Below are 144,179 nucleotides of genomic sequence, written 5' to 3' on the forward strand. Positions count from 1 at the left end.
ATTCCAAGCTTTTATCCAGTAAAATGTACCTGCTGAAATTATATATTGCTTTACTTATTCTGTTAATATGATAAATTATATTGTTTGATTCTCAGACATTATATTAATCCTACATAAACCCTATGGAGTGTTTGCCCTTTTTCTCTATTGTTGGATTTAATGAAAGATATTGGTCTTCTTTGTTTGTTTAATCAATTGTTGGTTGTTTGTTTGTTTTTAACAGTGTCTGGCTGGCTTCCAGTACATTATGTAATCTAGGCTAAACCCCTTGAGCCCTGGGATTTTAGGTGGGTACTGATGCTTTTATCTGGTCTATTTTGTTTATAAACGGCTTTCTTCCTTGCAGATTTTTTGACATTAGAGCTATGCTAATTTCTAATAATGATATGATGGTCCCAGCTTGTACATTTTCTAAAGGATTTTGTGTCAGATTGGTGTGATAGTTAGTCTTCATTGTCAATTTGTCTGCATGTAGGATCTCCTAGGAGACATACCTAGGACACACCCTGAAGGATATCTCTAGAAAAGATTACTAAGGTGTGAAAATCCACTCTAAACAGGAGTTGCACTAGCTTGAGTCCAGGTGAGCTTGAGTCCAGGACTAAACAGAACAGGAGAGACTGGGTGGAGCACTGGCTATCACCATTCCCTGCTCCCTGACTGCAGACACAGGTCTCCAGGTGTCTCACACAGCCATGCCACCATAGTGCCATAGCCAGGAGCCAGAACAACCCCTCCCACTTTAAGCTGGTGGTCCTGTATTTGGTCCTAACAATGAGAAAAGTGACATGTACAGTTGGTGTATTTTATTTCGTTCTTCGGGTTTCTCCATAGGCATTACCAATAAAGCTATTTGATCTTGGAGTCTTCTCTGGAAAGTTTCTTTGAACATAACAAATGAGCATCTTGGGAGATAGCTCAGTCAGTAAAGTGCCTGCTGTATAGGGACTTGAGTCTAGATCTCCAGGACTCATGTAAAAGCCAGGTATAGCGTTGCATTTCTGTATCCCTAGCACTAGGGATGGGGCAGGGCAGAGACAGGCAGATTCCAGAGCTCACTGGCCAGCCAGTCTAGACAATTGGCGAGCTCCACAGGAGGAGAGACCCTGTCTCGTGTGTGTGTGTGTGTGTGTGTGTGTGTGTGTGTACACACGTAGATATGTGACATATATTTATACATGCATACACATATATGACAAATATATACCCATACATACACACATTTGTATACATATATATGGTGGTAAGGGAGCTAGCTAATCTTGATTGTCAAGTTGACACACCTAGGAAATAAGACTCTCAATTGAAGAATAGCCTCCATCAGCATGACCCGTGGGTGTGTCTGTAGGGCATTTTCTTAACTTAAGAAATTAAGAAAATTAACATTTTCTCAATTGTCAGTTGATGCAGGAGGCCCAGACCACCATCAGTGGTTCCTACCTTGAGTTCTTTCTCTGGCTTCCCACAATGGCAGACTATACATGGTAAGCTGAAATATGCCCTTTCTCCTGTGTTGCTCTTTGTCAGGGTTTTATCAGAGCAACAGAAAGCAAACTAGAAGGTAGGAATAGAAGAAGACATTCCAACATCTACCTTTAGCCTGCGCGCGCGCGCGTGGGTGCGCGCACACACATACACACACACACACACGACAAAAACGAACAAATGAAATGTATTTAATAGATGGACTATTCTGAGGTTTTTTTTTAATGTTGCCAGCTTGAATGTTTGGTTCTTTCCCCCAGTGTTTATTAGTGTGTTGCTAGCACCCCTTCCTTTTATCTTTTTAAGGCCTGCAGTACCTATAGAAATAGGGCTTCATTTACTCCTGATCCTGGTCATTTGTCCACTCTGTATTCAGGCTTAGTCTCACTAAGTAGGAGTGTGTCAATTCTGTCCATCCTCTCAAGGATGGTCTTGTGAGTTCACCTTTATCGCATCTCTTCGAAGTAGATTCTTATTTCTTCTTCATTGTAGTTTTATACATAGTGGAGATTTGCTTTGCTCTCTTTCCCTTTGTGTTATTTTTAGACTTTAAAGGTGACTTTGGACCTCCAGTCACTTCTAGTAGATGAGTCTGAAGCACCTCTCTCTAAGCTCTGTTTTAGTCAAGTCCCTCTCACACATTTAGATGTATTCTCAGACTCCAGTGTGAGAAACAGTTCTTCGATTTCCTGGGGCTTTCTCCTTTGATATGTAGGTTACGTAGGACTGTACTGTGTAATCTCTAGAAGCTGGTTTTGAGAGTTTTATTTTCATTTAATTCAATTTTTGTCAATTTCCTTGTTGGTGTAATAAAAACACCCCAAATAAAGCAATTTCAGGGACAAACAGGTTGTTTTTGGGTCAGTTTGAGGGTGTAGTAATGCTGACAGGAAGTCCTGGCTGCAGGAGGGAAGCTGCTGGCTACCTGGCAGAAGCAACCAGGAGATAGAGAGATGGAGGCTCGCTTGTACTCAGCCCCCTTTCTTGTTCTCCCCCTCAGGCCCCCAGTGGTGAAAAGACAGATGTACCCAGAAGCTAACAACCTAGATAACCCCCACAGGCATGCCTAGATCCTTCTCTTTTTTTTAGGTGACCGTGTATTTTTTCAGTTAACAATCAACACGGCCATCACCTTCCCTCTCTGATCCTCTGTTGCGCCCATCAGCCACTGTTACCTTCAATTCGATTTTTAATACATATTTAGTCTGGGGGACTTGACCCAAGTTACCTAGTCCCACACTGTACTTGCTTTCGTAGTTACATATTATTCAGCAAGGCCAGTTCTTTAACATAAAAGCTACATCATGAGTGACCTTGGTGACCTTTCCCAAACTGAGTGAACCTGCTCTGCTCTTGAGATATGAGCCAGTTTGGACCCCAAGGTTTTGTGAGTTGTTTTGGTTTGGTTTGGTTTGGTTTGGTTTGGTTTGGTTCCCCCCCCCCCCCTTTCTGGCCCAACATTCGGGATCTGACATTTTTCATGAGGATTTCCAAGAAGTGCTCAGAAACGGGACCCTCCATCTCAGCCGGTCTTCATTTTCTGTTCAGTATAAAAAACCTGTCTTGCTGGAGAAAGGCTGATTTCACTTCTTCCTCTCGTATATTATTGGCTCTCTGTTCTATCAACCTAAACACCTCATCTGAGACTACATTCCACTTAAACAGTTAAAAGCGTTTTCTAGAGAATTCTATCTAGGCAGTCCTATAGCTTTCCCAAACCTTGATGCATTAGCTCATTCCCCACATCCACGCACGCCACTCTCTGAAGAAGACACGCTGTTCTTTGTAATACCTCCAGTCTCACTCAGATTAGTGAATTTAAAAAGAATGCTTCCTTAAAGAGACAGACCTGTTAGGGTCCTCCAAGAGTTTCAATTCTCAAACCAATAGTTCCAGGTCTGTGTGATCTGCCGGCATCTGAGATTTGGGATAAGAAAGCCGAAATGTCAGGCCCATCGTCAGTAAGTAGCTATTCTCATTGGATGTGACGTGTTCTTTATTCGTCACGCTATTCAGAACCTGGGGGAGATTGGAAGGCGCTGCTTATTGGATGCCTTGGATCCAGCAGCTGGACCAACTTTTTCCTGACGTGATCCATCTGCCCATTGTCTTAAAAGAACATAGTCATGTGCTCTCAAGTGTGTCATAAAGAGATCACAGATCTACTGAGGAGGGCCTTTGGCTCAGAGCACATAGATCTGTTAATGCATTCTTCATTAAATTCCCCTGAATAAAAATCTCTAATTTTCCACCTCATGAATCAGCTCATCTTATTTGTTTATTTATTTTTTTATTCTCAACTGATTGACTGGGCCAGCAACAATATCGTATGATTATAATATCCACAAATGAGTTTAAGTTATGGGAGTCTTGATTGTGATTTAGAAAGGAAGGAAGGAAGGAAGGAAGGAAGGAACGAACGAACGAACGAACGAACGGAGAAGTCCCAAACAGAGAGTAGTAAAAAGATCAAAATTGGGGTAAGTTGAGGAACATACAGAATGAAACACAATGAAACACACTCCAGTTTCCAGTGTGAACTAACAGGACAGAGTACAGGTCAAACTCCTTCTCTGTGACTTGGAGCAGATATACCTGGCCTCACAGAGGACCTGTTCCCTCCCCTGTGAAAATAGGGCCAAGTTAAGCCCACCTAGAAGGGGCTGGTGAGTGGGGAATGTACTGGAAGACCTGTGACGTAGTGAATGTCCAATGGGTACATTTCTTTTTGTTTCAAAAAAAAAAAATCATAACCCCTGACCTCATTTCCTTCCTTACTTAAGGAAGTCCTGGGGGAGCCTCTCAGTAATACCGGAAACCAAAGAAACAGAAATGTTGACAAACAACACACATACCAAAGGAAGAAGTAGCAGCTGTGAGTGAGGCCTTTGCTAAAGGGCTCCCCTCGCCTCGCTTTGATCCCTCCTGGGTGGATCTGAAACACAAGGGAGATAACATTAGACTCGGATGTGCCTGGGCTTGCAACAATTTTACATCCAGTCCTGCCCACTCTCCCCACAGTATCCCTGGGTCACTTTGAAAGAGTGGCCATCAGGACCCCTTCCCCAACACACATACATACAGGGAGACTTAACAGTGTGGGGAACTTCAATTTATCTTCTCCTTTAGTTTCCACAAGAATTCCTGACTATTTTACAGATGACAGAAGCCTCCAAAGGACAAACAACACACAGCTAACACAGGGGCTGAACTCAGGTCACCTGACGACGATCCGCTCCGTGGGCGCCTGTTCTCATGGGTCATGATCACAATAACGACAAATGAGGACAAGAGGGTGGTGCACCATCATCCAGGGAGCACACCCTCCAGCCCTGCGGAGCACCATGTATGAGTGGCTCCAGCCCCGTGGTCATAGCGACGGGCAGGCACAGCCAGTCCTCTACCCAGGTCATTTAGCATAATCTGCAGCAATGTGGTGATTTATTGATGACTCCGAGTCCCCACTGGGCCGGCATGAGAATAATCAGATGAATTATGAACCTGGGAAGACGGATGCACTCTGAGCCAGCTCCCGCAGAAGGGAATTACACTGTGCTGGGATTCTGCCTGGAACAGCGGCAGGCGATGGATGTTTGGGGGGAAGGGTGGGCTCCATTTGCTCTTTTGGCTGCAAGTTGTTTCTCTCAACACGGGGAGTTTAAGAGGTAACAGCACTGGCACCTCCCCGTTCTAAGAGAGGAGATGGGGGAAGAACGCCGATGGTCTTCCCGAGGGACAAGAGAACGGAACCCCATTCTGTGGGTATGGATAAGAGATGGATGGAAGGCATCCCTGAGGTCTAGCAATATGTGGGCAGCCACCCTACTTGATCATAAGCCATTGGCCCCTTCATTTTGAGGCCATCCTATGTTAGTTATTGCTGAATTTCAAACATCCCCCAAAATATTGGGGTTTCAAACAGCCATGCTGTATGCTGTATTAGCTACAACTGTCTGGGTCATAATTCACAGGCTGGGGAGATGACTCAGTCTCTAAAGTAACTGCTGTACAAGCGTGGGACCCAAGTGTAGACCCAAGGACTTCAGACGGTGGCACATGTCTGTAACCCCAAGCACACTATGGTAAGAAGGGGACAGGGGGCAGGGAGAGACAGATCCTCAGAGCTTGCCGATCAGCCAGATGAATTGGTGACATCCAAAGAAGACTTTTCTCAAAATTAGAAGGTGGGAAGCACCTGAAAAAGACACCTCTATGTATGTCCACCCACAAATAAATAATTAATAAATGAAATAAATACACAATCAAACAAGCATTAGGATGGCTCAGCGGGAATAACTAGCTGAGCAGACCTCAGATGGTACTGGCTACTGGCTGGGTGCCTCAGTTCCCCCACACAGCTCCTGAGTGAGAGAGTTGGAGGAGTTTGTTTGCATCCCAGAGGAAGGGTGTCCAGGGAGCTTAAGAGAAGCTGAAATGCACTAAGACTGGGACTTAAAAGCCAGTATGATACACTGCCTTGGTCAAAGCAAGTCAGGAAGCCAGACTGGCTTCCAGTGATGCAGACACACCCTCCATCTGGGGCTGGGAAGGGCTACAGGCACAGCAAAGGGGAAAGGACAGGGATGGGCATCCTTAAAGTAGAGCCTCAGCTATAATTTAGTGGGCGGGATGCCTGTTGAAGAGCGCTGTTGGGAAGCCACCTGTGGAGTGAGTTTTGGGGACAGAAGACAGGAGTTAGAAGAGGGTGAGGCAGGCTGGTGAGATGGCTCAGAGATTAAGACCACTGACTGCCCTTCCAGAGGTCCTGAGTTCAAATCCCAGTAACTATATGGTAGCTCACAGCCATCTGTAATGCAATCTGATGCCCTCTTCTGGGGTGTCTGAAGACAGCTACGGTGTACTTACATATAATAAATAAACAAAAACCTTTGGGCCTGAGAGAGCGGGGCCGGAGTGAGTGGAGCCGGAGCAAGAGGGAGAAGGGAAAGGGTTGGGCGGGTGGGAGAAGAGGGTGAGGCAGAGATGCAATCGTGTCCAAAGACAGTCCCTCCAGGAGCACAGTCACTCAAAAGCCCTCAAGAGCTAGCCTGGAATACGAGCAGCTCAAGATACATATAGATACATAAATACCAGGCCACGCCCACTACAAGCCTCTGTTACCTACTGTGAACAGCCAAGACTGCACACTCAGTCTAACCCAGGCAGCCAGGAGTTAATGCTTCTGGAAGCTTCTCACTGCCATTCAGAGTTGGGGAATTGGGTAATCACTTCCTTTCCCTTTGCTGAGGGGGGACACTGAAGTGTGCTCTAGGGGATCTCCCTGAGATTCCCCAGTAGGTTAAGCTTTGGTTGCCGGCAGCAGCAACCTGCAGGATAACACACACTCTGTGTTAGGTTCTCTTCTTTCTTGCCTCATATGTATGTATGAGAATATATATATTCTCATACATATTCACATGGGGCAGGGGGAGAAGAGAGAAAACAACCTCAGGTATGATTCATTAGGGCCCATACATTGTATTTTTTGAGTCAGGGTCTCTCGTTGGCCTGGTTGAACAGTGAACCCCTAGAGGTCCCTTATCTCCACTTGTGGTGTGCAATATTATATCTGGCTTACATAGGCTCTGGGGCTGGAACTCCGGTCCCTGTGTTTACAGAGTAAAACACTGCATATCCATTGAGTCATCTCTCCATTAACACACCTACTCTCCCCCAACTCTTACCATGCCAAAATTCTTTCCTTGGTATCTATGTCTGGTGAGACTCAAAGATGGGGTGAGAGCCATGAACGCAGATTCTAGAAACCCAGAGACAGAGTAGAGCAGTGTACAGGAAAATCTTCCAAACCAAACTCACTTTCAGGAGTAAAGCTGTGCCCACTTGGCAAAAGTTTGTAACACAGCTGGGCTTGTTAACGGGTGACCATCCCTCATAGAAGGAGGAGCAGAGAGGACCCGGCCCTTCCTCTAACCAGTTATATACAATTCTGCCCTAATTCCGCATGACCTCAAGAAAGGGCAAGAAGACGACAGGCTGGGAAGGACTAGAGACAGGCTCAATCTACGTCTCCATGCAGGAGTTATCATGCCTGCTGGGTACAGACTTTCCAGTGTGGCAGCTTTAAGGCCACCTATGCTGCCCATAACCCTTTATTTACTGATCTGTTGGTAATACTAATAAACTCATTCATTTCTCAGAGTGAACTTAGGCTGAATCATACCTATTTGTCATTAGGGCCTTTTGAAGACGGGATGTAGATAGAATGTATTGCCTAGTCCTCCCAACCCCCACAAGGAAATCCTTCCAACAAATAGCCATGTAATTCCCCCCAGGCTGGGGAACCAGACAGACTGTGTTTGAATCTGCCTCACTAGTATGCAAATATTTAATGCTAACATTACTGCTATTTATAGACTCAAGAAAGAGGCTCAAGAGAAGCAGAGCTAGGAACTCTAGAAAAGGAAGATAGTTCCAGAAGGATGGGTGACGTCTTCCAATTATGAGAAGACAGAAATAAGTCATTTTACAGACACAATTGCAGAAATCCTATATTTTCCCATGAAGTCGGGTTTTTTAAAAAGACAAAGGGCAAGAGATGCAGCAATAAGAGACAGAGAACCAAGTTCCCCACCCTCAGCCTGTAAGGTGAGTGATGGAGTGGCCAAACCCCAGAATGTGCTGGGGCTTGCGAATTCCTGAGAACAATAGAAAGGACTTTGTTAGGATCTGTTCCAACCAAGCCAAGAATGAGGAAAGAGCATGTCAGTGCTGGGACAGAGAAAACGGAGCATCTGCCTGACCTCCATCTTCCTCCTCAGGTGAATGGCTGAGAACACAAAAGGTGAGGACAGGCAGAGTCAAGAAGAAATCAACACTAGATTAGGGGCCTAACAGGCTTCCTGGCTGAGCAAAGTCACTAGCCAGAAACAGCAGCAGCCAGCAAGGCCTTGCTTGGACTCCTAGGCCGAAGACAGGCTCTTGGTAACAAGGAACCACTTGAGGGCTTTGTTCTCAGTCCCAGCTGCTTTTCTGAACAGTTGAATGAAGATCAGCACAGAATTCAGTACAGAAAAGACCTGACACCAGCTATTGTCAACATGGGACAATGTTAAACCCAATCTCCCTCCCTCCCTACTCCGTGCCTTGCCAAAGGGCTTTAGACAATGCCTGGAGACCACTTTGGGCTACAACACATGTGTAGGGGCACTGTTGGTGTCCAGTGGATAGAAACTGGGTGTTCTGTGTTACTTTCCACTGTGCTAAGCGAAGACACTCCTCCCCCCCCCAGGAAAGACCCACTTAGCCCAGCATGTTAGTAGCGATAACATTCAAGAAACCTTGGTCTAAACAAATGATTGAAGAATGAATGAATGAATGAATGAATGAGACTCAGCACTGTTGTCTTAGGAATGCAGATGGGCAAGATGGTCTCTCCCTCAAGAGCTCCCACTCTAGAGCAGGATAGAAGTCCAGGCAGGACATGAGGTGGATCTAAAGGGGAAATGGGGGCGTGGCATGTTCTTGGCAGGTTGTGAACAGCACATGTAACCCAGTGTGCTTGGAGCATAGCTGGGAAGAGCAACTGAGTCAGGCTGCAGATGGGACTGAGTGCTATAACGACCATGGGTGCTGTCCTCCAGTCACAAGGCTCAGGAAAGGTATTGAGCATGGTAGCATGGTCTGATCTTGTTCACAGTAAATATACTTAGTAGCTCTGGTTGAAAAATTCTCCCCTCCAGCCAAGAATTATCGCAGTAATCTCATCCATAAATCTACCACGATGACCTCATGCACCAAACGGTAGAATATGCTGCAACCTTGGAGAATACCCTGGCACACTCTGCCCATGGAGATGTGTCAGATTATTTTTTAAGTACAATTCAGTAATTTTTAATAAATCTGCAGGATTGTGCAATGATCGCTATAATCCAGTTTCGGAATATTTCTGTCACCTCAATTACTCCCCTGTGTGCATTTATACTCAATCACCACTCCTAACCGCAGCCTGAGGCAGTTACCAATTTGCTGTCTGTCTCTTCGTAGCTGCCATTTCAAGACAATTCAGATGAATGGAACCATGCGATACCTGCTCTTGTGCCTGCAGCTTCTCTCACTTAGCGTGAATCAGTAGTTGTCTCTCTTTATCACTGAGCAATCCCTCAGTCCCGTACCTATGTAAAAGTCTGTGCTGGTTATAGAATGAAGGAGGGAGCAGAGGAGGGGGGAGGAGCTAAAAGACCAGTCAGGAGACTATGGTAGTCTGAATAGAAGAATGGCTGAGCACCAAGCAAGAGGGAAGTGGTGGGAAGCAACTGGGCCTAGAGGCCGGCACAGTAGGGTAACCTAGGAGGCATGCTCATGGGACAGGTCTGTCTGGGCAGAGAGAGAAGGCTATGACAGACAGGGCTAGATCCCCCCAGGACTAAGAAAGCAGATGTAAGCTGTTTGTAACTGTGGAAACATTCAGACCTGCATGACAAGACCTGGTGTTCAACAGATCCAAGCATGCCTGGGCACTGATGGTGGCCTGCTGGGAGCCTGGCTTCTAGGGCTCTGGGAGGAAGATAATGTTAGCAAGTTTGTTGGATGTAAAAATGACACAAAGCTGTGGGGGACAAGTTGTGTGGGTAACACAATCCTAGCCAATCTCCATTTCAATCCGTTTCAAATGATAGGCCGTGGCCAGATAGATCATGCTGGTAAGAACCAATGACCACTGTTGTTCTGGCCACTTTCAGGGTGTAGTGTCTACAAAGACACAGGAAAAAGCATCTGAAAACTCCTCATGCCACTGTTCTGGGTTATGAGGGTCAGACTCTTCTCAATTTCTTGTAGAACGGAGGGCTTCTTCACTCCAGGAAGAGGAGCTGTCCCTTCTGGGACAGTGCACGGCCATGGCTTGTTAAGTCCACTCCTCTAGGGACTATCTCTAGCAGGCAAATCAAACAGATTAGCCACTCTCTGCCAGCCCACCCCTACCCCCAGGATGCTGAGATGAGAGGACTCCATCTTTCCTTGTGCAAACTGTATTAGTTCATTTTGTGCTGTTGTAACAGATTAGCTAAGTCTGGGTTTCTTCTAAGTTAATGAAAATTTCTAAGCTGATGATCTGGGGGCTGAAGTCTTCAAACAGCATGGTGCTGGCATCTTGCTGAGGGTTTTCTGGCCGTGTCCCAGCATGGTAGAGAATCGGAAAGAGAACTAGCCATATGCAGAAGAGGTCACATGCAAAGGCAGGAAGCCAGGAAGATTAGGGACCAGGGTGCCTCTTTTTTATAACCGTGCTCTGGTAGAACAAACCAGGGTCCCAAGAGAACTATGTCAATCTCTTCAAAGGTGATGCTGCCCAGCAACAACATAATTATCTAATTATTACTCACTAAGGTTCATCACTTGAAGGTGCACCGCCTTTACAAACCGCCTCACCCGAGACCCACCTTCCGGCGCTGGAAGCCGCAGCCCCGGCCTGTACTTTGTAGTCCTCCAGTGACAACTGTTGCTTAACCCTTCCTGTGTCCTGGGCAGAAGTTTATTCGAATCTCTGATACCTGACAGGAGAAAGTCCAATAGAGTTCATCTTTCTGTCCATCTACACCAGCAGGGTTCCTGCCCATGGTCAGTGTTGGAGAAATAACTCAGGGGCCACAGAATGTCCAGACCACTTGGATAATGGACACCTGCCTTTAGGAAAGTCTGTTCCAGTTTCTGGGTATTAAGCAAAGTCCTCAGCCTTCTGTTCAATGTGCCCTAATCATCAAAAGTTGAACACCCTGAAAGCGTCTACTGCATTTTCTAATTACACATTTCACACAAGCTCCGGAGGCCAGATTTAGAAAAGTAAGCACTCTTAACTTTTGATCATTTTCTTTTCCTATCCATGTAGAATGTATGGTCTGAACACTCATCCATTCATTCAATCATTCAATCGTTCAATCAATCAATCAATCAATCAATTAATCATCATTCACACATACACATAAACGCATACATATGCCACGGAGTATCTTACCACATAATTGGGGTCAACGGTATGATCTGCAGCTTGGAATTAAAAATAACTCTCTATCATGAAGAGGTTACCATTATCAGTTGGTAAACATGCTCGCTGCACAGGCACAAGGACTCAAGCCCCCAGAAGCTGGGCTCAGTGGGGCATGCCTAGAATTCCTATCCTGGGGAGGTGGCTACAGGCTCACTGCAGCCCCCGCCACCAGCTGAGTCAGTGAACTGCAAGTTCAGTAAGAGATCCTGCCTCAAAAATAAAGGTAGAAGCAACAGAGGAAGATGCCCCTCATTGACCTCTTGATTGCACTGGTCTATGTGTGTGCGTGTGCACGCAAACACACACACGCACACGCACACACACATGCACACACACATGCACACGCACACACAGAGAGACACACACACATGCACACGTGTGCACACACACACTGGAGTCTTTGATGGTACCCATTATGATCAGGGGATAACGATACATTACCCCCGGGTTTCATACTGATCTATGCATTGCCCTCTCACTACCCCTGTGTCTCAGAACATGCTACATTGCCATATGAGGCTCACAAGTCTTTCCCCAGACTCTCCACGCAGTTTCCCCATCCTCTGGCCGCACCTGCGCACTCCTTTCCGGTAGCCTTGGGGTGTCTGTGTCCTCCCTTCTCTTCCTGCTGCTCATATCAAGGACTCCCTTGTTATCCCTATGGACTGGTTCCTGTGACTCCTAAATCTTCGGAGTCCTGCTGAGGCCACCATGGCTCTCTCCTGCCACCTCCTGCCCACTTGCAATATCTGTGACACTCACATAACCCTTCCAAAGCAGGAAGACTTCGGAGAAAACAGGCTTAACACTGCATGAAGAAATCTAAGGGGGTTAGGAGTAAAATCCCCACACAGTTTCTTCTCAAAAAACTACGCTGAATGCTGACAGACCTGCCCTAATCACGTCAAAGTGGAGCCAGGGGCCTTTGTCTGCAATATGCCTAGTAAGATTTCAAAAGAATAATGCTGTCTGAACAAGCAGGAGAAGGAGAAAGTAGAGAAGGGAGGAGAGGAGGGAAGGAGGGGAAAGAGAAGGAAGGAGAGATCAAGAAATGGAAGAAGAAAAGAGGGAGGGAGGAGAGGGGGGAGGAGGGCGAGTTAATCTAGGCACCTCAGGAAGACAGAGCTCAGGTCAAAATGAGAAAACCACTTTGTAAGGAATTGTCTTCCAAGGGAACACACTGTGGGGAGGTCACCTGATGGGCTGAGGCTCAAGAACAGGTAATATCCCTGTGACCCATGGAGGGAGATGTAGTCCCCTCTTCTTAAGAGGCAACTGGGAAAAGAAATCCCCTGTGGGTCCTCTTTTTTGGGGTCACTTGGGGTGCAGCAGTCTTGAAGGCTACAGAGAGATGTGTGGTTACTTCCTGAGTCCTCACACAGAGTCTCAGGCCAGTTTTCACTAGCTTTCCATTCATGACAGACAGAGGCAATGCTTGGAGTCACTGGGACAGTCACAGTGTGCTGCACACTCTCTAAGCCATGGGCAAGCCATGGGCAAGCCATGGGCAAGCCATGGGCAAGCCATGGGCAAGCCAAGGTCAGAGGCCTGAGCTTCCACGATTCTTCGCCAACACCCCTGTCTGTGTCCACACACATCACAGCCACTGCAATAGATACTTGGATAGTTCTTGTCATCTCTTCTCTCTAGTCTCATGCAGAGAATATTCAGCAGAGGTGATACGTGAGTGCCTAAAAGGACAGTTCCATTTGTCCTGGGGAGAGGTATGTAGAAAGCAAATTCCTGAAGGGCCCAGGCAGAGGACAAGTGGAAAGACAGAAAGACATGAGGAGGGGTGGGAATGGGACAGGAGTTTGAGAGGACAACATTTAATATGGTCAGTGGCCTTGTATAGCCACACCAGGGCTGATCAAGGTAGGACACAAAGACAAAGAGGCAGGCAGTGTTGAAAATTCCTATTCTGAATATTAAAGAATGTGGGCGTCATTGCAAAGGCCACGGGGGACAATAGCAGGAACACAGAGAAGAGAATGGTGGTGGCAGATCCTCGATGACAGGGCAATTCGGTGAGAAGCATGGTGGAGACACTGGTGGAGGCATCCCACCCGGCATTTTCCCTTATTTGTTCCTGGGCGGCTCGGAAGGAGGACAGGGGTCATCTCAGGAATGCTGCCGCATGGATACCAGTGGGTGTAGGAGCAGGATGGATTCTGGTCAGCCCCATGGTTTCCGATTTGGACAGTTTCATAGACGAGAGAGCCACTGCTCTAGAACAGTCTTTACTAGTCCACTTGCACAAAACGATACAAAACAAGCCAAGCATGCCGCTGACGTGGCAATTCTATACAGAAAAGGACTTTAAGAGGCCAGATGTGGCAGATCTAGCTGAAGGCAAGGTGAGTCCTAACCAGTGCGGATGGCAAAGTTCTAAGTGTAGCCCTGAGTCCACGTGTGAGCATCACTGCTGGACCAGCTTCCCCATTAGACTCATGAATATTAACTAATTTCCCTTACTGCTCCTGTCATTATAGCCCCATCTTAGTGTCATTGGCTTTACAATCAAGTCGCTAGACCAGAACGTAGAAGTCTGAGGAAGAATTTGACAGAACAGGAGAGATGCTGCTCACTATCAGAGAACCTGTGCATACACTTGGGGCCTGGCCACAGCTTTTAGGAGACACTGGGTTATCTACCTTGAGGATGGGGCTACGCCTCTTACTGCATGAGGCTGATGAGGGCGGGGTTTTGCTTTTGCATATTTTGAAGCATGAATATGGACGGAAGGGACATAGTGGGTTCAAAAAAAAAAAAAAAAAAAAACCCTACAATAAGCACCAGGCCACATCGCAAATTTACATATGGCACAGTGTGTGATGGCCAGGACGCTCTACTGACCTTCTGCTGACCCTTCTCTTAGTTCACACTTCTACAGCAAGATCAGGAGATGTGGGGCTGAGGATAAAGCAAGGAAGGAAACAGCAGGTGACCCTGCACTGCACTGAAGCAAGAGATGAAGAGCATGCCCCCACATCACTGCGCTTCCCAGAGCAGGACAAAGATGTGGGGACCAGCCCAGCTGAACAGCATCAGAATCACTGTGCTGTCCCAGAATCCCTTCTCACTGAGGTACCATCCTGCTCCCAGACCCACTGGGATCCATGTGTCAGGTACCTAGAACTATTTTCTGAACATTTAAACAGGAGCGCACAAGTCCCCCAAATGGCAACAAAACAAACATCCCACAGAACTTGAGTACAACTAAATTCCACTGAGGGACTCTCAGAACCTGCATCGGGTTGGTTACCTGGACTGCCCCCCTTGTTAAGTCTATTTCTTAATAATACAGCCCATATTAAAATTGTATTTTGTAGGAAAGACTTCCAAAGCTAAGTGTATTTTGTTTATTTAATTTTAGCTCTCCAGACTTGAGCTGATTTTTCTAATTGGGGTTTCCATTGTAGGAGGGCCCTGCTGATAACCCCCAGCACCCACCATCCTGGGCTCGTTTGTAACTAGTGTCTCAGCTCCATAGCCCAGAGCCCCCAGAAGGGCCAGGCTTCCCTGAGTCCAGCACCTAGTAGTAACCATGGACTGCGCAATGACTTCCTTCTAAGGCTTGGCTGCCCAGATTGTAAAGCCAGTATTGTGTCTTTCCAGTTATCCCATTAACCATTTAATAATCATTTTCAACAAGCACTTCTCGTCTTTCATAAATCTTCATGTCTCTGAAGTTCTTAGTTCCCACTGCTACGTAGACTCTGAGAGAGAAGTAGAGCCTTCGCAGAATCGAGGTGAGCCACTTGAGGAGAAGCAGAGCGCTTGCCCAGTGAGCACCCCTGCCTTCAGTCTCTCCTTTCATGCAGTGCTTCTTCCCATTGCTGTCACAGAGGCAGCACGGGGCTCTGACCTCCAGAACTGCTGTATTCTGCCCTGCTCGAGGGTTCAAGACCTGTGTGATCACACGTACATCTCAGCAAAGCTCGGTGGCAGAAACGGCAACTCCGAGGTTGGTAATTCAGAGAAAAGGATGAGAATATTATTAGTTCAATATTGTGGAGAATGAATAATCACTTCGAGATTAGAATCTCATAACAGGGGTGTTCTTAGACATGTTTTTGTGATATTAAAGCATCTCTCATTTTATTCAGGTCCAGACACTGGGTTAAGTTAGCTATTCAAGGTCACGCCAATAACCAGTCTAGCTCAGAGACAGAACCAAATCTTGCTGACGCTTTGCCTTTCACAGAGCTTTATAAGATCTCATTGCTAACTATGTCCAGGGGTGGGGGGAAGTTGCTTCTTGGCTTTTGGCTAGGGTCAAGTCCATTGATATTACCTAATCCACACCCACACTCAAAGGGAGTCCTGTGAGGGAAAAGCCTTGCATGTTCCAGGCAGGTGTGTCTATCAGTAGCTTCACTCAAAGCCCCATTATTTTTATTTTGACACAGGGTCTCGCCAAGTTGTTCAGGCTGGCCTTGAACTCACCATGTAGCCTCAGCTTGCAACCTTCCTGCTTATGCCTCTAATAGCTAGGACACAGGCCTGCACCAGCTGGTCTGACTACAAGCAAGAAACTTTCTGCACCAAGACAACAACCCTTTGCCTAACAAGAGGGAGGCCCTGGTCTTCCATCCCCTGTGTCACAAAAAACAAAAATTAAAAACTATAGAACAGAAGGGAAATTCAAAATTCCAGGTAAGCCCATTGAAACAGAAAATACACCTCTCACTTGTTTCAAAGTGAATTCTTCCCCACAACACATTTGCGTCTTCCCCAACCCAATGCTCTTCTAGAAGATTCTTGGCAAGCTTTTCTCTTGGGGAATTCTATTGCATTTGTTTTTCCATTGTGGGCATTGGCTTCCCTTGTTGCCCTTCACAGTGACTGAGCAAAGGGAGATAGAGTCCTTGACACCCCAGAGCAGAGTGCAGGAGAGAAAGGGGGGTTCTGTGAGGACCATCGATCGGCATGTCCAGTGAAGTGCAAACCTCCACAGAAGGGCTCTAGTCCCCGCAGTTCTAAAGATGTCACCGTTGGATTAAAGGCTGCTCAAGGTGAGGAATAAAAACCCTAACAGTCTCAGGTTTCTCCGGGGTCCTTAGAAAGTTCAAGGCTGATTTCTCGACACAAGGTCAGTTATTGAGTGTTGACCTCCAAGACAGAGATTGGAATGACCAGGGATGCTGAGGGGACAAGGACTGGATGCTATCCTACAGCTGCTGGAGGGAGCTGCAATTCTGTAGGTGCTTTGGTTTTGATCTAGGATACCGGTTTTTGATTTTTTGACCTCCAGACAGAAATATGAGAGAATAAATTTCTGTTATTCCTGGTCTCCAAGGTCAGGGTAATGTATTAAGCCTGACCATAGGAAATTAGTATACTCCCTAGGCAAGGGGTCCAGAATAAAAGGGAAAATTCTCTCCTGGGGCTTCCTGGAAAGCTTCTAGAAGTACAATCTGAGTTCCTTCAAGGCTGAGGGAGTTAGTGTAGGAATGAATGCAACAGTCAATATTTCATGAACGAAACAGTCAATATTTCAACAGGTGGGGTGAGCTGGGCAGGGCAGAGAAGCCGGAGAAACTGGGTAACATGCTAGTAACTGGGGAGCTGTGGGGGAGCCACGGTGCACCTGCACCTTGGCTCCTTGCTCAGTCCACACACCAGCTTCCGAAGGTTCTCCTCACACACACCTAATCATGTCAGTGGTGTCAGCTCGGTCTCCTGCAGCCGGCCAACAGGCCACAGTGTTCTGACCAGTAATATACAAGTCCTACCTCTATGAGTCCGTTTGGCTCCTTTACGAGACAGAGAATGACTGACCAACTGTTTATCATTCTCTTAATTGTCTTTGTGGGATAGTTCTGAGTCAGGCAGATCATCTCTCTGCTTGCTGTGGACATAGTGACCCACAGGGCAATCAGATGGGACTGGCATCTGGGAAGAGCACACTATTCTATACCTCACTGAAGGCCGATATTGTGATGTCACTAGACGGTCCCAGCTGAGCTGATAGGTTCTCAAAAGCAAAGCAAATCTCTTTAATACAGTTATCAATGCACCAGAATCCAGAGATGGTCTGAATATGCTTTTTCCCTCACATCATAAACTAGCTTTTAAAAAGACAGAGGTCTGATGGGTGAGGCTTGTGTCTCGTGTGCATGGAGCCCTGGGATATGTTCCCAGAACCTCACAAGCAGGACACGATGGTCACACCTATAATTCTAGCACTCTGAGAGTGGAAGCAGAGGACCAGAAGTTCATGGTTATCCTTGGCTACATATTGTACAGGCCAGCCTGGGCTACATGATACCTATCTCAAAAACAAGAATAGTAATTTTTAAAAAACCAACTTTGTTTTCCTTAAGGGCAATCCCAAACTCACAGGTCACCCTAAATCCCCATCTTCTGTTCAAGGTTATCACCATTTTCAGACACAGTTGTGGAACTATTTGAGAGAAAGTGATAGATTCTGGAATAGAAGTAAAAGACGCCTAGAAAATGATGAAGGAAAAAAAAAACAAAAACAAACAAAGCAGCCCCGGATATGGGGAGGCAGGCAGTCTGTTCACTTCCTCGAATTGTATAAGTCAGTAAAGAAAATAAAGATTATTGGGTCAAAGTTTTTAAATGTTAGATTACTTGAACTGGATAGCAATTTAGATACTAGACTACGAAACAAATTTCAGATGATGGTTTAAATATCAACAATAATATATAAAAACTAGATTAAATATAGCTACAGGGGGCTGGGAGGACACTTCGGGGGATAAAACACTTTCTGTGCAAGCGCAAAGACTGGACTTTGGATCTCTGGAACCCAGGAAAAAGCTGGATGGGTGCCATAGCCACCTGCCATATCCGAATTCAAGAAGCAGAAATGAGGGCAAGCTGGGTAGTAAGCTAGCCTAATCAGAGAATACCCAGTTCTAGGAGAGACTCTGCTTCCATGGATAAAGTGGAGTGTGCCGTAGCTAGCTGTCAACTTGACACCCCTGGGAAGAAGGACCCTAAACTGAGGAGTTGTCTCCTGTGGGCAAGTCTGTGTGGCTTTTTCTTGATTGCTAACTGATGGAGGAGGGCCCACCCCATAAGGATGGATGGCGCTATCCTAGACAGACGAGTCAGAAGTACAGAAAAAGGCTTCCAGATAATGCTGACAGCATGTCTGTTGAGAATACAGCAGCTGTCTCTTCATACATGAGATGCTTTTTGAGCCACCTTCATCCCTGCACCAGGAACTGAACTTTGGTGTTAGTCACAAAAAAAGTGGATTCTTACTGTCTCTGCTGCAACTTGTTTGTCTCTGTCTCTGTGTCTCTCTCTGGGTACGTGTCTGTGATCTTGTAGATCCAGCCCATGCTCACACACATCTCTGTGCATCTATTTTCCATTGCTTGCATGTGCGTGCAGCAGGCTGGTGGGCCTGTGAGTGCCCAAGGCTTCTCCTGTCTCTGCCTCCAGTCTCATAGGTACATTGCAATTATAGATGCACATCCCAGCTTTACGTGAGAGCTAAGGATTTGAATGAAGCTCCTCCCACATGTGCAGCCAACAGTTTACCCATAGAGCCATCTCCCCAGCCCTGCTTCTGCTTCTAATAGTACTTAATCCCAACACCAACACTAAGGATCTGACACAGGATGAACTGGCTTACACTGGAAGCAGTAAGTTGAGGGAAAGCAAGTATTTGACATATTCAGCCTCCCTGCTTGGGCAGATGGCTCTTCATCTTCCCCCAGCCGCACAAGGCAGAGTGATGGCTAGACCTGTTTAAAATAAAACTTAACATGTTAGTGATAATTTATTTACAGCTATATGGGTTAATTTGGACACGCTGCATTCAGAAAATGATACAGATTTCTGTCTCTGAGTGGAGGGAAACCAAAGCACAGGTATTTAGGACCTGGGCATGGCAGCACCAAAATGGGGAATCTAGGGTACACTAAAGAAAAGGTGCCAATGACACTCATTAAATCGAGGGAAGGTTCTGTGCAGAGTCACCACGTCTGGAAAGGAGATGGAGTAGCCTGAACCAGTGGGAGTGGATCTACTCCCAAGAAACAGGGTGGGAGTCAGGTAACCAAGAATTACTAAGGTTAAGTGGGATCCCACCCAACTAGATTAAACCCGATTCTTCCCGAAGAATCAGACCTCACCTGGGAAATGAAGAAGAGGGATCTGGGCAGATATTTAGGGTGAGAGGTTCCTTTAAGACTGGCCAAGCAAGTGGTGGCGCACGCCTTTGATCCCAGCACTTGGGAGGCAGAGGCAGGCGGATTTCTGAGTTCGAGGCCAGCCTGGTCTACAGAGTGAGTGCCAGGACAGCCAGGGCTACACAGAGAAAACCTGTCCCAAAAACAAAAAAAAAAAAAAAAAAAAAAAAAAAAAGACTGGCCTAGCAGTGCTCTTAGCTAAAATAGAAATTATTAGATCAGAGATGGGGAGGGTCCCAGGGGACACTTGTGGAGCTGGCCTTAAGTTTGGCCAAGCCAAAAAATATTTCTAAGCACAAGAGGAGGGAAGGTACAAAACAAAAACAAATAAAACAAATAAACAAACAAAAAAACCAATTCAACAGAATGATGTTTCCTTGAGCACCCAAGTAGACTCAGAGTGTAGATACCCATTCCTTAAAAAAAAAAAAAAATTTACACACACAAGCCTGGGAGACTGCACAGGGACCTGAGCTAAATCCCACGAATGTGCAACCATGCATGTTCCAAAGACACTGTCCACCTGTTTGTATGTCACATGCATGTAGGTGGGCTTAGAAGCCAGAAGGGGGCGCCAGATCCCCTGGAGCTAGTTACAGTCAGTTGTGAGCCATAAACATGGGTTCTGGGACCCGAACCTGCGTCTTTGAACGCACGTTCAATCACACTAAAAGTAAGAGTAACAATCACTCTTAGCTGCTGCGCCTTCTTTCCAGCAAGGCCAATGGAAGCGCTTTGGCAACCTGTGCCATCCATAGCATGTGCCCTCAGAAGTAGGTACTTCCGCTTGAGAAGAATCCCAACTGGTGTGCTGGACTCCCAAGGCCAGAAACTAGGAACCAGTGTTCCTAATGGATGCAGCTTGCGGTGCTCGCACGCATGCGTTCTCATCCTCCTGGTCTGTACATACAATGAAGTTCACACTGAGGTCAGTTCCAGAAAAGCAAGCCAGACAGGATGTGTTTAACCAAATATTTTCTGGATCAAAGTCGCTGTTTGCTTCCCTACTCTTTTTAGCATTGACTATCTCGGCCTTTTCCTCTCTCATACAGAGGAGAAAAAAATATTGCAAGCCACCTTAACCTAATAAAATAAGCGCATTGGCATTTGTTTGGGGACCTAGAATCCACACAGAAAGGCACTAGCGCTTTATTCTGGCTAGACATCAAGTCACAATTAAACCTTCCTCAAAGTCTCTGTTGTCCTGGTAACTGCTCGCTACTTAGAGAACATAGGGGGGTGTGATTGCCCAAAAGGGTCTGGAAGGAGAGCGAGCGAGCAAGCGAGCGAGCGCTTATTAAGGAATTCTGCCTGGCGCGCAGAGCTGCAGCAGCCATGTCAGATGGCAGAGCAGAGGTGGGGGGAAGCCCTCCTTTAGGTCCTCCCGATGCTGCCATGGCTTTGGGGCTCTGCCGCTGTGAAGTGGCTATGCACATTATAATAACAAGCCCGCGCCGGTACACCAAAAATATTGACAACAAATAGTATTTTGAATAAGCAGATGGTAAATCCCCTTAAACACATTCGACTTTGACGGATATATTTAGACGCAGATGAATAGTCGCTGGGGCTTTTTTTTTTTTTTTCCATAAGTGTCAATTGGTGTGAATGAATAAAGATGGTTTTAAAGGAGCTGAACTGCTTGGGGATTAGGGCCAACTGGAACAATTTGCTTTTTTTTTTTCTTTCTTTCTTTCTTTCTATTTTTTTTTTTTAAAGCCTCCAAGCTAGAGGGTGTCTCAGTTTCCGATCCCAGCAGGAGGACCTCAGCCTTTGAGTCCTCCACCTGCGCCAGTTCGGCACTCCTCAGTCGCCCACCTTTTTAATTGTGCATAAAGGAGATCTTGGAGCTCCAAAGAGCCAATAATTATGGCAACGACAAAGCAGGGAGGGTTTAAGTAGCAGTCCTTTTTATTGTGGCTTAACAGATTTTTTAGCAAGAAGACTGAGAATATAAATTGGCTTCATTTTTAAATCCTGAGGAAAATGCCTAAACAGCCCATAAGGTCCCACTTCAGGCAATTAAAAAACGCTTAGAATAGCAACCAAGAAGTGTGTGTGTGGGGGGGGGAAGCACAAAATTTATTTGGACACTGTAGAGGGAAAAGGTTACCAATGAGACCAACTTCCTTCCACGTTGTCTCCAAGTCCCTCATGTGAACCTGGTCCCCAGTTTTTGGGGGTTTTTTTTAGGGGGGGGGAGGGCAGTAATGGCATAAGGAGTAAGAAAAGCATGTCAGATAGCTTATGTTTTTGCTCCAGTCATGTAAAATGTGTTCCGAGCATGTATGTAATAAAAATAATGGTTCAGGCTTTCTCTTCACTAGTGTGTGATTCCTCTCACAGGCCACATTCTAGTCCTTCACGGATAATGGAAAGGTGCCATCAGAAGAGGGTAATGCCAGTGTGTGTGTGGGGGGGGTGTGTGTGGGGCTATTGGCTCTATTGGCAAAGCACTTCTTGCAAGCATAAGGCACAAGTTCAAATCCCAACACCCATTGAGGGAGCTTGCTGGCCAGCCGGGCTAGGCAAAAATATCAGTGAGCTCCAGATTCAGTTATGAGAATTTGACTCAAAAACTAAGGTTGGGAACAATGGGAGAGATAACCAATCAAGCTCTGGCCTCCACACAGAGGTGAATTCGCGCTCACGCAGACACACACAGACACACAGACACACAGACACACACACACACACACACACACAGAGGGCACATTTGTTAGCATCTCTCCCGTCTTCAGGGGCCGTTAAAGGATTTCTGGAGAAGGCGTTCTCACGCTGATCTATAACCTTCAGCATCCTCTCAGGGATATGATTTTTTTCAAAGTCCCCACAGAGGAGATGCCGTCACTCAGCCTTCTTGCAGGGTACCATTCGGAAGTGGCCTTCACCCTATGCTCCTCATCTCTGAGAAAGCTACTTAATGATGCATAAAACGAATTATTATAAAATAAGGCGGACTCTGCACAGCAGCTGCTCACAATGTGGAAAATCACAATTTTTCATGGCCTGTTTTCTTTGAAAATGTGTGCCCTTTCCCTATCCTTAATGTGTTCTGTATATGTAAAATAAATACTCCTCACAGCAGGACCCTGGCTCAGAGGCCTTAAAACCTAATAAAAGAGTCCTGTAGTTTAATGGTCCTTAAATGCTCAACATCTTTTTCACTTAATGTAAAATCCATCTGATCTAATAGCCGTGACTGAATTATAGATATATAATTTTTTCTATTAAATGTTAATCTTCTGACTTGGCACAGCAATAGACGCTCTAAATTATTAAGAAGGCAATAACCTCTCTAAATTCTTTTCAGACTTCAGGATATTCCCAGGTCTGCTATCATAAAAAATAAATCCGCAAACCTGCATACAATAAATAAGAATCACGCCTATTAAATAAGACAATTTGATAGCAAGTAACAATTATGGAGACATTGTTTTCTTGCTATCTCCTCCTCTGTTTTGTTAAATATAAATTCATATATACATATAAATATGTATAAATATATATGTGGCCAAATCATGTGTCTATATAACTAGGGTAGCAGACTTGAAAAAGCCTCCCTTTTTTCATTTACATATGACATTTTTGTTATCTTCTTTTGGCTGGATCCAGTCACTGGTGATGTTTGTTCAAGCAGGCATAAATAATGAAAATACACTGTAATCCATAAGGGATGCCACATGCCCAATTATGCTAAATGTAGCCCTTGCATGCCTCGGGAGGTTTGTGGGAAGCCATCTCTGTCCTGGAGTCATGCTTTGATTTTATTTATGTATTTATTTTTGGACTTTTTTATTGGATATTTTATTTACATTTCATTCATTCATTACCCCATTTCCCCTCCACTCTGGAACCCCCTATCCCTTCCCCCCTCCTCCTGCTTCTATGAGGATGCTTTTATTTTAAAATCTATATACTCAATTATGGCAAAGGTAAGTGCAGGGTCAGGGAGCTGTTCTCTGGGTACCATCTGAGGCCTTAACACCCCTGCCCTGCCAAACATTCCTCTAGGCCAGTCCCCATAACACTGAAGGCTGTTAGCAACCTTTAACACATGAGTTTGAGGGACCATTTAAGATCCAACTCATAACAAAACTATACTAACTTCAGCTGAAATTTGAGAACAATATAGATACACCCAGTGGTTACTCACTGCAGGAATATTTTAAGAGATAACATAGGGGCTTGGGGTGTGTAGTTTAGGACACATGGTCCATATTTGCAAGTGTGTGGAGGCCAGAGGACAGCACTTGGGGGAGTGGGTTCTCTCCTTCTACCACATGGGTTCCAGGGATCAAATCAAGTTCTAAGGTTCAAAGCACCTTCGCCTGGTGAGCCATCTCACCAGCCCAACCTTTAACATTTTATTTTCTGTATGTGTATCTTTACATATGTATGTGTACCATGTGCATGCCTGGAGCCTTCAGAGACCAAAAGAGGGTATTGGATACCCTGTGACTGGAGTTACAGGTCAATGTGAGCAGCCTTATGTGGAGGGATTGTCTGGAACCAAGCCACTTCCCCAGCCCCCCATTGGCTCAATTTTAATAGATAATTCTTAATACTGACGGCAGGTAAGAAAGAATGAGCTTGCCCAATGAATAGGATCCAACAAACAAAAACCCCTAAGGACTGAAGAATAAAGGCTCACACCCGTGTTGGAATTCCCTGATTGGAGCTGGAGAGATGGCTCCGTAGTTAAGATCACTGGCTGCTCTTCCAGAGGTACCGAGTTCAACTCCCACCAAGCACGTGGTGGCTCACAGCCATCTGTAATGGGATCTGATGCCCTCTTCTGGTGTGTCTGAAGATAGCAACAGTGTACTGATACAAAAAAAAAAAAAAAAACAAAAAAAACAATAAATATTATAAAAAAAAGAATTCAGTGACTCTCCCAGAGAACTTGCAGATACTTAGATGACAGCTGGTCACTTCAGGTCTCACAGTCTGTCTGAACATAAAACAGAAAGATGAGCATCCATGACCTATGCTCTACCAACTTCTAACTAAAAGGCCTTCATCACCGATGCTTTAAATGTGATCTTAGCCTGGCATGTCCAGAGGTGAGTGGGCGGCAACAGGATTGGCCTAAAAGGGTCTCAGACAGACAGCCAAAGCATCATCTTCCATATCTGGGACCCTGTCAGTTTTTACTCCAAAGATAAAAAATGGACAACTTAACTTTCAAGTCTTCTATAAGGATACTCAAAGGAATTCTAAAAAAAAAAAAAAAAAAAAAAAAAGAGTTTTTGGCAGGTGAAGACAAAATGCAGGGGACTGACACCCATGCTGATCTTGTAGGGGACTCCAGCTGTTCCCAGAACTTGTGTCAAGAGACTTATAACCACCTGTCGCTCCAGCTCTGGGGGATCTGATGCCCTCTTCTGGCCTTCATGGGCACTGCACTCATGTGCACATACACAAAATTAAAAAAAAATTAAAACACAAATAAAATATGCATAAGGTTACTTCCTCAACTACCAAGGAGAACATTAGACTGTTGGACTTCAATACGTGGCCCCAAAATCTTAAAAACAGAATACAGGACAAATGACAACACTAAAGAGCTTAAGGAAGCAGATGTCCCTCATGTAAACTTTACGTGCCTGCCTCAAGAATTCAAAGTAAGGCAATCCGACTTTTCATTGTTTATACACTGAAGAAACGTGGAACACGCTGACTTATAAAGAATGAAGTCATGCCACTTGCAGGGAAATGCAGGTGACTGAGGTCAGTAGGTTAAGCTATTAGGTCAGTCTCAGAAAGACAGATAGCACCCGTTTCCTCTCATTTGTGGTTCCTGGACTTTACAGAGACATAAGATCATAGGTGTTCAGATGACCTGAAAGCAGAAATCACATCATACAGGAAACAAGGGGGGTGAGTGGGGGTGGGGTATCAGGGTATGGAATGAGTATGCTTAAAACTCATTATGTGCTGGCATGGCAGTGCCCTTATGTAACGCTGTATTAAAACATGCTTTCTCAAAAAAGAAATATGATGGCATACCCCTGGTGTGAGTGGTGATTTTTCTAACTGTATTCTATAAAAAAAATAGGATTAAAAAGAACTTGGTTCAGAATGCTCAAGGATTATTGAGGCACAGTTTGCAATGGAAGAAAACACAGGGGGTGGGAAGATGGCTCAGTGAGCACAGCACGTGTCATGCATGTGTCAGGAGCAGAGTTCAGATTCCCCAGAACCAACTTCTAAAAGCCAGATGGCTAATAATAGCCACTTATAACTCCAGCAACAGGGAGGCAGAGACAGGGGATCCCCAGGGCAAGCTGGCTCACTAATCCACCTGATTCTCAAGCTCTGGGTTCAATTGAGAGTCCCTGATTCAATAAATGAAGTGGTAAGCAATAGAAAAAAAAATACCCAGCATCAACTTAGAGACTTTACATGTGCACGTACCTGTGCACACACACACATACACAACTATACATAAAACATACATATACACCACACACACACACACAAGCTCAGCTGAAATGATCCGTTTGTGAAATTACTCGCTAACCGTCAAATTAGAAATTTTTAGTGTGAATGGTAAACAAAATATTAATCAAAATAAAGAAATAAATTCTCCTTAGTAAGATGCAGTTGGCAGAAACAGCTTGTTAGAGAATTTACCACAAATATATCCTATTCCATTATCTTCTTTCTGTCAGTATTCTGGAAGCATCGTTGCATTGTGGCACTGTTGTCTAAAACTTCAAGATGTTTCCTCAAATCAATTCTCTAATGCTAATTTTGTAAGAAACTTGTGTCTCCCGTTATTAATCCCATTCGGACGATGCTCTCATAAATAAGTCTGAGACATTTGGAGGACGCATGTAGAATGGATGCTCGATTACAACAGTCACAAATGTCAAAGCGACTGTTCTCATTTTAAAGACGATGGCAAGACAAGTCAGCCTCAGTAAGGAAACGTTAAGTGCTGCTGCAGAGACCGGGACGCAAAGCTTCTTACCGATTCCTCAGCTGGCCTGTTCCCACCTGTCCCTGAGCTGTGTAAACTAGCACTGCAAAAACATATATGAAAAGAAATCTACTCTAAAAGGTGTTAACGTAAGACGGAGAACAAAGGCAAAGCACTCGCTAGACTGCTCAATAGAGAGAGACGCACTTGGCCAGCCACATAATCCGCTCCTGCAAAACAGGTAAGGCTTAAGGATCACAGGAAGAGAAATCATTTGTAAGTCTGTGTGCAGACACAGGTGAATGTGCACGTGGAGGCGGGAGGCTGCTATCTGGCATCTTTTAGTCGACTTCTCCCCCATCTCATTGTTTTTGAGACAGGGTCTCTCCTGGAACCTGCAGCTAACTGACTTGGCTAGACTGGCCAGTCACTGAGGCTTAGAGAAGTCTGCTGTGTCTGCCTCCTCAGCGCTGGGATTACAGGTTCAAGTAATTACAGATGTTACTGTTACACTTCGGTTGGGAATCTGGGTTCTGGGGACAGAGCTCAGATCCTCATGCTTGCCTAGAAATCACTTTCCTTACTGAGCCATCTCCTCAGCCCCTGGAAGGTCTTTTGAGTCATTTAAAAGTAGCTATCAACTAAAGTAAGTTCCCCAAAAATCAATCTTTCAATGCTATTTCAGCCTAAACTCCTTTTTATATGGACCCATTCAAATGGCTCATATTTTAATAGGGACACAACTATCTTTAAAATGTAGTTCTAAAAAGTATAGTTACAGGGCATGGTGGTGCATGCCTTTAATCCCAGCATTCAGGAGGCAGAAGCAGGGGGTTCTCTGTTCCAGGCCATTCTGGTCTACAAAATGAGTTCCAGGATGTCCAGGGCTATACAGACAAACCCTGTCTCAAAAGACAAAACAAAAAGAAATTAAAATTAAAAAATACAAATAAAAAAGCTATAGTTGAGGCAAAGCATGGCACATGCTGTTTGTCACTGTGTGGAATGAGTGTGCATGGAATATCAGTTTTGAATTCAGCGGAAAACTCAGCAACACACTCGTCTCAGCAAAATAAAATTCAACAATGGAACAAAATATTGTTTATTTTACTGATACTATCAGAGTGTGGCCCAGAAGAGCCACAGAGTTGCACCCAGAATGCATAGCACCAGCAGGCCAGGCTCCAAGTTAGCTGACGCTAGCACACGAGGCCTTGTCGCATCTGTATGATCTGCAGTAAGGCCGCCTGCACGTCTTCATCCATGTGACCCTGGAGGGAAGGAAGAGGGCACGTGTCATCTTTACTGAACTGCAAAGGTGAGGCCTTTGTCCTAGGGCACACCTCATCATTGTAAGAGTACCCCAGAAGAACTCTACAAGGGAAATGAAGGCATCAGGTCACAAGGAGTAAGTACACGTGTGTGTGTGTGTCTGTGTGTGTGTGTGTGTGTGTGTGTGTGTGTGTGTGTGTGTGCGCGCGCGCTCCTAACACGACCAGAAAACCGATGGGCAGCAGTGGCCTCTGCAGTGAACATTACAAACAGTAACCTACATGAACATTTCCCATGGCTGTTGTGGGGTGTGTGTGTGTGTGTGTGTGTGTGTGTGTGTGTGTGTGTGTTTGTGTGTGTGTGTACCCTCAAGCATTCTCTTCCTTCTATATGAGGCAGTCTGTCACTTGAAACCAGAGCTTGCCATTTGCCTGGTGAGCATCCCTACCCAGCATGCCCCAGGCGTGACAGCTGGGCTTAGAGACAGGCTGCCACAACCCCTCAGCAGTGTCTTGGTACTGGGGATCTGAACTCTGGTCCTCAAGCTTGTAGGAAAAGTGCTTTGCCCACTCAGCCACCTCCATGCCTTGCCCCTTTGAGGAGAAAAGCAACTGAGGAAAAATAATTCCCATACTTATAATGTTACATCATCAGGATGACACGTCCCTGCGGTGTCTTCTCAGTGCCATGGCGACCCTTCTCCAGAGCCAGGCAACTGCCCATTTTTATATCCACTGAACAGACATATTACATTTCCTTGCCTCTTCCCTAATGACAGACATTTCATACATACATACACATATATACATCTTTATAACCAGGCACTTGGAGAAGAAGTAGCTGGCTCCAGAGTCAGATTCAGCACTGGGTGGACAGTGACCAAGCATAATGCCAGCCCTCAGGAAACAGAGACAAGAATATCAGGAAGGAATTCAAGGGCTACCTGGACTCCGTGAGACCAGTCTCAAAAAACCAAGACACAGTAACAAACAGCCAGCTCAGTATCTGAATTTTCAAAGGACAACAACATTTTCCTTATTAGAAATAACAATTTACACTTCCACCCAATTAGGTATAAAAGACCCATTTTCCAAACACTTGGCCAAAACTGTCCATAATGAAAGGTACCCCTTATAGACCGGCATCTCTCCTGTTACAAAGTTGAGTGTGTAAGTCATTTATATTTTAAAAGAAACCATTTAAAAAATTTAAAGTAGGGGCTGGAGAGACAGCTCAGTGCATTAAGAGTGGTAGCTCTGAAATCTGAGGCCCTGGGTTCAAATCCCCAGGATTCACCCTGGGCAAAGCTGTATGAGCCCCATAACCCAGCACTGCAGACTGGAGACGAGTGGATCCCAAGAGCTCTCTGGTTGACCAGCCTAGCTGAACTGTGAGCTTCAAGTTCAGTGACAGAGCTTGCCTCAAGGCAATGAGGACAGAGCAGAGTAAGAAAGACAATGTCCTACCCTGGCCTCCACATGCACCTGCATACGCATGTGTGTGCAACACACATCCACACGCTCATACACACACACACACACACACACACACACACACACACTTTTAAGTAGCAGGGTTAAGCAGATGCAAATCTGTGGCAGGCTTACATGCTTCTGCTATCTTCTTTATTATTAATTTATTACCAAAGCATCTGAATAGGTTTTGGCAGGACACGTCTATGAATATAAAAAGTTTTACCTCCCAAATCTGTTTTTACAGCAGCAGGGTGTTTAAATTTCAAATGTTAGCCACAGTTGACTAAACTGGATCCATAGTTAACTGCACCATGCCAGACGGCAAGACGTCTTCAGATGCCAAGTGCTGCAGTTGCTTCATTAGGACTCAGCAGAAAACCATTTTAGATTTCAGAAGGGCACAGGATGCGAAGTAGAAAGGTCTCACACGTTGTCATGGTGTTTTGCTCTGCCCCCCTCTGGCCAAGACTAAGATTGTTTCTCATCCTTTCTAGTATCCAGTTTCCGTTTATTTGTGTGTCTGTATGTGTAGAAAAGTGTACGTGTGTGTGTGTGTGTGTGTGTGTGTGTGTGTGTGTGCGCGTGTGCGCGCGTGCGCGCACGCGCACGCGCACGCGGGCATGTGTGTGTGCGTGTGCAAGTGTGCAAAAGACATCAGGTGCCCTGCGTTACCACTCTCTGCCCTATTCCCTGAGATGGCATCTCTCACTGAACCTAACGCTGGGTTGGTGGCAAGTCTCAGCAATCCTCTTGTCTCTGCCACCCTGGGAGCTGGGTTCACAGGCACTCAGGCAGCCATGCCTGTGTCTTTCCATGGGTTCTGGGATCAGAACCCAGGTCCCCATGTTTGGCAGCGAGTGTGTTTAACCCACTGAGCCATCTCTGCAGCCTGATCTGTGCTGTTCTATCCTCTCATAAACATCCTGTTCTGTTGCCCACTGAGACAGCTCTAATACTCGAAATAATCTTTCAGAGCTCAGCAAATGTCCTACCCGCTCAGAGGGCAGCAGGGAGCATCCTTCCTGCTGTCCCTCTTTTTAGAACTCCCTCCAACCCTAGAGGAAAAGTGGACTACTGATTTTAAGAATCTGATGTCAGAAAGTACGTTTACTGTTCAATTGAGCTCTCTCTCTCTTTTTTTTTAAAGTCATGTTTCTTTGAAATTTGCTCTCTTCCCCCTTGCTCCTGTTTTGCTTTAATAGAACAGCGTGGCTAACACATCTTGAATCCAAATAACTTCTAGTATCCCCCACTCGTGATTCCAACGCTGTCTCTTTGAGTACGTCTTCCTGTGCAATCTATTCTGAGACCGCGGGAGACTATTCACATGGCTGCCACGGAGCAGAAACAACCCATCTCTCACACCCTAAACATTTTCTTAGCATATTTCTTTTACAGGCCTTCTCAGGACAACACAAAAGAAGAGGATTTACAATCTTTTGCTTCACCGAGTTTAAAGCTCCATAAGTAAATAACCAATTATAACAGACCAATTTTCCCTTAAATTCTTACAATTCTGTGCATATCCCCTTTGTCCTTTTCTGACTTTTCGAATGTTCTCTCCTTCAAAGAATGCCCCCCAATACCATCAGGAAACATATGCAGCCCCCTCTATTCCCTCCCCACCCCTCGCTGACAGCCACGTGTGATGTCAAGGCATTATCCCAGCTAGCAACACTTAACGTGAGCTGCCATCGTGTGTTGCCAAACTGTCTCGCGGATGAGTGGCAAGCAGATGGAGACAACACTAAATTTAAGATGTTGTGTTGCTGTGTAGCTTTGTAAATTGTTCTGGGAGATATGCAAGCCATGATTAAAAGAAACACAATTATTTTTAAATAAGCATACGGGCTAGAGCAACTTCAAATGTCGATTACACGCATGTACGTTTATTCAAAAAAAAAAATAAAAACAGTATTTTATTTTTCCCTAAAATGAATAGTCTTTTCCAAAGACACAGCTGTTCCTACCTGTGCGGCACTGAGGAGGTGTGTCCGGTAGATAGTGATGACTTCCTGGTGCTGCCTGTCAGCATCCTAGAACCGTGGGAAGGCAGACAGAGGAGAACGTTAACGTTAACAGCATGTGTAGCAGTGAGTGTGAGACCGCCTGCTGCAGACTGGCAGGTTATTAAAGGGCTCCGGCCACCCTTAGAACAGAAGGGCAGATGCCGAATTACACATGATGGAGACAGTTTAGGGTTTTCCCTAATACATATTCATGTTCCCAAGAAAGCAATGCCATTTGCCCCAAATTTCAGGGGATCACTGTGTGTGTCTGTGTCTATGCAGAACCCATAGAGGCCAAAGACATCAGATTCCCTGGAGCAGTTATGGGGTGCTGTGAGCTGCCTAATGTGGGCACTAGGAAGTGAACTTGAGTTCTCTACAATAGTAGTATATACTTCTAACTGCTGCTCCAGCTCTCAAACTCGAGTCTTAAAAATAAACAACAACAACAACAAGACAACAAAGAAAGTGTTGTTGTTGCTATTATTAATTATCATGCATACTGTTTTAGTGTAGGAGGACATGAATGGGAATGGGGGTGCATATGAACACACACATACACAAAGACTTAAAATAATAAAAATAGATATTTTTAAAAAGACATGGCTTCTGCTCTTTGGACTCTGAAGCTGAAAAGCTTGGATTCTCTCTCATACATAAGGAGGCATCTGTCCTCCTGGAGTCTTTGAGCCAGCACTGACAAAAGGGAAGAGCTAGCTCAGTCCTAGACCCCTAGAATGTGACTCTGGAGGGAGGTCTCCCCTCCCACCCCACCTTTAAGTGGCTTCCTTGGTTGTTGGGCTTTCGTGCCAGTGCTGTTCCCTGCTGTGTCACCTCCCAGAACCTCTGCTCTTGATGCCTCTCACAGGCATGCACTACTGCGTCTACTAGGCCTGCCTTTTGTCACCCCCGGTCATGGTAGCTAGATCCCACCTCTGTGGATCTTTTTATACTATTTCTGTGGCCTGGAAGATCCTCTGCCTCCCTTTCATCCACCAAAATGCTTTACACACTCAGGCCAAGTTCTTCCTTCTTCAGAACCAGATCCCAGTTGATACTAGCCATTCCTTCCTGGGAAGTGGATGTTGGAATGTGACCCCAGACTATGCATGTTAGAAATAGTTCACACATACTCACAAATACACACATACTCATGGACACATACACTCATGGATACATACACACACAACACACTCATACTCACACACAGACACACACATAGATACACACTCATGGACACATGCACATAAAACACACTCACTCACACACAGATATACCCCCCTCCACACACACACTCATACACACACATAACACCCACCCACTCACACATTCTCATACACTCACATGCTCTTGCTCTCTCTCTCTCTCTCTCTCTCTCTCTCACACACACACACACACACACACACACGCTCACTCACACACACTTGCTCACCCCGCAGGCCCCACCCCTCAGCACCCTGGACACTCACAGCCAGCTGCTGCTGCAGGTCCCTCACTCGCTGCTGCAGTGTGTCCACCAGCTGGCTCTGCCGCTTGGTGGAGCTGCCACTGCTGTAGGTGAGCTGAGAAAGGCCGTTGAGTGCTTGCTTTAGTCTCTCGACATCATTCAGAAGTTCGGTTATCTTTTGAGAGACAGGGAGAGATTGTAAGAAAGTGTACCCCACAGAGAGTGTGCGGATAAAAAAATCCTCACACAGAGATCATTCACTTGAGACACAAACTTTAAAACAGCGGGGAAGATGCTGCCAAGACTCTACCAACAGAATACACAGCATACTATTCATTCAATTTCTTGTACTTAATTCCAGTAAATTTCTTCCAAAGACAACACCAAATGGAGGCCAAACATCATGAACGCCCTAAGACTACAGCACCAGCTTACTTTTCTCCAAGCATGAAAGGGCCTCTGATGTTTTGAACACTGGAAAGGGGTTTTATTAGATGGAGCATGAAAACTAAGAAACCTTGGCTCATGTGCACACAGGATTAACTTATGTGCTTTCTTCTTATCCAGGGTTGTATTATTTATTCAAATAGTTTTTTTTTTTTTTTAATTTATCTATTTTTGTGTCTGTGTGTGTGCAGTGCCTACAGAGACCAGCAGATGGCATCATGCTCCCACCCCCCAGAACCGGAGTGACGGGTTGTGAGCTGACCAAAAACATCAGTGCTCAGTCTTCTGGAAGAGCAGCCAGCAAGTGCTTTTAACTGCTAAGCCGCCTCTGCAGTCCCAGGAGTTGCACCGTTTAGTATCTGGCAATGTGCATGAATAGATGCAGGAGACAGCTACCACAGTGGTGTGTTTCTGCATCCTAACAACTTTGCACGGAAGCTGAGTGGCTTTAAATGCTAGATCTTACGCGAAGCCATGCTGCTGAGGGAGGGCGGGGGCCAAGGCCACGTTTACTCATTCCAAATTTCTCCAGCGCATGGAGGCCATTTCATAATTACTTAATGAACACATTGAGCTGTGATCAGTCTTCATTTTTCATCTCCATGGTACAAACTAGACATCTAACAGCTTCAAAAATATTATTGTGTACCTAGTCTGTAAAACTGGACCATAAGGAAGAAAACCAAGAGGGAAAGATAAATTAAAAATCCTGCTCCCAAAATGCTTTAATTTAACGAGTGGCAAAGCTAAAACGAACCTGAAGTTTGAGAGGAACTATTGGCTATAGGTTAGACTGGCCGCTGGGGACTGCAGGGTAAAGGAAAGGTGCACAGAACCCAGCAAAGCACAAAAGGACCCAGCATCCCAGACCACGTGTGTGGGGACGCCTGTGGGTAGAATACATGGTGGCTTGGGTTCATCGTACTGGTGTGAGTAGGGAGGTGGATTCTGGATGCTCCCCAGGGACATTGGCTTCTGGCAGCCAGAAGCCCACAAGATTCCAACTCCTCACTACAAGAAAGTGAGCTTGAGTCTTCCCTTTGTCCCTAACCATCAGCTGAGGGGACAGACAGAAGAAACGCCTTTGATTTTTGTCCTCTTTCAATTTATAATTTTTGACACACCTGTAGTCAAGCTGGAAGGGTGCTGCTTCATTAATGGCTTTGTAGACCTGACTGTGGGGTTCTACAGTAAGGACCCACAGCCCTACACTAAGGTTTCCCCCACCCAGCCTCATGGTCTACACCGTGCCAACCTTATTATCCTTCGCTTCGATCTGCTTGGCGGACTCCTGTATCCTCTGCTGAAGTTCCATGATTGTTGTCAGGGACTTGTCACACCGCTCCTTCTGATCCTCGATCTCCTGCTCGAGGTTGAGATGGAGCAGCCCCTTCTCGTCTTTGGCAGAGAGCTTCTCCTCACACACTTGGTCATACTTCCTGTTCAGACTGGCCAGTTTGTCATTTAAGTTGGAAATCTGGGTCTCCAAATCACTCTTGGTGGCTTCGTATTTCGACATGTCCACCACCTCTCGGGTCTCTAAGTTCCTCAGCGCCTGCTTGGTGTTCTGAACCTCCGTCTGGAGTTTGGAGACTTCCTTGGTTTTCTTCTGGCTTTCCTCCTCCTTTTCTCTCAGGCTGGCTTTCATGATTCCGACCTCTTTTTCGAAGGTTTCCTTTAGCTGCAGGTGATCCGCCAGGGTCACAGAGGAGTTCTTCTGATTCTCTAGCAGCTGCTGGAGCTGGCTCACCGTCTGCTGCTCTTTCTCCAGACACCTCTGCTTACTCCTCAGCTCCTCCTTTAACTGCTCAATGGTGCCGTTGAGAGATTTTTTTAGAGCCTCCACCTGCTCCAGTGGGACCGGCTGTTTTTGCAAAAGATTCTGGGCTGCAAGGATCTCGGAGGTCTGCTTGGCTTTTTCTTCCACCAGCTTCTCTCTCTCAGTCTTCACATTGCTGTACTTTTGGGACAGGTCCTTCAGCTGCTTGCTGAGTTCCTCTGTCTTCCCGCTCAGTGCTCTTTCTGCTTCCCTGGCCTCTTCCATCAGAACATTCCTATCTTGCAGCTCCTTCTGAAGGGCAGCAAGCTCCTTCCTCAGCCTCTCATTCTCTTGCTTGCCTTTCTTGACCTCTTCATCCCTCTCGTGACACTTGTGCGCCTGCTCTGATAACCGTTCCTTCAGCCCTTTCTCTGTGGCCTTGAACTTGCGTTCACACTCTTCCAAGCGGGTGAGGGGAGCGTACTTCAGCTTGATGCACTCTTGGATGGTGTCAAGCTCCTTTTTCTGGGCCTTAATTTCAGCATGCAGCGTGACGATCTCCTCCTGGGCCTGGCGGTAGTCGGCCAGGATGGCGGCGTTGGCATCCTGAGCCTCCTTCAGGCTCTGGCTCACCGTGTTCATCTTTCTTGAGTGTTCCTCCAGGCTCACATAGTCAGCCTTCATCTGATTCTGAACGTTCTCCAGGTTCCTCCTCAATACTTCATTCTCGTCTCTTAGTTTTGAAAATTCCTGGCTCATGTCATCAAACCTTTTCTTCGCATCCAGTAAGGCTCTGTTGGTTTTCTCCAATGTGCTGTTCAGGGAGGCCTTCACCTCCTCGTGGGTTTTGGCAGGCACATACTGGCTACTCATAGTCTTTTTCAAGCTGGTGTTTTCCGACAGAAGTGCACGTATTTTCTCCTGCCCCTCACCACATTTTTTATTAAGCTCAGACAGCTGCTTTTTCAGTTCCGCGATATTGGATTTCAGACCCATTAGCTCCTTTTCATGTTTCTCGGGAGCTACAAACACAGCTTCCAGGCGGTTGACATTCTTCGTCAACTTATCGTTCTCCACCAGCAGTCTCTCGGCTTCCAGCTTCTTCTCCGCGTATCTCTGCGTGGCGTCCGAGAGCTTCTTATTCAAATCCTCCACGTTTACGTCATGTGACTTCTTCATCTCCTCGCTGACCCTTAGAGGCACATAGCACGTTTTCATCTCCACCGTGAGGTTGTGCACCTGCTGGGTGAGAAGTTTGTTGTCTGCCTGCAGCTTCTCCACTTCTTTCTGTAGCGTCTGGTTTTTGAGGGTTAGCTCTGATACTTTCTTCCCCAGCTCTCCCGACTTCTGCTCCAACCTGCTCCTGAGCTGCTCCTGCTCCTCCGATCGGATGTGCTGGGCCCTAACACTCTCCAGATCCCTCTTCAGCTGTCGAATTTCCCCCTGTGAGCTTTCATAGTCCCGCCCCACCTCTGCCAGCCTTTTCGCTTTCTCGTTGATGTCATTGGTTAACGAGCTCTTCATGCTGTCAAATTTCTCTGTGGGGACGGAAAGGGCCAGCTTAGCCCCCAGCTCCTTCAGCTGGCCCTCCAGCTCCGCGACCCTTCGGCCCCTCCTCTCCCGCTCGACTTCACACGTGCTGCATTCCTTCTGCAATCGCTTATTCTCTTCCACCAGCCTGCCCTCATCTCTCTTGAGCTCTCCTATCAGCATCTCGCTCTGTTTGATCTGGCTCCTCAGCTTTCCCACCTCTGCTGAAGCGCCTTCGTATTTGCCTTTCATGTCTTTCAGCTGCTCCCTCAGTTCCTCCACGACGCGGTGGCTCCCCGTGGCCGCTTCATTGGTCAGGTGCTCTTTGAGGGCGAGGAAGTGGGTCTGCATTTGCTTGACTTTACCTTCGGACTCATACATCCTCTTCTGCACGTCTTTGAGGGCATCTTCCAGCTGCTTGATCTGTTCGTCCGAGTCCTCCTTGACTCTCTCGCACTCCAGAGCTAAGGCTTTGCACTCGGCGACCTTGTGAGCCAGTTCGTTCTGGAGCTTTAGTCGGTCCTGTTTCACCGAGTCACAGAAAGTTCGCATGGCGTCCAACTCTTTCTTTAAAATCTCATTTTCAGAGTATGAGGTCTGACTTGGTAAAGACAATTCCAGAGGCCTTAACATGGATCTGCTCTGCATATGGGGGGGTATGCCCGGTGATGTACACTGCCAAAAAAAAAAATAATCACAGAACTTACTGTTACTGTAGTGACTTCTATTTCATAGAGGGCTCTACACGGTATCTACCCTCATCAATAATCAAAGAGTTTTCAGATTAGGAAAACGGGAGAGATGGGAGGAGAAAAATAAAGGATCAATTTTGGGTAAGAAAAACAATTCTGGGTAGGATTTCCTTATTACACTCAAAACAGCTTGGGAATTCTTTTAAGTCAATGTCTAAGGAAATTAGCTGTGGCCCCTGTGCTCAGTTTCCCTTCTCCAGTCAGCGTGCCTACGTTCACAAGAACACGAGTTCCAAGAGTACACGCTCAGCATTCCAAATGTCATGGTATAGAATCTGCCCAGAACTTCAGGTTCTAAAGCAAGCCATCAGAACCCCCAAGTCAACACTGCATTTTAAATGTGTCAATAATTTCATAGAATTATTAGACTTGTATTTGTTTGTTTCTTTGTTTTGTGAGGTACACAAATACTAGGTAAGAGAACAAATTTAGAGCATCACTTTTTGCCTTCCACCATGTAGGTCCCAGGGTTTGAACTCAGGTCGGAAGGCTTGCGGGTGCGCGCCTTCTTCAGCTAAGCCACCTGGCTGATCCACACACATCATTAAATTTCTTTTCTTTCTTTAGATATATTTATTCGCTTTATGTATATGAGTACAGTGTAGCTGTCTTCAGACACACCAGAAGAGGGAATTGTATGCATTGCAGATGGTTGTGAGCCACCATGTGGTTGCTGGGAGTTGAACTCAGGACCTCTGGAAGAGCTGTCAGTGCTCTTAACCGCTGAGCCATCTCTGCAGCCCCATCATTAAATATCTAATAACATATATGTGACTTCTGAGCGCCCTCACTGTTAACTCCAATATAATCCTCTTTAAATTTTAAAAATTCCACCCAAATAAGCCCGCCTTGTGTGAGAACTGTCAGGAAAATGTCAATCAACTCACAAAAAAAGACATACATTTCCCTTCTAGCAGGAAGATAAATAGAAATCTTAGCACATAATATAAAACTTGATGGATACCTTGTTCCCTTGAATAATGAATGCTGACAGAAAAGAAGTATAATTAAACTTCTGAGAGAGATAGCTCAACTATCAGGGCGTATAATCATGAAAGACTTGATATAACTATTTTTACTTTCCCATCTAGTGACAATGTTTTTTATAAGTATTAATTCATCAATAAATGCCTTGGGCATAGGGACACCCTATTATTCAATGGGTAGAATTTTTTGTTTAAAGCTATTTGTGTAAATTAAAACTGTCTTGCTCTAAATCAAGGGAAAGAAATAGAATACGTTCCTAGCCTTGGTCTGCCTCTAGATCAGCTCTCAATTGCCCAGTTATCTTTGAACTCACACTAGTATAATTTGCCAAGAAACTGCATATACAGAGTCACACCTCCCATGCCATTACACGTATTACAATCAGATATTTATCCAGTCTTACCAAACACTCCGGTCACTCTCCCCACTAAAGACTCATGGGTCTTCATCATACACTCTTTCATTATTACTCTTTTCTTAGTCTCAGTAGCTGAGGCTAGCCTCAAAAAAATCTCTGTATTTAAAGCTGTCCTCGGACGTCTGCTTTTCCTGCCCCCACCGCCCAACTGTTGACCTCACAGACATTCTCGAGCACATCAGGTTTCTGCAGTGCTGGGGATGGGATCCAAGACTCTATGCATGCTGGGTAAATAGGTAAGAAAATCAGCCAACATTCTACCGCTTGGAAATTTTATTTTGAAGTAAGTCTATTTTCAAAACAAAGGATAAATATTTAATTGCAAAGAAAAATACGTTTCAATGCCCCAACTATTTTTGGATGATTCACACCTGTGCCCTTCTACATGGGTGCACAAGGAGAGTTAACATTCTGTGAGGAAGCTGGAGATCAAAGAGGACAGGCAGAAATGTCAATTTCTTGTTTAAGACACCGCAAACAGCGGTGTCACCACAAACACAGGGCCTCAGAAATAATAAACTGTACTTTTATTAAACTAAAAAAGCAAAACCAACCTGGACCATAAAAACCTTACTCAGTGATAACATACTTGGCAGTTATACGATGGTTTCTTCTTTTTAGATAGACCAAAATGCTTTCTTTTTAAAAAATGTTTTATTTTGGTTTGGTTTGGTTTGGTTTTTTTAGGCAGGGTCTCACTATGCTCTGGGCTGGCCTGGAACTTGCTGTATAGACCAGGTCTGCCTTGAACTCACAGAGATCCACCTACAAAGGCAACTGTCATCGCATCTGGCTCCCTTTAGTCAGGTTTTAAGTTAAATAACAAAAGTCTTACCTGTGAATCTGTCGTGTACATTTGACCTTGTTTATGAAGCATGTCTTCTTTTCCTAATTAAAACCAATAAATGATATTTTAAATATTCATGCCAAAGTTGGCCTAGTGTAGGCTAAAAGTAGGTATATTTTTCTTGTCCTTTATAATATAATCAAGATAAAAGCAGCACAATATAAACCTGTTCTTGTTCTAAAGTAGGCATATGCTTCCTTTTTCAGTAAAAGGAAATTCCCTTCAACAACAGGATCTAAGGTTGGTTTTTAGAAACACATAAGACTGGGCTGGAAAGATGGCTCAGTGGTCAAGGGCATTTGCTATTCTTCATGAATTCAATTTCCAACACCTACATCAAGTAGCTTACAACTGCCCGTAACTCCAGCTCCTGGGGACCTGGTACCCTCTTCTTGCCTTTGTGTGACTACTTATCCACACAGAGACACACATTTTAAAATAAAATACATACTTTTAAAAAGAAGTCTGTAAGGCTACTAGGTTAAATAGGCTACATGATTACAATAAACTGTATATAATAAGTCAAATTTACAGTTTAAACATTACTGTTGATCTTAATAGAGAAACCAAAAGACAGGCTTTCCAGGGAAATTGTATCAAACCGGAGAATAAAATAATAGAGGGGACAAGTTATCCTAAAATAACAAGTAAATAATTGCTTGTAAACATGTGAAACATTCACCCGCACTGAGATCAGTTTTTCTCCATCAGAAAACTGTATTTGTTTCTTTCCATTAGAAAAAAAAAAAAAAAAAAAAAAAGTAAGTCCTGGATTAAAGAGTTGGCTCAGTGGTTAAGAGAACCAGCTGCTCTTCCAGAGGATCCATGTTCAGTTCCCAGCACCTCTATAGCTGCTCACAACTGTCTGGGCGTCATCTCTATAGGGTCTCCAAAGCTTTCTTCCGGCCTCCATGGGCACTGCATGCAGGGCCTCTGTGCCTGTCTGCCACATTTCACCTTGGGCCACAGTGCTCCTCTGAGCCTCCCCCTCCGTCTGCTGGGGTATCACCTGCAAACAGGCTGCTGACACTGCAGGATGCAGTGGCAGCATGTACAGGGAGGTCCAACCTATAGGCAAGCCATCCCCCTTTGTCCTGAACTTAAGCCCATGCGTTCATACTTACGGTTACTCGAATAACTTCCGGATCCTGGATGATCACTCTGTAATCAGAAGTGTGAATTAAAACATTTTAGGTGTAGGCAGTCCCAACTTGTCAAATGCTCTATCTATTTCAGTTCTAAAGGATCCCATCCTTGAAAATACCCTGGCACATGGCTTGCCCCTCTGGCCTGTTCCTCCCTGTGAGCCTACAAAGGACAGAGTGCTGATGGCAGGGTCAGCTGGACCAGGCACTTCTCTAAGCACTCGGACAAACTCAGTCAAGTGCTTCAAGGAAACACTGCACAGCTTTAAACACAAGACTGAGTGAGAAATAACAGAGAGCCTGATGCCGCCCTTCTGCTCCTGCTGTGCCTGGTAGGGAAGGACGGAAGTGGCCACAGGCAAGGCAATGCATAACTGGATATCCTGCAACTGGAAATCTCACAGCTGGGACTGACTCTGGGGTATTGTAATCCATTTTTCTCAAGCTGTTGAGACGCAGGCTGTTGAGGTGCAGAAACTGTTGTTGCCAAATTAAACCAGGGCAAAGGCCTGCACATGGCAAAACACCAGTGGTGAGAAAAACGAGCAGAGACACACCTCAGATTCCCAGCATTTAAGCCCACTCGGACTGTCCCTTTTCCCAGTGAGGGCGTCCAAAGACTAGTGCAGAAGCGAAAATATTATACCCCAAGGGTCAGGGCGGGTCGGCTTAACAGCTCAACACCAGCCTCCAGCTTGGGAGACCATGGCAAAACCAGCCCAGTGTTTAACCCCTAAATTAGTATCACCCACAGTCCAGCGTTTCACAACTAAACTAACTCACCTCCACTAAATGCAGTGCCCCAAAGGCAGGGAGAAGCATGTGTGAGCTTAGACCAGCTGATCATTCTCCATGGCATTTAAAACTAGAGCCTGTAATCATTTACGGACTTACATGTGTATGTGGGGGGTGGGGGGTGGATGGACACAATACATACAGGAGTTTAAAACTTAACTTGGTTTTCTTGTCTTTTCTTAATTTCTCAACTACAGCATAAACTAGCCCCATTCAAAAGTCCCCAGGTTTCCCCCAGATCTGAACAAGATAAATGCCTTCAAACGATTTGTTTACACTCAGTCCACCAGAATACTGTGGACACTCAAGTCAGCTCTGTGTGTCTACAGGTATTAAGACTTGGATCCCTCCCTGGACACAGAGCAGAGCACGGCCTGGACTGTGTATAGCCTCCTATAGATTTTAACTTATTAGATTATTTATAATGTCCAGCACAAGGGAAATGCCATAGAAATAGTGTGTGGGATTATTTTGGGGAAAATAACAAGAAGAAATGCATCCGCATATGTTCAATGGAGAAATTTCCTAATTTTTTTATTTCCTGTCCTTTAATTTATGGATGTAGAGGTCAGGAACATGGATATGAAGTGTTGGCTTTAAATGATTTATGCAGGACTTAAATGACTATAATTTCATAAGTACATATAGGTAGGGCCTGGGATTTTCCTTTTGCTTTAAAAAAAAAAAACATTGCTTGTATAAAACTTCATCACAATAAGTATGTACTGACTGAGGAAAATGTTCCCATTGTCTTGCCGGGAAAGTGACTAAACAGGACACAGGACATGGTCACACCCCCTGCTTGCGGAAGCAACGCACACACATCAGCCGTGCTGAGATCACACCACCAACTTTTAACTTTTTTTTTTTTTTTTTAATTTAAAAGCATAAATACAGCAGTTAAGAGCACTCACTGCTCTTCCAGAAGGTCCAGGTTTGATTCCCAGTACCCACATGGCAGCTCACAACTGTATCTAACTCCACTTCCAGGAAATCCAATGGCCCCTCCTGGCCTCCATGGGTCCCGTGGTATGTGATGCACAGACACGCATGCAAGCAGAACATTCATACACATAAATACCTGTTTTAGAAAATTTGCATATTGGCTTTGAGATCTGAACTAGCAGTTACTTTTCCATAGTTTATTATAGCCTGTTGAGAGTTCTAAAGGACTCATATGCAGGATGTGCAAGCCCCTTACTGGGTAAATCTCTGTCCGAAGTCCTTTAAGTACAGATACAAAGGAAGCCTTCGTATGGGCATCACATGTGTGTCCTTGCAGGCGTGCTGTGCAGCCAGGGGGTGACATGCAGAGCAGCTCCTCGCCTGCAGCCAGAGTGTGAAAACATCGCCTACCGCTCGACTTCACGACCATGATTAAAATGTCATCCATGACCGTGAACAAAGATACCGAAGAAAATATCCTCAGCTCCTCAACTTACTCTGAAACTTTTAAGGCTGCTTGTAATAACCCTTTGAAGGCACTCCTGAATCTAAAACACTATTTTGTTTTACATTTTAAAATTTCCTGACGTATCCCAATATTACCCGTGTAGTGCCATGACCTTCCACATGTACACATCTGTCTAATCACAAACCAGATCAACAGTTCAAGAGTGAGCATCGCCATGCTGGACCGTAGTGAGAGAGGAGTCAGCCCAGCAGAGCCCTTCCTGAGAGCCCGGGGCGCCCTGATCACTTACATGGCATTTCCCCATTTTTATAGTCACACTATCACAAGTTCACAAGATAAAACAACATGTAAGGTTTTGAAAAAGTACAAGACAAGGAAGAAGGTTCAGGAAGAGAGTTTGGAAAGGAACTAAATGTCACCTACATGCCACCAGTTGAGATGCTCTCACCTAGCCTCCAAGGGGCATGCAGTTAGGGGGCAAATTTGGGAACATTAAAAAAAGAGTGGATTTATAATTCAAGTTCAATTCCGACATCAGGCCCCTTTCCACAACTCACTATGAAGACGAAGAATAAAAGAAAATAATTTAATCTTTTGGTACCTCAAAATATTTAAATCTGGTTTTCAGGGCCTCGATGGTTCGTAAGCTTTCCTCATGTTGCTTTTCTTTAGCTGCCAAAAGGGTCTTCAGCTTTTCTCTCTGAAATGGGAGGGAGGAATAGAGTAAGCTGACCCTGTGCCGGAGATGCAGTAAACATCTGCCTTGACCCTGTGCTGGAGATGCAGTAAACATCTGCCTTGACCCTGTGCAGGAGATGCAGTAAACATCTGCCTTGACCCTGTGCAGGAGATGCAGTAAACATCTGCCTTGACCCTGTGCCGGAGATGCAGTAAACATCTGATTTGAAATGGGTGTTGGGAGCCAAGTCCTAGCAGAAAGCGGCTATCATCTTTGCAGCCATCTCGGACCATATACCCTGACAAGAGACTTGCTTTGCAAGCAGCCCACAACAGCTGAGCACACTCTGCTAAACATCTTGTTTTTCCCACATATCTTGTTTTGTTGTTTACTGCCCCCAGCTGCAAGGTACAGGTGGTAAAGTGGCTTCAGCTGCGTTCCCCCGATTGTACTTATATATACCCAGGATTTCCTTTCAATAAAGGGGACTTGATCAGACAACTGTCTTGTCTCCATTCTTCACATCTCTTGCCCCTCCATCCCTACTCTCTCTCTTGCTAGACCCTGTTGACTGACCCACATGGACCAGGTCACCTGGCATCCCAACGTGGGGCACGGACCGGAGCACCTGGCCCCCAAATGTGGGACAACATGGGGCAGCGTGGAGCAGCGAGGGCTGGGACAAATGGGAACCTGTGTTCCTGCCCTTCTCAGTCAGGACTTGAGTCTCTGCTTCAGTCCTGGTCTCTATTTACAAGACATACGTAAGCTTTAAAATAGAACGTGGCAGCCTACCTCGCTTTCCAGATCATCTGCGACCATTACCTCCTAAGATTAAGAAGAAGAAACATGTTTTAATTCTTGAACATTTACCTTAGAGAAGATAAGCCTGGGAAACAGCTTACAAAGGAGTGGTATGTGTCCTTAAAACCGGGAACAAGGGTGTGAGGAAACACGTCTCTGGGCACGGCATCTGTCCTGTGAGCTGTCAGTCATTCTTCTAACTGCAAAAGCATCTTGATTCATGAGTCAAACATCTCTAGACTGCTCTTCCGCCTCCGTCAACAGACTTCAGCCCGAGAGTTGGTTTTTACCTCTCCGCTCTCTTTCTGGGGTACCTATTAGCTCAGAGGCTGAGGCTCTCATCTGCTCCCCGTCTCCCGTTCTCCACACTTGCCAAGTCCCTACCTTTGCAGAGGTTATGGGACATTTCTCCAGTTTTATTTTTGGAGTCAGAATGTTCCCTCTTTAAACATCCTATTTTTAACACATACATAAAACTTCCTCTTGTCTCATGGATAATACTAACAGTGGACAGTGTGGAGTTTTATTTTTGGATTTCCTTTCCCTGCACAATCCATTGCTTCTGTGTTTCTCCAATGTGTGCTTGGTATCTATATCCTGGGCCTGAGGCTTTCTTAGGATATCTGATACTTTGGGTTTTCCTCGGTGAGTGAGTAGACAACTCGGGAGTTGTACACCTGAGTGCTCCAAGGCGGCCTCACAGCAAGACGATGCTATTGGGCCTACCAGCTCAGCCTACAAGATTAGAGAACAGTAGCATCGAAAAGACAACCATGAAAAGACAACCATGGCATACCTCTTCCTCACGAACACAAACATCACTCAAGATGTCACCATGACAACTCATCTTGGATAAGATGTGCACTCAAAGAGAGACTCAGCTAAACTAGGCTACAGTATTTTCTCCTTTCCTCCTAAAAACAATGCCTTATGGATATTTCTTATGCTTGAAATTTCTTACATATTCATTTGAAAAGGGATTTTATTTTGATTATGTGTATTTATGTGTAAGCAGATGTGCATGTGAGTGTAGGTGCCTGTGGAGGTCAGAAGAGGGTGTTAGAGCCCCTGGAACTGGAGTAACAGGTTGTTGAGTGTGAGCAGCTGGGTGTGGATGCTGAGACCCCTGCAAGAGCAGCACAGGCTCAACTGCTGAAATGCCCATCAGGCCCACACACCCAGCTTTGCACACACCAGAGGACATGCCACACGTCACTGTTCCTGGGACTCTGCTTGGAACAATGCCCCTGGATTATCTCCTCACTCCATCTGGCTTGCCTTCAAAACTTAATGAAGCAGAATCTCCCACAAGAAGGCCCCTCGGGTCCCATGGTGATCTGTCCTCTCATCTAAATGTCAGTCAGCCTGTCAACTGTCCAATGCTAATGTGTATACACACACACATACTTTAATGTTATATGTACACACACACCCTTCCTTTGAAGTTTGTGGTCCCTATAAGATTACAATACCCAATAAGGGCCACAACCCAAGTTAACCCCCTTTAGTGTCTTGACTTGAAGAGAAGAAGCTGCAGGCAATGACTGACTGCAGATGACTTTTGGATTTTCTTTCTTTTTTTTTTTTTTTTTTCTTTCTTTTTTTTTAAATTCAGGCTATTACCTCATTCAGCTGTAACTGTAAACCATTGACTTTATCCAGGAGTATTCTTTGCTCTTGCTGAATCTTCCTCAGCTTCTCTCTCAAATCTTCATTTTCATTTTCTAGATCCTTTGGTAATAAAGAAAATGAATCAACACAACAGAGCAATAACACAGGGAGGCATTGGAACAGTTTAAAGCATAAATGATAGAAAAGGGGTTTTGTGGGGGCTGGAGAGAGAGAGCCCCATGGTTGAGAGTGCTTTCTGTTCTTGCAGAGGACCTGAATTCGGTTCCCAGCACCCATGTTGGGCAGATACCACCTACAACTCCAGCTCCAGGGGATCTGAGGTCTTCTGGTTCAGAGGTACCCGCATTCACATGCACACAGGCACACACACACACACACACACACACACACACACACACACATACACACACACTAAAATAAAATAACTATACATTTTTTAAAAAGTGTTCTGTGTATTTTGTTTTGTTGGCAATGCTGGGTTTCAAGCTCAGGGCCCTGCACATGCCCTGCACATGCCCTGCTTCAGGCCACATCCCTCATGAACAATGTAATAGTTTGAGCAGCTCTCACATGACTGAGAAGTCTGAAAACCAACAGTAAAATCACTGCTGTAATAGCTGGTGAGCTCGAGCAAAACAAGAACACATAAGTGTCACTGTGAGAAGTGAAAAATGCAAGCAGCTTATGGAAGGAGACATGGTGGCAGATGGATGTGCACTCTTAGCCTCTGCTTAGGAGTTCCCACACTTAAGAGCGTTCCAGACCTTTTCCTAAACTGATCCGCATATGATGGCTCTGAGAAAGCACTATCATCTCCTATATAAGGGCACAGTTTACATGTTTTACGTTTTATTTTTAGGGGTGTCTATGTCCACATGAGTGCAGTGCCCCCAGAGACCAGAAGAGGGCGCTAGATCCCCGAGAACTGGAGATACAGTAGGTTGTAACTCACCTTTCATACATGCTGGGAACCAAACTCAGGTCCCCTGAAAAAGCAGTATGTTCTCTTAACCACTGAGCCATCTCTCCACCCCTGCTCCCCAAGCCCTTTCTTTGAGACAGAGTATCCATCCATAGCCCAGGTTAGCCTTGAACTCATGGCAACCTTTGTACCCCTGCCTCTCAAATACTGGAAATACAGGCATGAGCCACCCCAACCAGTGATAGTCTACTTCCTTATGCTACACCACAAAGGAAAAACCCAAACCAAACACTCATCTGTCAGACTGAAAGTAGCGGCCCATTTAGTCCGAAGGTAGTTCAATCAAGGACACTAATTAAGGTTCTTACTACAATATAGCCCATGTACTAATTCCTTCCAGTAACTTTAGCCAGCATGAAGTGAACGGGCAGTTAGCTCAGTGGAGGCAAATGATACTTTAAGTTTGGGCTGTTTTTCCCTAGCATTGGTGGCTCTCACTGTAAGCACTGTAATTTTCTAGAGTACACGTAAACGTATGGTTTACATGGTAATATTATATCACACATTTATTTTCAATGTTATTGGACTTATTTATATAAGATTCATAAGAAAAGTCAATCCCTAAGGAGGGGACTGGAGCAAAGCCAGCCGCAGACCGTGACAAGTTTTCTATAAGGTCCCCACCGTCTCACCTGCTAATCTGCATACTCTCTTCTTCTCACTGTAAGCAACATTCAAATCATTTTTCTTCTTGAGTTACAAGTATTTGTTTGTTTAATTCATTGAATGTGTGTGTGGGAGGAGGTCACTTGATAAGCCTTTCTCCTTCCACTCTGGGAGACCCAGGGATTGAACTCACGTCACCACACTTGGCGGCAGGCGCCTGTGTGAGCTGAGCCTCAGGCTGTGTGGTGCTTTGCCAGGCAAGTAACACACGCCTGCTTCTCTCTTTACCTGAAAGCTGCGGTGCTCCCTCTGAGCTGACGTCACACTTCCTTCATCTTGAGTGTGCGACAAATTCCGCTTTTGTAAAACATTAAGAAAACATCAGTTAGGATGACGAGTTAGTTACGAGGTGACAGAAAAGGACACTTTCTCTTAATGTAGTGGTTCTCAACTTTCCTAATGCTGAGACCCTTTAACATGTAGAGTTTCTTACGTTGTGGTGAGCCCCCAAATCAAAAAAATTATTTTTGTTGATATTTTATAGCTGTAATTTTGCTACTGTTATGAATCATAACGTAAATATATGTGTTTTCTAATGGTGTTAGGTGACTCCTGTGAAGGGGTCATTCCACCCCCAGGTTGAGAACCACTATCTTAACGGGTATTATACCCATAGGTAGCTTTCAGCTCATCCAATGTTACACTTCCCCATCCTCACCACAAGGTGGCAGTGTTTCCATTTAAAACTGCCAAGTGGAACTGAGGATACAGGCATTAAGTAAATCAGAATTTTAAACTTCTACTAAGGATGTCTCTTAACTAAAGTCACAAACGTTTAAAAACAAAAAAAAAAATGTGTGAGAGACACAAAACAAAAAAGTCATTCTATAAATTTCCACCTGCCACCTAAAGGAACGAACCCATTTAAAAACATTGGCGGAGGGAGATGAAGTCACGCTAAGTTTAGAAGACAGTATGGGTGTCTTTACTTCTCTGAACATGGCTGGAGAAAAAGCTCACGAAGCCAGTGAAGGAAGAGACAGACAATGGTTCAGCCGAAGCTGCACAGAGAGCTGTGCAGACCTAAGCTGGGCATGCCTCTGCTCCTGTATACCTGCTGCTTTGAAATTCTATTCCAGATTAGCTTTAACAAAACCACACAGCAGTTGAGGACAAACACTACCTTAGTGCTCACCCACACCCATCTTTAAATCTGCACAACAGCTAATCCAGGGATCTAGTTCTCTGTTCTTGAGTTGTTTTTGTTTCTTAAAGCTACTGATTTAATCCTCCAAGGATCTATTTTTTGTATATGAGGTTTGTTTAATCAAGTTTTAGACCATCGTTTGCACAGGTCTGGAGGGAGCATCAGAAGGCAGACTCCACGACAGAGTCCTGCAGCCATCATTTGGTCTGCACTATTTTCCCAGCTCCGGTCACCAGATGGCGTCTGACAGCTCTTGGGCCACTCTGTTCCATTCTCTCTCCATCTTCCCTTCCTGACTCTCACACTGTCCACTCTCACCTGCCAGGCTCAAACGGACTACATCAGTTCTACCCATTAAGGCTCAGGAGAACCTTCCAGGCACCGCTGGCTCCCTGTGGCAGCGCTGCACACTGACTGGGGACTTCCATCCTGCCTCTGCTAGTCAGCAGTCCTGTGGCAAGGTACATCTGAAGTCCTGAGCATGGGAAGCCCTGCTTAACCTGGCGTCTGGCCTCCTTACACCTGGGCATACCACTGCCGTCACACTGACCTTGCCCACCCTCCCTCAGGAAGGCTCCTCACACAGTGTGTGCTGTCAGCTTCATTATGCCTCTGTGCAGTCTTTTATCACAGACCACAGACACGGTGTCTCCTCGGCTCATTGTGCATCCCTGTTACTAACCGGACCACTCCAGGAGGGCAGGGACTCAGCACACCACACATCCACCAGCACTTGGAAGAGCACTGGCCCCCTACAGGTGTTCAACAAGTCCCCTACTGAACAAAGGCCATTCTGCCTTTGTTCACTACATTTGGGCTCTCTGACACTAGACACACAGCAAAGGACAAATCCAATCGACAAGTGATCTCTATAAATATGTTCAATAAATCAAAGAAGCGTGGGTTTTGGAGCCATTTTGTCTTATGTTCCCAGCAAAATATTGATTCCTTGCATTCACCGAGATAATTCCTATATCAGGGAGCAAAGTCCCATTTCCATACTGATTATCAATAACTTGTGTATTTCAGAACTCTACGCTTTAGTTTATCTGGTCAACAGGGAAGACTGGAGCATCAGCAACAGACGAGACCCATGCATGAACGTGCTGGGGTCCGATGGGTGAATGACAGGCGTGCCGCAGCTGCAGCGTGGCCTTCAGATGGTGTGAACGGGCGGATGATGTGATGAGAGGGAGATGCTAGAAAAGTACCTGGTTCCTTCCTCCTCAGAGCTGGGAAGTGGCCAGACTCCCTGACTAGAGCGAAGTGGGGAGCCTGGAAGGGAACGGCCAGCAGAGGAAAACTGGCAGCTCAAGCTTTGGAGCCAGGGTGTAGTGAACCAAACCCCACTCTAACTTGGAGAGATGAGAAGACAATGTAAGAGTTTCACTCAAACCGGGATGCAAAGCAGGGCAGGTCACAACGAGATTTGTTAAAATTAGTACCGACTAAAGTGTTTTGTGGATTGTGCTATTTTTTAAAAAATTAGTCAAACTCCCTAGTTAAACACATATAGAAAAGACACTAAAAAGAAATAAGACATTAACAGTGGTATTGAAATCATGATAAATAACCAGTTCTGAACTGTGTTTAGGAGGGTATGTTGGTACACACCTATTATCTCTGAAACAGGAGGCCAGCAAGACCAGGGCCAGCCTGGACTACACAGCAAGACTCCTGCCTCCACACACAAAAACAAATCCACTTTTTTTCTTCGTTTCTTATTTCAGTGGAAGAATCTTCTCTAACAGCTCTAATCAGCTCTGTTGTTAAGGCCAAAACTCCTTGAAGAATCTCAGGAAGGTCTGCCTCTCACACAGGACGAGTGGGATGTTCCAGGCCCTGGTGGGGATGTGACTTCCTACCCTTGCCTCAAGCTGAGTGGCACAGTATTACTCACTCACAAATTCTCGTGCCCTGAACACATACTTTGTGGGCACTGACTCTCTGAGGGCAGACAACATGTGGCTAAACTGGAAACACCCAGGTGCAACCGCTAACCAGATAGAAGGAAGAAATTACTTAACTGGTACAATTAAATATTTTTTTAAAAATGTACGTAAAGGCACACCTGTTGCAAAGGCGGTCCTTTCTTCCAAAGTTCTCTCCCTAAGGATTTAAAGAGAAGGCCGGTTAGACAGTAGCATAACCTAGGCAGAAGGCCTCGCCAGCCGCACCATTGGGGTACCCTAGGTAAGGCCTCCCCAACTATGGCATCAGGGTAGCGTAGGCTGACAGGCATTCACCAACAGTACCACAGAGACGACATCCAATTTTCCTTTACAGCTTTAATTTTCCTTTAGAGCTTGCTACGTTCTAGTTTATTCCCAAAACTTATGCTTAAAAAGGTAGTGAGATAGTTAGTCCATTTTATCTACCAAAATAGAGAGGATTTTTTAAAAAAATGATATTCATATAAATAGAAAGGTAACTTCTCAAGTTATGAAAAAAACTTAAGTAGGCATATCCTGTAACTGAGTAATTCAAATTGTAGGAAATGCTGTTCTTAAAGACTCGTTTTATTTGTTACTCATGAGTATGCTGGGGGATTCATGCAGCCAGTGCGCACAGAGCAGCCGGCCCCTGGAGCTGAAGTCACAGGCAGCTAGGAGCCACCCGACCTGTGTGACGGGATCTGAGCTCAGCACTTGTAGAAGAGCAGCAAGTGCCCTCAGCTGCTGAGCCATCTCTCCTGCCCTCCAGAGACTCACCCAGGTCATTATACAATAGGTAAAAATACTGACACACATGTTAGTAGAAACCTAATAACTTAAACACCACCTATGTAGAGTTGCTTTGTTTAAATAAGTGAAATTGTGTGTATCAATAAGAATTATGCTACAAATGAAATTTATGCAGGAACAGCCTTCCAGATGCATCATATAACACAGCTAAGGCCCAGTTCAGAGTGAGGGTGGCTGCCGTAAGGAACAGGTAAGGAACAGACTAGAAGTAGGATTCAAAATGCTAACAGGGGCTCCCCAGAGATACAGCAAGCAGCTAACTGTACTGTATATAACTGTCTATAGCCTCCAGCTTTTCCTGAAGACACAGACACATACTTGGCACAGGTGTTTGGCACATGCCAGATGAGTATTTTAAATACACTGATACTTTCTTTAAAACTTTTTTTTTTTTTTTTGACCGTCTAGGGCTAAAAAGGTAGTTGAGTGGTCAAGAGCACTTACTGCTCTTGCAGAGGACCCAAGTTCAGTTCCCAGCATCCATTCTGGTGGCCCACAACTGCCTGCAACTCTAGCTCCAGGGGATCTGACACCCTCATCTGTCACCCCTGAGGGGACCTGGCCTCAGTGTGCAATTGCACTAAGGTGCACATACCTCCCCACCCCCAAACACAAATATATACACATAATTTTTTTTTTTTTTAAATCTAAACAAACAAATTCAAAACAAACTTAGGATCTCTGTGGGGCCAGCCTAGTCTACTAAGTTCCAGGATGGCCAGGACTATATACTATGACCTTGTCAAAAAACAAAGACACGAAAAGCTTGGTAAGTATAAAGGCTCCCTCCTCATTATCATCAGCGTGGGCAGCTTTTATGTGTCCATTACAGTATTAGGAGGACGCCCCTGGCGCCTCTCCTTACTCAGCTAGAGTCAGGCCACAGTGATCAGGGATAGCCTGAGTGTGGCTCAGCTACCTTGAAAAAAGTTCAGTTCCAGCCCCCGCAAAGCAGCTCTGGCTCTGGGGTGGCTCTGGGAGATCTGACACCCTCCTCTGGCCTCTACAATACCTACCCCACAGACCAGTTCATAGACCACAGAATTAAAGCTAAAACTTCAAAACACTTTAAAACATGCCCTTTATAGAAACCCACTGTCACCTTTGTTGGTGGTTTCTGACGCCGTCTTCAGTAGGTTCAGGATGTCCAGATTGTCACCAATTCTCGCATAGTAAGAACTGTCATGGCCCAGGGCATCCAGCAAGGTCAGGTCGGCGCCATTTTTCACAAGGACTTCTACAGCGTCTCTGCAACCGTACTCGCAGCCCAGCATGAGGGCTGTCCTGAAAGCAGACAGAAAACCCAAGACCTTGTGGAAACTCCAAGGAATAGTCCAGAAATACTGTATTAGGAAAGCCCCCCTTTTAAAGAGCAGATGCCACCTCAAGAAGTTACATTTCCTACGGATTCAGAGATTATTTTATCTTTTAACATCTTTAATTCATCACATTTCTAAAATAAACATTCACACGAACTTTTCCTACAAATCCCTCCCCCAGTAGAGGAAATCAGACTCTGCTCTTGATGTTCTGTTTGAAGGAGTCTTGCTGGGCTGGGGAGGCAGCTCGGTTGCACACTGCTTGCCTGGCATGCACAAGGCCCTGAGTTTGATCCCCAATACCCTGTAGGCAGGGCTGTATGTGCCTGTGATCTGTACACCCACGAGATAAGGGCCCGAGGATCAAAAGACCAAGGTCATCCTTAGCGTCATGGCAACTGTGAGGCCAGCTTGGGATACATGAGACCCAGTCCTAAGTAAATAAATAAATGAATAAATAAATAAGCAAGCAAATAAATAAATAAAGCATAGGAGCCAGGATGAAAGAGCCTCGCTTCCTCGCCTGCAGGCCTTTCAGAAGCAAGCCCTACTATCATGAATCTCTTTATCCTGCTTCCACATGATGTTCATAGGAACATCCCAGACTTGTGTCTACAAACAACAGTCATGTGGCAGTACAATTGAGTTCCTACTAAGTCAGGAGAATCCTAGAAAGTCTTGTCACATCTACCCTAACCACTGAGGAACAGACACCTGATGAAATACTGAGAGATCCTGCATCTCTGCGAGTGGCTGAATTAATCTAATGAGTGACTTCCTCTGTAGCTAATAAAATAACTGAGCCTGTATCTACTAAACTGACGGATCCTATAGCTACTAATGTGACTTCCCCTCCATCTACCAAAGCAGTTCATCCTACATCTAATGAAGCGACTGACCCTATATCCACTGAAGTGTCTGCTTCTATACCCACTAACGTGACTGACCCCATGTCCAATCAAGCGACTTACCCCATTGCCACTAAAGTAACTTATCCTATATCTGACTCCTGTTTCAAATGTGAACACTGGATATCTTTGTCTTGTTTTTCTATGCATGCTGTCTTCTGTAGCCATGTCCCTCTGTAGCGGCTATATAAACATCTATACTTGAATTAATAAAATTTTTCTCACTAGATTAAAAAAATGCTAAAGATAGAACAAGAAGAAAAACTGAAATAGTGTCACAAGTTATATTTTCCAAACCATCTACTACAAGCTCACACAAATATGCATGGCCTCTCCTCACCTTGGCAGTGAGTGTCCAGTGAAAGCAAAGTGCTTTGAAACACTTAAGGTCGACAGAAATATCAAACACTGTAATGGGGGGGAGTCTGCATGGGGGGCCTTCTTTAATCCCAAACTTAACTTTAAAACCACATCTTCTTAATCATGCCTGGAATCAGAGCGTAATATCTACGTGAACGGGAATGCAGAGATGCCTCAATCACTCTGGCGCCTTACTTAAGAATTTTCTTCTTTGAAATATATAAAAATAAAGGGGATTTACGGGGTGGGCAGGGCACGGGACCATGGCAGAGTATGATCAGTATATAACATGCTTGTCTGAAGATACCCTTATGTAACATCACACCATGTTCAAGAAATATATACAATAAGAGTTTTAGAAAACACTTCAAACAGAAATATCTGCATAATAAAAACTCAAGCTAAAAACTCTAATACTTAAATACTACTTTATTATATCCGCCTTCTTCCAGTGAGTTACAAACAATAGGATGCATGTTTAAAAGAATAAAATTAAGAAAATGGGCATTTTTTAGTAATTTAAAATGCTCAGAAATTTTGGCTAAAAATATTATAATAAATAAAATAATTGAGGGAATATTTTCCAGTAATTTGTCAACAGAAAAGAACCAAGATTGTAAATTCCAGTATAAGTAAACACTGTGAAATAATTGATCAAGAAATGAGACAATTATAGATAGAAATTACAAGACCATGTCAACTGAAATAGCATTAAATGCAGAAGGAAATATCAATGAAGAGACTCTGTCCTGGTTAGCTTTGATTCATAACTGAACCAGCTTAGAATCATTTGAGAAGAAAAGCCCCAGTTGAGGGATTACTTAGAGCAGACTAGCCTGCAGGCACACTGTGGGGGATTTTCTTGATTGTTAATTAACGTAGGAAGTCCCAGTCCACTGTGGGCAGCACCATCCCTAGGCAGGTGAATTTGGACTGTACATTAAAAACTAGCTGAGCGTGTGCCTGAGAGTCAGCCAGCAGGCAGTGTTCCTCCGCGGCTTCCACTTCAAGCTCTTGCTTAAGTCCCTGGCCTGGATTCCCTCAATGATAGACTGTGCTCTGTAAACTAAAATAAACCCATCCCTCCCTCCCCTAAGCTGCTCTATCCCAGCCACAGGAAGGAAACCAGAACAAGCCTCTAAGGCACAGAATGAACCAGGCCTGGATGCAATATTACTGAGTCCTGACAGGCTAAGGGGAATCCCCAAGGAAAACACAAAGTGGCTCACTGTCAAACTTCAGGGTACCCAAGCACCACTTTAATCTCAAGATATTCTCTCATGTAAAGAAACAGACTGTAGATATAATCTTATAAATTGTCTATAAGTGTACCTATAACATTAAAGACCTTTAGAATGTTTTAAATAGCCGGGGTAGGATTCCTCTTTTCTTAGGTTTCTGACCCAAATATGGGCCCTTAGTGTAGTGAGAATTTTGGTTTCTTTAGTTATGCTATGGGAATATGTTTTCCTTTCGATCCCAGGTGTGAGATGTGGGACTGCTTCAGACTGTCCACAGCAGCTGACTCGGACTTGTGTCCTGCTCTGACAGGGTCATGACTCCGCTAGATGCAGAGTTTATGTTTGAAATTCTGGGGACTCTTGAGAGGGCACAGAAATTCAAGAGGTGGGGCTACTGCTCCCCCTGCTACTGCTGCTCCCTCTGCTACTGCTGCTCCCTCTGCTACTGCTGCTCCCCCTGCTACTGCTGCTCCCTCTGCTACTGCTGCTCCCCCTGCTACTGCTGCTCCCCCTGCTACTGCTGCTCCCTCTGCTACTGCTGCTCCCCCTGCTTCTGCTGCTCCCTCTGCTTCTGCTCACCCTGCCACTACTGCTGCTGGATTGCTGTTTGCTGGTTGGCACTATCCTGACAATGAATATTGGACTTACTCCCAAGGAACTCGATAGCCCTCATCAGCAGAAAGTAGCCGAGTAACATCACAACCCACCTTCCCTCTACCTTTCTCTCCTACCTTGCATTGGGGGAGGTTGGAAGGGATACAGTGGGGAAGGGTAGTAGGGAAGGGAACCCAAGTTGGTGCTTTTTCTCAGCATTTGTCCAAGGAGAGCAAGTTGGGAAGGCCATGTCCTAGCAACAGTGTCGCAGACCTCCAGCTGCTACAAGGGACCACCACAAAAGAATCACCTGTTTTGTTTGTCTCTGGAATTGACATCCGCCCCTCTGTCTATCAGCAACTGACAAATTGTCGGCCTGCACATCTGAGTTGCCAGAACAAGTGGTGTCCGCCCGTCCTAAGCGACAAGAAAAACAAAGTGACATTAAGGCAGGAGTCTTCCAGGAAGTGAGTGTCACAACATGTCAGTTGAAACGAGGGGAAACAAACTGACTTACTATATCTTTGGCATTCACGGAGGCCCCGTGGTCACAGAGCAGCTGGATACTGGAAGGACAGTCTGCCATGGCTTAGAGAAACAAAGGACAGTGACAAACAGTGAGCATGCTGTCAGGGGGCGCACTGCTAGGTCCAAGTAAGGCAGCCTAAATACTGCACTCTGCAAGCTACAAACTCCACATCCTTCTCTCTCAGCCCGGCACAGAAGAAGAGCTCTGCTAATTGTAGAATTATTATTTGTTTCGCACTCCTGGCCAACAGGAATCTGCATTATTGCTCCTCACATCTTTCCTGTCTACCAAACTGGACAACCTGTAAATATTGACTGAATAAATCTTTTATTTCAAGACTGAAGTTTTATTTTACTTTTAATTATGTGGGCGTGTGTGTAGGGTGGGAGAACAGGGTATGCATGCATGCAGTCCCCACATTGGCCTGAAGAGGCCATCAGATCACCTGGCGATGTCGTTAGCCACCTAACATAGGTGTAAGGAACTGAACTCAGGTCCTCTGGATGAACACAAAGCTCTCTTAATTGCTGAGACATCTCACCCACCCCTGAATGAATCTTTTTCAGCTGCAATTAGTAAATTTCAATTTTAAGCATACAAATTAGTTACTACTTTTTCTTCACCAATTATCCAAATTAATTAATGTTAAACCCTTAAAATTACTTTCAGGGATTTGATGTATTCAGAAACCATCGTGTCCAGGAGGAACTCTCTGCTCACCTGCGTCGTGAAGAGCAGTTCTTCCCTGCAGGTCCACATGCTCAGTGGGACAGTTGTACTGGTGAGACAGAGTGACAGGGTGATGTGGGAGAGCTTTGTTTTAAAATTCACAATCCACATTCGAATGAACAGCTGTTATTTAATTTTAAAATATTCCACTTATCAAAGAAAGTAAAGACACTCAGACAATATACTAAATATTTTGACATGAAACAAATAAAATAATGTCACATAACTGTGAACCGAACAGTATTTCACCCAACAGGAAACATATGCCCCTTACAATAGCCGGGAGTATTGAAAAGATGGTATTGTTTGGGCTTATTTTTTCCAACAAGAGGTAAAATGAGTCTGGAGAGCAAACCAGTTCTAAGATCAACACAGGGCTGGACACTCCAGCCAAAGGCTTCATGTAGCCAAGTGGCTTGCACGAGCCCGTGGCTGCCTGTTGAAAACTCATGCCGTTACTCTCATGCTGTGTAAGTCATCTGTGTGGAGACACAGAAAGACACACAGGAGCCTGCCTGCCTCTCCTCTGTCTCATGCCATCTCTAGGCAGCAGAAAGCTCTGGCCCCCAGCTCATATCAACAGGAAGGCCAAGTCTTCACTGTTTATTTTTAATACACTGAGTTATGTGATTCACTTCCCTTGCGTTTTTGTTCCTTATTGTTCACATTCCTTCACAAAGGATGGAAAAATTACCAGTTTAAGTGAATAGTTAGGGCTCGCCCGCCACTCTTTGATCCCAGATTCTGAAGACACCAAGAGCACACTCAAGCTTTAGGGCCTTACTTAGAAGCAAGTGTCCCCACCATGCCTACCTGTAGAAGTTTCTGCAGGCACAACGCGTGTCCGTATTTAGCTGCCAGGTGAAGCGCATTCCTCCCTACAAAAGCAAACATTTCAAGGCTGTGTGAAGGATTATTTTCTTCATACAGGAGTCTTCATAGCAATACGACATTTTTTTGCCCAATTGGTTGATAGTATATTTAACTTATAAACAGACTTTCAGTTCCTAAGATGTTTGACATTTTAGTAACACACACACACACACACACACACACACACACACACACACAGAGGCAGCTAAAAAAACGAATCCTGTAAGATCCTAATGGGTAAGAGGTCTGTCCTCGTGTGCCTCCGAACCTTCAGAACAGACGGCAGTGCCTGAGACATAGTAGTTACACAGTGGCACAGGATGAACAGGAAGGAAAGTGCTCTGAAGATGACTCAGTGGATAAAAGCACTGGCTACTCTTGCAGAAGTCCTGGATTCAGTTCCCAGCACCCACATGGTGACTCCAACCAGCTGTAAGTCCAGTCTCAGGGAATCTGACGCCCTCTTCTGGCTTCACCATGATGTACAGTCACACATGCAGGCAAAACACCAATCCACATAAAATAAAAAATGAATACATTTTTTTAAGGGTAAGAAAGGTGGTATAGAAAAGAAAAAGAAACACTTAGGTTTCACCTAACATTTCTGGCTAGCTAGTGTGGGCACAGAAAATGGAAGATGTGAAAAACTGATGGCCCATGACATGTGAGAGGCTGGGGAGAGGAGGCCATCAGTCTGAGAGGCTGACTCTATTTTTACAGGACAAACCTGTGAAGAACATCATATATACTCTCTCTCTCTCTCTCTCTCTCTCTCTCTCTCTCTCTCTCTCTCTCACACACACACACACACACACACACACACACACACACACGTCTATAGGCGGAGGTATCCATGTACCCCTGTTCTCCTCTCCCACCACGTGGGTCCATGTGGGGATCAAACTCAGGTTATCCAGCTTGGGGGCAAGCACCTTTGTCCACTGAACCATCCTGTTGTCCCTCCTAACTATGTTCCCTTACACATACACCTCACTTAGATAATGAAAGGCATCAGGGTTTCATGGGCTGTGCCAACATCCAACCTGTAATGCCCTTTTGCTCTTTCCAGTATCACAAATTTCTTAATGTGTGGCTTGCTTTCACAAGCACATTGGCTAAAAAGGAGAAACACACGGGCTTCCCACACCCACACAGTTTGACGTGAGTTTAAGTAAGCTGTACGTTTCCCCAGGTCTGACCAGCCAGGTTCTAACACAAACCACAGAGAACACAGGTCTATCAGCAGGTCCGGACACAGCATAGCCAACTATACCCATCACCCTCTAGTGTGTGGGACACGACTGTGTCACATTTCAGTTCCTGAGATGCAGGTGTAGCTCAGAGAGCTGGCAGGAGGGCTCAGGGGACAGAGGCAGTCGCTTCCTGACTGCTGACCCAAGTTCTTTTTGTTTGTTTTTTTGTTTTGTTTTGTTTTGTTTTGTTTTTGAGACAGGGTTTCTCTGTATAGCCAGGGTTGCCCTGGAACTCACTCTGTAGACCAGGCTGACCTTGAAACTCAGAAATCTGCCTGCCTCTGCCTCCCAAGTGCTAGGATTAAAGGCGTGTGCCACCACTGCCCGGCTGTGACCCAAGTTCTATCCTCAGGATCCACACAGTAGAAGGAGAGAGTCAGTTTCTGCTTTTGTACTCTGACCTCTGACCTCCACTTGCATACACCCCCACCCAGGCAAACAATAAATAAAAATATCTGAGTTCATCAAAAGCTAAAGCTCTCCACGAAGAAAAAGCAACAGCTGTGTCCAAACACTTGAATGTGCAAACTCAGCAGTGAGATTTAAAACAGGGGTGAGCAAGAGATGAGGAAAAAAACAAAGTTCCAACTGTCTAAACAACTCATGATACAGCCAGGCAAACCCAGGACAGGTTCCCTAGGGGTACTGGTCTCTTGTAGGGCCTGGGGCGAGTGACTAAGAATTCAGCATGTCCAACCCTTGCTGGCTGAGGTGCAGAGAAGATGAATTAACATGGGTAAAGCCTGTAAGGAACTCAGCTGCTCTGAAGAGCTGCCACCCAGATGCTACAGAACGTCAGTTGTCACTATCCTTACTGCCACTGTAGAGGCAGTTATTTTTCCAGCACAGAAGACACCTGAGTGTCAAATGCCCTCGTCACAGAGAAGACACACACAGGATGTGAATATAAACAAACAGCCCCTTAAAGTCTCCAAAGTCGAGCCAGCACTAGCCGGCAGGTCTGCAGCCCCTCCAGCCTAAGTCCCCTGTGCTTGACCTCTCTCTCTCTCTCTCTCTCTCTCTCTCTCTCTCTCTCTCTCTCTCTCTCTCTCTCTCTCATGGTGATACTCAGGAGTAAACGTTTTCTCAACTCAGAAACTCAGGGCTGGAGCAATGGTTCAGCAGTTTAAGAGCACTTGCTGCGCTCTTTTGGAGGACCTGGGTTTGGTTCCTAGTACCCACAGCAGCCAGCTCACAGCCAGCTCACTCATGGGGATTTTACAACCACTTCTGGCCTCTACAGGTCCTGCGCTCACATGGTGCACACACATACAGCCAGGCACACAATGCATACACGTAACATAAATCTAAGCATAAATGGTAAGTAAACAGTTATTTCACTTTTTAAAGTTAGGGCTGATTTTGAATGTGAGGAGTAGCTGAGGGTGAGGGTGTGACTGCTGGAGTATGAAAGGCCCAATCCTTAGGGAGGGAGGGAGGGAGGGAGGGAGGGAGGGAGGGAGGGGCTAATGATGGAGGAGGTGTACCTGCACTGTCCCGGGTTGCAACATCAATGCCGTGCGTAAGAATGGCATTCAGACACTCCAGATTCCCTTTGGATGCCACGACGTGGAAGCTGAAGGAAAGAGAACGCCCGTTATACCCTGGAAACTAACAAAGGCAATTTAAATGCTCATGGAGATAGAGATGGCTCAACGGTTAAGAGCACTGGTTGCTCTTCCAGAGGACCCAGGTTAAATTCCCAGCACCCATATGACAGCTCACAACTATCTGTAACTCCAGTCCCAGGGGATCCAACACCTTCTTCTGGCCTCCTTGGGCTCAAAATATTACATATATGCAGGTAAAACATGCACACACACATTTTAAAAAAATGTTCTATCAACATCATCCCTTAATAATACACACATGTGCGCGCACACACACACACACACACACACACACACACAGCTACAAAGGCTTTGCTTTATTAGAATACCTTCACAAATAGAACATTTTTAATTCCCAGACCTGAAATGCTTAATAATCTGACTCATGAACTAGCCAGGATGCTCTAGAAATATCACCTTAGTATGAAGCACTTTAATATCTGACAGCTTTGATAAGAGGAAATGTCATTATATAATGTCTTTAGCCTTCTAATTTATTATTTTGTGAACAATACCCCTGGTGCTTTGAACTGAATAAATGTATCCTGGAATTTTTCCTTTTGCCCCCCTTTTTTTTGGGGGGGTGCAGGGAGTTGGGGGGGCATGTGTATATGCCTGTGGTGTGTGTGTGTGTATGTGTGTGTGTGGTTTGAGAGTATGTGAATGCACATGAAAGCCCATAGTGACACTGGGAGTCTTCCTTTATCAGGCTCTGTCCTACTCACTGAGACAGGGTCTCTCACTTGAGCCTGCCCAGCTAGCTTGCTCAGAGCCCACCTGTCTCCACTCTCTGAGCTCCAGCTCAGGAGATGATAGGCAGGCCCCTCCCTGCACCCCACATTCCCATGAGTTCAGGAATAAGAACTCTGGTCTTGGTGTTTGGGTGACAAGCAGTCACCCACTGAGCCACTTTCCCAGCACCCACACTGGAACATTTCTAAAGGTTATTCTGTTTGATTTAAAATACACCAAAACTACCCCAGAAAGTTACAGAAGGGGGTTAGACCAAAGCGGAACAGAGTTTATCTCTTCGGAATTACCAAGCTAACCCATGCTTTCTCCCTTCAACAGTGACTATTGTCGACATTGAATTTTTCCTCTTCCACCCATGGGACTGACATTTCACACAAGCAGACCCCATTGATCAAGGTCCCTAACAAGGTAGGTCAAGCCTGCTTAAGACGCTAACTTTGGGGCTAGAAGAGAGGGACCCACAGTTAAGAGCATTTTCTGCTCTTCCAGACAATTCCTAACACCCTCATCAGTTGGCTTACCACAACCCGTAACTGCACCTGAGGACCCGCCCCTCCTGCTCTCCATGGCTCCCATTTACGTGTGTGCACACATACACACATACATATAAAATAAAACCTTTTATCAAATAAAGTGGTACTGACTAAAACCCATCCATCCACTTGTGAGGAGATGAGCATTGTGGGTAAAAGACACTGGAGTCCAAGGTGACAGAGGAGGGAGGTCGTGGGGAAGAGGACCTCCCCCTGAAGATGTCAGGAGGAGGCCGTAAAAGTGCAGACCATGCTGGGTTCACTGTCAGCAGGAGGCCAAAGCAGAGGAGCTCATGTTCCCACTCCTGAAGTCTTATTCTCTGGCACCCCATCCCTGCCTTCACTAGTCTCTGTAGAATTAACATCCTTATGCCATATAAGTCCAATATTGATTCTTTCTGTGGCTGTGGGTCTCTTGCCACTCAACTGCAAACCCAATAAAAGCAGAGTTTAGTGTCTGTTTTACTTTCTGTTACACTCCCAGACACAAGCGTGAAGTCACACTCTCAAATGTCTGAACGAGTAAAGACAAGAGACAAAATCCGGAATAGCTTGCAAATTCATTCTCAGATATCAGGTCTTATGTGACTCTAATAATACTAAGACAGGTGACATGCAACCAGAGAACAAGCTTCCTGAGGACAGCAGGGCTGAGGACAGCTCATAGTACACAGAAGAGCCGGTCCTAACAGACAAACCCCGTTCTCCATTTTAATAGGACAAACACATTTGGACCACAGGCCTCATTCACTCTCCTGAGACACTGAAGAAAAATCATATCCTGCAATGCACACTGTGTGGCCCTCTGGAGACAGGAGTGCCTCCTCCACCCTAAGGTGCTTAAACTCCCAAGACTACGGAAATGCCAGTTTGAGATCATTTGTTCGCACTCAAACTTACAAACTTACAAAGACTGTGGTCTTCATAACAGCACAACATGACACTGACCATGCACACAAGAGCAGGATTCCCAGCTAATCCACAAGCACTGCCTAGGCTGCAGAGCTATAAATAGCAGGCATGCTTCAAGGAGAAGACACGTCAGTCATAGAAACGTGTGCGCAGAGCTATACATGACACACGAGAAAGCATTTTACAGAAATACTTCTTTGTAACTAAGAAAACCTCTTCTTTTTTAAATACACGTAGTGTATGTGTGCGTGGAGGGATATCTTTATATGACTATGTGTCTTTGTGTGTGTGTGTATGTCTGTGTGTGTCTTCATATGTCTGTGTGTGGGTGTGTGGGTCTGTATATGTATGTCTGTATTAAATGTCTATGTGTTTTTGTGTGTCTGTATGTCTGTGTGCATATCTGTGTGTATGTATGTGTGTGTGTTTATGCCTGTGTGCTTGAGGATGTCTGGAGGCCAGAGAGAGTGTTGGCTTCTGCTGGAGCTGGAGTTACAGGATTATGTGCCTGCACTGGATGCTCTTGATCAATAAACTTGGTTTCTACCACTACCACCATCCCCAGTGTCTTTCTGGAACCACAATATGTTTAAGAAGTACTTGTTGCTTCTTAAAAGAATTTTGAAACCTTGGGACTAGAGAGATGGCTCTGAGGTTAAGAACACTGGCTACTCTTACAAGAAGACATAGATTCGATTCCATACACACAGTGGCCCACAAATGTCTATATCTCCAGTTCCAGAGAATACAATGCACTTTCCTGGCCTCTGTGGGCTCCTGAATATTTGCCCACATATATACACTTGGGCATGCACACACATATATATACACATAAAATAAAGAAAATATTTTCAAAAGTAAAATTTAAAAAAATGAAAACAAAATGTTTTCAAAATGAAATTGTCTTTAAATTTTTCAAAATAAGCTGGGCAATGGTGGTGCACACCTTTAATCCCAGAACTTGAAAGGCAGAGAGAGGCAGGTAGATCTCCTCTGTGAGCTCAGCCTAGTCTGCAGAGCAAGTTCCGGGACAGCCAGGGCTACAAAGAGAAACCCTGTCTCGAAGAAACATAATGAAACAAATTCAAAATTGAAAATAAAACAAGTCAAACTAAAATTGTTTTGCCATACAGATATAGAAGATACATCTATAACACACATTAAAGTTAGCTAAATACAAAATGCTTTCATTAAGAATATATCTATATATATGTATATATGTATATATATGTGTATATATATGTATATATACATATATATATGTATACATATATATATATTTAACCATATAAATAAAAAGGGAAACATTCTGCCCTGTGAGTCCCAGGTAGACGGCTACTTCTTACAAAGAATACCTGGCAGTCTAACAGGACCCAAGTGTTCACCAAATGACACTGACTCTGTGTGGCTCAGTTAGTAAAGATAATCCCACGAATGACACCAGACACTCAAGCAACTGCCCATTCCACCCATCCCAAACACCGAAAGAACGAGAACTGTGGGCACACACAGAGAGGGCCTTAGCGTTGGGGGAGGAAGAGACTAGACAGACAACTCACTTCTAGAGATTACATTTTACCATCTGTGCTACAAGCTACATCAAACAGCATAAGATTTGTCAAAAAAAAAATAGGAGAAGGACTAAAAAATAAGTTTTTGAGTTAAAAAGCATGTTACTCGACTGGGCATGATGGTGTACACCTTTTAATGCCAGTACTTGGGAGGCAGAGGCAGGTGGGTCTCCAGGAGTTTGAGGCCAGCCTGGTCTACATCTTGGTGACGTTAGGAAAGGCTACATGGAGAAACCCTGTCTCAATGAAAGCAAGCAAGCAAACAAACACAGCTGCTGGATAAAACTGAAAGACTGAAGCCAACAGTTTCAAGGTTCATTGCTGTTAAAAACCTGAATTTGTAATCTCGCTTTGCTCAACTGAAGTATTACCCATTCCAAAATCATAATCTACATCAAACATTAGTAATTAAATTCCTAATATTTACCTCTATATTTATCATCTCACTTCCAATTACACAATTTTGAAAAACAAACAAACAAACAAACAAACAAACCTGCAAGGCTAGGCCAGGGATTTTAGGAAATGGGACCTTTTACCTCTGGTGCTGGAAGAGTTCCCGGCTACAGTTGCCAGGGCTGTAATTAGAGTCTTAACAGAATCAAGATCTACCCTTTAACCTAACTGCCTCTTAGGCTCAACAAGAAAGGAAACGGTACAGATCTGGGATGGGTGGGGAAGGGACACTGGCTCAGAGGCACAGAGCGAGCTGGGAGTCAGTTCGCACAAACACAGAGGGGGTGGACTCTTTAACTGTGTCCCTGGGGCACACCAGGTACTCCAATTCCTCTCTGCTCTGCTCAGTTTTGCTCAGACAAATTATCTAAATTAAAAACTCAAATTGAGGCTTGGAGGAAAGGCCAGCGTCGTTGACAGAATGCGTCCAAGGTGGAAAGCTGGGGCCTCATCCCAGCTCTGGGACTCCTGAGGTCAGAACAAAGCAATTTACACTCTGAGGACTTCTCTCTGCATCTTCCACTTGGCTGCTTCAAAGATCAAATATGATAAAGGGACTTAAGAAAAGTTTATCAATGAGAATGCCCCAGACAGCACAGGCTGGGCTTTACCTAAGCAGCTGGATACAGAAAAGTATTAAATGAAGGACAATTGTTAGTTTGTCTAAAGTAGTTCGTAGTAAACAGTTCTGTGTCAGACTTTTAAAATCACAACAGGGATAGCCACAGTTCGCAGGTGGCATTTGGACCCCAGGGCCCTACCCAGACCTCAGTGACAAGGGAATACTCACGCAGATCTGCCTTCGACATCCAGCTTGCCTGGATGGACGCCCTTTTTGGCAAGGATGGAGGATACTTTGTCCACATCCCCCCTTTCAGCAGCCTTCATCAACCGGTCATCGTACTTATTCCACTCCGCTGACTGCTAAAAGGAAAGGAGGAAAGAAAGGGCATAGCTTGTTAGTCAGCTTTCCTTATGAAGGAAACACCAGCCAGGCCCTGCAGAGTGTATCACTCGTTCCCAGCTGTACCCCAAATCCTTTTCTCTCTGCTATGCTCACTTGGCCAGAACAGCAGATTACTTATTTATGTATGTATTTAGTTACTTACTAACTTATTGGAGATGGGGTTTCTCTGTGTAGCCCTGGGTGACCTGGAACCAGGCTGGCCTTGGATTCACAGGGATCCATCTGCTTCTGCCTCCTTAGCACTGGGATTAAAGGCGAATAAAACCTTCCCAAATCATGACTCATGAGAAGTCTATCAACCTTAAACTTTCGAGAAAATGTATGTTTTACATGTTTGGTATACTGTTAGTATCTTTGGGGCAAAAAAAAAAAAAAAGATATTAATAATTACTGAACATCCACCCCAAGCCAGGCATGACTCCCCAAGCCAGGCATGACTCCCCAAGCCAGGCATGACTCCCCAAGCCAGGCATGACTCCCCAAGCTATCCCGAGAACTGCAATTCTGAGATACTCTTAACAGCAGAGAGCAGTTACACTCCCAGCATCAAATGACTTGAGTGGTGGAGCTGGGCCTTGGCTCCGACTGCTCCCTGCCTCCTATGGCTCACACTTTCACAGACGTGTCTGGTTACTATTTCCCAGCACCCTTAGGTGCACTTAGTGGAACTCTGTGCATTGTAATACACTATAATGACTCCTACTTCAAAGATGTTCGAAATGCAACTGTACACATATTCTATACATATACAATATTCTATACACATACAATATTCAATAGAATAAGGAACAAGTCATACCTGCACATTAGGATTAAAAGAAACTAAAGAAGAAAGACTCTGAAGTATTGCCTTTTTGTTTGTTCGTTGTTATTGTTGTTTAAGAGACAGGGTGTTCCTATAGGGCCCAGACTGGCCTCAAACTGAAGCCATCCTGCCTCAGTCTCCAAGGCATCCACCATCAATGCCAGCAGATTCTTTTATTTTTGCAAAAACTCAGTGCATATAAACGTAAAAGGAAGGCGAGGGTCATTTCAAAAACAGGAGGAAGTAGCAAACAATATGTATTTTAATCACACCGAGGTTATGCTGGCTTTGATCTCAGAGCATACTGTGAGGCCAGTAATGTGGATCTTTTCTCAGTGTATAGATGTACCAGAACATGGAAACTATGAACATATGGGCTGGAGAGATGGCTCAGTGGTTAAGAGCCCTGGCTGTTCTTCCAGGACCTGGATTCAATTCCCAACACCCACATGGCAGCTCACAACTGTCCAGTTCTAGAGAATCCAACACCTTCACATAGACATACATGTAGGCAAAACACCAATGTACACAAAATAAAAATAAATTACTAAAAATATATAAATATATATGTCTACATATATGTGAGCATATAAGTTCAGGTGTGACTTAACATTTAGAAAGGAGACAAGAAAGAGTTAATATCGGTTGAGAGAACACATGTTTTTAGGCATATAAGATTTAGTCTTATAACATATTACATTGGGGCTGGCGAGATGGCTCAGACACTAAAGGTGCTTGCCACCAAGTCTGACAAGGAGAGGACTGACTCCCACTTTGCCCACAAAAGCCTCTACATGTTTAACAAGAAAAAAAAGTCAACAACTTTCAAAATCTTCATAGTAAATTCTACCAAGTGACTCATGAAGTGCTTCAAAGAGAAAATACAAAAACTGAACATGAAGATGCTTTTAACTCACTCCTGAGATTTCTTTTAACGGACCCTGGTGTGAGCATCCATAGACTTCAGAAATGAAGGACTGGGGTTAAACTTAGTAATCAACCCGTGTCTTCCTCTAACTTCCTAAGTCTGGACTGTCAACATGCGGACAATGTCGACCTCCTGACTCAAAACCAAACTTAGAGTTTACGCCTAGCCTCTCTTTCACTTCAGAGCAAAACAGCCTAGCGCCTGGCTTGGGAGTAGCGGTGGATTGAGACGGAAGAGACAGTGGGCTGTCAGATGCCCGGAGGATTAGATCATGCTCACCACACAAATACCTGCCCTAACTGATTAGTTTATTCTCAGACTTAACACCGCCGTGCTCCCCCAAAGAAACTTGCTGGGCAACAAAAAAGCTCTGCATAGCTCACAAATCACTGCAAACCCCACAGGAAGGCTTTCAAAAGAGGAGGAGGAGGAGAAGCAGGAGGAAGAGGACAATTCAGTATGATTACAATCTCATGTGAGTGAGTAATTTTATGTCTGACTTCATTAAGCGCCATTTCCAGGTCTGGCCCAAAGTCAGTGAACAGTACCACCGCCCAGTTACTAACATTCTATCTGAGCTTTTTCAGTCCAGAAAAACAAAAGCTTTTGTTAGTTGCTATGGATACTATGGGCAAGCAGAAGGAAAATCATCAATACAGAAATTGTCATTAATAAAACAGGACACTTTAAAGGCACACAGGAAGCCGGTGGCAGATCTTTGTTCCACAAGATACCTACTGAGCGGTTAGAGGCGCAAGGAAACCAACAGTTCGTCATAGCCAGGCTCCTGATGCGTGCTCCAACCGTCAACGACCCTGCATTAAGTTACAAATCTCTGCAGCTCACAAAGCTGATCTGCAGACGCCCAGCCAGGGACTCGGCCCCTCACATGCTGGGCTGCACGTAGCTTGGATCTACAGGCTTAATTTCTTCATCTTTCGGATCCTTCTTCACCTTCTTTAGGCTGAAAAGGTCTCGTCTTTGCCGCCAAGCACGGGATGCAGAGCTGCCCAAGTCAGGTATGTAACTCCTCCTCCTCCTCTTTCTTACTTTCTTGTGAGCAGCTGACTTCCAAAGTCTTCCCCTTTCAGGGACCCCACTGGAAGACACCCTGAATCCTGCTTCATCCACACTGTAGCCCAGACACTGCTGTGCACAAGCCTGGCCACCTCCTAAGTGACCAGTAAACAGTGTGTGGCCTGCATCACATTAGGGCAGTTCTATTTTGGATTCCATAGAATCTGACAGCTGGGTGATAGAAAGGGGCTGAGAACTTGTTGTCAATGCATGCCTTCCCTCTGAGTAACTAAACTCAGGTCTCCTGGGGAAATGACTCACGAACACTGTGAAACACGCTGACCACGTCAATACAGTCAGTATGAGTGTGTGACGAGGAGACCCGGAGGTGGGAGGTGGACAGACAAATCTGGTTATTCAACAAAACAGTATTTAAAGCCAGTTTCAATCTTAGGGTCATCTATCATGGAGTTACACTAGCCTGAACAAACAGGATATAAAATTCTATTTAAAGCAAATTGTGTCATGCTTTCATTTAAGGAAATGCACACACACACACACACACACACACACACACACACACACTCACCCCACCTTGAATGTTAGTACCCCCGGCTGGTTAGCTCTGCCTACAACCAGGTTTCAGCTTACAAGTGCTGCCAGTCTGTCTCCTCACATGCTAAACAAGAAGGGACAAGGGCACTGCCAAGCATGGTGGTGGAGACTGTGCCACAAATTTTAATTTAAAACTTTAAATTTAACACTTGGCACACTGCATTTCCAAGCTTAGCGCCTTGCCTGTTAGAATGAGTAAACACTGTTTTGGTGGAAAGTCAGAGGATCTGGATTTGTGGAGAAGAACAAAACATGGTAAAATAAACTGATTAAAGCTGACAGAAGAAAATCCAGCCCAAAGCTTAGCTTCGGTATAGACACGGCTATGCGGGGAGGGAGAGACAATCCCGCCATACATTCTACAACAGCAAGATTCTCCACATCACCTAAGCTGCTCCCTCTCCCAGCTCAATTTTGGGGTGTGTGTGTGTGTGTGTGTGTGTGTGTGTGTGTGTCTGTATCTGTGTCTGTGCATATATGTGTACCTCAGTGTATTTGTGTAACTCAGAGTGTGTGTCTCTGTGTGTGTATGTATGTGTGTCTGTGTGTTTACTGTGTTCTACATACCACAACCAGCATGAGAATAACTTACAGATCCTCTAAAAGACATATTCAGGAAAACTGTTTCGTGGGAATGTGACGCATTCCAAGCCATGCTTAGAGGAAGGAGGTGACCGTCCCACCAGAGACCACACTGCCTATTGAAAATGCTGCATAAACTGCAACAAGAAACCGGTTCCCTCCAGTTGCAATGTAAGGCTCTTATTCTAATTATAAAGCTCATATAGTCACACGCCCTGTTGAATTCTTTTGGAAACAATGAGGTGTTTTCCTCCCAGACCACATAAGATACCAAAGGGTCACTTGGCCCTAGAGACTCCGCCTAGCCTAGTCTCTCTTCTTCAGGGGAGATCCAGGCTGGAACTCAGACCTTGGCCTTTTCGGTAACAGAGCAAGCACATTCTTTCTAGAAATAGGCCAGCAAAGGCAGAGAAAATTAAAAAAAAAAAAAAAAAAAAAAAAAAGAGGGGAGCCTGGAAGGACTCTCCAAAGTCACACAAGGGCCTCTCAATTCAGGAGATGGGCTATGTGCCCTCATGTGGATGGCTGCCCGGCATGCCACCGTCCAGTCCTATCCATACCCAGCCCACAGTGGCTTCCTAAGGACCAGAGTACAGCCCTGACCCTGCTGCCCCCAGATCTGGAAGGCTAGTCCCTAGGTTCCACTCGGGTCACTCTCAAAATGTCACATCCTCAGAGGCCTCCCAGAATCCTATGCCTGAGCATGCTGCCTACCACGCCACCCCACCCCACCCCTCTAATTGGTACAAGGGACCCTTCTTCAATCTGCAGTCACCTCTGTCCTTATACCCTACTTCCACCCGTCCCTCTACAACCCCTCCAATGTTTACACACAACAGAGGTCTCAGTTCTCTGCCTCGAAGCCATGAAACTGACTTATAAGTAGGTAATCTCATAGCCACTGGGTTCTTACTCAGGGTGGGAAGAGCTCCAGTCTCCACGTCCTCTCTCCCACACTCCCTGAGCACCAGGCAGGATCTGTACTGCCCTGGGAAGTGGCAGGAAGCTGTGAATGGCTCAGCTAGTTGCGAGTGGGTCCACAGACCTCCAAGAAAGCATTCTTCGGACCCTTCCCTCCTGGGCCATGAACCTTGGGTCTGCCTTTCTCCCTCACTGGGCCCCTCAGAAAGTTATTAGCTGTGGTTTAAGACAGAGCTTTAGGGTTGGACAAGAAAGAACTTATACCTGCTGTGTATACCAGGGGAGCAGACTGTACCTGAGGTCTGGTCAACTACAAAGCAAAGACAGGGACAGAAAAGCAGAAAGGCCATCTGAAAAAAAAAAATCAACGACTGGATGCATTTGAAAAGCTTGATGCTGAGGCTGGCACACGATAACCTCCAATGTGGAAGGGATCAGTCAGTTACAAGGGCTCCTGGCCAGGGATACTAATACAAGAAAATTCTTTTTAAAATGAAGAAAGAAGTAAAAAAAATTTTTTTTCAAGTGTTTCTTCCTGCTTTCGTATGTCAGCTTCATCTCAGGGGTAGTCAATTCATTGACAAAGTTTATCTGTTTTGGTTTGTTCTATTCTTTTAAGACATAGTCTCACATAGCCCAGGCTAGCCTGAAACTCTGGGTAGCCCAGGATGGTGTTACTACACTTCTGACTCCTGCCTCTACCTCCCTAATACTGGGAGCATAGGTATGTGCTGCCATGCCCAATCCGTGGGGTACTGGGAGTGTAACTCGGGGCTCCCTGCATGCTAGGCAAACAGTACCAACTGAGCCCTTAAGTTTATCTCTATATGGGTACAGGGGGCAGAAAGGCACTTTACTTTTTGGGTTTTACTCAGTCAGTGTCTCTGGAGCAGGATCCCTTACAACTGCTGACATCATAGAAAAGTGGTCACTGACACTCACATCTTCTGGGGGACAAGCATACCACCACCACCTTTGACGTAGTCTAAGCAAAAATTTAAAAAGAGAAATCTCTTCAAACCTTTAGCAATAATAATTTAAAAACAACACAGAGGGAAAACCACAGATGCATCATGAGACGGTGTGGTCTTGATTTTTTTTTTTTTTTTTTTTTTTACAGATGGCTTCTTTTCTGCTTTCTTTGCTTTTCCTTTGTAGTTGAGGGACCCAAAGCTCAGGTATAAACTGCTCCTCTGGTCCACACAGAAATTAAAAAATAAAATAAAATAAAAAAGAAGAAGAAAAAGAAAGATCTAGCATAGGCCAAATGACGGTTTCTTAAAAATACTTGCAGCCCAAAAAGGGCTGAAGAGCTGGCTCAGAGGCTAAGAGCACTCGTTGCTCTGGCAGAGAATCTAGATTCAAGTCCCAGCACCACCACGAGAGCTCTTAACTGTAGTTCCAGTCCTTGGTGATCTGGCGCCCTCTTCTGGTATTCATGGGCACTGCATAAACATGGTGTACATACATGTATGCAGGCAAAAACTTGTGCACATAAAATAAAACAAATCTAAAAAAAAAAACCACAGCAAGAAAGGAAGATGGCAGTGGATAGGTTAAAAGGGACACTGCAGTCTTAACAGCTGAACACACAAGCAGTGAACGTTGGTCCCTGAGCAAACATTCTTTTAGGAGTGTGACTATAGACTAGCTACTTAAGGACATAAAACAGTTATTAAAAATGGAGGGTGGTGGCATGATAATGTTGGGGTATAATCTTTCAGCTCTATTTTTAAAAAATTCCACATTATATCATGTTCAGACACAATAAGATGTTGATCACATGCTTTGAACGCAATCAAAATGATCAGGGTGAACCAAATTCAACCATTGAAAGATTAAATGCTACAGTGAAGAAAGGACAAACCCCATCACTGCAATGCAATGAGGGTTCTTAACATAAAGATCGACCAGTGTCACACACCAAGTGACTGGACAGAGGACAGCACCTCAACTAACGCAGGAAAACTACCTGGTCAGCTTTGATAGCCTTCCACGATTAAAATAGTTCATGGCTGGCAAGATGGCCAGCAAGTAGAAGCATCTATTCAATCCCAGGACTCACACAGGAGAGGAGAGAGCAGATTCCTGCAAGTTGTGCTCTGACCTCCACATGTGCGAGTAGGCGCGCACAAACACAAACAAACACACGCACACGCACGGAGCCACTTGTTTCCTGTGCTGGACAGAAATGTTTACATTTGAGGTAACTCTTCCTGCTAGTTTTTGCTTTGGCGTCATGTAAGAACCCCACTATCCCGAAGGCTTCTCCTGTGTTTCCTCTGGTTTTACAGTAGTAAGGCCTGTGTCTATGTCTGTAAGCATGTGAAGGCGGCTTTTTTTTTTTTTTTTTTTCTCAACCTGGTACAGTGTAAGAGTCTAGCTCCATTGTTTTGTGGGTAGACGATCAGTTTTCCCAACAATGTTTGTTGAGACACGATCTTATACTCATTGGGGTAACTACTCTCCGAAGAAGAAAAGAAAAAGATGTCAGGGAGCATGGGCCCTCTCCACTTCTGGGCATTCATTCAAAAGAATGCCCATGCCCACTGCAGCATTCCTCCCAACAGCCAGGGGTAGACGCAGCACAGACCGTCCTTGATGAGTGATACAAATGGATAGTGTGCAGTTCTTAATGAAGGCAGTCATGTCCCTTGGGAACACTGTGCATAAGTCATTCTGCCCCTCCTCCTCTTCCTTCTCTTTTTCTTCTTCCTCTTCCTCCTATTCTCTTCCTCCTCCTCCTCTACTCCTCCCTCCATTTCTCCCTCCCCCCCCCCAGGTCTCTCTCCCCACTCCCTCTCTCTCTCTTTCTCCCTCCTCCCCCCATCCCGGCCCTCACGAGGTATATAAGCATAAAGCCAGCTTCATAGGAATCAAAAAGTAGTTCAATTCCTAGAAAAAAAAAAAAAGAATGGTGATTGTCTGAGGCAGGGGAGGGGAGTGACTGAGGAAAGGAGAGAGTTTCAGTTTTGGTCCTGTCCGCTCTGCAGATGGGCTGCTGGACACTGGACACACAACCCTGAACTGCACACTTAACAATAACGAGCCTCTGCTACGATTTATAGTGGAGTGATTTTACGTTGCTATGATTTTTGGCCCAGCAATAACTCAAAAATAAATATGATATCTTAGATACCATTACTATGATTGATATCAAATTTATAACTTTTTACAGCGCCAATGTGGCTGAGAGTGGCTGCCAGCGACAGTAGCCGTTGAAGCTCAGCACAGGCCCGCTGTGTGTGCTATGAGCCAGCCTCTCCATTCTGACATTTCATGAACTACTCGGACATGCTTCAGTACACCTGGTGGAAGGCACCTAGTTACCAGGAAGGCCCTATATGTGTCACCTGCAGTGGAAGCACAGCCCATTGGTCCTTTAGGAAGCCACCTTTCTGCTAGGTTCACCTTAGAGTATCTTGGCAAGTGGCAGCCAGGCGCTTCACGCAGCCCTGCGGGGGCAGGGACAAGCTTTTGTGTGCTCACTTGTTTTATGTCAACTTGACACAAGCTAGAGTCATTTTGGAAAGAGGAACCTCAACTGAGGTAATTCTCCACCAGATTGGCCTGTGTTGCATTTTCTCGGTTGATGATGATGGAGACGGTCTCAGCTGACTGTGAGTGGGACTATCCTGTGCTGGTGGTCCTGGGTTCTATAAGAAAGCAGGCTGAGCAAGCCAGGGGAAGCAAACCAGTAAGCAGCACTCCTCCATGGTCTCTGCATCAGCTCCTGCCTCCAGGTTTCTACCTTGAGTTCCTTCCCTGACTTCCTTCAGTAACGGGCTGAAATAACCCCTTTCCTCCCCAGGCTGTTTTTGGTCATGGTGTTTAATCACAGAAATAGTAACCCTGAGGAAACCCTCAGGAAAGCAAAAGGCCCATTTTTATTAAGAAGCACCAGTGTTGACCATAAAGTATAACAAATGCATTTCTTTCTTTAATTTTAGGTGTATGTGTATGCATGTGTTTGCATGTATACAGGTGCACATGTGTGTACGTGGTTACAGAAGCCAGAGAACAGTATCCACCTCCTGGACTGGCTGGCCAGCAACCCCCAGGGACCCTCCTCTCTCTGACTCTCCAGTGTTGGGATCACAGGCCCATGCTATGTCACCCAGTATTTTCTCATGGGTCTTTGTGCTTGTAAAGAGTTTTCCCAAATGAGCCATCCCCAGCAAAGACAGTTCCATGGCCAGTTACTGTACTGGTTTGAAAAGGAGATAATCAAATCCAAATGCAGCTATCCAAAATATCTATGGTAAAGTCAAATTACAGCTGTCTCTCAAGACTAAATACAACATTCTAACACAAAACAGCTATTTCACTAGGTGGGTCTAACTGGATGGTAACTTTAAGCTCTGTAGTGGTTTGAATGAGCAATGTCCCCAAGAGGCTCTGGCATTTGAAAACTTGGTCCCTAGTTGCTATGGGGAGGTTATGGATCATTTAGAATGGGATGCTGGAGGAAGCCCGGGGGGCAGGCGTTTAATAGGACGGTGCCTTGTCCCACTTCCAGTTTAGACTGCATGGTCTTCCCTATGTCCAGCCCCATGTCTAGTTCACACTCTCAGCCTTCTAAGCCTGCTTCCTGCTCCAGCCGCCTGCTGCCATGCTTCCCTGCCATTATGGACTCTCCCCGGGGAGCTGTACGAGCAGTAGACTCCTCATTTAAGCCACATTGGGACCTGGTGTTTTATCACAGCAGCATCGCAGTAACTAATAAAAGTGCTAAGTAACACAAATTACCTCCCAGGTCTTTTTTTTTTTAAATTAATTTATTTATTGTTTGTATATGAGCACACTGTCGCTGTCTTCAGACACACCAGAAGAGGTCATCAGATTCCATTACAGATGGTTGTGAGCCACCATGTGGTTGCTGGGAATTGAACTCAGGACCTCTGCAAGAGCAGTCAGTGCTCTTAACCGCCGAGCCATCTCTCCAGCCCTACTTCCCAGGTCTTAACACGGGTACCTCATTCATACCAATTGCACATTAGTAACTTTTTCAGACATGATAGTAATGTGTGTTTGGTCAGGTGTGGCAGTACACACCTTTTTAGTACCAGCACTCAGGAGGCAGAAGCAGCAAGATGTCTGTGAGTTCAAAGCCACCCTGGTCTATAGACTGCATTCCAGGACAATTAGAGCTACGCAGGGAGACCCTGTCTCAGAAACAGAACAGCAGCAAAAGGTTCACACGTTCAGTCCAGAAATCCTCGAGTATATTCACGCTTACAAATGAAAAGGTAAATTATTCATAACCTCCCTGCTATGGGTTGGTTCTGAAATGTCCCTAAAAGCTCCTGTGTTGAAGGCTTGAGTCCCAGCACAATCCTTGGAGTGGGACCTTCCTTCCAGAGGACTTCCACAAGGACTCTGGCCTCCAGATGTGATTTGTCCATTACTGAATATATACTGGGCTTCCTAGAGGCAGCAGACTCTTAAGGCAGGGCAAGTGAAGGAAGTGGATCACTGAGGGTAGCCCCTTTAAAAGCCCTGGTTATCTTCCTCTTCCTCTTCCTCTTTCCCCACAGCCCTCTCTTTCCCGGAGGCAACGAGAGCATTCACTGCTTACTCCTGCTCCACTGTGAGCCATAGCTGACTCATCACTAGCTGAGAGTGACAGGGCCAACCATGGCCACGGAAATCTAAGCCTGAGCCAAAACCCCTAAGTTGATTGTCTTAGCCTGCAGGATCTGGTACTGTCTCTAAGTAAATAGTGTCAAGTTGAGTTAAATCACAGGATAAAAGTTGCTGGAAAATTCTTTGGCATGTGGGGAGCCCCTCTTCCCCCCCCCCCCAGGTATCTGGTCATTCAATGTTTATAAATCAACACCCTGAGGGCTGTTGCCACAGGGACCAAGAGCTAACTAGCATTACCTACTATCAGAAATGACCAGATTTAAACTTTTTGTTGGTGTTTTTGTTTAAAGTTTAATTTCGGGGTTTTTTTGTTTTTCGGTTTTTGGGGGTTTTTTGTTTTGTTTTTTGTTTTAAATCTGTGTGATTTCAACATTGAATGTGAATACCTTAGTATTCAGGATAGGAATTCCCGAGGGAAAAAGCTATAGATGTAAAGAAATAGGAAGGGCTGGAGAGATGGCTCAGCAGTTAAGAGCACTGACTACTCTTCCAGAGGTCCTGAGTTCAATTCTCAGCAACCACATGGTGGCTCACAGCCATCTGTAATGGGATCTGATGCCCTCTTTGGGTGTGTCAGAAGACAGTGGCAGTGTACTCACATATATAAAATAAATCTTAAAAAAAAAAAAAAGAAATAGGAAGACTTTAAATTACAGGCAAATTGGGGTCAGTGAGGGGCTCAGCTGGTGAAGAACCTTTCTGCCAAGGTTGACATCTGAGTCTGTTCCCCAGTATCTACATGGGAGAAGGGGAGAGCTAACTGCTCCAAGCTGTCCTCCTTCTGCCACCCCCCATGCACACCAAGGCAACCTCACAGGTGATAGTTTCACTTTTCAGCTGCCTTCTGTGAGAGGCAAAGCTGACTCTACCACTCTCAAGCTCCCCATGGAACAATTCTGTGTCCAGACACATGGGGAGTTCCCCACATGCCAAGCAGGCGACACCTGGGTGTCCTAGAGCTGAACTCTTGCTTGGAGGTAGTTCTGGCTCTCCCAGGTGAAGAGACCAGCGACCATCACCTCCCAGATGCTGTGATTTAAACAGGCTTAACTGTTCACCCTGAATTTGGTCTTCTGTGTGACTGGTGAGTTGTCACTGACAGGGACTAAGCTTTTCTTGAAGGACTGGGTTAGTTACCAGCAGAGCAGCATGTTATAAAGTGTGGGCGCCACACCCCTGCACTTGCTCTTAGGACAACTTCACCAGAACTGAAAGCCATTCTGACTCCATGCTCTTCAACTCCCCAGCCTCAAGAACTGAGTCAAAAAGCAAAAACCCAAAACCAAAAAGAACTTTTCTTTTTTTTAAAAAATAAATTACTGTGTCTCAGGTATTCTGCTATAGCCATAGAAAAATATACTAAGATAGATGCCAGTTGCTACCCCCCAGGTTTTGGCCTGTGCTCCTGACAGGTTGGCTACAAACCGTGGTCGCCACAATCCCCTACTCCACTTGGTCAATGAGAGCAGCCCATAACTTTGGGCATACTAAGTAGTACTAACTAACATTTTAAAGGGAACAGTCAGGGGTACAGATACTCTGTTTGTCAGAGCAAAGAGAGGCATAGGGCTGGCTCATTTCCTGGGGTGTACAAGCTTGAAGCTCTCCAGCCCTGTCCTTTCCTTTCCCGTTTCTATGGAGACTGTCAACCCATCCTTTAGGCCCTATGTCCTCCCCTCCCCCAGAACCCCCCCCTCCTGGAATTTCCTCTGCTCCAAAGCAGCCTTGAGCAGCTAAAGAACACTCAGAAACCTTCAGGATTTCTTGGCTAGTATTCTTCCTACTAGCTAAGCTATTTCCATTTCTTTGAACAAATGAAAAAAAAAAAAAATCCTGACATAGAAATACAAATGTCTCTTATAAATTTAAGCCTCATGTGGGTGCACCTCTAATCCCAGCACTCAAGAGGCAAAGGTACACAACTCTTTGTGAATTTGAGGCCAGCCTGGTCTACATAGTGAGTTCCAGGGTAGCCAGGGCAACATAGTGAGAACCTGTCTCAAATAAATAAACAAACATAATAAAATCAGATGCAATGTCCTTTACAGCTAAATAAACGAACAATGAAGGAATAAATACAAACATTGGCGCCTGTATAAGCAAACCATTCTGAAATAGCACTGTATATAAGGGATGGCCCTGGGAATGCTAACCCCAAATCTCCCTCCAATTAGAAAGAGATGCTCTAATGGAGACAGACAAAGGGTAAACCAGGGGAATGAGGAACTCTCAATAAGCCCAGGAAGCTGAGATGGAAGAGCAGGGCGGGAGTTGGGGTGGGGACTCAGGAAAGGCTGCTCTGAGGCCAGCAGCAGAGCAAGCTCTGAGCGATGAGAACCAGCCAGGGGGATTTCCATTCCAGACAGGCAACCACTGCTGAAAGGAGCCTGGTACATTCCGAAGGAAGCAGAGGGTATCCCAGGAGAGACCCATCATGGAACGGAAGGCAGGCACTGAGACCGAAAGTATGGATTCCCCAGTTTTAGCATAAACATTTTTCTAAAACAACTTCTTCAGAGACTAAGGTACCTTCATGAGACTCTTTGGACATGTCAGAATCACGTTCCTTCCTGTGGCTAAGGAGGTAGCTCAGAGGGTAACATTGAGGGCATGAGGACCTGGGTTTGAATCCCCAGCACAACATAAAAGATATGTGCGAGCCCTCACATGCCTGTGGGGATGGAGACAGACAGAACCACAGAAGGTTGCTATTGCTAACCTACCCCAAGATTCAGTACATACACTGAATACATGCACATACACCACACACATGCACCACACATACATACATGCACATACATCACATACACATACATCACACATGCACATACATGTGAATACACTGCTCAGGCAAGTACATATACCAAACACATATATACACACATGTGTGTACGTGCACCATGCATGTATGTACTTACACTACATACACATACTCACACCAAAGTTTTTCCAACCTGACATACTATATTTTTTACTTCCAAGATCTTATATTAAAAAAAAATAACCATTTGAAATGTTTATGCTAAATATCATAATCTACCTTACCCACTTCAAACCTAAAAATACAAACTTTCAACTAAACTAAAAGAAAAAAAAAAAGTTTGGGCCAGTGAGACGATTCACCAGGTAGATACTTACTCTTACTGCCAAGCCCAACAACTTGGGTTTGATCCCCAGGATCCAATAGTAGAAAAGGAGAAACAGCTCCTGCAAGCTGTCCTCTGACCTCTACAGGCATGTCCCATCCCCCGAGAGACAATCAAATGTGGCAAGCACTGTGGCACCTGCCATTAATTCCTAGCACTCAGGAGGCAGAAGCAGGCAGGTCTCTGAGTTCCCAGGCCCCTGAACTTCCCAGTGAGACCTTGTCTATAAATACATGAATATTTTTTAATTGAAACTAGGAGCTCACAATCTCAAGATAAAAGTCTTTCTCAAGGCGGGGCAGGGGGGAACTATGGAGACAACTAAATAAAACCTTCTTCGGTGGAAACTGATGAACACACCAAATGACAAGTAAGTTTAGACAAACTCCAAGTGTCTAATAGCAGGCTTTCAGAGTACCCTGCTATTACCAACATCATTAATAAAACCCAAGGCAGGCTCCGCCCCGGCTCAGAACCAAGCAGCAGAGCTCAAAGCTCACTGTGTGGGCATTCCTCACGGATTAGGCTGCTCATCAAAACCTGCTCCACAGCCCACTGGCTGGTGGTTAGAAGTATTTGCTGGGCTCCATCTAGTCCAGAGGTCACTTGGTCCTACTCTTACATAACAGCATTAGAGCTGACAAAGCAGAAGAGGACGAGAAAGAATGAATAGGAAAACAATGGCTGCACAGCTGGCGTCTGTCTCGCCCAGACTCTGCACTGTGATTATTTCCTCACTCCTGCTTGCCCACCTGATGCTGATGCCCGACACCTCGCTCGCCTATCCTGCCACCGTATGCCCAGAAAGCATGCATCAGGACCCAGTGGAACAGAGGGAAGAGAGACTATATTCTCTATTTTCTTTCTGACCAAGGCGCTGAGAGATTTCATCCCGCTGTACTGACTCTCTTCTTACTGTCAGACAGGCTGGGGAGATGGCTCGGTGGGGAAAGTGCTTGCTTAGTTCAGAGATCAGCATCCAGGTAAAACACCAGGGAAGGCAGCAGGCCTGCCATCCAAGTGCTGGACAGGCACAGACAAGATCCCTGGGACTCCTGTGTGTCAGCCAAACCAGTGAGCTCACGCTTCAGGGAGAGACGCTGCCTCAAAGAATGAAGCAGATGCTGTCTTTAGTTGGGTTTTCTGTTGCTGGGATAAAACTCTGTGACCAAAGCAACTTGTGGAGAAGGGGTTTATTTCAGCTTAGAGTTTCACATCACAGGCCACTACTGAGGAAAGTGAGGGCAGGAATTCAAACAGGGCAGGAACCTAGAGGCAGGAACTGATGCAGAGACCATGAAGGAGAGCCGCTTACTGGTTTGTTCCTTGTGGCCTGCTCAGCCTGCCTTCTAATAGCATGCAGGGCCATCTGCCCAGGGGTGGCATGACCCTGTGAGAGGGGCCTTCCCACAATCAATCAAGGCAATACTCCACAGACTTGCCTACACGCAAACTGTATTATGAAGGCATTTTTTCCCAATGGTGGTTCTCCTTTCCCTGATAAGCTGACATAAAACTAGCCAGTTCAGAGAGCAACTGAGGAAGATATCTGATATCAACCTCTGGCCTCCACTTACACCAACAGGTATGTACGCAAGCACATGCACGTGTGCACTTGCACACATTTGTACACACACATAGGAATAAATACAAAAATGGCAAAGACGACAATGACGATGATTTAAATAACAAGCCTGACCTCTTCAGGGTCACAAGTGGCCACAGAATCTGGAATAACGTGCTTGTAAAGAGAACGAGAATCAAGAGAAAGCAACACTCTGCCAAGAGTTCTGGCCTCCCAGGGCGATTCTATTCTAAGCTGTTGCTTAAATACCAGACTGTCCACCCCTCCCTAAGGCAGACATGTGATCCTTTATTAGTACTGTCTGGCCTTCAAAATACAAGTTTATTAAAAAAAAAAAAAAAAAAAAAGTAGAGCAGCCAGGCTGCTGCACAGGCCTGTAATCCTGGCTCCTTGGAGGCTGATTCAGGTGGATCACAAGTTCAAGGCCAGTGGGGGCTACAGGGTGAATTTAAGGCTAGCCAGGGCAACGTAGACTATATTTTAAAACAAAAAGTAGAAAGAGGGCTGGAGAGGTGGTGTAGTGAGAGACCACTTAATTAGGGCATGGGAAGCCCTTGGATCAAAACAAAGAGAAGGGCAGGGGGAACCAATCAAGCCTTGAAGGTACCTGTCTTAGGATGACCACTCTGTGATAAGACGCCATGGCCAGAACTACTTGGGGAGAAAAGGATTATGCTCCCACATCACTGTTCGTCATCAGCAGAAGTCAGGATGGGAACTCAAGCAGGGCAGGAACCTGGAGCTGATGCAGAGGCCATGAAGGGGTGCTGCTTACTGGATTACTCTCCTGGCTTTGCTCATTCTGCTTTCTTTCAGAACCAAGGACCACCAGCATCGAGAGGTCACCTCAGCCACAATGGGACGGGTCCTCCTCCATCAATCACCAATCAGCAAAGTGTCCTAGAGGCTTGCCCACAACCCATCTTCTGGAGGCATCTTCTCAGTTGATGTTCCCTCTTCTCTGATGACTCTAGCTTGTGTGAAGCTGACATAAAATTAGCTAGCACAGTGCCACTCTAGTTCAAATACATGTCTGTTTGTTCATGTACTTATTTCACCTCTCCAAAAGAAAATGCACCGGATTCCAAAGCAACTCCTCTCACGCATCTCAGACAGAACCAACTACGGTTCAGAACAGAGTCCTTGGGCTGCTCAGATCTTAGTCAGTGTCCCCTTAAAAAAAAGCTTAGCCATTGATAATTGAAAAAACTAAACTCCCAAATATTTTCAGAAAAAAATACCCAAATGACAGTTTTTAAAATGTCTAAATACTAAGAAGTTAAAAACCAAGGAGGGACTTTTAAGAGTTTCTGCCCCTATACATACCAGAATCATTTTAACAAATGTTTTTGCCAGCTTTGAACACTGGCCAGTTCTAGGACACACCAAATAAAAGGCAAAACACACATACGAGCTAAAGAGCCTCAAGCTGGACCACAGGGAAAGTCTAATCCTTTCACACACTGCTTTTTGGTACGCTCTGCAAAGAAACAACAATGAAATACAAATACAGTCTCAAGAACTAAAAGACTGTTCAAGAAGAGGAGCTAGAATGGTGGATGGGTAGTGAAGATCCTGCTCTGCCCGTGCAGAGGACCCAACTTTAGTTACCAGACCCAAGACAGGCAGCTCACAACTGCCTGAAGCTGCAGCTACAAAGGATGATGCCCTCTTCTGGACTCCATGGGTGTTGCACTCACATGCACATACCCACTTTCAGATACACACATGCAAACATAATCAAAAAATAAATTCTGTCACCAAAGACGAATGAAGCTGAAAGCAAGCCTTATAATTCCAGCCAATATTTTTTTTATCTAAAATGAGAAAGATTAAATGCTTCACAGGAAAGGAGACGGTTGTAAGAAAGTGTTTTTTTTTTTTCCTCTCACACATCAAGTCAATATTTCTACACAAATGTTTAACTCTTTCCACACAGCTGTTTTACAGAGGCTCTGTCCCAGGGAATCTTAGCATATGCCTTACTCAGACCCTGGTATGTGACTGGGGGTGGGAAGGTAGCTTTACCAGTAAAGTGTTTGCAATCATGAGGGACTGAGCCCATATCGCCAGTACCCACATTAAAAAACAAGGCTTGGTGCTGTGTCTGTCATCCCAGTGCTGGGGACGAAAAGGTGGGAGAACCTTCAGCTCATGCCAACCTGGGTAGCAAACTGACAAACAACAGAATCAGCAGGAGATAGTTTCAAAACACTAAAGAAGTGACTGAGGAGAGTGCCTTGATTCCCACCTCTGACTTCTACATGCATGTACACACATACACATGTTCACCTCCACACACATGTACACATACATACATTCACAAAAAACACATAAGAAACTTAAAGTGCATGGCTTGCTGTTATATTTACATCTATCTTTTAAAATGTAGCATCTATAACAGCTTGTTGTCTGAGAAACACTTCTAGGTGCGCACACAACTGTTAGAGCCCCTTAGTTTGGGTTCTATTGCTTTTTCTCCCTAGTTGATGAGATCTTAAAAAGCCGGTTCATTTATGGTGGTCGGTGTGACACAGAATTGTTCTCCTCCCCTCTAGAAAGCTAATCCCTTTGAAGAGTGACTTCCCCACTCCTCCCATCAGGGCCTGGCACATACTTCCTCATCCACTGAGTGTGAGCTGGCCTGAGAACTTGTTTGACTTGACCAGCAAAATGCAGCAGAGGTAACCTGTGGGACTCTAAAGTGAGGCCTCAAGGGCCTGTGCTTGCCAATGTAGCTCTCTTAGAATATCACTGGCTCACTGGACAAGGCTGGGGCCTTGAGGATAAGAGACCATGAAAGAAAAGGGGCGCAGCCACGCAGCCACGCAGCCACACAGCCACGAAGTCACACAGCCACCCAGCCATGCAGCCACGCAGCCACACAGCCACACAGTCACACAGTCACACAGCCGCCCAGCCAAGCAAGCACTTCAAAGTGCACCATGTTAGGTCACCTAGTCCTAGTGGTCCCACTCCGCTACTGTAGCCATGAAAGTGCCCTGGACCAACACAACAGCCACGGAACAGACTGCAGACTAAACAGTGACCTACAGGCTCCGTTACATATAAAGTAGTTGTTTTAAATCTCTTGTGGAAGCCAGGAGACAGCATCAGATTTTCTGGTGATGGAGTTACAGGTAATTATGAGCACTACCACACGGGTGCTGGGCAACGAACTCAGGTCCTCTGTTCTGCTGGTGCTCGCTCTTAACCACTGAGCCATCTCTCCAGCCCCACCATCAACCACTTTACTATCTTAAAAGAAGAAAACAGACACAATTCAATAGTTATTTATAATAATATATGATGCTGATAAAATTATATAGAAGAAATACTTCTCCCTCTTTCCCCAAAGGTGCATAGGTAATTCTCACCTGCTCCGTGGCAACCCTTTACAGACTGGCAAATTCTTGGTGAAAGGTTGGGTGATGTTTTGAGCTGAGCAGACAAACACATTCCCTCCTGCAGCTTCTCTACTCTGCCATTGCAGAATAAAAACAGCCACAGACAGAATGGGGAGCCATCTGAACATCTCCCATAGGCTAAGACACTGGAACATTTGGCTCCCAGATGATGCTCTGTCTGGGGAGGTTTAGGTGGCGCAGCCTTGCTAGAGGAGTGGCACACTGCAGGTGGGCTTTGAGATTAAAAACCCTGGGCCATTTCTTGCTCACTCTTTCTGCTTTGTGTTTGCAGTTCACCATGTGAGCTCTCGGTTTCCTGCTCCTGCCACTGTGCAGGCTGTTTGTTGTCATGCTTCTGCTCTCTCACAGTGGACTCTAGTCCCTCAGGAACAGTACGCCCAAATAAACTTCCCTTCCATAAGGTGCCCTGGTCGCAGTGTTTTACCACAGTAACCAATACAGTCCATTACTTCCTGTGCTCCCTGACAGGTTACATGTTATAGGCAGTTTATAGGCAGTAGGCCATAGTTTGCATCCCTGTTTTAGGTACCCAATGCATTGTCTTCAGCCAAGCACAGCTAATTTATTAGCTTGGATCAAATCAATCCATATGTGAACCCTTCATGAGGGTCTCTTCCCACCTCCACACACAAGCCAGGCAACAAACTGACGCCAAATCAGACCTGTAGCTCGGAGTACAACCTCTGAATTGATGCTGCTCCAATATGCCCTTCAGTGGAACAAATGCTTAGAGAAGGATGTGTGCAAGGGGGAAGAGACTAAAACTGTGTGTGACATCTCAGGGCCTCTGAGCTGGCTCAGCAAATCAAGGCCACTTGCCACTGAACCTGACAACCTGAGTTCAATTCCTATGGTCTACATAGCAGAAGGAGAGAACCAACTCCTGCAGGTTGTCTTTTCACACACACACACACACACACACACACACACGCGTAATAAAAACAAATATTTAAAAATAGAAGTTAGAAAATAAAGTTAAAATGTACATTTCAGACTAGAAGATTTCACTACTGGCACACAGATATGACTGCAACCAAATAGATAAAAAGACAACAGGCAGCCACCAACAACCCTGGCTGTTGGGGTAAAGAATGATACTCTTCTGTGGGACTCAAAGCAGCCTGAGAAAGCTGCCTCAACCTCACTTCATTGTCCAGTCAGAAAGAATAAGTCCCCCAGTCCTCTGTCCAACGTGGGTGAGAATGATAGCCCCTAAATAAAACACCTCAGAGCCACACTGGGAATGACCAACGGGCACTGCAGGGAGAAGAGCATTGTGACCTGTGCCCAAGGTGACTTTCAGAACTGCAGGGCCCTGGGCTGCCAAGTGCTGACCGGCTCTTCCTTCTCAATGGGAATGTTTGCAGTGTGACGGCCCTCCCACCCTGCCCTCTCACGGCATGCTGGAGAAGACTGGGAATTACCCCTGGTCTTTTATTTCCAGTCCCTGAAAAATCTAAATCGATCTACATAAAAGATATTTTGCAAAGATTCTTTAATTTGTGCGTGTATGCATGTGTGCATATATACACGCATATGTGTGTGTGTGTGTGTGTGTGTGTGTATAGACATGCATACATATGTGTGTGTGTGTGTGTGTGTGTGTGTGTGTGTGTGTGTGTGGTATGGACATGTGTGTGCAGTGCCCACAGAGGCCAGAAGAGGGCGGCTGATACTGAGAATCTGGAGTTAGATAGCCGACCACACTGACAGGCTCTGGAGCAGCTTCCTTTCTCCAGCTCCGATGCAGAAAAATGCCAGTGAGGTAAACATCAAGGTACGTAGGACTGAAAATCTTGAAGGGCTTGCCCTCAGGAAGAAACAGATATAGTCTGAATGCAGAGGAGAAGAACGCTAGAGCTGTGATCCAGAGGAGAGCGGTAACTACTCTCCACTACTGACCCCGTCACGGGAAGAGGCTTGCACACCCTGCTGTTGATGTCCCTGCCCCTCCATGATGGCCTTCCTCACACCCATCCGGAGCTTTGGGAGAGATGCCAAATTTCAGCCAGCCCAGAGTTCTGCCCAACCCTGCAAGTGGCAGGTGGACATAGTAACAGTTTCTTCAATTGGGAGAAATGTCCTAATCACTGTCCAATTACTGTGAAGAGACACCATGACCACAGCAAAAAAGAAAGCATTTAGGTAGGTTCGGCTTACAGCTTCAGAGGTTTAATCCCTTATCATCATGGAGGGAGGCGTGTAGCCTGTAGGCAGACCAGTTGCTGGAAAAGTTGAGTGTTCTGCATCCAGAGCCACAAGCAGCAGGAAGAGAGAAACCCTGGGCTTGGTTTGGCCCTTGAAACCTCAAAGCTCATTCCCAGTGACACAGTTCTTCCAACCAGGCCACACCTCCTAATTCTTTCAAAAAGTGACTCTCCCTAAGCATTCAACTCTATGTTCCTATGAAGGCCATTCTTACCCAAACCACCAAGGGTCTCAGCCATTCTGCAAAGAATCCAAAGCTGACCTGAGCCAGAATATGGAGATAATCCTCCAGTATTTGGGGTTACTCTGCAGCAAAGTTGATTAGCACAGAAATAGATAAGCCAAAGGGAAAGGGGTAAACTGGGTAAATGAAGTTTCTTTACAAGGTAAATCAGTCTGATTGATTGCTGTCTGATTGGTGAGGCCCTGGCCAAAATTAACCCAAGATTGCCCAGATGGTTAGTCATCAAGAACAAAGGTTGAGAGACTGGCCTCTGGGTATGTCTGTTGAGGGGCATCCTAATCATATCGATTGAAGTGGGAAGACTTGCCCACTGTGGGTGGCACCATTCCCCTGGGCAGGGGAACCTAGGCTGTGTAAGAATGGAGAACACGAGCCGAGTGAGCACTCCCATGCAGGCAAGCATCCATCACTCTCTTCTGACTGTTGATGTAGGGATGTAACATGACTAGCTGCTTCCAGCTCCTGGTGCCTTGACTCTCCCACCATGAAGAGCAATATCCTTGAACTGTAAGTGAAAATAATCCTCTTCTCCCTTAAATTGCTTTAGTCAGTGTATTTTATCACAGCAGCAGGAAAGAAAACTACCATCAGCGTTTACCGAGGCAGCACCTCACGCAGCTCTCAATCATAACCAAGACAGTTTTACTGCCGTCTTCATTCCACACATGAAAAGAATCTCACAGTTGCTCAGTGACTATCCGCACTGCACAGCTGGCAATGCCAGCTAAAACTCTGGCCCTGGGCTAGCCCTGAAGTGCCTTTTTTCCTATGTCATGCTGTCAAAAAAAAAAAAAAAAAAAAAAAAAAAAAAAAGGGTAAAGGTTTACTAATTGGTTCATACACGTGGGGACGGAGAGAGGTTCAGGATAAAGCCCTTGCCAGGCAAGCATTAAGAACCCAGTCAGGTAGGTGAGGTAGCCTGCCTAGAGACTACAGAGTCCTAGGGCAAGCTGGCTAGCCAGGCTAGCTCATGGGAAAGCTTTGGCCAAAGACCTTACCTCAGCAAATGAAGAGGGACAGGGGAAGATATCCAAGTCAATCTTTAGCCTTTCCAGGAATGCAGGTGACCCCCCCCCCCACACACACACACACATACAGGAACACACACACCATGAACAAACACACAAAGTAGACAGGAGAATATTCATACCTAAAACTCAGCTCTAAGGCTGAATTCTGTTGAATAAATTTATTATTCATCAGATTTTTAAAATTCTGATTGTTCTTATAGATGCAACAGCCAAAAATCTAAAACAATATACCTTTGTTCTCTACTCAATAAATCTGAAGTTTATGCCACAGAAATCCAGGCTCTGCAAAATCACGTAAGTGATGTCCTCAGTGTAAATGTTAAAAAATGTTAAATGTTAACATTAACAAAATGTTTTTAAAAAATTAAGGCAAATTAATGATGAATCAAAATAATGGGTGATGCATCTCAGGCATTTCACTCCAGCAATCGTTTAGAAGCTTTGAAACCCCTTTCTAAACTATGTGGAAGGGTTATTTTGTTCTACAACGGTGTGTTCACTGTAGGAAAAAAAAAAAAGCAAGTACTAATAAAATACTAATATATATTCCAAATACATGGTGAAGGGCAAGAAAGGGAAAAAGACAAATCACCATGAAAACCATAATACTAGGAGCCGGAGAGGTAGCTCAGCAGTTAGGACCATGTAAGCTGCTGCAGAGGACCTGTTCAGTTTCCAACACCCATGTCAGGTAGGCCACAACTACCCACAATTCCAGCTCCAGAGGGACCTGATGCCTCTGGCCTCTGTGGGCACTGCGCTCACATGTACATGCTCACATCTGGACACATACACATCATTAAAAATAAATCTTTTTTTAAAAAAAGATCATATTAATTATTATATTTTTGTTACTGATACTTACAGACTTTTTGTTTGTTTTTTGTTTTGTTTTTCGAGACAGGGTTTCTCTGTGTAGCCCTGGCTATCCTGGAACTCACTCTGTAGACCAGGCTGACCTCGAACTCAGAAATCCACCTGCCTCTGCCTCCCAAGTGCTGGGCTTAAAGGCATGTGCCACCACTGCCCGGCTTATTTACAGACTTTTTAATACCGAGATACACATTAAACCTTTAACTCAAAATGGAAAATATGTATATATTTCACTTAAGTAATTATTTGTATATGACTTCAACAGAAGTGCTGATAAATAGATAAATAATATTACCAACATGGAAACTGCCAAGGCTTTTATTAAAATATCAATCTCTCTGGCTCCCTCTGGTGGCCACTACAAGAAATCTGTTCTTTGCCTTAGTGGAAAATAAAATAAAATAAAATAAAACAAAAAAACAATGCAACCAAGACTAGTTTTTGTTACTAAAGGACATATGCAGAAATTATTTGGGTACATAACTTGGGCAGACCATGTGCAATAGACACTTTCTGAGTGAATATTCTTATCATCCAACACTACTTTGGCAGGATAAATAGCTGGTCGGAGTTGTGTCCTGCAGAGAAGAAGCTTTAAGAACACAGGAATCTAAACACATACCCTTGAAAAGTACTAGAATCTTTCGGAGTGGTGCACACAGTGTGTGTCTTATAATAAATCTTCAGCTGAGACGTGCTTTATAGCTGTGCTGAGTGTTCCCTTCTACTGGTCTGCATCCAGTCAGTGGCAGGCAGTGTCCATGGCTAGCTCAGCAGTCTGACCCAGAGCTCTGTGGAAGAGGCATGGTCTGCACTATTCAAACCCAGGCATACCCCGACTGCCTCAGATGTGGTTATTATACAGTTAACATTTTCCCCATATAGTAATCGTGCCTGAGCAGATAACGGAGTGTGGCACCAAATAGCTTTTCTGTGTTTAACAATGGCTCCTGAGAGAGGGCGGTGGCTCAGTGGATAAAGCATTGGCCATTCCAGCAAGAGGACCAGAGTTCAGATCCCCAGAGCCCGTAAATAGCCAGAGAGGTGTGGCTTCTACCTATAACCCCAGTACTCCTGAGACAGAAACCAGGGCTGCCCCAGGTCAAGCTGACTAGAACTGGTAGTTTCCTGGCACACAGAGAGACTGTGACTCAGTCAATAAACAGCATTCAAAAAAGATACCCAATGTCAGCTATGGTCCTCGGAATGCATGCATATGCATGTACATCCCAGACACATGCAAAAAAAAATGTGTTTGAGACTCAAGACTCCCCACACTTCTTTCACAATAAAGTGTTGCTAGATAACTGATGGATTTTTAGCAAATTTAAGGACTTTGAAACAGTAATTATTTTCCACCACAAGCTGTAGCAAGGTACAGAACAGCTAAAAAAATTTCCCTTAAACTATTAAAGGACATTAGATTTCTGAATATGGTTCATGTTTGTTTATGATAGAATCGGGCTTTCCTAGGGAATCCTCTTGTTCAGCTACAGGAACTAGCCTGTGGTAAATCTGTGGGCCTCTCCAATGGAAAAATGGATAATTCAGTCTTAGCACTGATTCCTATGACAAGTCCTCCCTGGCTCCTGTATAGCCAGGAGTCCTATAACTTGTCACAGGGAACACATGCGGCTGACCAGCTGTATGAGGTGGCAGCCCACACTTTCCAGGAGGAAATCCACCACCTTCCACACTGTCCTTCCAACCTGAACAAGGACCTCTGTGGTAGAGCTAAGTCAGCAGTCTCCGAGCAGATAGGTGGACCCTGACCTGACTTAAGATACTTCCTGAATTATCGGTTAACCCAGAAATGGGGACCAAGAGCAGGACACAACTGGACATGCGTAGATGAAGTGGCAGGGGTGTTCAGGATAATTATCAGGGACTCTGGCACCAGCCACACAGAGATAGAGGAAGGAAGCTGGGGAAGAGAGCACGCCTCTGTCAGGGTCACGTTACAGCCTTGCCTGAGGAACTGCCATTGCTCTGTCTACCTCACGGCCAGGCTTCCTTCTCCCCTGGGAGACTCTAGATGGAGGTACCACCCACCCACCAGCTATTCGGTTCTCATTGTATAGCAATAAGATAAACTTGAACCTATCAGCAAGATTTCAGGAGACTCTGTACCTCAAAACACAGCCAGGGTTGAGTCTGTGATTAAGTAAAACTAAGGTGAACTTACTGAGGTGGCAAAGGTCGCCTAATAAAACTTTTTACAAACTTATGAGAAGCAGAGAAAACTGAAAATTATAAGTAGTACTACTGATTTTTCTCAAGAGCTAAAAGCAGATTCACTATTGTTCTCTTAACTATTCAAGCAAATCTCTCTAAAATTCAGATCTTAAGAATATAAATTCACTAAGTAGTTTCTCCATTCAATTGGCTTCTCTTTCCTTCTCGGTTGATCTAGGAATAAGGCCATAGAGCCTGGTGCATTGGACTGCTAGTTAGAACCTCAATTTTAATATATAAACCCTCCATAAAATAACATAACCTCGAGTTCACAGCTGTAAGGTGTGGGATAAGAAGTTTTCCTTCGACTCTCTGGGTTGTCATGTTTTCTACAACGAGCATTGCTCTGTCCAACTTTCTTAACTAAGAAGGAGTAAAAAAACCATTCATTTGCCATAAAAAACCCAGGATTCATCTTAGACACAAAAGGCCACACAGGAACTCTTACAGAAAGCTAATGGTAGGAGTCACCATGGAGTAAGCCCTAAGTCTGCGGTGAGAGAGTGGGCAGAGAGCTGAGGCTGGGGGGCTCAGAAGAGGCCCCTGTTGCTCCCTGCTCAACCTGGGGCCAGGTGTGCTCCTCCACTCTCACTGTGAATACCCTCACCCTGCCTCCATCCAAATTAGAGACTTTGCAAGCTTAGCTCCCCACAGGCACAATGGCACACACCTGTGAGAGCATCGCTTGGGAGACTGAGGCAGAGTTGCCACTAGTATGATGCCCACCTGGGCTAGATGGCTAGGTCCAGGTGTGCCTGGGCTACAGAGAGACCTTGTCTCAAACAAAACAAAACAAAACAAGAAGTGAGGTCACTGGACAGGAAGACAGCTGCTGGGTGAGTATGTGCTGTCACCCCTCAGGCAGCTCGGAGCTGGGAGCACACACTTCCTCGTGCTTCTCAAGATGTGCAAATGAACATGGTCCAGCGGTTCATACCTGAACCCCTCCTTTTCGTGCTTTAGGGCACATCTGTGGAAAGTAAGGAACATCCTGAATGGAAATCTGCAGATAAGATCAGAGCTTGGCATCAGTGGTTTCCTAAAGTCTTCAGCATCCTGGTCAGCTTCTTGGTCCTGTCAAACTATTCTATATCTTACTATGTAATTAGAATAAAATCGTTTGTACCTAGAGGACCAGAAAACACTGAAGATTTCAACCTACTTTCAAATTACTATTTTCTGCACCTGAAAAATGACGGAGTCTAAAGTTTGGTGTCCTTGTTACTTTAGTATGAGATTGTAGTTACATATATCGATAAGAATGTCCCCATTACGGTGAATTAGTGCTGGCGACTATAACCTCTTGTCTGATGGTGGCAAGCGCTGTGATCTTGGCTGACGGTGGGGCACTAGGTGTTCTGTGTAACAGTGTTTGTTAGCTCACTGTTTTTCACAAGTTGACTAGTAACTTTCCAGTACTGTCAAGAGCTTTCATATCCACCACGACTATCAGTTTTATATATATATGTGTGTATATATATATATATGTGTGTATATATATATATACACACACACATATTTTAAAGGCAGAGTCTCACTGTGTAGCCATGGCTAGCCTGGGACTCGCTATGTAGACTCGGCAGTCCCCTGGCTCACACAGATCTTCCTGCCTCCGCCTCTGCTTCTGGGTAATTATAGGCGTGAGCTGCCATGCCTGAACTCTTTTTTACTTCAAAATTAAGGAAAATTTTTAATAATGAACATATCTTAATTCTAGATGGTTGTATATTTTTATATTGTTATCACTCTGACCCAGTAAATCCATAGATTCTATATATTCCAGGACACTAGGACTCTGTGCCCTGGACGGCTTGGGAATAACTGTTAGAATGTATTTATATGACCTCATTATACATTACAGTTGCTTGCTGTTCCTTTAGACTTCACACCAAAGATGGGAAAGAAGTTTTTAAATAAACTTGTGTGTATATAATTTTAATCACTATCTCTACTGTTTTCTTTACTTTAAGTGCAAATATATGGAAATATGCAAATGAACGCTTTAAAAATAGCCTAGAATACAACCAGCATGTTATCCAACAGCAGTAAGGACGGCAACCGCCCATATCATTTGCTGGTTCTGCATCATGGACTACATTAATGTCTGATTTCCCTGGCCCTGCTTCTCCCTTGTCTCCTCCACAGGTTAATTCTGCACAGGCTATAATCTTTTGTTTTGTTTGGTTTGGTTTGGTTTGGTTTGGTTTTTTCAAGACAGGGTTTCTCTGTGTAGCCCTGGCTGTCCTGGAACTAACTCTGTAGACCAGGCTGGCCTCAAACTCAGAAATCTGCCTGCCTCTGCCTCCCAAGTGCTGGGATTAAAGGCGTGCGCCACCACTGCCCGGCAATGTTTTCTTTTTATGAAAGTTTTTTAGATGTATTTAATTTTTGGCCTGCATGTATGAGTGTGTGCCTGATATAGATGGGAGATCTGATGGAATTAGGATTATGGATAGCTGTAACCCACACAGAGGTGCTGGGAATGGAACCCAGGTCCTCTGCAAGAGCAACAATGGCTCTAAAAAGTTGAGCCATCTCTCTAGACTTGTAGAATGTTTGCTTAAACCTAACCCAAACCATGGCCACTTCTGGTGGCTAATATTCTTGTCTCTAATATTTGCCTAAATCTCATAAAGTTTACACAAATTCAAATAAATTGCTTTATTTAAGTGTGTGTGTGTGTGTGTGTGTGTGTGTGTGTTGCCTGAGGAGGCCAGAAGAGGGTGTTAGGTCCCCCTACAACACCCCTGGAGTGACAGGGGGTTGTGAGCCATTTGATGTGGTTGCTGGGGATTCCTAGATTGAAATTCTGCACTTACATTTCTGAGTGGTACTGATAATATTTAATTATTGAGCTGTAGCAAGAGTAGGTGCATTGCTGAAATGAACCCTAGTTCTCTGGATGGATAGCAAGTGTTCTTAATTACTGAGCCATCTTTCCAGACCCCAGGAATGTTAGCTTTAATTCATAAGCTTCATGCCAAAGTGAGGACAGATAGGGTTCTCCTCTTCAGAGCACGATGGTATCCCTTCCCTAAGCATGTCCCTCTTAAGGAGCGTCCTCCATTCTAAGCAGTCAGAAGCAACCACCAGAAAGTTTATCTGCCAGGTTAGAACCAATGTAACAAAACTACGGGACAGCCTCACTACTTAACCGAGACAAAGAACTTTCTTGGAGGTACACATGGCCACACCCTAAAGTGTCTGTAATGGGTCCAAAGTGCAGTTCCTTCCTCTTCCCGACTCTGCCTCACCCATAATGAGCAGAGGTTGTCACAGCTAAAACACAATCAATGGAGAGCAACCGGGAAACCATCCTACCACGTTCTCTGCTGGACACAAGGGAAAAGCCATGATCAACAGAGCTGACTGACCTCAAGCTACAGTGACAACAGATACAGACCCTTTAACCCCTCCATGGAACGGCCAACTTGAAAGGACCCTTTCTACCTATGCTCCTACGTGAAACCTCTTTTTAAAATAGGTACCGGCCTGTGCATCCCCCTTACCAACACTGGGCAAAATCAGGGGCTGGAGAGATGGCTCAGTGGATGAAGGCGCTTGCAACCAAGCCTGAAGACCTGAGTTCAATCCCCAGGGCCCACATGGTGGAAGGGGACAACCAACATGTGTGAGTTGCCTTCTGACATGTGTCATATGGACTGATAGGTATGTAGATGCATATATACACGGAAAATAAATTTTATTAGTGTACTAAAATGTGTTTACAGATCTTCATTGGTAGACTAGTGAACTAGCCCATGTTCTAAAATGCAAGGTTTTTATTTCCTACAGATTTTGACACCAATTATCTTATTGATAATTAAACAAAATTAAGTCACCCATAAAGTAAGTTCATATGTACATCAAGCAAGTATATCGTGGCCATAATACGTATTTTCCTAGTAATTACTTTCTAAATAAAATTCCTAGCTTTGTATACATGCTTATTATACTAACAAAAGTCTATTTTAATTACAAACGTGTTATAACAAAGAAATAAAAAGTCTTTACATTTTTTTAAACCCTGATTCACCTTCTGTAATCATCTGTGAATCTGTTCCAGGCCTTTGCCTATGTGCAATATTTTTCTGACTCTTTCAGAGTTATGACTTACACCTTCTTCTATGCCAATTTTCTGACATAAAAGATTTCTATTTCTTTACATGTATATATATTTGCATAAAAGCTCCCCATATTAATTTTTATACCATATAACAAATCACGACAGATATATAAGTAAGTTCACAGTCCTGTAGGTCAGAAGTCTGGGTAGGACTGACCACACTCTGCCTAAGGTCTAAAGAGGATTAAAAGGCAGGCTGAGACTGAGCGCCTGTATAGAAAAACCCACCCAGGGTAACTTGGCTGCTGGCACAACACATTTCCTTGCAGCTACAGAACTTTGTTTTTGTCTCTGTTTCTTTACTAGCTGTGACCAAGGAAACTCTGAGCTACTAAAGGCCACCAACATTCCATGTCCCGAGTGGTCCCTGCCATTATCAAGCCGGTAAGATAGGACAATCCTTCCCGCCCTTCTCATCCCCCAGGCATGAGCACGAGTTTATGTGCCCGCACGTGTGCTGGTGCCTAAGGCCAGAAGACAGAGCCATATCTTCTGGGATTGGAATTACTGGTGAGCCACCACGTGGGAGCTAGGAACCAAACCAGGGTCTTCTGAAAAAGCAGCAAACGCTCTTAACTACTGCGTCATCTCTCCGTCCTCTGAATTCCTTTCAAAGGGACTGGTGTTGTTAGAAGAGACCCATCTGACTAATATCTCTTTTGGCTGCACTAAAATTGTTGTGGCGGACCAGAGGGACTCGACTCTCCCTAGGGCATAGAAGCAAGGAGCTGGGCGCTGGAAATGCTGAGACTCTTATGTTTAATTGGGCTCTCATCAAGTCTTTACCGTAAGCTCCCTAGCATAGCTTTTCTCCTCTAACTTCAGGCTTTTGGATAGCATCCATCCACTCTTCTCTTATACCAGTCAGCCTGAACCCCCGGGGCAGCCTGGGTCATCTGGACACCCTGCCCTCACTTTTAACAGCATTCCTGCGGCACAGCACGGAACAAATGAAGTCCTGACTCCTCCTCCAGGGGCCTCACCAAGTCACCACCACCAAGCCAGACCACCAGAGAAGCATGGGAAGGGAACACCAGGCAAAGCAAGCCTTAGTGAACTACAGATAACCCCAACTATTCTCCCTCTTGGGAGGGGAGAGCTTCCCGCTGAGGAGGCCAGTGATTGGTGCCATTAGTGCTTCATTTGCATGCCCCACCCTTGCCAGCCACCTCCTGTTTCACTCCAGGCTGTTTTGTTTTGTTTTGTTTTGAGTCAGCAAGGAGACACCCTCCCTTGCTGCCTTAGATATTACAACATTCTCCCAAAAAAGGCTTTCTGTGGAATGATGTTTTTTCTTGCCTGCTTGTGACTGTTCTCCTAAACAGTGCGGGCCAAGCCAGTAATACCAGGCAGGTGAGCAGCAGAGGCAACGGCTGAGACAGGGATCACCTGGGCAAAGGTGGTAGATACAAAAAAGGTCAGTAGACTACAAGACAGACAAGTGGTAGAGTCTAGACTGCCAAAGGCAGGGTGATAAGAGACAACAGGCCGTAGCCACTGGAAGGCTCCAAGGAGCTACAAAGTCTTAAAAGCCAAAGATCCAGTGTTGGTGGCTAAGGGTCCTTAAAGGTCCCAACAAGCAAAGCTAAGAGCTGACTTGTTAGCTGGTACAGACTGATGCTGCTGCTGACTGCTGCATGCATATGGATTTCAGTGGTTCCCAAGAGATAGCTGCTGGCAACTGTCATGCCTCAAACCTGAAAGTCAGTAGTCTCAATGTTTAGAGCTACTATTTTCTGAGTCTGTCAGCCCAGTCCATAAGCCTTCATCCTTTATCTGAGTAGAGCTTAGAGACCTGAGCCTCTCACTGGGAACCAAGTGACCTTTGCTAGGCATAGCCATCGGGACATTTCCTCGTCTTAGTCTAGGTCCTGCCCATCATCCATCGCCTCTGCATCACACCCTAGAGGCTAAGGTCAAAAAGCTCAAAGGTTACCTACCCACTGCACTAGAAAATCACAAGGTCCCTTCGACTCATAAAATTGTAGACATTTAATAAATATATTTTTAAAATAAAATTTAATGTAGTGGACAAGAATAGATTGATCTAAATAAAAGGATGCTGGAACAAATAGAAATATAACATACACACATACATCTATCTATCTATCTATCTATCTATCTATCTATTATTTATTTATTTAAGTCAAGGCCTCATGTAATTTTAGGCCAGCCTCAAATGCACTGTGTAGCCCAGGATGATTTAGAATTTCTGATGCTGGGGTTACAAATGCATACCATAGCACTAGAATTACCCAGTGCTGGGGATCAAACCCATGGCTTTGTACATGCTAGGCAAGCACTCTAAAAACTGAGTTGTATCTCATAGCCCCAAGAGGTAGGTAGGGGTGTGTGTGTGTGTGTGTGTGTGTGTGTGTCTGTGTACACCAATTGTCTGATCACAGGTTGAATATCTGGGAGAGAATGAAGCATAAACCGTGCAGATGAAGTTTACTGCCACTTGAGTGACTGGTCATATCTCAGGAGAGGCCAGAACCACCAAACTCTGAACCAGTGACAATCTCCATAGTACAAACTTCAGCCCAATTCTAGCTACAACATCAGAGGAGGTGAAAAGGCCTGAAGGAGACCAAGCCTTTACAGGCATCCTGCCTAAGGGTCGTTACAGGAAAGTACAGCTAAGGGACACAGACAGGGGATTAGGAAGGCAGGCCTCTTAACAAAGAGGGGTTCAGCTTGTAGACTTCCAGGTAAGATAGCCCATCCCTACCAGGAAGTGAGAGTAAAGAGAGAAGAGGAAAAAAGGGAGAAGGGGGAGAGATAAAGAAAGGGGTAGAAGGAGGGAAAGAAAGGGGGAAGAACATGGTCTTAGGGTTTCTGTTGATGTAAAGAGATACCATGACCTTGGCAACTCTTACAAAGGAAAACATTCAATTGGGACTAGCTTACAGTTCAGAGGTGTAGTCCATTATCATCACTGCAGATAGCATGTTGTCATGCAGACAGATACAATACTCAAGAAGTTTCTGAGAGTTCTACACCTGGATGAGCAGGCTGCAGAAGAGAGACACTGGGTCTGAACTGAGCACGGGGAAACACCAGCACCATGCCCAGTGGTACACTTTCTCCAGTAAGGTCACACCTACTTCAAGGTCACACCTCCTAATCCCTGTCAAGCAGTGGCATCCCCACCCCCCAAATGACCAAACATCCAAATATATAAGCCTATGGGTATCATGCCTATTCAAATCACCAACACCTGGTATACAGTAGGTGGTACATAATATGCTACACAAAACAGTACACAGTAGACCATGAATACCATCAGAGCCACCAGTGTTTCACCTCTAGTCAGAGCTGCCAGTGAGCAAAACCAAGAAAAACTACCAATGCCAAGCTATGCTGGCACTAGATCCAGATGGATCCAGAGAGGGACAGTGGATGGGGGGGGGCTAATAGGAGTTCCCAGGAACAAAGCTGGAGTAGGCGGTAAAGAATTGAGATTTTAAAAGGAAAAAAAAAAAAGGCTTAAAATCTTTGCTGGAATTATTCTTCTTGAAGCTACTATAACTTCAACAGTAGCAAGCTTACAAGTTATCCAACGACTCATTCTCACGAAAACGAGGCGATTGTGCCCATTCGTGTGAGCCGGTTGAAAGAGCACATTGACAGCTATGAATGACACAAAGGAATGTGACATTCAGATGGTCCTAAGTATGAAACCCTTCGTCACACACAGTGTCCAGTCTGTGCTGAGGTTAGCCGAGGGGAAAACATGCCCCTATCACCTTTGTGACGATTGTTCCCTATGAAGCATGCTTTGTTCCACAAGCCACTCAACCCTACTCTGCAGAGAAACAAAAATCGGACTATTCTCCACTCAGGGAACCAACATGCAAAGCGATTTGAACTAAAATCTGGAGATTTTTTTTTTTTTCCCTTCTTCATCTAAGCAGCAAATTTCACTGTTTACCTCCGGGTGTGAGCTGCGTTTTCTACTTCCAAAACTGAGCCAATCCAGTCCTCAGACACACCCAACAAGAATGAATGGTTGACAAATTAGCTGCCAATGCTTCAAACTCTTTTCTTTTGTAGACCTTAAAGTTTCCGGTCAGGTATAAGTTCAACAGGTGAAAACTCACTGAGGTGAAGTGCCTTGCTCCAGATCTGCGCGGTTTTAGATGCGGCGCTAAGACCCAAAGTAAGATTTTCTGCTATCTTGCCTGCCTGCTCTTTTCCATTACAGACTGTCTCAACAGAGCTAATGTTCAGAGACACTGTTTTGATCATTTCTAGAATTTTCTTTTTATTTAAACAAACAAATTTAAAAAAAAAAAAAGCAAAATGGGGGCCTGGGGAGATAGCTCAGCAATTAAGGGCACTTGTAGTCTTGCAGAGGACCTGAGTTAAATTCCCAGCCCCACATGGTGGCTCACCACTGCCCTATCTCCCAAGACCTCATATGGTACACATAAATCTTTAAAAAGGTGGCGTAATAGAATAATCTATATCAAAGGAAATTTTATTTTATAAAAATCCTACTTAAATAAACCAGCAGAAAGTATACTTCTGCTAGCTAAAATTATAAACTAGAAAATGTATTTTAATGGTCAAAATGTGAGATGCAATAATCCAATTTCCAGAATCATAGGAGCTATTCTGAATAGTTCAACAGTTTATATAGCTATTTGAAAATAACATTATATCTTTAAAACTGATTAACTTTGAAATAATTTAAAATTATTAAAAACAAGCTTTAGCCATTTAAAGACATGGACTGAATTTCTCTGTTTACACTCCCTAGACTACACTCATGCACACATGCACGTAAATAAATAAATAAATAAATAAATCTTGAAAACAACAAAAAAAAAAAAAAGCCAAGTAGCGCTATGCACTACTAACCCCAGTGCTGGGCGCGGGCAGGCAGTTTGCTGACCCAGTCCAGCTGAATCATTGAGTTCCAAGTTCAGTGAAGGACCCTGATCCAGAACACAAGTGGGCGGACCACACAGGGAGACACCCAACATACATCTCTGGCCCGCACAGGTGCACATAAATGAGAATATATAATCGCACACACACACACACACACACACACACACACACACACACACACAAGTCAGCCCACACCCAGGAAAGCATTTACTTGTCACAGAGTAAAGGGTCAGAGCCCCACAGTGTGTTGTTTCTACAGCTGGGTCAGAGCCCCACAGTGTGTTGTTTCTACAGCTCTCAGGCAGCAGTCTCCTGGAGAGTCCACCTGAAGTTTCATGTCATTCAGCTGCAAGAATGCACTCTGGAGAATGACATTATCGGGAAGAAAGCAGAAGAGGCCAAACAGGAGCCAGCTCCAGAGCTCACACACAGCCTGAGGCCACCTGCTTGACACACTAGCATCCTGTTCTCCCATCCCTGTCAATGATCATGAGTGCTCCCTATGGAAACTATAGGGAGCACCAGCACCCCCTCACCCGTTGGCTGACACATAGTTTTCCTGCCTAAATGGGCATCCTGGTATTTATAATGCCTTAAGGGAATCAATATAAAAACACATTACCAGTTAGCATGAGCGTTCACAGGTATGAACATTCACATGCCTTAGTATGGCTAGATTGAAAGATAGCCTGAGAGCAAGCGTCACTCTGTCTTCAGGCTCTTACTTACTTCACCTTTCTATTTTCTCCTCTGGAACTGAAGTTGCAGGCAGTTGTGAGCTTCCATGGAGTGCTGGGAATTGAACCCAGGCCCTCTGGAAGAGCAGCCAGTGGTCTTAACTGCTGAGCCATTTCTCTAACTAAAGCTGTCCTCTCCTTAAGTGGTATGTATATGATGCAGTGTTTAAGCTGAAATATAATTCTACAATTTGCCTTCAAATGGTTCACTGAAAAGTAGTATACAAACTCTATCTTGTACACATATTCAAACGTAGAGAAAATATAGCCAGGACTGCGAGATGGCTCAGCATGGAAGGGCACTTGGTGCTAAGTCTGATAACTTGAGTTTAATCCCTTGAACCCTCATGGAAGAGAGAGAAAACCACCTCCTTCAAGTTGCCTGCTGAATTCTACACGCGCATGTGCACACACACACACACACACACACACACACACACCACATACAAACAAACAGAGAACACACACAATCCAGAAAACAGAAGTTTAAGAGAAAATACAGCCCAACATCTGCTTGTGGATCTAGTAGGCAAACTCCCCTCGTTCCTGTGCTAGTCTCTTTAATTGTGTTTCAGGTTTTTTCATCAAACACCTATCTGCTTACTCTGTGCTTACACTGATTACCAGCCCACAGAGTTTAGCCGTCTGGGGTACTTTTCCAAACTCCAACAGCACACTGAGCCATTCATCTGACTACAGATAAGGGTATTTAAACACCCACCTGGGCTGCTGATGTGTGCTTACCTGCTAAGAGCGTAATTACCAGGTAGTCCCAGATTAGCTTCAACCAGGGGGCTTGTGGGACTCTCTCGGGCTAGGAGTGGGTGGGACTCTGACAATCTGTTGACAGGATGGCTTTGGTGGGTCACTTATATAGGCCTTGGGTGCCGGTTTCTCCAGTCTCTCCAGTGCTGCATGCCCTAGGCCCTTGCCAGCTCTTGGCTGCACCACTACAACGGCTTGGAACTGCTCCAAGCTTGACCCTCTCAAATCTTTTCTCACCGGAGCTCCCACAGAAATCCATGAAAACTGCACTGAACATAAGATTCCCACCTCTGTGTTCACAGTACATGCCAACTCTCTATTATTTTTAAATATATGTAAATGTGCATGTATATACATATATGTGTTTGCATATATGATAGTATGATAGATAGATAGATAGATAGATAGATAGATAGATAGATAGATAGATAGAATACGTAGATATATATTTACGTGTAGTGGTGTTTTGCCTGCAATGTGTACCTATGCAACACATGTACACAAGCCAGATGTCCAGGGAGCCAGAAGAGACTGTCAGATCTCCTGGGTCTGCAGTTACAATTGTTTGTGAGCAATGGGAGCTCAACTCACGTCCTCTGGAAGAACAGCCAATACTTGTAACAACAGATCCAGCCAGCCAGCCCCAAGTGCAATACTCTTAAAGACAGAGTCCTTTAAGACACTGACTTCCTCTCCCTGCCTACCTGCCACCCAACCTCCTGGATACGACTCTAGGATCCAACCATGCAGAGCGGCCAATCCAGCCACCAGGCTCCTGACTCTACTCCATTTTCCCTCCCCATGCCTCTGCCTCTCCCTCTCAACAGTGGCTGCCCTTTCCTGGATGGCTTCCACCCACCTCTTTAAAGCTTCAGACTAAGCAGTTCACTCAGCAGATTGGTGGTTGCCAGGGGACAGGGGAAGAGAGAGTAGGAAGAGACTGCTTAATGGGTGCGTGGTTTCCTTCCAGGGTGAGGACTGTTACTACGTAGATATAGACACCTACTGGATCTGATAGCATCGTAAGTGTATCAAGAGTCAGTGAGCAGTTCAAAATAAAAAGACACCTGACTGACTCCCACTCCCCATGCCTCGGCCCCACCCTGGACCAGGAGCTGGCACTCTATCACACACTCCTTCCGGCCAGTATCTTCCCAGCACACACCTGCTGCATTATCTTGACAGAACTCCTTTAAAAATCGGGGAGCCTCTCATCTCCCAGTGCTCAACCTAGGAGACTGAATGCTCAAGAAATATTACTTTCCTGTCATTGATAGAGACTGTAGTCGTCTCCCTGCAGGCAGCTACCAGAGGCAGATATGGGTGAATTTTGGAGTCTAGGCTAAGTAAGAGGCAAGTGGTTGTAGCCCTTAGGAATGAAAAGACTGAGAAGACTTTTGCAGATGCAGAAATGGGAAGGCGGCAGAGCCAAGCTGTTGCAGTGGATGACTGACATCTCTCAGGAGGTGACCACAGACAGGGGCACCCATCCGGCCACGCACTGGCTTACACCTTATCTCACTTCTGGCTCATGACTACTTGGCAAAACACAATTATTAGCTTCCATTGCCCAGACTTAGAAACAAACGTAGTTAAGTAGCTTCTCAAAGGGCAGGAAACCAAGTACCAAGAGCGGCAAGACTCAGCTCAAGCTGCCCGGCTTCAGAGCTTGCTTCCGGAGTACCAGTGTGCTGCCACTGCCCTTCCCACTGTCCACGAGCTTCCCGGAGATATGAGCAGACATCCTTTGTTCCACAGTAGGGCTCCGTTAAGACTAAAAACTACCTCCTTGTCCATTACCACAATTACTGCTTATATTTTGCAGGGGGCTGGTTAGTTGCCTGGCTGGTTGGTTGGCTGGGTTTGATTTGGTTTTTTTGTTGTTTGTTTTGTGAGTGGTTATAAGCACTTCCTGCTCTTGCAGAGGACCAAGTTCCGTTCTCAGCACCTGCAGTGGCAGCCTGAAACAACTCCAGCTCCAGGGAAGGCATGTAATGCCTCTAATCTCCTCAGTCACCCAAGCTCACATGCACATACCCATAGACGAAGTTATAAATAATAGAAATTTAAATCTCCTTTTTAAAAAAAAAAAAAATTCTATCAAAAAGAGAGAAATGACTCATGAAAAGCTACCTCAGTTATGAGACCTCTTACTGGGAGTGGTGATACCTGTCTCCAATTCCAGCACTTGGGAGATAGAGGTAGAAGGATCATGAGTTCGGAGCCAGCCTGTACCACAGTTTGAGGCCAGGGTTAGCTAGATAAGACCCAGTCAAAAGCCTTCATTAGCCAGCAGCTAATGAGTGTGCCTGCTTTACTAGAATCACCCTCATGGGCTCCCCCATTGAAGGTCCACTTTCAAAACTACCCCAACCTATACTGAGTAGCCACCCACATCCACAGGGATCTTCCTCCCTCAGTCCTCTTGGAAATGTCTTCACCAGGGCACCAGAGGCATCTTCACCCATCTCCTACGTGATCCCAAGCCAGTCACATTGATGATGATGATGACGACGACGACAATGACCACTGCATGCACATGAAAGGGAAAGCCTGACTAGAAAGGAAATGTCAATCTTAACAACTGACCAATACAGTTAACACTAAAATATGCCATCTCAAAAACACTATATGCCTTTTTGCATATGTGTGCATGTGTGCACACAACACACACACACACACCAACACGCACACAATGTTCCAGACAACAAGCTGGGCAATTTTAGTTTGATTAGGTTCTCATGACTTCATGACTTACATCTCCTTAAATATCAATTGCTGGGACTGGGGCTGATGGGATACTATGCCAGTGAACACACATGTACATAAGGGGAAGAGAGGGCAGAATGACATCAGACACTGCAGAATCAGAGGTGGCAGCGCTAACAGAACACACTAGAGACCTGTATGCCCACAATAGTTACACTCTTTGTGAAGATAAAACATCCAAGTCTTAATGTAACAACTGTCACAAAACTAAACACCTAAAACAGAAACTCTCTTGAACATTTTTTAACAAATGGATTCCTTTTTGAGAATTTCATATATGAGCACTGTATTTACATAATTTTTTTCTTTCTCTCCTTCCTCCCACTCTTCCCAACCCCCAATACTTTTCAAATATATCTTACTTAATTATTGTTCATATATGTATGTATATATGTATACATGTATAAGTATGTATGTATATACAAATACTGATAAATAAAGTGTTTTTGGGGAAAAAAAAAAAAACCAGAAACTCTCAGAAATAGGAGGGAAGGAGACAGAGGCCCAGCTGCAGTGAGAGACAGGACACAAGCCCTTCCCTCTCAAGACTGTGACTGGCGGAGCAGCAAAAACAAGGATGTAGCACTCCTCTGGATGATTCAAAGGAAACCTCAGAGGAGGAAACCAAAGAGCTCAAACAAGTAATCACTAAACATCAAGAAGCCAGAGACAGGGAGACACTTTTGTACATTAACAGAACTCATTTAAAGCAATACTTCTATCAAGTTGGCAGAGACCCTTAACTTCTTCGTCAGCAGAAGGGTACAGGAATACAGCTTCATACCTCACTGAGAAACATGAAGTGGTTTTGAGACAAGCTCCTGTTTGAAGCCCTTCCTTGCCCTTAAACAACTCCTCTCAAGGTACAAATCCCCAGATTAAAATTTTTGTTCTGTTTTTGAGACCGGTCTCTCCATGTAGCCTTGGCTACATAGAGCTCTGTAGACCAGGCTGGCCTGAAACTCATAGTGCTTGACCTGCTTCTGTCTTCCAGTGCTGGGATTAAAGGTGTGCACTACCGCACCCAGTGCTAAATTTTAAATTATATCCATTGAGAATGGCCAGTATCCTGAGTTTCTGAGCCAAGTTACCAAACTCGCTATTAGCTACTAGCTATGAACTACAGGCAGCTAAATTATTTAACTTCATCTGAAATGAAGGCAATAGGACTGTTTGTCAGGATTGCCGTAAGAACAGAGTGAACATATATCACTCAGACACAGGCCGGGCAACACACTCAGAAAGTACCAGTTATGGATCCTGTCAATAAAACTCCTTATGCATAAGTAATATCTGTGCAAACAACTCGTGAGCAATCGGGGTGCTCATTTTAGCTGCCCAAATCATTTCAATACTGATGGATACTAATAGCTTTTTAAAAATATTTTCTCATAGGTATCTGCTTTCTGAGTGTGCACACGTGCTCATGTGTGTATTACGGCAGATGTGGGTGAAGATCAGAGGACAATCTGGAAGACTTGTTCTCTCCTTATGCTATGTGCACGTGGGGGGTGGAACTCAGGTCGTCAAGTTCAAGGAGAAGAACTTTTAACCCCTGAGCATTTTGCCAGCCCATGGACAACTTCCAAGTACAAAGTTTATTTGACTAAAATATGATTCAGAAATCATTACTATTATCAAAGGGATCACATGCTAATTGGATAACCAAAATGGAGTTTGGCATCTCTCGAACAGAGCCTCCATCAACGGTGCTGTGAATGGACTCCTATCCAGGTGTTATCTTCAACTATATTTTGTTTTCTACAATAAACATGCATGATCTTTTGGGAAGGAAAGCCTGTCTCCCAGGCAGAAGCTTCCTGGTACTGAGGACAGAACATAGGACCTCACATGGGCTCAGCCAGGACTCTACCAGAGAACGGCGTTCCCAGCCGTGGAGGGTTTTAAACCACACACAGTCTTTTATCTTAATAGGTTCTAGCTTGATAGTCCTAGCTTTCTTTCCCTGAAGGGTCTATGCTGGGTCAGTCTGGATTACACAATCACTTCTTGTCACAGGACACTTTGCCAGGGCCCTTGGTCACACTATCATCTCTTTGGAGCACCCTGTTGGAGATGTCACCATTTGAAGATGTCCCCTTGGAAGTATCAACAAAACCACCCAATTTATTTGCAGTGGTTGGTTTGGGGGTTGGTTTGGTTTTCGTTTGTTTGGATGAAAGAAACGCATATGGAGTTTAGCTATGGGACAGTTATGCAGAACTTTCACTGTGTTTCCATTTGGGGGAAAGGGCAAGGCGATATGAGTCAACCCTCCGCTCCTGCTTCTGATTTCAGAGTCATTTCCGAAATGAGCCATCTGTTCTGGGGGCAAGTTCTCTAAAGAAATCACTTGGGCCTATCTCCCGTGACTGTTCACGCCTGTGGGGACTTCAGCACCCTTAGGTGGCAGGGCAAATACTTGCCTAACTCAGGGGACAGACAGTAAAGGATTCCACGGATACAGTCAGAGACAGTGCACAAGTGCTGTAATGTTTTACCTAGTCTTCTTAGGTCTCTTTTCCCCAAAACTCCACTGTAAGTTCAACATGGCTGATAACTTAATTCTGCTCATCCTTAGCGCTGTCTAAGAAAGGAGAGAGGAAGAGATGAAGCTGTCATTTCTCTACTGTAATTATTTCTGAGAATAATTCCATGCGTTCCATTGCCCTGACAAGATTTCTCCAAATAATGGTTTAAATTTGTCAAGTAACTGAAGTTTTTTTTTTTTTTTCAAGAAAAAACTTCTCCTAATGCCCGAAGGCAGTCTCCCACCACCTCACAGCCTCTCGAATTCTTAAATGCTAATAGTTCGCTTCATCTACACTATAACACCAGAACTGCTTTCCAGACTAGCTGCCCCTTCAGTGGGCTGCTTAACCACACGTACACACACACTCACGTACACACACCCACGCAAGCACGCACGCACAGTACCTGTTCTGCCTCAGAAGGCCACCCTAGCTGTTAAGCTTCCGATCTTCCCTCTGAGCCCACCTTACACATCTGTGCACCTACAGCAATCTATACATACTCCTTGATCATAGACTGTGTGTGAAAGAGTGTGTGCAGGTATGTGTATGTTCGAGCATGCGCATACGAAAAGCAGAAGACAACCTCAGTTGATCTTCCTTCCTCAGTGGCCCCTCACCTGGTTGCTTGAAACAGAGGCTCAGAGAATATAGCCCGAGGCATCTGGAAGGGTCCAGCCTGAACATGACCAGCAAGACTGAACTGGGCTATGGGGGTAGGACAGTGAGATAGGAGAGAGAGGGGCAAGCTGACGAAATAACCAAGAGTGCTTGGCCAAAATGGCTGAGCCATATAGGAAAGAAAAGCTGGAGGAGGGGAAGCTGAAGTCCCACCCCTAAGAGGGAGAGGTTTAGGAGAAGGGGCGGGGCAAGAGGTGCTGGGCGGAGCCTCCGTCCGGAGAGAGGCTTGTCCTGTGTTTCTTTGAAACTTAACATTTAGGGCATTAGCTAAATTCAACAAGACCGTTGAATCCCGTTTTAACTATACTCCCTCTCAGCTCCCCCAGGACATTCTGAAGTAAATCCCTGTCTTCCTATCATTTCATCTGTCAGTGCTCTTCTAAATATTCTCCAAGAGATGTCCCATCGCCACCGCTGCCACACGGGAATCTGCTGAATAAAATTCCATATCGTTTATAACTGCTGGTTCCGTTTCCACAACTGTCTTGGAAGCATGTATATTTTACAGCTATTTTTGAATGTGAAGGGTTTTTGTGTTTGGGTGTGGCTTTACTCATAAGAACGGGAATGACCATGAATAAATTTTGTGTTTGTCTTTCTGTATTGAGACATTGATAGTCTCTAATGGTCATTCTGTCCAGGACTCTTAAATCCATTAACTCATGCAGAACTGTAAAACTCTTAAGGTGTGAGACCCACTGCCCCTCCCTCATTCATCAGCTAGCGATATACTGGTTTAGCCCTTCTCCTATTGTGAACTTTCCCTTTCAGAGATTTTGCTGTGCTGAGATACAGCTCACACAGAGGAAGAAGCAGAAACAGTTTGTTTGTTTCTCTGGCATCAAAGAGTGCCGCTGTGCCCCAGCATCTACCAAAGGTGACTAACGATTTCAATTTTAAATTATTAGTAGATTGGGGGGGGGAGGGGGTGTAACGTTATCTTTATTGATGCTTAAAAGGTCCCGGTGGGGAGGAGGGCCTCTTCACTGTGGTTCCAAAGTCCAATCTTAGATAGCATTCTTCCACTCCAACCTAAAAAGTGATTCTAGGCTTTGCTTTTTCTGCCCCTGCCTTGGAATTACCTAGTTCTCCAAAGAGGGTATAATTATTAACCCATTTCTGAGCCCCATTTATGTTTTCATAGTTTCAAAACAAGATAAGGTAACTGGGAGGCTGGAGAGACAGCTAGGGTATTTAAGTCCTTGCCTTGCCAAGCTTGAAGAACTGAATTTTGAGTTTCCAAATCTATACAGAAAGCCAGGATAGCACGTGCTTGTAACCCAGCCACTGGGAAAGTGGAAACAGGAGAATTGCTGGGACTTGCTGGCTAGCAGAGCTAGCCCAATTGATAAGCTTCAGTCTGAGTCCTGGTCTCAAAGGGGGACTCCTAAAGATGACACCTGAGGTTGTCCTCTGCCCTCCACATGCAAGAGCACACACCCTCACATAGGCAACCTCACACACACACGAATACACATGCACTCATAGATTTTAAAAATAAAATAAATAAGGTGAGTTTCAGTTTCTAACATGATGGTTTTGAACGCGTATATATGATGCATAATAAGGCACTTAAAATTTTACACTATCACCGAAGTCTCTGGACTATGTGGGGGGAAAGACACGAAACAGGGAAGACAACATATTGAGAAGATGTTGAAAGGAAGAGTATATACATATATGAATATATATGCATATATACATATATCATATATAATATATACTATATGTTATCTTTATTATATATAAATATTATACACACACACATGAATTATCTGAACAGGCTAGAAAGAGTGGCTAAGAGTACTTGCTGGTCTTGTAGAGGATTTAAGTTTGGTTTTTTGTTTTTGTTTATTTTTCAAGACAGGGTTTCTCTGTGTAGCCCTAGCTGTCCTAGAACTCACTCTGTAGACCAGACTGGCCTCGAACTCAGAAATCCGCCTGCCTCTGCCTCCCAAGTGCTGGGATTAAAGGCGTGTGCCACCACTGCCTGGCGGAGGATCTAAGTTTGGTTCCCAATACTCATGATGTTCGGTGACTCACACAAATATCAGCAACTCCAGCTTCATTAGATCTGACACCCTCTTCTGGCTTCTGGGAGTACCTACAATAGCAATGTGCAACACACACACACACACATACACACATACACATAATTAAAATTAAATCATAAAAATTAAAAGAAAAAAAGAGCTTGAACACTGTGGGGGGAAAGGCAGTAAGAGTCTGAGTTTGCAGTTCAGATGTGCATCTGTTTCCAGGTGAGCCTGATGCAGCCTTAATACTGATGTTGAAGTACAAAAAGAGAACTGTGTGTGTGTGCACGCATGCACATGTGTATCCAGCATCACATGAAAGTCAGAGGATAACCTGGAATGTCATTCCTGCAGAGTGACAGTTCCCACACACACACACACACACCCGTTCTGAGAGAGGGTCTCTCACTGGCATACGTAGAGTTTCTAAGTAGGTTAGCATGGCTGGTCTGCACTGCCCAGGGCTCTGCCCTCTCTCTCTCCCTGAATCGGGATTATAAGCATGTATCACCACACCAGTTTTTCTCGCCTGGGTTCTGGGGCTCATGCCTGTAAAGCAAGTATTCTCTCAGCTGAGCCATCCCCATTACCTCAAAAGAGGAGTCTCTTCATTTGTAACCTCACTTCCAGGGCCACAAGGAAATAATAACACAGAGAAAACAATAAGAAGCCATCTAAACAAAGCATTAATTAAGGTAAACATTTTTAATTAAAGGGTGGGTTCTTCAGTGACAATGAGGAAATTGTACTTAGTAACCTATCCTGAGTTTAGAATAAGCGGATAAGCAGAACAATTTGCCATCTTAACTATTCACACTATGCCAAAGTCACTCAGCATTAACATTAGCAGAACATTCAAATCCCAGGGCCTAATGCACGAAGCCTTCATTCTCAGAACCACAACTAAGACAAATACCTATTTAAACCTTTCTGCTTTCTAAATTAGGAGCTAATATCCCTGGTTGAGGGGAAAAAAAAAAAAGTAGAGTTTGGGTTTTTTGCTTTTTTTTTTTTTTTTTTTTTTTTTTTTTGTTTTTTTCAGTGGCTCTATTTGTAACGTTAATGCTTTAGAAACATCTGGGGGGGGTGGGTATTGACTGAGACTGGTAAGATTTTTCAGAAGAGGTACAGTTGACTTATAAAATCCACAGTTCTATGCAACAAGCAGTCCAGAGAAAGAACAGCAAAAGGAGGTTAGGAGGTTTACAGTCAAGAACTTAATAAACAGGGCTGCAATTCAGCAGCTAAGAGCACTTGATGCTCTTACAGAAGATCCAAGGTGGAATCTTGGCATATATAAATATAAATATAAATATAAATATAAATATAAATATAAATATAAATATAAATATATATACACACATATATATACACACTTATATATCTACAGACACTACACCCACAAGCACAGACAACACCACACACACACACACACACACACACACACACACACACGACTCATACACATATGAGTAATTTTTTAAAGAGCTTAATAAGTTACCACACTGAGGATAGGAGAGATTTGAAGGAGATAGCTCTGCCAAAAGCTGCTTACAGTATGTTCGCAGCCCCTCCACTCCATCTACAAATACAGTCCCTTAAATTTATTGCTTAAATGTCCCAATCTGAACTCCCTGAGAGTGAGCAAGCCTATTCTCACTGTCCATCATATAACTGATATAGATCTGATGTAGTATCGCCAGTCATTTAATGACCCCGCTGGGAAGGAGTCTGAAGCTCTAATTTAGTAATTAAGAATAAATGTGTAGTTCCAGGGGATCTGACACCCTCACACAGACATATATGCAGGCAAAATGCCAATACATGTAATATAAAAATAAGTAAGTCATTTAAAAAAAAAAAGAAGAAAAGAGAGAGAGAATGAGAAAGGCATGGTGGCTCATACCTGTTAATTCAACATTTGGGAGGCTGAAGCAGGGGGACTGCCATGAATTTGAAGCCAGCCTAGACTATATAATGAGTTCCAGGCCAGCCTGAGATATCAAGTGAGACCTCATCTCAAAACAGATATAACACAGAGCTTTCCAAGTTTATTGTTAATTGATACGACTATTTCCAAACTTGAACAGTAGACAATCAACCGACCAGTTCCAACTGCCTGTACCACTGTGTACGGTGTACCACTGTGAGGCGCACTTACTTCTTCTATATATACACAAACATCCTAGTCACTGAGCTCAAACCCCTGGGCTCTGATCTAAGCAGCTGCTGTTGAGAAGAATATCTAAACCCACTTCTCCTACATGTAGCTGTCGCTTGGCAGGGAATGACGCTGTGTACTGCACACCATCTTCAAATCCTCACACATCTACAGCTTCAGACGGTTGCTCAGCCGGTTACACTGAGATCTAAGCAGAGATCTAAGCAGAGACGGCTACAGGAAAAAACATATCAAAGCTGCTCAGAGTAAACTATGATCACTGCCACGGAAGTTAAATGAACGTTTTAAAACTCACATTAAGAGATTCAGAACTTGGAAGGGGGCAGGGGGAGGAAAGAGAGCCAGGCTGGAAACCCTCTTAAATTACAAGGAATAAATGTTTAAAAATAAAACCGAGCCAGTCCGGGCGGGGTGGCACATGCGTCTAATCCCAGGGCTGGGGAGACAGAGGCAGGCAGTGGGTCTATGAAGACAGCCTGGTCTACATGGTGTGTTCTGGGCTAGCCAGGGCTGCATAGTGAGATCCTGCCTAAATAAAGAAATGTAATGAAACTAAGAACTACAAAAAGCACACTAAGAAATTTGGAAGGGTTGTGTTCAATACTGCCACTTAAGACCTTTATAAAGTCATAAAGCACCGGGCAGTGGTGGCACACACCTTTAATCCCAGCACTTGGGAGGCAGAAGCAGGCGGATTTCTGAATTCGAGGCCAGCCTGGTCTACAAAGTAAGTTTCAGGACAGCCAGGGCTACACAGAGAAACCCTGTCTCGAAAAACCAAAAAAAAAAAAAAAAAAAAAGTCATAAAGCCAAAGGTTAAAGGTTAAATTGTATCACAGCAAACACTGTCAGCATAAGGAATGCTATGACCATGAAGAATCACTGCAAATAGCTAAGAACTAATTCTTAGATGCTGTGTGAAAGGCCTCAATTTCCTAGATATGAAGTACATACACAAGTCAACTATGCACAGAAAGGTAAAAAGGACAAACTGTTCCTTGCAAAAGATGCGGGAGGTGCCGGGTGGTGCTGGTGCACGCCTTTAATCCCAGCACTTGGGAAGCAGAGGAATTTCTGAGTTCGAGGCCAGCCTGGTCTACAGAGTGAGTTCCAGGACAGCCAGGACTACACAGACAAACTCTGTCTCGAAAAACCAATAAACAAACAAACAAACAAACAAACAAACACAGGAGGTTCAGGATACCAAAAGAGAATCAGTTCACTCACAAGGGAAACACAGATCTAAAGTGTCTGGAGGGTCTGTGAGACAACTCCGTGAGTAAAAGGGCTAGTCACCAAGCCTGACCTAAGTTTGATCTCCAGGATCCATAAGGAATGAGAGAGACTCCTGCTAGCTGTCCTTTGACCTCTACACACACACTCTGACACACATGTTCCCATACACAAGCAAACACACACACACACTAAATAAATATGATTTAAGAAAAAATGAAGTACCAGAACACACTGTATCTTACCTATCAGACACATGTGTTGAGAGAGAGGGGGGGGGAGGGAGAGAGTTAGTTTGTATCTGCTGGGATATGCTTCCTCTAGAAGGGCAGGAAGGCAAATAACCCCAGAGGCTTCCAAGGAAGGTGGAGCTGAAGGACACAGATGAGAGACTGACAGTCTGACAGACCACTGTAAATATTTTTGTTCCTGGCAGACATTAAATCCTGGATTTATTCAAAAAGATTGAAGGGAAAAAAGAGAGATAAAGAGAGAGGCCTGGTCAGAAACACACACACACACACACACACACACACACACACACACACACACACGACCAAATCAGAGATAGAGTTTCTGGGCTGTATAGGCTGAAAAGCTACAGGGTATGTTCTTCCTGTTCACCCACATTGCCCTGTTGGTGCTTGGCTGGTTTATCTAGCTCCTTTCATTTAAAAACCCCTACAAAATATATTCTGCACCTTAACAAACTGAGAAGTGTGTGTTGCTTCTGAGGGAACAGTTTTTGCACCACACATTTAACTGTTACGGCGACGTTATTTTAAGAAATGGCAGAACGCTCACTTTAGTGCATGCTGAAGACAAGCGCAAGACATGAAGAGACTCATGTATGTCAAGCCAACGTGCATACTAAAAACACCAGTAGCAGCTACAACCTCGGGGCTTCCTCCAAGTGGGAACACAAATCCTTGGTGCAAACCAACCAGGGGAAATGCAGCTGTAAGTCTAGAGAAAGGCAGATTTCTGCTAGGTACTGGGGAAGAAGCTGATCTGTAACCATGGCTACCCCTGATACACTACGCTTTTCGGCCAATTTTTTTTTTTTTTTTTTTTTTTTTTTTTTTTTTTTTTTTTAAGCCAAGCAAAAGAAAACCTTTTTCCCTGTGACTTTACAAAACATATTCAGTAGTGGTCAAACATCAAAGAGCAAGCCTGCCATCTTGGTTTTGAGTCACATTTTCATATAACCCAGATTGGACTCCAGCTCCCTACATAGCCCAGGCTGGCCTTGAATTCGTGATCCTCCTGCCTTCCCCCACCCAAATGCTGGGATTACAGACAAGCATCACCACACCCAAACTCCAAATTATTTTTCCTACTTTTTTTTTTTAAGTCTAGTTTCTCCAGTTTCCTTGAAGGCCAACTAAACTACTACAAAAGGTAATTTTTTAGAAAGACACCGATCTGAATTAATTCAAAACCAGGCACAAATGAATTTGTATTCTCATAAAAAGTTTATAACCTCTAGCTGAAATCTGTATAAAATTATAAAGGTTCGTTTTAATGACGAACATCGGGCAATTTGCACATTCCATTTCCTCTGTGTTTTGACTCGGGAAGATTTTTAAAATAGAACTTCCTTAATGACAGAATTTTGATGAGACGGCCATTCTAACCTGCCAAATTATCCAAGTTCCAACATCTGCAGTCAGGATGTTTCCCAAGATTTCTGTTCTCTCTGCCAACTTACAGAGAAGCCTTACAACTCCGCTCCTCTCCGCCCGCACACGGGGAACCAGGCTTCAGCTCAGCACCCATGTTCCGCACCCACCTGCCCCACAGGTGGGATTTATTCTGCCAACTGGACAATCACCTTCCCGACTTCGCCATCTCCAGGGTCAAACACAAGCGGGGCTTTGTCTGCATTCGAGATCCGTATTCTCTCTCGCCCAGCCTGGCTGAAAACCAGACTTGCCCTGTGACAGCCTCAGCGGAGGACACATAACGTCTCTCCCAACTCTGGCACGGCTGAAAGCCGCGGAGCCTGGTGGGTCCGGAGTCCGCACCGGCGGCACCGGGTGGAAGACGGGAGCCACCTGGCCCCGGTATCGCGGGCGCCGAGAGCAATGGGACAAGCGAAGAGCAGGATGGCACCACCGGAAGACAGAGAAGGGGTCCCCCCAGGAAAGGGGTGGGAATAGGGTACTCCACTAAAGGCCAGAGTGAGAAGGGGACACAGGACTTCTCCGAGAAGCTCAGATCTGCGGTGAGGGGCGCAACAGAGAAGGTCCCCGGGGTCCCCGCCTAAGGACCTGCTCACCGTGCTGACCACCGCGGTGGGCGAGGAGGGTGACGTGGGGCCGGGCGCGTCCTGCTTCCACAGTCGGGACTTGAGGCTCTTCATGGCCACGGCTCTCAAGGGTCCGGGTCCCCACCAAGTTGCGGGCTGCGAGCCGGAGTTGCAGACGCCCGGGAGCGCGCGGGGCCCGCCCCACCTGCCACCTGGGGCCCGGGGGGCCTCGCTCAACCCTGTCCCTCTGGCAACCAATCGGGCCCGTCGCCTGGCTGGGGTGGGGTCGGTTCTGGCCAATCGGAAATCGGGAAGGGGGCGGGACTTCCCTTTTAAACTTCATAACACTCTTCCTCTCCCCTCTGGAGGAAAAGTTGGGGAACTTCAGCTATGCAGCGCGTGGAGTTGTGCGGAGGCACAGCGCCGGCTCCTGGCCTGTGGTTCCTGCACACTTGGGTGGTCTAAGGTTAGAGAAATCCAGCCTAGACCGGTTCTTATCTCTCCAGGCTCTCCTCTTTCTCCCATTCGCGAGTCCTTTATAGGCTAAAATTATCTTCCTCCTTTCGGGTCCCAGCTTACCTACAGACAAACCAGCTCGCACTAGCAACTTCCCATCCAGAATCTTCATGAGAACACACGGACCCTAGGACCACAAGTCTCTCCGCCACACACATGGGGATCTCTGGGGCCAACAAGCCTGTAAGAAAAGGGAGCAGCTCTTCAGATGGACAGTTACCCGGTTAGGGGGCAGTGAGTGCAGTGCGGCTGGAGAGATAGCTTAGCAGTTATGAGCACTGGCTGTTCTTGTGGAGGACGGGATTCGATTCTCAAGACCCACATGGAAGCTCACAAAAGGCTTTATTCTCAGTCCCAGGAGAGGTGATGCTCTCTTCTGGCCTCCGTGGTTAAGTGTTAGTGTATCGCTGTGGAGGGAAAAAAGTGCCATGTCCTTTTTGTAGATACAACAGACATAAGTACCGAAGGCATTAGCTCATCTGACTCAGTAGTCTGAACCAAGGAAAACTATTTAAGGCTGAGATGAGGACACTGTCTGTCAAACAACTCCTAATCATGTCCTGTTAACAGGAAGCTTCAAAAATCTTCCCTGGAGTGAGATTTTCCTGGCAAAATGTTAATTCTCACATACATCAACAAGGAAAGACAAACAGCCCAAACTTCTCACAAAGACTCTTTTTGTCTCCAAGGGCAGTTAGTTCTTTCTTCAGCTTTCCCTTAGAGTGGCTCTAGGCTTTATTGTAAACATGAGAAAATCTTCAGAACTCTCCTGAAGATACAGTATTCAGAGACCATTAATCCTCAGCAGAAAGTCAGTAACAAAGAAAAAAAAAAACAAAACAGAGAAAATGGCTAAAGTTTCTCTTGGTTAGATTTAAGGAATCTTGACTCCCCTGTGAAGATCCACAGCTGGTCTGACTCAGCTGACTGTGATCCAGCTGTTTGTGGGAGGAGGGTTCCCCTCTGTCTTCACTGCTAACAGAGAAAGCCAGCATTATCTCACGCTGGACTTGTAGAGAAGCTTCCCGGCCATTGTTCCAGGTTCTACTTCTCACCTTGGCTATCACAGCAAGTGACTAACTGATGGCTCATCTCGGTTGTCAACTTGACACACCTGGGAAGAGATGACCTCAGTTGAAGAACTGCTCCCATCATCTTAGCATGTGAGCATGCCTGTGGGACATTTTCTTGATTCCTAGTTGACACAAGAGGGCCTGGGCTATGGTGGGCAGTGTTGTACCTAGGCAGGGAGGCCTGAGCTGTAGAAGATAGAAGCCAGTAAGCATCACTCCTCCATGGCCTCTGCTTCACTTTCTGCCTCCAGATTTGCCTTCAGTTTCTGCTGTGACTTCCCTCAAAGATGAACAATACCATGTAAGCCAAATAAACCCTTTCTTCCCCAACTTGTTTTGCAACAGGAAGCAAACTTAAAACCCAACTATCACCAAAAAGGCTTACACGATAAACCTCCTTTGCTTGAAACTCCTCAGGTAGAATCTCAGGGTGGTAGTGTATGTTTGTAAACCAGCATTTAGGGTGGTGTATTAGTTACATTTTTATTGTTGATAAAGCATCAAACCAAAGTGACTTACAGAAGAGTTTATTGGGGAATTAGGGTTCCAGAGGGTTAGAGTCCGTGATGGTGTAGCAGAGACAGCAGGCAGACAACTATGTCTTGAACAGCAACTGAGAATTCCCATGTTGAATCACAAACTGGAAACAAAAGAGCTAACTTAAAATAGCCAGAGTCTTTCAAAACCTCAAAGCATGGCCACAATGACATGCTTCCTCTAGCAAGACCATGTCTCTTCATCCTCCCCAAACTGACCAAAATGGGGACCAATATTCAAACTGTCTCAGAATGACTAAGGCTGAAGAATTGTGAGCTCAAGGCCAGGCACATGGCAAGACACTGATGAAGGAGGAATAGAAGGAGGAAGAGGAGAAGGAGGAAGAAGAATAGAAGGAGGAGGAAGAGGAGTAACTGGGACAGGGGAGAGGGGAATTAGAAAATAGAGGAGAAGAAAGGAAAGAAAGACTAAGTGGAAACATACAAAGGGACTCTTTAGCAACTTGTGACTAAAAGCTAACTACTTTCTACCCAAGACTCTGGAGCACAGGCTGAGCTGTTTCTCCACCTAGCTTGTGAAGCAAACTACTCTGGGCCCGTTCTTCAGTTCATGGCTACCACTGTCCACATTGGCACAGAGACTTAGCAACCTTCTAAGAGTTCCTTCTCTGTCCACATTCACCCAACGAGATTCTGTTCTCCAAGAGTGGTTGGAAAGGTCCACAGGGCACAGGAGCGCCCTGAAGGGCTGTACCCCCATCCACAGGCGCCTGTCACATAATCAGTATATGCAGTTTGTCACAATCCAGGGACTTGTGCATGCTTAAGTATTAGTTTGTTAGCTTGTTTGTTTGTTTTGAGACCAGTTTGGATATGTAGGTCAGGCTGGCCTACCTATCAGAGGACTCACAGACTTCCTTCCCCTGTCTCCTGAAGGCTGGGATTACAGGCATGCACCACCACACCCAGCTCATTTGTGCTATGCTTCAATTAAAAGGTGATTTTGAAGAATAAGCTGGAGTCTTTCCCAAGTGTGTTTCCCTAACTTCCCTGATGGCTCAACTGGAAGCAGTCTACCCCTCCCCCCTCCACACACACACACACACACACACACACACACACACACACACCACCCTTCTGAAGAAGCTCTGCGACTCTTAGATGTCATTATCATTAAAGTTCATCCCTTAACATAAGAGAATAACAACCTTTCTGGTTGGTTTTATTGTTGTTGTTGTTGTTGTTGTTGTTGTTGTTGTTGTTGTTGTTGTTTTTCGAGACAGGGTTTCTCTGTGTAGTCCTGGCTATCCTGGAACTCACTTTGTAGACCAAGCTGGCCTCGAACTCAGAAATCTGCCTGCCTCTGCCTCCCAAATGCTGGGATTAAAGGCATGTGCCACCACTGCCCGGCCAACGTTTCTGATATGTATTTTTGTGTGTTGTATGTAATATATGATTGGCGGGAAGTGTGTAGTATGTGGAGGCCAGAAGTCAGCCCTGGGTGTCTTTATTGGTCACTCTTGACCTTATTTTTCTCAAGGAAGGGTCTCTCACTGAACCTGAGGCTCAGTGGTTCAGCTAAACTAGCAAGCTCCTGGAATTTGCCCATCTCTATCTCCCAGAGCTGGGATTATAGCTCACAGCCTGTCTGGCTTTTTACATGGGGCCTGGGGATTTGAACTCTGCCTTCTGCTTAAGTAGCAAGTATTTGAGCCACCGAGTTGAGTCGTCTCGTTTCCTAGTCCTGAAGCCATATATTTGAACCTCCTAAAATGCTAGCATAGGGAATACACAATAAATACTTTGGAATGACTTGATCCGTGGTTTGTGCTTAGTGGAATGAATTACGGCTGTTCTTTCTGAGTTTCCATGTGCCCTTTAGTTGGGACTCTAATCAGATATGAACACAGGTGGAACAGTCTGGGGGCCGTGTTGCTGCTCAGACACTCAATACCTGTGTTCAGGCCCTGAGATGGGCACCCTGACCCTGTATTCTGGTCTTCTGACTGGATATTACACGTGTAACCTTCAGTTGCATGTCTCCCCTACATAATTTGCTGTCAAGTTAATTGTGGCCTTGCTCTCTGCTGGTGTCTCCTGGAGCATCCGAGTTATTGTAGCCTGGGTGACTGGTTTCTTTTTGTTTGTTACTGGGATAAAGCAAAGGAAACAGCCACGGCCACAAGTATAGTTTGCATCAGGTTCCGAAAATGTTGGGCAAGTTATTTTTATGAACTGTCTGCATGATGTCCCCATGGTGACTATGTCCAGTGGCCTTTTGGGATTTTTCCAGTCTAGGAACTTGAGAGCTGATGTCTGCTCGTTCCCATCTGAGCGCAACCAAGTAAAGAGCATTGTTTTGAATATGAAGTTTCCTGTGTTGATCTAGAAACATCCTGTGTGAAGTTGGGCCACCATTATCAGCGTTTAGCCAGACAGGCTTAGTACAGTTTGGTTCACTACTCTCACTCTTTAAAAAATTATTTTAATCCCAGCACTCGGGAGGCAGAGGCAGGAGGATCTCTGTGAGTTCAAGGCCAGCCTGGTCTACAGAGTGAGTTCAGGGAAAGCCAGAACTTAAACATATCCATATATATCTATGTATACATCTTCAGAAAAAAAACTTTTTGAAAAATTATTTCTTATTATACTAAACCTGCAGAAGCCAGCTTTAAGTTTTACCCTTTAACGATATATGTAAATAGAAAGGACAAAAATGTTTAGTTCTGTGAAGGTAAATATGCCTATGTATACAGATGCTCAAATAGGCCAGAAGATCAGATCTCCTGGAGGTGCAGTTACAGGCCGTTGTGAGCTGCCCGGCATGGATGCTGAGAACTGAACTTGGATCCTCTAGAAGAGCAAAGTCTTCTTAACCACAAAGCCATCTCTCCAGCCCCCTAGTGATGAACTTTTGAGTGTTTTAGTAGCCAAGTGATGGTGACTCATGCCTTTAATCCCAGCACTCAGGAGGCAGCCTGGTCTTCAGAGTGAATTCTAGAAATTCTTGCAACACAGAAAAAAATCATGTCTTGAAAAACAAGTCCTAAGCCAGCCTGGTCTTCAGAGTGAATTCTAGAAATTCTTGCAACACAGAAAAAATCATGTCTTGAAAAACAACAACAAAAGGTGTTTTAGAATGCTACAATACACACACTGGTGGTTGGTGTAAGAGTGTGTAGGAGTGTGTGTGTGTGTGTGTGTGTGTGTGTACATAAAGAACAAGCTAACAAAGATGTCTCAGCACTACAATGGACGTCCACTGCCTTAGTGTCCTATTTCTTTGACTTTCTATGAAGAAACGTGTGCAGGAGACAAGGGCACAGAGCTATACTACATAGCTCGGTTGGGTGTCTACTTTCTAAATGGTATAGCAGGGTTGCAGATGTGACCCATGGTCAGAGAGGGAAACAGAAGATAAGCCTACAGAGAGAGAAGAGCCCAAGGTTGGATGCCCATCGCCTTGAATGGGCAAGAGTGAGAAACAGAATCAGGTAGGGGATACCCAGGGGACCTGCTGAAGCAGGGAAGAGCATGTAGATCAAAGAGGCCCAGATGGTATCTGATGATAAAGATGGCTTCTCAGGAGGTGGAGCATAAACAATAAACATAGTGAACCTAACCACCAAACCCCAAATGGTCCCTCTCCAAATAGGACTGTTGCCTCCCAAGCAAGCCTCAGGAGTCGCATGCCTGGTGACTTCTCAGGGATCCTGTCTAAGGGATGCAGTCAACAGTCCCATGGAGAGGCCAGGACATCAATCTTCCTCTCCTAGTTCTGATGACAAGGTAGATAGCTGGCAAACCGTCCAGCCATGGGGTCATAAAAAAGGAAACCTCGATCCAGAACCCAGCCCCAAAATGAGAGCCCCAAGACAGTTCTCACCCCCTCCTCCCTTGCCATACTAAAAACTAAAATGCATTGTCTAAGTGAGCTTTACAAACATAAACAGCTCATCTTTGGTCCTAATTGTAAAGCCATCCAGTGACTCCATATAACCTTCGGTGATGTGTTTATAAAAAAATAAAGAGATAAAGAGAATATGTTCTATGGAGGTGTGTGGTGAGGTGTGGGGGAAGGGGATGTCTCAGAGGGCCCATGCCAAGGCATCTCTTCCCCCTGAGGGACCAGCCACACAAAGGTTTAGTTTAGAATAGAGTTTATTCAGGGCATGGGGAGGGGAGTTAAGAGGGTAGTAGAGGCAGAGAGAGAAGAGAGAGACAGAGAGAGAGACAGAGAGACAGAGAGACACAGAGAGAGAGAGAGAAGTAGAGGGGGCCATGAGCACATGGAGTGGGGGGAGGGGATAAGAGGACAGAGGGATCAAGAGAGAGAGAGAGAGAGAGAGAGAGAGAGAGAGAGAGAGAGAGAAGGGAGCAAGCAGCCCTTTTTATAGTAGACCAGGCCTACCTGCCTGTTGCCAAATAACTGTGGGGGTGGAGTTTAGACAGAATGCTAACATTCCACACTCGCCTGAGTTTGCACTAAGACTTCTAGGTCTATCAATTCCCTCTTACAGAAACAACTTTTTAAAAAAATATCCACACATGAACAAGTTCATGAGAGAGCAGGTGTAGCATACGCAGGTGTGTGTGCCCATGGAAGCCACTGTCTAGAGAAAAAGTCCGTGAGCAACCGGAAACTCACCAAGTAGGCTGACCAGCAAGTCCCAGAGATCTACCTGTCTCTGCCTCCCTAATGCTGGGATTAGAGAAGTGGATAGCCTGCCTGGCTTTTTTTTTTTGTTGTTGTTGTTGTTGTTGTTGTTGTTATTAGACATAGATTCTAGAAACTGTACTCAGGTCCTTGTGAAGGTAAAGCAAACACCTAACCACTGGCACTGAGTATACTAAAACACACACACTGAGCCAATCTCTCTAGCCACAGAAACAGCTTCTCCCCTCTGCCCTGCGGAGGGTTCTTCCTGTTTAGCTTAACAATGGCTCCTGCTTGCCAGTTATCTCTCAGAACGGGCTGCTTTCTGTCTTCCTTGATGTTGCCTCTGATCCGTGTACACAGACAGCATGCCATTAGCTTCATTACGGAAAGACTGAGCTAAGAAGCTGGAGCGGTGGGGTGGGGGTGGGGTGTCACGGTCCAGATGGAAGCCAGATCCTCCCCACCCCCACCCCTGGTGCTGGTCTTATACCTGAAAGCAGCAGAGATACTGAAGGTTGTTTCATCGGATTCAGTAAGAAAAACCCAACTGGTTTCCATTGGGAAAGTTAACCTTTGTTGCTGGTCTTGTGTACATAGAGCTCCAGGAATCTGGTGGCTTTCCCTTTAATGAGATGAATGATGGGCCCCCGAGGCCAGGCTCAAGGCTGAAGCTTCTGATCACCCTTTCAAAGCAAGCTGATTTAACCCAGAGTGAAGATAACCCGCCAGGAATTCAGCTCAATCTAAGGAAAGATTTCTGGACCTCCAAGTTTTCTTATCTTAGCAGGGATATCAGGATAATCCTGGTGGGGAGCACTGTGTGATTACAGGAAAGGTTTTGGAATTTGAATTAAAAAGATAGCAAAGTCTACCTCTAAAGATCTTAAATTTACTCAGTCTGACTCTGTGTGTGTGTGTAATATATACGAATATATGAATATATGTAAATATATGAATATGTGTGTATATATATATATATATATATATATATATATATACACATATATATATATTCGTTTAGAGCTCCAAGGGACCTCTCAAAGTGCTGGTAGAGAGTCTTGACTGGATAATTAAACTACCAGCGCTTAATGTAGTCAATTCCATACCACACGTTGCTCTGTGTCTCAAAGAAAAACTCTATAGAAAGAATCAGCCAAGCTATGTCTGGGGGATGGCTCAGTCAGTGAAGGGGCTGCAGCCACGCCTGGCAACCTGTGCCTGACCCGTATGTGGGTGGAAGGAGAGAGTACACTATTTATTGCAAAGTTGTCCTCTGACCTCCACAAGAATACTGTGGCAGAAACATAGCCATATACATACACACATATACATGCACCACACACACACAAATAAATAAATACAAAGACAAGGAATATGCCAAACTAAAGATGCCACATCACACAGGAGATGAGGCAAAGGATCACAAGTTCAAGGCTAGCCTGGGCTACATAGCAAGGCACTATTAAAAACAACAATGAAAAAAAAAAGTCAAGTTCTCTCTCTCTCTCTCTCTCTCTCTCTCTCTCTCTCTCTCTCTAATTTGTTTTTTTTTGGTTTTTCGAGACAGGGTTTCTCTGTGTAGCCCTGGCTGTCCTGGAACTCACTCTGTAGACCAGGCTGGCCTCCAACTCAGAAATCCGCCTGCCTCTGCCTCCCAAGTGCTGGGATTAACAACGTGTGCCACCACTGCCCAGCTCAGAACTGCTGTTTAAAGCGTTCTTTATTCTGAGTTTTGTCTGCTGGAGTGCTTTTATGGTTTCATCATGATAAATTCTCATTATCACCTTTGTTTATGTAGTATAAATATTGACAAATATTCAAACATAATGAACTTGTTTACTCTTTTTTCTATTGCTGCTTTTAATTAGTGTTGTTACCACAAATGAATATATACAATAATAACCAATAAACTCAAACACCAACACACTCTGGACTTCAAAGAAGTTACAATTTCATTTCATCATGCTGGGAAGAAGTATGTATCTATTCGGCTCTATAAACTTCAAAAACACCCTTGGACTGACTAAACAGCAATTAAGAATCGTTCCTTTGAACTTCAGAAGGGTGGAGCCATGCATTTACCTAAGATCAAGGCATAGCACTCTAAAGCTAACTAAAAGCTGTCCCTCTCCTACTTCTGTCAGAGTACTGAGAGAGCAAGAGATGCCTGGAACCTGTCAGTTTTTTGGCCCATAACTCCTCAGTGACGAGTGTCAAGTCAAAAATGCAAACGAATCTAAGCCGCTTACACTCAGGTGGCCTGGCTCTTAGTAACAAATCAAACCCTAAATAGTGTCATTTTGGGAGATTCTCAAATGTGGACATCACCTGACAACAATGACGCTGCTCACACTGCCACATACCCCTTCCAACCAGAGAGCTCCCACCCAGCTTCAGGCTGGTTCAAGTCAGCATCTCCAACAAGCAGCTGACCACTGCCTGTTTTCAATGTTTTTTTTTAAATTCCATTTCGTTTTTACAATTGTTGACTAATATATGAACACAGTGTATACTCAAGGAGAGCGGAGGTATGTTTCTATATACGTGTGTGATGTTCATCTCTCTTCTCAAACACCTATTACTGATTTATGTAAAAATTGTAAATTATTTCTTCTGCTTCCCCCCAAAAAACAAAACAAAACAATAAGTTATTTATTCTATCTACTTATAACTTTTGTTGTTGTTGTTGTTGTTGTTGTTTTTGTTTTTGGAGACAGGGTTTCTCTGTGTAACCCTGGCTGTCCTGGAACTCACTCTGTAGACCAGGCTGGCCTCGAACTCAGAAATCCGCCTGCCTCTGCCTCCCAAGTGCTGGGATTAAAGGCGTGTGACACCACTGCCGGGCTACTTATAACTTAAGATCAACAGTTCACCTTTCTGCCTTCCCTTCTCCCCTAAATCAGATTTTCTCCCAAAAGAAATTGAGACTAGTAACACATTTCATTACCATGGTACTGGTAAAAATAAGGAGAAACAAAACATGGGAAGGGCAAGCATGTTCTATGTTAGACTACTGGGATTGTGGCTCTTGAGTTTGAAAGGTAATTTCAGATTCCTATTGAGCAAAACCACGCATGACAGCTCTTGCGTCACGTCACGAGTCAAAGACAGCAAGTCTTCAGCAGTTGTCCGTGCAGCACTCTGAAATAAATGCCATGCAGGAGTGGCTTTATTCGTAGGGCAGGGAGCAGTGTGAGAGGCAATCTCAGCTCTAAGAAATGTCTTTGTTGGGTTTCCATCCATTCCTACAGCAGTTACGGGTTGATCACAGCTGATGTGTAAGACACTGATAGAGACTCAACAGGAACCATTAAGCAAATAGGTGGATCGTGACCCTGGGTGGGTGGGAATGATGATGTTTTGAAGAGACTTAAACAGTCTCTTCAGCCATATTAGCTTGGGCTGATCACTGGGCAGCTGAGGAAGGCTATAAAAAGGGAGTTGAAGTATAAGTCTGAAACTCCTTGGTAAGGTGGTGTTGGAGACACAGATTTAGGATTCATGGACAGAACAGATGAGTGGGCCTTAATAGCATGGACGCAGGAGATGTATTTCACAGAAGAAGAAAGCCTAGGACTATGACGTAAGTAGTGCGATGTTCAGAAATCAAGCAGAGAGAAGGGACCAGCAAAAGAGCCCGGTGGGGAATGGCTAGAGAGAAGACCGGAGAGTGTAATGAGACAGTAGCCAAAAGAGGGTGGGTTTTCAAAGATCAAGGCTGACAGATACCTCTGAAAGGCGGAGAGTACAGGAAAGATGAGTGGCCAATAGGCTTCACACTACAGGTGTTACCAATGGCCTTGGTAAAAACAGTTCCCAAGAGTTGAGGGGAGTCGAGGTTGGTCAGAGTAGATCTTGGGGAGAATGGAAGGTTAGGGTAAGAGACAGTGGTATGGAGGGAGCAGGGAAACGTGAGAGTGTCTAGAGAGGGGTGGCTAATTTGCAGGAAGCTCTCCCGTAGGAGGTAGGAGCTATTACTTTTATGCAGCATGGAATGGGGACATAAAAGGGAAAGCTACAGGTACTGATGTGAACGGGATGGCAGACAGAAGCACCCATGAGCCACTATCATTATTGGGAACAGTGCTTAGGGAAGTTTGAAAAGAAATGGTGGTGAGGTTAGATGTTGAGAGGCAAGGATATTTCAGACTAAGAGCCTGCACTGGCTGGTCTTGTGTCAACTTGACACAAACTGGAGATATCACAGAGAAAGGAGCCTCCCTTGAGGAAATGCCTCCATGAGATCCAGTTGTAAGGCATTTTCTCAATTAGTGATCGAGGAGGGAGGGCCCCTTGTGGGTGGTGGCATCCCTGGGTTGGTAGTCTTGGGTTCTATAAGAGAGCAAGCCAGTAAGTAACATCCCTCCATGGCCTCTGCATCAGCTCCTGCTTCCTGACCTGCTTGAGTTCAAGTCCTGACTTCCTTTGGTGATGAACAGCAATGTGGAAGTGTAAGCTGAATAAACCCTTTCCTCCCCAACTTGCTTCTTGGTCATGATGTTTTGTTCAGGAATAGAAATCCTGACTAAGACAGAGCCCCTGAGTATCAGCAAGGTATGCCTGTTCTCAGAAATAGCTAGTGTTCTCCCTAAAGTGAAGATAATTTCTCAGCTGGTGTATTTCCAAGGGCAGCATATACCCAGCTCTCAACAGTCAAGCTACCAGGCCCACAGTTTATTTATGTTCAAAAGCTATCTGGAGACTGATCAAAACACTTGTGGCCAACATACTATATTCCACCCTTCTGTGCCCCTTACACTGCAAGCACTATAAGTAACATTTATTAACATAACACCTAGTGTCAAGCACTGTCCTAAATTCTTTACAAGCATTATTTGAATACTCCCAGCAACTAAGTGGGTAATGTATTCTATAATAATATCCCAGTTTTATTAAATGATGGACCTGAATCTTACACTGCTAAATTATATCAACATTAGAGTTGTCCAGGAGAAGGATGGAGAGTTAGCAATTACGAATCAGGCCATGCTCTTATGCACTGAGAATGTAAATGGGCGTCAAGCTGGAAGCTGTATTTGTGTCTCTAAATACTTTATATAATGTAAATACTTTATATAAAACTGGAAACCCAAGATGTAAATGAAACAATTTGCACATGTGCATGATATGCCCTAGAAAGCTATATTCAGACAAAAAGTCAGCCCCTGTTAAAAAAAAAAAAAAAAGGAAACTCTGACATCATCAATCCTGTTGAATGAAAGACTTGACCAGAGGTGTACTTGTAAGCTGTTTAACAACTGGCTTTTTGCAACTGGGTGGGAAGGGACCCTGACTCATATCAGCAGTTGCCAATTTGCAGGGTATAAATGCTTCCATCCTGGAGTTCAAGCTATCATGCGGCCTTAGCCATTTCACCAAAATTTTTGGAAACTTCTCTGTGAGGTAACTAACTCCAGCTCAGCACTAAAAAAGCCCAGGATGAGACCTGAGACCACAGGAATGTTTTCTGGGGTATCTAGTGAGGAGAAGAGGATGCATTTGGGATTATAGAACCACTTTCCCCCATCACACACCATGGACCAAGTTAATGAAACAGAAAAGGGACCCCAAGTACACATTATAGAGATTTGAATGTATCCCTGATATTAACGTGAGGAATAGGTATGCTAGGCAGTAGTATTTCAGTCCTGGTCTTTCCTTTGCACAAAGTACTGAAAGGACTCTGTGAGTGAGACAACTGAGCAAAGGTTCAGCATAGAGATTTTCAGAGTAATTGCTTCCTGTGTGGAACATGTGTGTGAATACGTACATGCATGCATGAATGATGTAAAGGTTCAGCATGGAGATTTTTCTGAGTGATTGCTTCCTGTGTGAAACGTGTATGTGCATGCATGTGCGTGTGCACATGAGTGTGCAAAAAGTTCAATATAGAGATTTTCAGAGTAATTGTTTTCTGTGTGAAACATATGTCTGTGTGCCTGTGCATGAGTGCATGTGAGCATGTGTGCTTGCATGTGTGTCTGTGTGTCTGTGTGTGTGTGCATGCAAAGGTTCAGCATATTTTCAGAGTGATTGTTTTCTGTGTGAAACGAATACATGCATGTGTGCATGTGTGTGTGTGTGTGTGTGTGTGTGTGTGTGTGTGTGTGTGTGACTTCGGGCCCATGTTCTTGAACAATAGCTAACACAGCTTCCCAGGGTAGGAGCCTGTCAATTTATCCAACCATGTAAGCCGCTGAGGTTTCTGTATAAAAACAATTCACTCAAAGAGACTCAGCTTAATTCCATCTAAACAAAGGATTCATTGACCTTCTAGCTCCTGGTTCAGGAGCAGTGATGCTTACCAGAGAGGAGCATTCGCAGAGGCACGGGTGACTGGGAGGTGAACCTTCAGAATGTGTCCTCCCTGTTTCCTCCACGATCATGTCGAAACAGGTAAGGCTTAGGTTCCGGGCTTAAAACAAACCTTTTAGATAGAGCTGAGTTTCCTTTGTAGATCTGTTCTCTAGAACTACTTCTTAATGTCAGCGACCCTGATGTAACATGGATATTACATCATCATCATCATCATCATCATCATCATCAGCAGCAGCAGCAGCAGCAGCAGCAGCAGCAGCAGCAGCAGCAGCAACAGCATCATTTATGTGTGTGTGTGGTGGAGGGAGAGCTGTACCACACCACAGCATATATGTGGAGGTCAGAGTACAACCAAAGAGAAGCTGGTTCTTTCCTTCCACCATGTGGACCTCAGGGATTGAACGTGAGGCTCCAGGCTTTCAGCATACTCCCTTACCTGCTCAGCTTCCTCATCAACCAAACCTACAATCTTTTGTCACTTAAGTTAAAAACCTAGTCAATAGTGTCTCCAAATCAAGATTCTAGATAAATATAATTTTTGAAAAAGTGACATTACAAGTAACATTCTTCAAAATAGAATTAGGCCATGTGAGAATTTATGACCAAAAATGTCTCCATGAGCTCACTAAATATTCACCGAATGCTTACTCTGAGCCAAACGCTGTTTGGAATACTTGAAATCCACCACTGTGCACTGAGCTCTTCTGTGTTCTCCATCCGGGCCACATCAGTGACACCCATAGAACTGACATGCCTTCTTCCGACCTGACACCTGAACACGTTCAGTAGAACACAAACAACAGCCCGTGCCGGTGCAACTGGAGCAGAATGAGCGTGGAGGAGGCAGCCCGAGAGGTGCCAGGTGTGGCAAGTGTGAAAAGTGTGCAGAGCCTGCCTAATAGGATGTGGTATGGGCTTAGGACTTGACTTGGCAGGTGTCAGGGCTTTGTAAAGGGGCGATGGTGACTAGATTAATGTGCTGGCTAGTTTTCTGTCGACTTGACACAAACTACAATCATTGTGGAAGAAGAAACCTCAATTGAGAAAATTCTCTACCAGACTGGCTTGTGGGCATTTGCTTGATTAAGGATTAATGAGAGAGGGTCCAGCCTACTTAGCACTGTGACATCTCTAGACATGTGGTCCTGAGTTGGATTAAGGGGGGAAAAAAGCAGTAGGCAGAGGGTTGGAGAGATAGCTGGCTCAGAGATTAAGAGCACTGACTGCTCGCTCTTCCAGAGGTCCTGAGTTCAATTCCCAGCCACCACATGGTGTCTCACAACTGTCTGTAACTCCCGTTCCAGAGGATCTGGCACACACACACACACACACACACACACACACAGAGGCAACACATCAATGCACATCGATGCATTGATTGTATCAGTGCACCCGAAAGTTTTGTTTTTTTGTTTTGTTTTTTTTTGTTTGTTTTGTTTTGTTTTTTTTTGTTGTTGTTTTTTAAAGCAGGCTGAGCAAGCCATGGGGAGAAAATTAGTAATCAGCATTTCTCCATAGTCTCTGCCTTAGTTCCTGATTCCAGGATCTTGTCCTTATTTCCTTCAGTGCTGCTGCTGCTGCTGCTGATGATGATGACGATGGCAATAGCTGTGACTTGGAACTATAAACTGAAATAAACATGTTCCTTCCCAAGGTGCTTTCGATTACAGTCTTTATCACAGCAAAAGAAACCTAAGACAACCGGGGTTACTACAGTAGAAGTGGTTAGATTCTGGATACACGAACCAGTTGAAGTTCCTAATGACTGATGGGATATAGAAGAGGCAAGTATAAATCTAATAAAATTAATTATAAATCCAATCAGCCTAAGTGGATGGGGAAGACTGTGGGTGGAACAAGTGGTAGAGAAGAGATGAAGTGACTGGACATCCGTATTTCCCATGTTTAGCAGTGAGTTGGCAGCATGTCTGTATGGCAGGCTAGATCTACTCATCCAGAGGCCATAGATCAACTCTGAGATGGATACATTTGGAGGTCATCAGCTTGTGGTTGGTGCAAGACGTCGTGGTTGTGAAGTTACCAATAAAAACAATGTGAATAAAGACACTAAGAAAAAGACAAGAAGCCTACAAAGGAGATGGAGAAATGAAAGAGGAGTGCCAAGAGGATGGGGGTCCTGGAAGCCACGAGGAGCTGGGCTCCTCCAACCAGGAAAGAGGTGTGGCCAACTGTGTCCACAAAGCTATCTGTGTGCTAGTTGAGGACTGACAACCAGAATAGCTTTGGGTGGATGGAGGTCGTTGTTCACCTGGACCACAAGCAAGTAGTGCTGGTGGTGTGGTGGATACAAAAGGCCAGCTATACTTAACTTTGAGAGGAAATTCTGGAAGGCCGGGGAACTGTATCAATGGGTGAGTTCTTTGAGGGATCCTACAGGCAAGGGGGCTGCGGAGGGCTGAGCAATGTTGATGGTGGAGTTTTTCCAAGACAGAAGATATTAGCAGAATGCCCTCAAGCGAATATTACGTGCATAGCTCCCTGTAAACACCTCCTTAGCAACCCAACTATATTCTTTACATATCTCTACCTAGGGTCTGGAGAGGAGGCTCAGAGGCCAAGAGCACTTAGCACCTTTATGGGGGTTTGGGGTTGGCTTCCCAGAGCTCATACCTGGCAACTTATAACTGCCTGTAATTTTAGCTCCAGGGAATCTGACACATGCTCTTTTGGCCTCAGGCACCTGCATGCATGTGGTGCACAGATGCAAACTCAGGCTCACAGTGCATGTGCACACACACACACACACACACACACACACTAAATGAATTAGCAAACATCTCCACTTGAATAAGCCCTGATAATATGTAAATTCTTCAAGAACAGAGATTTTGTTTTACTGAGTCTGATAGGCGAACCCAAAGCATTCATTTCCTACCACAGCTGAATAAACTGCCAAAAATTTAGTGACCGAAAATAACTCAACTCTATTAATCAGAAGTATCACATAGGTTCACCCAGCTGAATTTCAAGGTGTGAGAAAGTGTTCAGTTTTTCTCAGTGTCTGGGAGTAGGCTCATGTTCCTTGGCTTATGGTCCTTTCCATCTTTGAAAACCAGCTCAGGTCCTACCTCCCTCTGGTTCTGAACTCAAACATAAAGGTTCTTTGTTTCAAGGAAGTTCGATCAGATCCAGCCCACCTGATTATCTCTCCACATCTTAAATTTAGTCACATTTTTAAAAGGCTTTTTTTTTTTTTTCCGGTCATGCACGGTCACTTCTTCCTAGGTGGGTCACCAATCTGTCTAGCATATGCAATGACTGGATACATAAATATGTTTGGAACACAAATCCTATCTGGTTTTCATTATGACATTTACAAGTGTTTCCCTTTCTTTTACAGTTTTCACAGGAGGGAAGGGCATAAAGCCAGCATGCAATAAACATCAGTCAAGCAGCTGAAGACAAGCTTAGTCTTCCATGTGGACTGCTATAACAGAAATCGCTGTCAGCTCAGCAGACAATGCCTGAACCAGACGGGGCTCCCTCTCCCGGAAAAGTCTATCTTCCATGTCTTCCTCTATCTTTCACACATCTCTTCCCTCCAACACCATGAGTTCACACCAGGAGCTATATGAAACTGTCCACGACATCCCCAACAGAACAATGAATGTTTCGTTTTAAAAATAATTTTAGGGTCAGTGACTTGGCTCCAGGGGCAAAAGTGCTTGCCACTAAGCCTGACTACCTGAGTTCGATCCCCAAGGCCCAGATGATGGAAGGATAAAATTGATGGTCACAAGTTGTCCTCCTTCCCACTCATGCCTTGCACCAATAGATAAATGTAAAGACTTTAAAGATAAAATAATTCAATAAGATATATATATATAATTTGGAAATACAATCCATACATTGAAAAGCAAGTTGGCTTTAATAGTTTATTTCACTGGCTTTTGTATTGGGGTAGAAGGGGCTGTAATCTAACAGGAAGTCTCTGTGTGTGCCTTTTTAATTTTTTAGATTAAAAAACGGAATTGTTCCTCTAAAAGCTTTTCTGTGCCTTTCTTTCTACTTAGAAATATCAGCATTTCAACAGCTGCTTGGTGTGCCATTAAGGGAGCCACAGGAATGAATCAAACTTCATTAGAAGGGCCTTAGGATGGGAACATCCTAAGTTAGTGAGGCAGAGCGCACAAGGCTGGGCCTGGGTGTGGGCAAACAAATGGAGATGGAGAGTTGGCAGCCCAGAGATGTGTCACCAAAATGACTAGAAGGAACCACCCGGGAGGAATTAGGAAAAGCTCAGTTGCCAGAGGAGGGAATCCAAGCCCAGAAGAACAGGAGGAATGGGCACCCGGAGAGCTGCCCCGCCTGTCCTACCCTGAGGCATCCCGCTCTTCTTGGAGCACCTCCACTGAGACAGGTGTTTCCTCTGTCAGCTTTGAGCCTCTGCCGCACATTCCAAGGCCTTTGCTCACGTCCTCCTCCAGCTCCCTCCCTTGTTGTCTGAGCCTCTGCCTTTCTGAACACTCTCTCCTCCCCAAGCTCATGGGTCGCCTTGACTCTTGGGAGATCCTGATGCCTCCCTCCATCTTCACTCATTTTCTAGATTCCCCCCCTCCCCCCAAGGGTAGCTCCAGCTGGCATGATGATAGTCTACAATTAAGGTGTTTAAGCAATAGCTGGTCTCCGAGACCAAAGGTCTGAACTTCAAGAGGTGACAGAACTGCCCTCCCTTTGCAGGCTGCAGAAGAGACTCCTCCAAGGTCTCTCAGAGCTTATGTTCTTCCCCAGCCATCGTGTGCAGATGCAGGCATCTCTTGCCTCCAGCCTCTGCCGGGTCCCTCCTTGCCTGCCTTCCTCTGTAGATTTCCAAACAGTCACTTTTCTAAACACATCCACATGTCTCCTCACTAAGACACCAGTCAGAGTGAGCTATGAACTCACCCTACTCAAGTATGACCTCACCCTAACTAGTAACATCCATGATGACCCTGTTTCCACACAAGGGCACATTCACAGGTTCCAAGGCTTAGATCCAAACATATTTCTCTGTCTCTCTCTCTCTGTCTCTGTCTCTGTCTCTGTCTCTGTCTCTCTCTCTCTCTCTCTCTCTCTCTCTCTCTCTCTCTCTCCTGCGTGTTCATGTCTGTGTATGTGTGTATGAATATGTGTATGAGCCTGGTTATGGAGTCCAAATGATGACAACCTGTGTGTGGTTCCTCCGGAAGCTTTCACTTTGTTTCTTGAGAGCTAAGCTGTCAAACAAGGACCCCTAAGAATTATCCTGTCCCTGCCTCCCCTGTTCTGGGATTACAAACACACCTCTAGTAATACCTGGCTCTTGTTTTTAAAACATGGGCTCTCTGGGTGGTGGTGGCACACGCCTTTAATCCCAGCACTTGGGAGGCAGAGGCAGGCGGATTCCTGAGTTCAAGGCCAGCCTGGTCTACAGAGTGAGTTCCAGGACAGCCAGGGCTACACAGAGAAACCCTGTCTCGAAAAACCAAAAACCAAAAACCAAACCAAAACAAAACAAAAAAACAAAAACAAAAAAAAAACATGGGCTCTAGGGAGCAAACTCTGTTCCTGGTACTTGCATTGGAAGCACTTTATCAACTAAGCATATTTTTGGAGACCAATTTATAGAAGGGACTAGTGGCCTACAGAGTAAAGCAAGGTTCCCCTCAGAGTCTCCAAGGCAATCCTTTGTGGAAAGGAAAGAAGATATTAAAGTTTCTATTATTAAATTATTAAATTATTTATATTTATATTATTAAATTATTTTCCTATAGAAGATAAATAAATTCAGTTACTGATGACTGCCTCAATGTAGACTACTTTTTAGAGCCCTAGGACACAATCCATGAAAAAAAGAGGGTAGGGGGGTGGGGATACCAGGTTCTCCTACAAACACCAGAAGCAGAATGTGAGGATGCACCTTGTACTACAAAATTCTCAATTTTCCAATTGTGTTAGTCTTTTTTATGTTGACAAACAACAAGAAGTCCTCAACCCAAGACCAATTAAAAGGCTGTTGTCATGCTGGTTAAAGGTTATCTCACAGGATCTCAAGTGGAGGTGGGCTTAAGAGACTCTGAGGTGTAATTGATAAGAGTCTTATGGCCTATGTGTGGCTTAATTTTGATTGTCAACTTGACACAGCCTACAATCACCTGGGAAGAGAGCCCCACCTCCGGAGGAATTATCTAGATCAGGTTGGCCTGTTGGCATGTCTGTAGGAGCCAGTCTTGGTTGTTGATTTCTATAAGAAGACCCAGTCCTCCCTAGGCAGAAGTTCCTGAACAGCATCCTGAACAGGGTAAGAGAGAGCTGTATTTACTCTCTTTCCCCTTGAGTGTGGATGTGACACTTTACGTTCCTGCAAGCCAAACAAGCTCCTTCTCCTGTAAGTTGCTTATTGTCGGGGGTCTTTTATCACAGCAACAGAAATTAAAATAGAACAACCCATTCAGATACAGGATCGAAAGATGCCAAGTCAAGGCTGACTTCCCAGTTTTAAACTCAAATACGTGAATGAATAATTTCATGGGGTTTTTGGTTTTATTATTACAGCACTGGGCATGGAACCGAGGCTCCCACAGAGGCTGGGCAAGATCCCTACTGCTAAACTACACTCCTAGCGATCATGTTCTCTGACTAAACGTGGACACTCAGAGCAATGAGTTTGTTGGATGGGAAAGGTTTTGGTTGGGCTGTTAGACTAGAGAGCTGCATCGGGCATTCAGGAAGATGCTTGGGTCTGGAGCTGAAGATAAAGGATTAGTATCGGCAGCAAAGGGGATGGCAAACCATAGGAGTGTGCACAGGCAAGCCCAGGAAGTGTGCAGAGGCACGCAAGCCTAGGACGGAGGCTTGAGAGCAGCAGAGAGAGGAAGAGTTTTGGAAAAGTAACAACTCTGAGGTCACGGAGGCCAAATGGCAATAAATCACTAAGCGCAAGTGATCTGGACAGGCATCAACGGCAATCTTACTTCTGTCAGACTTAGCTCTGCTCCTCCACATGGCTGACAGCGTGTCCCAGCCCATCCTCCTCCGCAGGCTGTTCATCTGTGAGAGAGCAAAGAAGCCCAAGGCACCTTTCATAGTATGGCTGCTGGTTTGCAGACTTGATTGTAATTATTTGGGATATATATTTGTTCTGTTTTAAGTTTATTTATTTATTTATTTATTGTGTGTATATGTATACTTGAAAGACCACACACATACCACACACACACACACAGAGAGAGAGAGAATAATTTGTGTAGAAGAGCACCCACACTCCTGTAGGTAACTCCTCTTCTATGCTTTGTAAGGAGGCCAAATAAAATCATGAGGAAGTCAGAAGACAGCTGCAGAAATTAATTTTCTTCTACTACTAAGTGCGTTTCTGGGGATTGAACCCAGATCATGGGACTTGGCTGTGAGCTCCTTTTACCCACGGAGCCATCTCACCAGTCCCTTTTCTTCTGTCTTGGTACTTAGATGTTGAACTAGACAACATGCAGAGAAGAAGTTGAATGTTACAGCAGCAAATCCTCCTCTGACCAAGTATTCAACCACTGATGGGAGAGCCAAAGGTTTAACAGAAGACGTGTGCATAATGATATTCAGAAGGAGCCTGTGACCCCTAAAGGCCATGCATGCTGATTTATCTGGCAGATGTTCTTTCTGCACCCATCTGGGGCCAAGGGACCAGGACCAATTCACCTCTCTCCCATGCTGCATGTCATCAGTTCCCTGCCCACTCCTGTGACCTCTGGCCATAGCATTCCTCAACCACCTCCCCCCCCCCCCTTAATGGAATGGCTTGGGAAGGATTAGGAGGTGTGGCCTTGTTGGAGGAAGTGTCACTAAGGGTGAGCTTTGAGGTTTCAGAAGTCCTTGCCAGGCCTAGTCTCCTCTGTCTGTCTGTCTGTGTGTCTGTCTGTCTGTCTCTGTCTGTCTGTCTCTGTCTCTTTCTCTCTCTCTCTGTGTGTCTCTCTCTGTGTCTCTATGTCTGTCTCTCTGTCTCTGTCTCTCTGTCTCTCCCTTTCTTTCTCCCCCTCTCTCTGCCTGTTATTTGTGGATCAGGATGAAAAACTCTCAGCTACTGCCCTAACACCATGCTTGTCTGCTTCCCACCAGGATTATGAACTAACTTAAAACTGTAAAGCAAGCTCCAAATTAGATACTTCCTTTTATGAGTTGCCTTGGTCATGGTGTCTCATCACAGCAATAAAATAATAAATAAGACGTGGTAATATGCACACTGATAATTAATATCGCTTCATCTCATTTCTCCACTTCGATGGTTTGTCTCCCCAAAGCTGTGGGTGCTGGAAGCTTGGTCCCCAGTGTGGTATTGAGGTGAAAGAACCTTTGAAAGGTCAGAACTTGTCAGTCGTGACTGAGTCTTTAAGGTTAATCCTGGCTTTCTTCCTGGATCTTGAGTGTGGGCTGTAATAAGAGAACCGACACCTCCCCCGCATCTCTCTCGCTTCCTTCCTTGTATACTTGCCCTTTCTGTGAATAGTCATATTTTTATCTTTTTTTTACTATGTTGTGACAACCAAGAAGGCCCTCACCATGCTGGTGATGCTGCTGAGACCCTGTGGTTACAAGGTCTTTGTTCACTGCCCAGCATCAGATGTTCTGTTGTAACAACACACAACATGAAGAGAAGTCGTTCTCAAGAGAGCTGCTGTCATGGGGAGTATGTTGAAATCCTTGACATCCTTTGTTCATACCTTTGGAATCAATAATTTCCGGCTTTGGCATGGATTTTATTATGTAACAAATTTCTAATCATATAATAAGATATAAGGCATTGGCATGTAAAGATGGTGAAGGCATGTCTAAAGGGTTAAGATGAAAGGCCATCCTAACTAATGAGTTTATTCTGAAATAATTTTTTAAAAAGATTTTCTTTTTTCTTTTTTTTTTTGTTTTTTGTTTTTTTTCGAGACAGGGTTTCTCTGTGTAGCCCTGGCTGACCTGGAACTCACTCTGTAGACCAGGCTGGCCTCGAACTCAGAAATCCGCCTGCCTCTGCCTCCCAAGTGCTGGGATTAAAGGCATGCGCCACCACCGCCCGGCAAAAGATTTTCTTTATCTTATATTATGTGTCTATGAATCTTTTGCCCATATATAAATATGTGCCATGTGCATGCGAGGCCCTCAGAAACCAGAATGGGACTGGAGAACTGGAGACCAGAAGACTCCCTTGGAACTGGAGTTACAGATGTTTGTGAGCCATCATGTGGGTTCTGGGAACTGGACCTGGATCCTCTGCAAGAGCAGGAGATAAATTTAATTTAAAAATTAAGCCAGGCAGTGGTGGTGCACCCCTTTAATCCCAGCACTTGGGAGGCAGAGGCAGGAGGATTTGTGAGTTCGAGGCCAGCCTGGTCTACAGAGTGAGTTCCAGGAAAGCCAGAGCTACACAGAGAAACCCTGTCTCGAAAAAAAAACCCCAAAAACAAATATTAAAAAGAGGGTTTCATTGTATAAATGTCTCCCTCCATCCATCCAGTGTTTTTCAGAGTACCTTCCAGGGTCTGGAAAAAGTGGTCAAGTCCTAGTGATGTTTCAGGCTCACAATCTGGAGATCACAACCTCTCCTCTGGAAGCTTTCCAGTTTTTAGTGAGTGGTGTTTTAGTGAGGGTTTCGTTGTTGTGAAGAGACACCATGATGACTCTTATAAAATGTGACATTTAATTGGGGCTGGGTTACCATGTCAGAGAATCAGTCTATTATCATCATGGCAGGAAGTATGGCAGCGTGGAGGTGGACATGGTGGTGGAAAAGAGTCAAGAGTTCGACATCTTGATGCAAAGGAAGACAGGAGAGGCTCTCTTCCACACTGGGAGGAGCTTGAGCATAGAACTTCAAAGCCCATCCCCAGAGTGATGCACTTCCTCCAACACCTCCTAAATAGTTCCACTTCCCAAGTGGATTCAAACCACCGGAGGTGGCATGCTTAACTTTCTTTTCACTACCTATTGTGAGTGACTATTCTTCAAGCCAAGCAAACACCATCTTGGGGAGTTCAACTATATTCCTTTCAAAAGGGTCATCCCAGCTAGTCTTGATGAGTCTTTATATCCCCTCACAGAGGATGAGATGGTCAGGAGACCCTCACCTGAGTGTACAGCCACCCTACCGGCCAGCAAAGGCAACTTTTCTTTAATAGCTTGTAGCCTTACGGAGGAAGAGTCTGGAGTATGGGGGCTGGGGAGACTCGGGGCTTGTGGGGCTTCATTTATGCAGCTACAGGGAAATCCTCATCCCTACTGGGTAAAGACTTTCCAGATGTGGACAGCTGGGGAGAAGAGTACCCAACTCCTGTAAATAACCCCTCACCTATGCTTTGTAATGAAGCCCAGGAAACTAATCAGTTCTCCAGAGCCAACTTGGAAGAATAGTGCCTTTATTTGCTTTTGCGATCTTAAGGCGAAGGGGTAGATGTCACTTAGGTATCCCCTATCAGGAAGGAATTTTAGCAACATTGCCCATAGCAATTAGTGCCCATTTAACTCATTTGAAATTAATCTTACCTTCTCTTTTCCACTATAGAGGTTATCCATTAGATTTGTTAAACTCTATAAATGTGCTTTATGTTTTTGTTTGTTTGTTTGTTTAGACACAGCAGGTATCTATAACTAAAGCATACGATATGGAGGGTAGGCATTCCACAAGCTCTTATCTCCTTGGGGCCTAGTGCTGCACACTGCACATAGCTAGTGCTTGGTGCCCAGGCATGGTCCTTAATTATCAGTCCATCGGCACAGAAGCAAGTTGGGAGTGGGGACTCAACGCCTACAATTCCAGTACTCAGGAGGCCGAGGCTTGGCTAGAATATAAAACTTGTATCAAAAAATACTCTCCCTCAAATATAAAAGCACGTAAGTGCATATCCCTGCTCTCAGGAAAGGTTCATTATAACTGAATGAAAAGGTCTCACTTGAAGACCTACGTGTCAACTCAAGCAACATCATGAATGAACCTGTACTTCATTGTAAATAAATGTACAAGGGCTCTGGCTCTGGATCTCTGGGTCTCTTGTAATCTCTTGTGCGCGCGCGCGCGCGCACACACACACACACACACACACACACACACACACACACACACACGGAACAGGACAAAGGCCTCCAACTTCATATCTACATGCTATACCTCTCTCCGTGATAGATCACAATACTTCAAAATGAGGGCACACACAAACTAATTGGAGCCCAGGTGGGTGGAGACTTCTGGTTAATTGACTTCTTTTGAGAGCATCCAGAAAATTAGTAAAGACAAGAGAAACAGTTCACCCTGGTAACGCATACCTGAGAGGCAGGAACCGAAGCCTTCCACATCAGATGTTTGCAATTGCCTAAGTGCCGGAGGCAGCCTTGCACCAGCCACACCCTCCACACATAGCAAGGGTATGGACACACGGCACATGTACACAAAGACTCCTGTCTGAGAGGACTGAACCTTCAAATTATATTCCGCCATTTGAATCTATCATCACACAAGAATGGAGAAGCGGAGACGAACTCCCCGTGAGTCACTTCTTAGACAAGTTGCTTCATTTCTGAAGGCTCTGTTGTGAACTTAGGTACAGGATCCTGAAGGTTCCATGTTCCTACTGGGTATTGCTCTGCTCGAATATCTCAGATGATGATGTGGTTTAAGGAGACCCATGCCACCTCAAGGGCTTGCTGGTACAACTGCCCCAGTCCTGTATCCTCAGAGAAGTGGACAGAAGTCAACTGCCCAGGACAAGGATCAGAGGAAGGAATGACTTCCCCACTAAATCTGGGGGAAATCCCCAACAGGCTGGCATTCCCATAATCCCATCCTAGAGGCTCTTCCTCTGCAGGAGGCAGAGTCTCATAACCCCCCCCCCACTCCAATTCTCTAGTCACCCCAATTTATTTTTTATCTTCAAACTTGGGTTCATTCACATCAAGAATGTTGCCTGTCCACTCCTTAAACCCCCAGGAGGAGCGTGAGTAAAATGTCTCAAGCTCTTTTGGAAAATATTCTTATATAAAAGGTCATAGTGATTAAAAATATTCATTGTGCCGGGCAGTGGTGGTGCACGCCTGTAATCCCAGCACTTGGGAGGCAGAGGCAGGCAGATTTCTGAGTTCGAGGCCAGCCTGGTCTACAGAGTTAGTTCCAGGACAGCCAGGGCTACACAGAGAAACCCTGTCTCGAAAAACCAATATATATATATATTGCTTTTTCACAATAAAAAGTCAGTCCTATATCTAGTCATCTCATCAATCCCCAGCCCCACACGTCAATCTTAAGTAATTCTAAACGCTGTCTAAAAGGATAAGACTGTACATTACTGAGTTACATCATTTTGGGGTGGGTGGGAAATGCAGCCATTCTAAATGTCCACAACCAAGGAGTGATCAAGTTACAATACATTGAAATGATGGAATATTGTGCTCAGAAATTTGGAATTAAAATGTGGTGACTGATTATTTCCCAAAATAAGTGGCGAGAGACAGGGGAGAGACGATTAATTGGCATGATGTCAACTCAGTAGATATGAAATAAACAAACAAACAAAAACCACTGAAAAGAAACCTAGTAAAATGTTAACTGTTACCTCCAAGTTTTAGGATATGTCTAATTTATTATCATCTAATTTTTTTTGGTAAAAACCAATAAAGTTTTTATTGGTAAGGTTTTATTGCTGTCAGAATTAAAAATAGTATTCAAATGCAAATATACAGAAGCCTGGATAAAAACATTGGTAGTGAAGCCTGCTAGTGAGAGGGGTGAGGATGGCATTTATTTTCATATAGATATAGACAGACATGTACATTTTCCCAATTATATATTATTTATAGAATCAATGAAAATTAAAAAAGACCACAGGAAGATCATTGTCACTGGCTCCTGCTCGAGCTTCCCCTCTCAAGGTGGCCCTGAGGAGGAAGCACATGCTTGTTCATAAGCAGCAAGATGGCCTGCCAGAGTGGTTGGGGAAGGCATGCTTGTCACTAAGTTTAGACTACAGGTGGCAGGAAGGACACACTGGGGGAAGGATTAAAGCTCTAAGGGGGTGGCCTCTCAGGAAGTCTCAAGAACCTAAATCCGGCCTGAGCTGTTGAGGGGAAACATCACTTGCAAACACCTCAGCCAGCTGTTGCTTTGCTGTTGGTCTTGGGCATGGGAGGTGAGGTCACTCATCTCCATGACTGCCCCTCCTGTGAACCCTCCATAGGACTCAGCTCAGAGTACGAGCCAACTATGCAAGTGACCCAACTGGAGACATTATGGGTGTCCTGTCCTCTGTTTGCTCCTGAGGCTGGAAGACCCCAGCTGCTGGAAAGTCAGATCCTAGACAACATTTGCAACAAAACCCAGGAAAGACCTGAGTAATCATCTATCTTCCCAAACATCTGGCATCCAGCTGAGGAGCACAAGCCCCGAAGTGTGAGTCACATGGGCTGTACAGCGTCTTCCGATTCCTAGTAGGAGATGCTGGACAAACTGTTTAGTCCGTGCCTCTGTCTCTCCACTTATCATATTGGACCCAGCACTTATCACACATCGGTCGATGTATGATAAATAAGGTTGCATGATTGACCAGGACCGAGGCAAGGTGGACCGCATCAAACAGGGACCCAGGGAAGGCTCACAGGAACATCTCCTAGGAAGGGACAGGGTGGCGTTCCCTGCCCCCCCCCCCCCCCAGCCCATCACAACCATATTCCTCTGATGCTAAAGGAAACCCAATCTTGGCCAATTAGACACTTTTCTGACTTTCTTTGGGTAGGCAGGTTCCAATCCTTGATCCAGTCCGTGCCTTAGCCTTACTTAGTCTGGAAGGATGTCTGGTGTTGGGGATGGGGTGAGGGGTGCGGGGGTGGGAGCAGAGTCTCCACCAGCCACCAGTTGGTGGGACGGTGGGATCTGTCTTTTTCCCTCTGTCTCATAGCCACACTTCCTCTGAATTATTTCTATCTCAACCTCAACCATGTTATTATATTATCTTTTAAAATGTGGAAAAGCCCCCTCTCCCTAATTCCCACCAGTCTTACCCTACTGCTCTGACTCCGGTCACAAGCAGAGGAGTCCAAACTTGGACTGTAACCAACTACAAGAGTCAAGGGAACCCCAGGAGACTTCAACATAAAAGAAAAAATAACAGCACAGGCAAGGCATTTTCCAGGGGCCGGCCAACAGAACATGGAAGCCCACACAAACTGCTGAGGACGGAGAAGAGTGGGAGGGCTTCCTGCTCCGGGGTGTCCTAAGAGGAAAGATAAACAGAAGAGAAAACCAACTTTCCAAGGAGAGGGGACCTGTGAGTGGAATCTACCTCCCACTGCCCAGGATAGGTAGTTACCAACATAAAATGTTAATCCACGGCCTTGAGCCATACTGCACCTCTGTGACTTCTGAATTCACACAAATATTTGGTTCTTTTACTTAGTAAACACAAAGCACACTGGGAACTGAGCCAAGCAATCTGTCCACAGTGGGAATTCAAGAAAGGCTCAGCTGCTGCCTAGCTCCCTGGGGTAGGTGTCCCTGGGGCACAGAGTTCACCTCCTGTCTGGTCAAGTTTATCCGCTCTGTTTGCTGGGTGCCCAGCGAGTTTCTTCCCAGGCCAATCTAAGTCATCTGTCTGATGGAACTAAATGAAGATGGAGTTTTTGTAGGATTCTCATGTGGGTGCTGTGCTTAAAGAAGAATTCCTTCAAAACGATGTGCAAGATGAAGGTTCCTTCTCCAGCTATGGCCAGAGGGCTGCCTTCTCCTCCAGCCCACTGGGGCCCTGCAGAGGATTGACTGTCTTTGCAGAGTGTTTGATCTTGGCTGAGTTCTAATGAATTGCTTCTTTTCCGTGATGGTATTGACAGTTTAGAATGAGGATAATTAAAAGGTTAAACATAAAAAGTTGCTTTTTTTTTTTTAAAATTTAAAAAGTGCTGTTTCTCATTCAAGACAATATATACAAGTAAAAGGAGAAATGCTCAAATACCCACAACCTCACTTACTTTAAACAGTCATTGACCAATACCATGTTAGATTATCAGAATACTCTATTTAATTTTTTTTCATATTTTATTGGATGTTATGTTTACATTTCAGATTTTATCCCCTTACCCCATTCCTCCCACCACCCAGGAACCCCCTATTCCATCCCCCCTCCTGCCTCCACAAGAGTGTGCCCCCCCTCCTCCCTTTCCCCTCCCCACCCTCGAATTCCTCCCCACTCAGTGTTCAGCCTTCATGGGACCAAGGATCTCCTCTCCCACCCATTCCTGACAAGGCCATCCTCCCCTAAGTATACAGCTGAAGTCATGGGTGCCTCTCTTCTCTACTTAATTTTTACGTTATATGTCTGATATATATAAAACAAAATACACTTAAATGTGCCTTTTTCAAGAAAAAACAGGTCAACTTTCCAGTTGTCCATCACTTGAAATACTATATATTGGTATGAGTCCCATCTTTTGTAGGCAGGGTGTGGTCATTTTTTTCTCAAAGTGTTGTATTAGTGGCTGGGGAGATGGTTCGGT

The 144,179-nt window shown here is 44.9% G+C and overlaps 1 protein-coding gene and 2 long non-coding RNA genes across 7 annotated transcripts; 2 read left to right on the forward strand and 1 right to left on the reverse strand.

The window, feature by feature from the left end:
- Nucleotides 1-27,679: 27,679 nt before the first annotated feature.
- Nucleotides 27,680-115,865, reverse strand: Uaca (uveal autoantigen with coiled-coil domains and ankyrin repeats). 4 transcript variants are annotated; one of them, XM_076925443.1, is made up of 19 exons: nucleotides 115,657-115,865; nucleotides 65,976-66,106; nucleotides 60,838-60,926; nucleotides 58,038-58,102; nucleotides 57,216-57,273; nucleotides 56,484-56,554; nucleotides 56,277-56,383; nucleotides 52,647-52,828; nucleotides 50,872-50,909; nucleotides 47,882-47,950; nucleotides 45,997-46,104; nucleotides 44,365-44,397; nucleotides 43,492-43,590; nucleotides 40,661-40,697; nucleotides 39,525-39,577; nucleotides 34,499-37,207; nucleotides 32,819-32,971; nucleotides 31,311-31,376; nucleotides 27,680-27,864 (listed from the first exon to the last, which is right to left on the reverse strand). In XM_076925443.1, the coding sequence occupies exons 1-19, from the start codon at nucleotides 115,738-115,740 to the stop codon at nucleotides 27,793-27,795; spliced, it is 4,224 nt and encodes a 1,407-aa protein (XP_076781558.1). In that variant the 5' UTR covers nucleotides 115,741-115,865; the 3' UTR covers nucleotides 27,680-27,792. The 4 variants fall into 4 exon arrangements, with proteins under 4 accessions (XP_076781558.1, XP_076781557.1, XP_076781559.1 ...); XM_076925442.1 differs by having other exon boundaries at nucleotides 65,976-66,109; XM_076925444.1 differs by lacking the exon at nucleotides 115,657-115,865 and adding an exon at nucleotides 68,624-68,768 and having other exon boundaries at nucleotides 65,976-66,109.
- On the forward strand, nucleotides 68,765-75,835 carry LOC143439289 (uncharacterized). 2 transcript variants are annotated; one of them, XR_013107591.1, is made up of 3 exons: nucleotides 68,765-68,904; nucleotides 70,124-70,270; nucleotides 74,199-75,835. It is a non-coding gene; the product is annotated as an uncharacterized LOC143439289 (long non-coding RNA). The 2 variants fall into 2 exon arrangements; XR_013107592.1 differs by having other exon boundaries at nucleotides 74,971-75,824.
- LOC143438892 (uncharacterized) lies at nucleotides 94,666-96,822 on the forward strand. The gene is made up of 3 exons (XR_013107444.1): nucleotides 94,666-95,085; nucleotides 95,849-95,926; nucleotides 96,467-96,822. It is a non-coding gene; the product is annotated as an uncharacterized LOC143438892 (long non-coding RNA).
- Nucleotides 115,866-144,179: the final 28,314 nt, after the last annotated feature.

The sequence above is a fragment of the Arvicanthis niloticus genome, chromosome 26, assembly GCF_011762505.2.
Source record: "Arvicanthis niloticus isolate mArvNil1 chromosome 26, mArvNil1.pat.X, whole genome shotgun sequence".
NCBI classification, from domain to species: domain Eukaryota; kingdom Metazoa; phylum Chordata; class Mammalia; order Rodentia; family Muridae; genus Arvicanthis; species Arvicanthis niloticus.

Bases quoted from the DNA above. Each gene is read 5' to 3' on its own strand.
- Uaca (XM_076925442.1), bottom strand. From the start codon at position 115,740: ATGAAGAGCCTCAAGTCCCGACTGTGGAAGCAGGACGCGCCCGGCCCC. The intron at 52,829-56,276 runs GTGATTCTTTTG...GTCTGCTTTCAG, and splicing joins TCCAGAGACAAACAAAACAG to GACAGCCCTCATGCTGGGCT. The intron at 39,578-40,660 runs GTAAGTATGAAC...GGTTTTAATTAG, and splicing joins CGGAAGTTATTCGAGTAACC to GAAAAGAAGACATGCTTCAT.